The sequence below is a fragment of the Equus asinus genome, chromosome 7, assembly GCF_041296235.1.
Source record: "Equus asinus isolate D_3611 breed Donkey chromosome 7, EquAss-T2T_v2, whole genome shotgun sequence".
NCBI classification, from domain to species: Eukaryota; Metazoa; Chordata; class Mammalia; order Perissodactyla; family Equidae; genus Equus; species Equus asinus.
In genome coordinates, this window is record NC_091796.1 from 105,610,916 (window position 1) to 105,749,272 (window position 138,357).

The 138,357-nt window shown below is 40.6% G+C and overlaps 2 long non-coding RNA genes, 49 other non-coding genes and 8 pseudogenes across 51 annotated transcripts; all 59 read left to right on the plus strand.

The window, feature by feature from the left end:
- Nucleotides 1-12,959: 12,959 nt before the first annotated feature.
- LOC123287490 (small nucleolar RNA SNORD113/SNORD114 family) lies at nt 12,960-13,033 on the plus strand. The gene has a single exon (XR_006530818.1). It is a non-coding gene; the product is annotated as a small nucleolar RNA SNORD113/SNORD114 family (small nucleolar RNA).
- A 1,959-nt stretch (nt 13,034-14,992) lies between these two features.
- LOC123287496 (small nucleolar RNA SNORD113/SNORD114 family) lies at nt 14,993-15,068 on the plus strand (annotated as a pseudogene).
- A 1,255-nt stretch (nt 15,069-16,323) lies between these two features.
- LOC123287479 (small nucleolar RNA SNORD113/SNORD114 family) lies at nt 16,324-16,398 on the plus strand. The gene has a single exon (XR_006530810.1). It is a non-coding gene; the product is annotated as a small nucleolar RNA SNORD113/SNORD114 family (small nucleolar RNA).
- Nucleotides 16,399-18,444: 2,046 nt separating this feature from the next.
- LOC123287474 (small nucleolar RNA SNORD113/SNORD114 family) lies at nt 18,445-18,520 on the plus strand (annotated as a pseudogene).
- A 2,224-nt stretch (nt 18,521-20,744) lies between these two features.
- LOC123287471 (small nucleolar RNA SNORD113/SNORD114 family) lies at nt 20,745-20,818 on the plus strand. The gene has a single exon (XR_006530803.1). It is a non-coding gene; the product is annotated as a small nucleolar RNA SNORD113/SNORD114 family (small nucleolar RNA).
- A 2,097-nt stretch (nt 20,819-22,915) lies between these two features.
- LOC123287475 (small nucleolar RNA SNORD113/SNORD114 family) lies at nt 22,916-22,988 on the plus strand. Its single transcript, XR_006530806.1, has one exon. It is a non-coding gene; the product is annotated as a small nucleolar RNA SNORD113/SNORD114 family (small nucleolar RNA).
- Nucleotides 22,989-24,812: 1,824 nt separating this feature from the next.
- Nucleotides 24,813-24,887, plus strand: LOC123287454 (small nucleolar RNA SNORD113/SNORD114 family). Its single transcript, XR_006530788.1, has one exon. It is a non-coding gene; the product is annotated as a small nucleolar RNA SNORD113/SNORD114 family (small nucleolar RNA).
- A 1,117-nt stretch (nt 24,888-26,004) lies between these two features.
- LOC123287541 (small nucleolar RNA SNORD113/SNORD114 family) lies at nt 26,005-26,079 on the plus strand. Its single transcript, XR_006530858.1, has one exon. It is a non-coding gene; the product is annotated as a small nucleolar RNA SNORD113/SNORD114 family (small nucleolar RNA).
- A 702-nt stretch (nt 26,080-26,781) lies between these two features.
- Nucleotides 26,782-26,853, plus strand: LOC123287538 (small nucleolar RNA SNORD113/SNORD114 family). Its single transcript, XR_006530855.1, has one exon. It is a non-coding gene; the product is annotated as a small nucleolar RNA SNORD113/SNORD114 family (small nucleolar RNA).
- A 1,008-nt stretch (nt 26,854-27,861) lies between these two features.
- LOC123287444 (small nucleolar RNA SNORD113/SNORD114 family) lies at nt 27,862-27,936 on the plus strand. Its single transcript, XR_006530779.1, has one exon. It is a non-coding gene; the product is annotated as a small nucleolar RNA SNORD113/SNORD114 family (small nucleolar RNA).
- Nucleotides 27,937-28,786: 850 nt separating this feature from the next.
- Nucleotides 28,787-28,860, plus strand: LOC123287549 (small nucleolar RNA SNORD113/SNORD114 family). Its single transcript, XR_006530865.1, has one exon. It is a non-coding gene; the product is annotated as a small nucleolar RNA SNORD113/SNORD114 family (small nucleolar RNA).
- A 975-nt stretch (nt 28,861-29,835) lies between these two features.
- Nucleotides 29,836-29,910, plus strand: LOC123287452 (small nucleolar RNA SNORD113/SNORD114 family). Its single transcript, XR_006530786.1, has one exon. It is a non-coding gene; the product is annotated as a small nucleolar RNA SNORD113/SNORD114 family (small nucleolar RNA).
- A 1,089-nt stretch (nt 29,911-30,999) lies between these two features.
- On the plus strand, nt 31,000-31,074 carry LOC123287458 (small nucleolar RNA SNORD113/SNORD114 family). Its single transcript, XR_006530792.1, has one exon. It is a non-coding gene; the product is annotated as a small nucleolar RNA SNORD113/SNORD114 family (small nucleolar RNA).
- A 1,187-nt stretch (nt 31,075-32,261) lies between these two features.
- Nucleotides 32,262-32,328, plus strand: LOC123287487 (small nucleolar RNA SNORD113/SNORD114 family; annotated as a pseudogene).
- Nucleotides 32,329-33,056: 728 nt separating this feature from the next.
- LOC123287453 (small nucleolar RNA SNORD113/SNORD114 family) lies at nt 33,057-33,131 on the plus strand. The gene has a single exon (XR_006530787.1). It is a non-coding gene; the product is annotated as a small nucleolar RNA SNORD113/SNORD114 family (small nucleolar RNA).
- A 909-nt stretch (nt 33,132-34,040) lies between these two features.
- LOC123287447 (small nucleolar RNA SNORD113/SNORD114 family) lies at nt 34,041-34,112 on the plus strand. The gene has a single exon (XR_006530782.1). It is a non-coding gene; the product is annotated as a small nucleolar RNA SNORD113/SNORD114 family (small nucleolar RNA).
- Nucleotides 34,113-34,705: 593 nt separating this feature from the next.
- On the plus strand, nt 34,706-34,777 carry LOC123287542 (small nucleolar RNA SNORD113/SNORD114 family). The gene has a single exon (XR_006530859.1). It is a non-coding gene; the product is annotated as a small nucleolar RNA SNORD113/SNORD114 family (small nucleolar RNA).
- A 1,063-nt stretch (nt 34,778-35,840) lies between these two features.
- LOC123287484 (small nucleolar RNA SNORD113/SNORD114 family) lies at nt 35,841-35,915 on the plus strand. The gene has a single exon (XR_006530815.1). It is a non-coding gene; the product is annotated as a small nucleolar RNA SNORD113/SNORD114 family (small nucleolar RNA).
- Nucleotides 35,916-39,896: 3,981 nt separating this feature from the next.
- On the plus strand, nt 39,897-39,970 carry LOC123287482 (small nucleolar RNA SNORD113/SNORD114 family). The gene has a single exon (XR_006530813.2). It is a non-coding gene; the product is annotated as a small nucleolar RNA SNORD113/SNORD114 family (small nucleolar RNA).
- An 867-nt stretch (nt 39,971-40,837) lies between these two features.
- On the plus strand, nt 40,838-40,899 carry LOC123287493 (small nucleolar RNA SNORD113/SNORD114 family; annotated as a pseudogene).
- A 700-nt stretch (nt 40,900-41,599) lies between these two features.
- Nucleotides 41,600-41,674, plus strand: LOC123287543 (small nucleolar RNA SNORD113/SNORD114 family). The gene has a single exon (XR_006530860.1). It is a non-coding gene; the product is annotated as a small nucleolar RNA SNORD113/SNORD114 family (small nucleolar RNA).
- A 908-nt stretch (nt 41,675-42,582) lies between these two features.
- Nucleotides 42,583-42,657, plus strand: LOC123287540 (small nucleolar RNA SNORD113/SNORD114 family). The gene has a single exon (XR_006530857.1). It is a non-coding gene; the product is annotated as a small nucleolar RNA SNORD113/SNORD114 family (small nucleolar RNA).
- An 888-nt stretch (nt 42,658-43,545) lies between these two features.
- LOC123287465 (small nucleolar RNA SNORD113/SNORD114 family) lies at nt 43,546-43,617 on the plus strand. Its single transcript, XR_006530797.1, has one exon. It is a non-coding gene; the product is annotated as a small nucleolar RNA SNORD113/SNORD114 family (small nucleolar RNA).
- An 856-nt stretch (nt 43,618-44,473) lies between these two features.
- LOC123287476 (small nucleolar RNA SNORD113/SNORD114 family) lies at nt 44,474-44,547 on the plus strand. The gene has a single exon (XR_006530807.1). It is a non-coding gene; the product is annotated as a small nucleolar RNA SNORD113/SNORD114 family (small nucleolar RNA).
- An 883-nt stretch (nt 44,548-45,430) lies between these two features.
- On the plus strand, nt 45,431-45,502 carry LOC123287448 (small nucleolar RNA SNORD113/SNORD114 family). Its single transcript, XR_006530783.1, has one exon. It is a non-coding gene; the product is annotated as a small nucleolar RNA SNORD113/SNORD114 family (small nucleolar RNA).
- A 1,210-nt stretch (nt 45,503-46,712) lies between these two features.
- On the plus strand, nt 46,713-46,785 carry LOC123287489 (small nucleolar RNA SNORD113/SNORD114 family). The gene has a single exon (XR_006530817.1). It is a non-coding gene; the product is annotated as a small nucleolar RNA SNORD113/SNORD114 family (small nucleolar RNA).
- Nucleotides 46,786-47,654: 869 nt separating this feature from the next.
- Nucleotides 47,655-47,726, plus strand: LOC123287481 (small nucleolar RNA SNORD113/SNORD114 family). The gene has a single exon (XR_006530812.1). It is a non-coding gene; the product is annotated as a small nucleolar RNA SNORD113/SNORD114 family (small nucleolar RNA).
- A 906-nt stretch (nt 47,727-48,632) lies between these two features.
- On the plus strand, nt 48,633-48,704 carry LOC123287546 (small nucleolar RNA SNORD113/SNORD114 family). Its single transcript, XR_006530862.1, has one exon. It is a non-coding gene; the product is annotated as a small nucleolar RNA SNORD113/SNORD114 family (small nucleolar RNA).
- A 905-nt stretch (nt 48,705-49,609) lies between these two features.
- LOC123287544 (small nucleolar RNA SNORD113/SNORD114 family) lies at nt 49,610-49,684 on the plus strand. Its single transcript, XR_006530861.1, has one exon. It is a non-coding gene; the product is annotated as a small nucleolar RNA SNORD113/SNORD114 family (small nucleolar RNA).
- Nucleotides 49,685-50,228: 544 nt separating this feature from the next.
- On the plus strand, nt 50,229-50,309 carry LOC123287488 (small nucleolar RNA SNORD113/SNORD114 family; annotated as a pseudogene).
- A 923-nt stretch (nt 50,310-51,232) lies between these two features.
- On the plus strand, nt 51,233-51,303 carry LOC123287494 (small nucleolar RNA SNORD113/SNORD114 family). The gene has a single exon (XR_006530819.1). It is a non-coding gene; the product is annotated as a small nucleolar RNA SNORD113/SNORD114 family (small nucleolar RNA).
- Nucleotides 51,304-52,786: 1,483 nt separating this feature from the next.
- Nucleotides 52,787-52,860, plus strand: LOC123287480 (small nucleolar RNA SNORD113/SNORD114 family). The gene has a single exon (XR_006530811.1). It is a non-coding gene; the product is annotated as a small nucleolar RNA SNORD113/SNORD114 family (small nucleolar RNA).
- Nucleotides 52,861-53,730: 870 nt separating this feature from the next.
- On the plus strand, nt 53,731-53,802 carry LOC123287550 (small nucleolar RNA SNORD113/SNORD114 family). The gene has a single exon (XR_006530866.2). It is a non-coding gene; the product is annotated as a small nucleolar RNA SNORD113/SNORD114 family (small nucleolar RNA).
- Nucleotides 53,803-54,662: 860 nt separating this feature from the next.
- LOC123287485 (small nucleolar RNA SNORD113/SNORD114 family) lies at nt 54,663-54,739 on the plus strand (annotated as a pseudogene).
- An 835-nt stretch (nt 54,740-55,574) lies between these two features.
- LOC123287486 (small nucleolar RNA SNORD113/SNORD114 family) lies at nt 55,575-55,648 on the plus strand. The gene has a single exon (XR_006530816.2). It is a non-coding gene; the product is annotated as a small nucleolar RNA SNORD113/SNORD114 family (small nucleolar RNA).
- Nucleotides 55,649-56,552: 904 nt separating this feature from the next.
- LOC123287455 (small nucleolar RNA SNORD113/SNORD114 family) lies at nt 56,553-56,624 on the plus strand. The gene has a single exon (XR_006530789.2). It is a non-coding gene; the product is annotated as a small nucleolar RNA SNORD113/SNORD114 family (small nucleolar RNA).
- A 903-nt stretch (nt 56,625-57,527) lies between these two features.
- LOC123287464 (small nucleolar RNA SNORD113/SNORD114 family) lies at nt 57,528-57,599 on the plus strand. The gene has a single exon (XR_006530796.1). It is a non-coding gene; the product is annotated as a small nucleolar RNA SNORD113/SNORD114 family (small nucleolar RNA).
- A 910-nt stretch (nt 57,600-58,509) lies between these two features.
- Nucleotides 58,510-58,583, plus strand: LOC123287456 (small nucleolar RNA SNORD113/SNORD114 family). The gene has a single exon (XR_006530790.1). It is a non-coding gene; the product is annotated as a small nucleolar RNA SNORD113/SNORD114 family (small nucleolar RNA).
- Nucleotides 58,584-59,406: 823 nt separating this feature from the next.
- Nucleotides 59,407-59,483, plus strand: LOC123287463 (small nucleolar RNA SNORD113/SNORD114 family; annotated as a pseudogene).
- An 889-nt stretch (nt 59,484-60,372) lies between these two features.
- LOC123287466 (small nucleolar RNA SNORD113/SNORD114 family) lies at nt 60,373-60,447 on the plus strand. The gene has a single exon (XR_006530798.1). It is a non-coding gene; the product is annotated as a small nucleolar RNA SNORD113/SNORD114 family (small nucleolar RNA).
- An 880-nt stretch (nt 60,448-61,327) lies between these two features.
- LOC123287446 (small nucleolar RNA SNORD113/SNORD114 family) lies at nt 61,328-61,399 on the plus strand. The gene has a single exon (XR_006530781.1). It is a non-coding gene; the product is annotated as a small nucleolar RNA SNORD113/SNORD114 family (small nucleolar RNA).
- Nucleotides 61,400-62,286: 887 nt separating this feature from the next.
- LOC123287450 (small nucleolar RNA SNORD113/SNORD114 family) lies at nt 62,287-62,361 on the plus strand. Its single transcript, XR_006530784.1, has one exon. It is a non-coding gene; the product is annotated as a small nucleolar RNA SNORD113/SNORD114 family (small nucleolar RNA).
- Nucleotides 62,362-63,155: 794 nt separating this feature from the next.
- Nucleotides 63,156-63,230, plus strand: LOC123287468 (small nucleolar RNA SNORD113/SNORD114 family). The gene has a single exon (XR_006530800.1). It is a non-coding gene; the product is annotated as a small nucleolar RNA SNORD113/SNORD114 family (small nucleolar RNA).
- An 862-nt stretch (nt 63,231-64,092) lies between these two features.
- LOC123287492 (small nucleolar RNA SNORD113/SNORD114 family) lies at nt 64,093-64,160 on the plus strand (annotated as a pseudogene).
- A 905-nt stretch (nt 64,161-65,065) lies between these two features.
- LOC123287467 (small nucleolar RNA SNORD113/SNORD114 family) lies at nt 65,066-65,137 on the plus strand. The gene has a single exon (XR_006530799.1). It is a non-coding gene; the product is annotated as a small nucleolar RNA SNORD113/SNORD114 family (small nucleolar RNA).
- Nucleotides 65,138-66,232: 1,095 nt separating this feature from the next.
- LOC123287451 (small nucleolar RNA SNORD113/SNORD114 family) lies at nt 66,233-66,304 on the plus strand. The gene has a single exon (XR_006530785.1). It is a non-coding gene; the product is annotated as a small nucleolar RNA SNORD113/SNORD114 family (small nucleolar RNA).
- Nucleotides 66,305-67,211: 907 nt separating this feature from the next.
- LOC123287473 (small nucleolar RNA SNORD113/SNORD114 family) lies at nt 67,212-67,286 on the plus strand. The gene has a single exon (XR_006530805.1). It is a non-coding gene; the product is annotated as a small nucleolar RNA SNORD113/SNORD114 family (small nucleolar RNA).
- Nucleotides 67,287-68,698: 1,412 nt separating this feature from the next.
- LOC123287445 (small nucleolar RNA SNORD113/SNORD114 family) lies at nt 68,699-68,770 on the plus strand. The gene has a single exon (XR_006530780.2). It is a non-coding gene; the product is annotated as a small nucleolar RNA SNORD113/SNORD114 family (small nucleolar RNA).
- A 905-nt stretch (nt 68,771-69,675) lies between these two features.
- LOC123287478 (small nucleolar RNA SNORD113/SNORD114 family) lies at nt 69,676-69,750 on the plus strand. Its single transcript, XR_006530809.1, has one exon. It is a non-coding gene; the product is annotated as a small nucleolar RNA SNORD113/SNORD114 family (small nucleolar RNA).
- An 854-nt stretch (nt 69,751-70,604) lies between these two features.
- Nucleotides 70,605-70,678, plus strand: LOC123287469 (small nucleolar RNA SNORD113/SNORD114 family). The gene has a single exon (XR_006530801.1). It is a non-coding gene; the product is annotated as a small nucleolar RNA SNORD113/SNORD114 family (small nucleolar RNA).
- A 1,162-nt stretch (nt 70,679-71,840) lies between these two features.
- Nucleotides 71,841-71,912, plus strand: LOC123287462 (small nucleolar RNA SNORD113/SNORD114 family). The gene has a single exon (XR_006530795.1). It is a non-coding gene; the product is annotated as a small nucleolar RNA SNORD113/SNORD114 family (small nucleolar RNA).
- A 1,666-nt stretch (nt 71,913-73,578) lies between these two features.
- On the plus strand, nt 73,579-73,652 carry LOC123287459 (small nucleolar RNA SNORD113/SNORD114 family). Its single transcript, XR_006530793.1, has one exon. It is a non-coding gene; the product is annotated as a small nucleolar RNA SNORD113/SNORD114 family (small nucleolar RNA).
- Nucleotides 73,653-75,017: 1,365 nt separating this feature from the next.
- On the plus strand, nt 75,018-75,092 carry LOC123287457 (small nucleolar RNA SNORD113/SNORD114 family). Its single transcript, XR_006530791.1, has one exon. It is a non-coding gene; the product is annotated as a small nucleolar RNA SNORD113/SNORD114 family (small nucleolar RNA).
- A 1,119-nt stretch (nt 75,093-76,211) lies between these two features.
- Nucleotides 76,212-76,283, plus strand: LOC123287548 (small nucleolar RNA SNORD113/SNORD114 family). Its single transcript, XR_006530864.1, has one exon. It is a non-coding gene; the product is annotated as a small nucleolar RNA SNORD113/SNORD114 family (small nucleolar RNA).
- Nucleotides 76,284-77,197: 914 nt separating this feature from the next.
- On the plus strand, nt 77,198-77,272 carry LOC123287547 (small nucleolar RNA SNORD113/SNORD114 family). Its single transcript, XR_006530863.2, has one exon. It is a non-coding gene; the product is annotated as a small nucleolar RNA SNORD113/SNORD114 family (small nucleolar RNA).
- A 1,188-nt stretch (nt 77,273-78,460) lies between these two features.
- On the plus strand, nt 78,461-78,535 carry LOC123287539 (small nucleolar RNA SNORD113/SNORD114 family). The gene has a single exon (XR_006530856.1). It is a non-coding gene; the product is annotated as a small nucleolar RNA SNORD113/SNORD114 family (small nucleolar RNA).
- Nucleotides 78,536-79,395: 860 nt separating this feature from the next.
- Nucleotides 79,396-79,470, plus strand: LOC123287470 (small nucleolar RNA SNORD113/SNORD114 family). The gene has a single exon (XR_006530802.2). It is a non-coding gene; the product is annotated as a small nucleolar RNA SNORD113/SNORD114 family (small nucleolar RNA).
- A 34,213-nt stretch (nt 79,471-113,683) lies between these two features.
- On the plus strand, nt 113,684-116,311 carry LOC139045792 (uncharacterized). Its single transcript, XR_011504891.1, has 3 exons — nt 113,684-113,780; nt 113,872-113,985; nt 115,503-116,311. It is a non-coding gene; the product is annotated as an uncharacterized lncRNA (long non-coding RNA).
- A 132-nt stretch (nt 116,312-116,443) lies between these two features.
- Nucleotides 116,444-129,579, plus strand: LOC139045737 (uncharacterized). Its single transcript, XR_011504798.1, has 3 exons — nt 116,444-120,302; nt 120,453-125,358; nt 125,449-129,579. It is a non-coding gene; the product is annotated as an uncharacterized lncRNA (long non-coding RNA).
- Nucleotides 129,580-138,357: the final 8,778 nt, after the last annotated feature.

Consider the following 138,357-nt stretch of genomic DNA (forward strand, 5'->3'; position numbering starts at 1 on the left):
TGAATCTAAAATTGTGATTAGGCCCTCTCTGGAAATCAGTGAACTATTGCAAAAAAGAGATAAGGTAAACTCTTTGCCAAGTGAAATCATGAATGGATAAAGAAGTGTAAATGAATGAAGATAAGCAAGGCCACACACGGACAAATTATGAAATTATGTAGTCAAACAAAGATTATTCTAGTGCATAGTTGAAACGCTGGGTTCCATAGATAAATAAATGCAAGCTCTGAACCCTTCCATAAGGAGAACATGGACAGATGTACCTACAAGTCCATGCTGTTGTTACTGCTTTCATTGATTGGTTGGCTGTTTTAATTAGAAAAGGACAAAAAAAAGTTTACATAAATAAACAATTGCTTAAACAGTTATCTTACTGAGAGACGGCCAAACATGAACCAATATTGAGAATGTATCATATGACCAGAGTAATGCTGTTCACTCAGTTTTATTAAAAAAAAATCAAAAGAGGATTTAGTCAGTTATGTCCATGGGCCATGAGCCTGGAGACGGGAAGTTCAGAGCCCTTGTCCAGAGCCTTGGTTTTCATCATTGATGCTGATATGTTGTTATAAGGCAATGAAGGCTCGCATTTATATATAGATTATTAAACAAAAGAAGGCTGAACAAGGGCCAATGAGGAACATGTGTTATGAACCAAAGATAATGATTACTCTTGTTATCCCCAAAGGTTGTCTGAATAAAGAAATAGAAATCTAAGTTCCTCCCACTTTGAGTAAAGTACGTGTTGAAATTTGCATGGAGAAATTCTTTAGGACAATGAGTTGATAATTAACTTATTTCATACCTAATTGTATACATGAATAAATAAATGGATTGCTAGACATATAAATCAGAAAAATTCATGCACATTATTGGTGAGAATAGGCCATAAAACAAAGCTTCACATTTATTCAGTTTTGCACTAATGAGCGCCTTTCAGGCAATCACTGAGCTGTTAAACATTTGGATCGGGAGTATGTAGACAGATATTTATTATAGATAATCGTTCTCATTCTCATGTTGGTGTTCATCGTATTATTTACAAATAAAAATTAAATAAGTCGATAAATAAGGAGTACCATTCCTGGCCAATGATGAGGTTGTGCAATAACCCAAGTTTATGAGTAATGTAATACAGCTAGACTAACTTCTGGTAAAACAAATATCTAACTATAGGCTTTTTCTTTCTTTTCAAAGTGCGTTTTCCCCAAGTGAACACCACAGATGATTTAGTCATTCTCTGATGCTAAAGCTCCTGGCTTTTACAAAACCTGTGGGTAAGGAGACAAGAGACTGATGTAAGTGATGGTTAATGTTCTTGCTTGGGAGGTTGGTTTATGGGTGCTGCTTTCATTTTTCAAAGTAATAAATGGGTATGTTAATAAATAAACCAAATAACACCAGCACAGACCAGAATTGAGATTTATGATTAATCTGATTAGTACTACTAAAATCCAATAAGAAAGACTCCGAGTGTTTCATTTATTTTCAGGGCTGCTTCACATTGTGTTTTATTTTTCATTGCACTTCATTTAAGTACCTCTCCACTGATAAAGATTTAGGCAGTTAATTCCTTGAGGGAGGAGCAGAGAGGAAGATGGACAATATTGTTGGTGTTCTAGTTGTGGAGTAAGATTATAGGTCCCTTTGCTATTTATTGAACCATCTTTAAATGAAAAAAGGACCAAGCGGGGACCAATGGAACTGACATGAAACAAGGATGATGATTAATTTATATATGTCAAAAGCACATATATATGTTGCAAAAAGCAGCTTCATCTGTTAGCACTTTGGGAAACGGGCATACAGACAGTTATTAGTGATCGTCAAGGATGTTGTTCTTGGGCTTTTTGATTCATGAGAATTGATTATATTATTATTAGTGAATCAATGAATAAAGGAATAAACAATGCATAAATAAAGGAAGAAAAAGATGTCTAGTGTCAATGAGTCATGTCAATGAGTGTTCCCAAAAGTATAAATCAAAGATTTTGATTAAACTCTGTAACTTTGAGGTTCATTAGAGAAAAGAAATCTAATTATTTCCTCTGTCGGGGAGGGGCTTGCAGCAGAAGTTAGGAGGAGTGGAAGATCTGCTTCTCGAGCTTTGGTTCTTAATGTCTGAAATGTATCGTAAGTGGAGCAATGAAAGAATGAATAAAGATGTGTAAATGAATGATGGCCAATTAATTTGAGTCTGCACTGAAATAAGGATGATTGTTATATTATTTCCTGAACCAGAGTTCCATAAGCTAAACAGGTCAGGTCTTCCTTACTGTCTTCCATAAAGGATCTAACTATTGTGTGAGAGTCCATATTGTTGTTTTGGATTCGTGGTTGGTATGTGGTTGTTGGTTTTATTTAGAAAAGGAACAAATTATTTACATTAAAAGTAATTGTTTAAGCAAGTGCCTAATTGAAAGAAGGCCAAGCATGGACTAACATTGAGAACATGATGGGAAGTATGCACACACAGTTCTCTTCACTGACTATTGCTTAAAAAAGCAAAAAAGAATCTAGCAGGTTCTGTCTGTGGGTAGTCAGCATGTAGACAGATATTGGTATCAGTCCATGTTCTTGTCCAGTGTCTTGGCTGGCATTCGTTTTGAATGTATTGTTAAAAATGAGTGAACGAGTGAGTTCATATTTTGGCCAATTATTTAAAAGATGGAAGAGCGTGGGTCAGTGAGGAGATGTCATGAAAGAACAAGATAATGATTAAATCATTTTAGACGAAGAAAAAGAAATCTAGACTTACCCCACTTTAGACAAGGTATGTATCAGCAGCTACATGAAATGGTATTTCAATTCTGGATTACTGGTGGGTTTTACTCTTTTTCTCTTAAAAATGAATAAATGATCAAATTATTCTTTGAGTAATTAAATAAGAGGATAACATGAATGAGTCAGTAAATGTACAGATTAGGGTAAATTTTGGACCAGTGCTTCATGGCACACTCTAAGCAGTTCACGACTATGGCCCCTTAAAAAAGATTAATGAGGTGTGAACTATGTGGTTAGGGGCTACGTAGATGGATAGTGGTACTGCTTACATTTATTACTCTTGGTGGATTTAACAGTGTTCACTGCATTAACTAAAAATTAATGGGCCAGCCCTGATGGCCTAGCGGTTAGAGTTCAGCGCTCACTGCTTTGGCAGCCTGGGTTCCTTTCCTGGTCCCGGAACCACACCACCCGTCTGTCAGTTTCCATGGTGTGGCAGCAGCTCACACGGAAGAACTAGAAGGATTTACCACTAGGATATACAGCCATGCACTTGGGCTTTGGGGAGAAAAAAAGAAGAGGAAGACTGGCAACAGATGTTAGCGCGGGGTGAATTTTTCCCTGCAGGACAAAAAAAAAAAAAAAAAAAAAATTCAACACTAAATAGTCAATACATAGAAAGCAGTCATTCTTGAGTCAGTAATGGGAACATGATAGGAAACAAAGTTTATGATTAATCTAGTACTTCATGACTCCAGTCCATTAAAAAAAAAAGGTATCTAGGCTGTTTGATTCTTTATAAGATGTGCATTTTATTTCACAGAATGAAAACATCAGAGCTGGATTTAGTTATTCAATAGTGATAAAGATTTTAGCTTTTACCCCCGTGGTCGAGGAGCCTAGAGGCTGTAGTAGATACTGGTCAAAATTCACGTCCTTGGTTTAGGTAGTTTGTTCATCACCACATTATGCGAAAGGAATAAGTGCTAAATACATAGATAAAATCATGTATTTAACATCAAAATATTGGCCATGCAGGGACCAATAATGGAAATTAACCAAAGTTGACGGTTAATTCAATTCAGTGCAATGGAGGTCAATTAAAAATGATGGAGGGCTTTTATTCATTTTCAGAGTTTTTAATATATTTTATTTTGTACCATGGTTAACTTAAACATTTCTTCAATGATAAAGATCTAGGCCGTTAAATCCTCGAGAAGGGAGCAGATAGGAACAAGGAAGATAGTGTCAGTGTCCTCATTGTGAGATAGGACAGTGGTTGGTTGATCATTGTTTTGCATCTGTTGTCTACTGCTCTGTAACAAATTACCCTACATTTTGATGGCTTAAAACAATAGGAAGCATTTATCTGTCACAGTTTCTATGGGGCAGGAATCCAGGAGAGGCTTAGTGGGCCATTTTGGCTTAGGGGCTCTTGTGAGGTTGTACTCAAGATGTCAGGTAGAATTGCAGTCATCTGAAAGCTTGACTGGGGCTGGAGGGTCTGCTTCCATGGCTCCCTCACAGGGGTGGAGGGTTTGTGCCGCTTATTGGTGGTGGGCCACAGTTTCTTCCTACATGGACCTCTCCTCAGGACTGCTCAAGTGTCGTCACAGCATGACCGCTGACTTCCCTTAGAGCAATCAGTCCAAGAGAGAGGAATGAGGAAGTCTCAGAGTGTTTATAAGCTAGACTCGGAGGTCGTGCACCATCACTGCTGCAGTATTCTGTTGGTCATAGAGGCCAGGCATGGTTTAACACGGACCATGGATACCAGGAGTCTTGATTCGTTGGGAGCCCTCTTGGAGGCTAGCTACCACACATACTGTCTTTAAACATGGAGAAATTAAATAAAAGAAGGGCAAGCACGGACAAAGTATAAATATAGGATTGATGCGAAGTGAGGAGGTTGAAAATCTGTATGTATAGTGCTGAGAGCCATTGCAAAAAAGATGTAGTCTCTTAGTTTTATGGAAAACAAACCTATAGACACAGCTTAGTAAGGTTGTAGGATATTGTTTTAGGTCTTTTTTTCTCTTTTTAGTGAGGAAGATTGTCCTTGAGCTGACATCTGTGCCAGTCTTCCTCTATTTTATATGTGGGACACCGCCACAGTATGGCTTGATGAGCCATGTGTAGGTCTGTGCCCAGGATCCGAACCTGTGAACCCCGGGCTGCTGAAGTGGAGCATGCAAACTTAGCCACTACGCCACCAGGCTGGCCCCTAGTTTTAGGTTTTTTGATTCGTGTATATTGACTTTATAATTATTAGTGACTTAACGAGGGAATCAATAAATGAAGATATGAAGGAATGAAGAAAAGGGTGCCATGTTTGGACCAATAATGAATATCCTAGGGTGTCTAAACAATGATTTTGATTAAACTCTACAACTGTGAGGTCAGAGACCTCGGTAATGCCTAAATGGTGAATGAGTTTACAGCAGAAGTTAGTAATACTCAGGGTTTTGCTCTTAGGCCATTAAAGTTCATAGGTCTGGATTGTATTACTATAAGTGAACTCATAAATGAATGAATAAACAAATAGATAAATTAAGACAAGGAGAGCCATATGTGGCCCAATTATGAGAGTGTGTAATGTGTTTATTATCATTAATACATTTCCTAAGCACTCAGTTCCAACGTAAATTGATTAAATCTGATAGCTATTTGGGTAAGGAGCGTAGAGAGATAAGTACCTAGAAATCCATGTTGTTGTTGTTCTGCACGGTTGGGGAAGTGCTGGTTGCTTATTGAAAACAAGAAGATATGACCCAGTTGCTTATATCTGGGAATAATGAGCACATGAATCACTGTTAATACCATTCAGATTTCTCATCCAGTGTGTATGTTCACAGATATTGATGATATTATGAGTGAATGCATAAGTACCTTTATCTCTCAACCAGTTATTTTGGAAAGGGTGGAGCAGGATTTCTCAACCTCATACTATTGACATCCCAGGCTTGATAATTCCTGGTTGTGGCAGGCTGTCCTGTATGTTGTAGGATGTGTAGTAACTTCACTGCCTCTACTCACTAGATACCAAAGTTGACTTTCTTCTCCCAGTTGTGACAATCAAAAATGTCTCCAGACATTGACAAATATCACCTGGGAGCAACAGTGCACCCATTGAGAACCACTGGGGTAAAGCGTGGACCAATGAGGAGCATGTGTTGAAAAAACAATGTGAATTATTTGTCCTGTTGTACTTATTGATACTCAGATAAAGAAACAGACACATAAACTAGACCCCTCCCACTTTGGGTCAGGTTCGTATGTATAGTTGCATTTAATTGTATTGTAATTTAGCTGTTGATGGTTTGGTCATATTGTGTTTTCTCTGGAAAAATAAACTGATGTTCAAATTATTCAAATTAGCTCATGTACAAAAATGAATAAATAAAGCAATGAATGAATAAATACATTACAGAAGGTAGGGTCTAGGATGGACTGTTGGTGAAAATGTGCCAGGAAAGTAGTATTTAAATGTATCCAGTCCTGCACAAGTGACATTCATTATTAGGAAAAATGTTCTAGGTTCTTACCATGTGGGTAGAGAGTACGTAGAGGGATACTTACAATAGTCATCTCTTATTCTTGTGTTGGGTTAGTAAATAACATGCCAGACCATTCTTGGACCATTGATTGAAATGTGACATGAATCAAGGTTTATGATTAATCTAGTACAGGCCTACTAATACCCCTTAGAAAATTTAAATGTAGACTCTTATATACTTTTTAAAGTCTGCTTTTATTCCACACAACGGGTACACCATACCCAACTTAATTATTCTCCATTGATGAAAATCTTGGCTGTCCTTTCTGTGGGTAAAAAGTATGGGAACAGATCTAAGTAACAGTCAAAGTTCATGTTCTTGATTTGGGGGGTTTGTTCATGGGTTTTATTATTTCAGAGAAATAAATATTTTTTTTAAATACATATTTAAAGAAAATAAAAAACATGCATTGACCAATGATAGGAATGTATTATGAAAAACAAAAACAAAATTAGGTTATTCCAATTCAACACAAGTGAGACTGTTTAAAAAATTAAGATGGAGGACATTGCCTTCACTTCACTATTCCATTTTGTTTTTGCACCATAGCTAATTTAAATTTTCTCAAGTGACCTAGGCTGTTGACTCTTTAAGGGGAGCACATAAGATGGTTGATATTGTCAGTGTTTTTGTTGTGGGGTAGGATGAGGGGGTTCCTGCTCATTTATTGTTCCATAGTTAAAATACGTCTAAATTAAACAGAAAGGAGCAAGCATGGTTCAGCAATGAGTACAAGATTTCTAAGAAGCAAGGAAGTTAATAATCCATGTATGGGACATTGAGATTCATCTGTTGATCTTAGCAATGTCAAGGTTCTTATTGTTGAGATTTTGGGATTTTTGTGTGTTGATTTTGTGATTATTAATGAATCAGTGAATGAATCAATAAAACAAGGTTCAAATGGTTGAAGTAAAAGAGTTGCAAACCCAGACCAATAATGAGTGTCCTGGGATGGCTGAGTCAAGAATTTTGATTAAGCCCTATACCTCTGAGATACATTAGAAAAAGAAAATTATTATCTCTGTGGGAAATGAGCGTATAGGAAAAGTTAGGAAAATTCAGATCTTGTTCTTGGTCTGTTGAGGTTCTTGAGTATAGATTATATTTTTGTGAGTAAATCAATGCGTGAATAAAAGAATCAAATATGTAAATGGATAAAGACAAGGAGGGCCTTGATTGGGCCAAGCTTATGAGAGTATATAATGAACTAAGGAACAGGACTAATACCATTTGGATGTGCTGAATTCCCCTAAAATAAATAGATTAAGGCTCTTATGCTTTTGGGTAAGGAACATTAGAGGACAACTGTACGTAGGAGTCAGTGTTACTGTTGATGGGTAACAGGTTTTTTAAAATGTTGCCTCCTTTTGCAAAAGACTTCGTTATTTTAGAGCAGTTTTAGGTGCAAAATTTAGTGGAATGTAGAGATTTCCTGTAGTCTCTGCCTCCACACATGCATAGCCTCCCCCACTATCAACATCCCCCACAGGAGTGATACATTTCTTAAAACTGATGAACCGACATTGACATCATTATCACTCAGAGTCCATAATTTACATCAGGGTCCACTCTTGGTTGTATATTCAGTAGTTTTGGATAAATGTATAATGATATGTGTCCACCATTATAATTTCATACAGAATATTTCTCTGCCCTAAAATTCCTCTGTGCTCTGCCTATTTATGCCTCTCTAACCTCTGGCAACTACTTTTACTGTCATCATAGTTTTGCCTTTTCCAGAATCTCATATAGTTGGAATCCTAGAGTTTGTAGCCTTTTCATATTGTCCTCTTTTACTTAGTAATATGCGTTTAGGTTCCTTCATATCTTTTCATGGCTCCATAGCTCATTTCTTTGTAGTGCTAAATAATCTTCCATTGTCTGGGTGGCCCACAGTTTATTTATTCATTCACCTACTGAAGGACGTCTTGGTTGCTTCCAAGTTTTGGCAATTATGGATGAAGCTGCTATAATTATCCTTGTGCAGGTTTTTGTGTGGACGTAAGTTTTCAGCTCCTTTGAGTAAATACCAAGGAGTGCAGTTCCTGCCTTGTATGGTAAGAGTATGTTTAATTTTGCAGAAAACTGGCACATTGTCTTCCATTCCCACCAGCAATGAATGAGAGTTCCTGTCGCTCCACATGCTCTCCAGCATTTGGTGTTATGAGTGTTCTGGATTTTGGACATTCTGATAACTATGTAGTGGTGTCTCGTTGTTTTAATTTGTGTTTCCCAAATGACAGAGGATGTGGAGCATCTTTTCATGTGCTTATTTGCCATCTGTATATCTTGTTTGGTGAGGAGTCTGTTAAGGTCTTTGGCTCATTTTTTAATTGGGTTGTTTGTTTTCTTATTGTTTATTTTTAAGAGTTCTTTGTATGTTTTGAATAACAGTCCTTTATCAGATATGTCTTTTGCAAATATTTTCTCCTAGTCTGTGCCTTGTTTTTTGTTCCCTTGACAGTTTCTTCAAAGAGCAGAAACTTAATTTTAATGAATTCCAGCTCACTAATTATTTCTCTTACATATTGTCTTTTGTGATGTATATAAAAAGTCATTGCCAAACCCAGGGTCATCTAGATTTTCTCCTTTGTTATCTTCTAGGAGGTTTATAGTTTTACATTTTACATTTCAGTCTGTGATCCATTTTGAGTTAATTTTTGTGAAGTGTATAAGGCCTGTGTCTAGATTCCTTTTTTTTTATGTGGATGTCCAGTTATTCCAGCATCATTTGTTGAAAAGACTGTCTTTGCTCCATTGTGTTGCCTTTGATCCTTTATCAAAGATCAGTTGACTGTCTTTATGTGGGCCTATTTCTGGGCTCCCTATTCTATTCTATGTATCCATTTGTCTTTTCTTTTGCTAATACCACACTGTCTCAATTTCTGTAGCTTTATACTAAATCTTGGAGTCAGGTATTGCCGGTCCTTCAACTTTGTTTTTCTTCAATATTGTGTTAGCTATTCTGGGTCTTTTGCCTATCCGTTCAAACTTTAGAATCAGTTTCTCTACATTCACCAAACAAATTGCTGGGTTTTTGATTGGTATTGTATTGAATCTATAGGTCAATTTGGAAAGACCTGACATCCTGACAATATTGAGTCTTCCTATCCATGAACATGGAATATCTCTCTATTTATTCTTTGATTGCTTTCCTCAGAGCTTTGTAGTTTTTCTGTTATAGTTCTTATGTATATTTTGTTTTATTTATAGCTAAGTATTTCATTTTTGGGGTGCTAATGGGAATAGTATTTTTTTAAATTTCAAATTCTACTTATTCATTGCTGGTATATAGGAAAGCAACTGACTTTTATATATTAACCTCGTATCCTGCAATCTTGCTATAATCGCTTATTAGTTCCAGGAGATTTTTGGTTGATTCTTTCAAATCTACATAGATGACCATGCCATCTGCAAACAAGGACAGTTTAATTCCTTCCTTCACTGATAATATAAGTTTTATTTCCTTTTCTTGCCTTATTGCATTAGCTATAACTTCCAGTACAATATTGAAAAGGAGTGGTGAGAGGGCTTCTAGTTTCTAGTCATTATGATGTCAGCTCTAGTTCTTTTGTAGATATTCTTTGTCAAGTTGAGGAAATTCCTCTCTATTCCTAGTTTACTGAGAATTTTTATCATGAATGGGTGTTGAAGTTTGTCAGATTTTCTGCACCCGATGACATGATCATGTGATTTTTCTTCCTTAGCTTGTTGATGTGATGGATTACATTAATTGACTTTTGAGGGTTGAACCAGCCTTGCATACGTGGGATAAGTTCTAGTCAATCATAGTATATTTCTTTTTATACATTATTGGATTCGATTTGTTAATATTTTGTTGAGACTTGTGCATCTATGTTCATGAGAGATAGTGTTCTGTACTTTTCTTATTTCTTTTTCTGGGTTCAATATTAGGGTAGTGTTGGCCTCCTAGAATGAGTTAGGTAGTATATCTTCTGTGTCTATCTTCTGAAAGAGACTTTAGAGAATTGGTATAATTTCTCCCTTAAATAGTAGGTAGAATTCATCAGTGAAGCAACCTAGGCCTGGTGCTTTCTGTTTTGGAAGGTTATTAATTGTTGATTTAATTTCTTTAATAGATATTTGCCTATTCATATTGTCTACTTCTTCTTGTATGAATTTCGGCAAACTTTGTCTTTCAAGGAGTTGGTCCATTTCATGTCTGTTATCAAATTTGGGGCATAGAATACTTCCTAGTATTCCTTGAACGTCCTTTTAACATCTAAGCGATTTGTAACGATGTCCCCTCTTTCATTTCAGATATTACAATTTGTGCCCTCTCTCTTTTTTTCCTCAGTTAGCCTGGCTAGAGGCTTACTGATTTTTCCAAAGAACCAGCTTTCAGTTTCATTGATTTTTCTCTGTTGGTTTGTTTTCAGTTTCATTGATTTCTACTTTAATTTTTATTATTTCTTTCATTCTGCTTATTTTGAGTTTAATTTGTTCTTCTTTTTCAAGTTTCCTAAAGTAGAAACCTAGATTACTGATTTTAGATCTTTCTTCTTTGCTTTAAATAAAAATTGTGTATATTTAAGGTATACAACATGATGTTTTCATATACATATACATAGTGAAATGATTACTACAGTGAAGCTAATTAACATATTAATTTCCTCACAGTTATTGTTTGTTTGTTTTTGTCATAAGAGCCAATGAAATCTACTCTATAAGCAAATTTCCAGTATACAATATGATATTATTAACTATTGTTATCATGCTGTACATTTGATCTCTAGAACTTTTTCATCCCACATAACTGCAACTTTGTACCTTTGACTAATATCTGCGTATTTCCTCCACTTCCCCACTCCTGGTAACCACCGTTCTACTCTCTGCTTCTGTGAAAGTGACTTTTTTAGATTCCACATATAAGTGAAATCGTGCAGTATTTTTCTTTCTATGTCTATCTTTTTTCACTTAGCATAATATTCTCCAGGTTTACTTACATTGTTGCAAATGAAAGCATCACCTTTTTTAAGGCTTAATAATATTCTACTGTAGATATACCACAATTGCTTTGTTTATTCATCTGTCAACAGACGCTTAGGTCTTCTTTTCTTATATATGCATTTAATGCTATAAATTTCCCTACAAGTACTGTTTTTGTTGCATCCATTTTTTTGGGGGGGGGGAACAGGAAACATTTACATAAATAGACAATTGATTGAGAATATATCTCATTGAATGAGAAGCAAGTATAGACACATGTTGGCAAAGTGTTATATGAGAAGTATTGGGATTGATCAGATCGTATTCACTAAACTTTAATAACAACCCAAAAGTGATCTAGTCAGTTATTTCTGTGACTAACAAGTAGATAGACAGATGTTAGTATCATTCAGGATTTATTTCTAGTGTCTTTGCATTGATAGATATTGACATGTTGTTATAATTCAATGAATGAATAAAATTCTGTTTTAGTTATATAAAATAAGACAAAGCTCACATCAATGAAGACCATGTCGTAGGTGGCACTGATAATTATTAATTTGAGTTTTCACTACTGATGTTTATAGAAAGAAAAAATTCCTAGCCCACCCCAGTTTTTGCTAAGGTATGTGTAGATGATGGCATATAACAGTATTTCTGTTGTGAATTACTGGCTGGTTTGCCATTTCACCTTTGTATAATGAGCATATGGTCAAATCATTCCATGAGTAATTAAATAAATGAATAATCGAATGAACAAATGAACATATAAAATGCAATCAACCATGAGTCATCACTGAGAGCTTGAAATTAGGATGCAAATGTACCCAATTCTGTAAAAGTAGCATTCATTCAAATGTTCTTTTATTCTGTGAAAAGTTTTAAAATATAAAGATATTTTTGATAGACATTTTTCTTATTCTTATTCAGCAGTGGCTATTACATTGTTTAAAAGTAAAAGTAAAATACTATCCTAATTAAACTATTTAGTTTTACATAATTAGTATACATTAAAAAATTAGGATAATTCTGCTTTTTCCTCCCCAGAATGACCATGGGACAGTGGACTTACTCATTTTCTAAGTGGGTAAAGAACACAGAGACAAACGTAAGTCCCACTGCAAGTTCCCATCCTTGGTTGGGATGCTTTGTTCACTAGTGTTTAGCGTTATTTCAAAAGAACCAATGTCTGTATACGAACTAAAATTCCCCAAGTATGGACCAGTGATGGGAATATGTTATGAATCAAAAATCGTGTTTAATCTAATTCGGCACAACTGAAATGATTAAAAAAGATAGTAGTCGTTTCCTTCATTTTCAGAACTATTTAATATTACATTTTACTTTCCTCCACCAACGACTTAAACGTTTTCACATTGGTATAGTCTTGGCTGATAACCGTTTGTGTGGCAGCCCATAAGAAAATGGAAGATGTTGGGTCTGAGAAGTGACTAAAAATGGTGGTTTCCTCAGTTTTCATTGACCCATCTTCAGAACATGGGCTTAAAAATTAAATAGACGACAGCCACAGAAGGACCAATGGTGAATGTGGATTTGGTGTGAGGCATGTTCTCTGAGGTCCATTGTCAAAGGAGACTAGTCTATTCAGTCTATGGGGAAAGAGCCACTAATGGGGAGATCTTGTTTCTGGAATTTTATGATTGTATTGTTATTCATGGATCAATGAATAAATAAGTAAATGAAGATATAAAGGAAGGAAAACATGCCTGGACCAATGATGAGTACCATGGGGTATCTGAAACAGGAGCTTTGATTAAACCCATATCAACTCTGAGGTCCATTACAGAGAGACGTGGAGTTATTCCCTCTGCGGGAAATGAGCCCATGGTACCCTGTGCTGGGGCTTTTGTGGTTCTTGGGGGTGGATTCTGTTTTTATTATAAAATTGGCCCACAAATAAATAAAATGTATCAAAGAATGAGAAAAAGAAGACAAGTCATGCACCTATTATTAAGGAATGTAATGAAACATGGATTACTATTAAAATGTGGCTGAGACTCTGACTTCCATTAAGTTACTAGTAAAGGCTCTGACTGCTCTAAAAAGGAGTATATGGTCATTTGTAGGTAACACTCTAGAGTTTTTGTTTTTTGGTGGTGGTGGGTTGCTGACCGATTGTTTTATTAAGGAATGGAAAGACATTTACTCAGTTGGTTGGTTAAATAACCACATAATTGAGAGCTAGGCAGAGACCAATGATAACAGTGATTTGTATGACAACACTCATAGTTAATCCAGTCTTTTTTTTACCGATTTTTATTGAAACAATAAGAAACGAGCTAGTCTCTTATTCTTGCTGTCAATGACTGTGTCCAGTGGATAAGATTACAGATACCTGTGCCTTTGCATAAGAGAAAGAAGGTATAATTTTGTATTTCAATCTATTTTTCAAAAGTCAGCAAACCATGGACCAGTTAGGAGCCATGTTTTAATATGAGGATAATGGTTCATCTTGTTTTCCAATGACGGATATTCTAAGAAAAATTCTAGTCTCTTCTATATTTTGAAAGGTGCATCTGGACATCTCCAAGTTGTAATAATTTGGTTCTGAGTTAGTGTTTAACCATTATAAATTTTCATTAGAAAAATGTGGATATGGTATTATTATTCCCTGAATAATAAAATAAATTAGTGAGTGAATTTGTAAATCTGTAACAATTTGTAGAGCGTTGGTGAGATTGTATCATGAAACAAATGAAACATGTCCAATTCTGCACAAATAAGTCCAGTAAAAAGATGATCTTGGCTCCTCCTTTCTGCACAGCAAGTGAATTTGTTTAGTAGTAAAACTTCAGTAAGTAAATAAAGAGTGCCCTTCTTGGGAAGATGATGAGAATGTGTTATGAAGTAGGGTTCATGATTAATCTAGTCCTCCTGACAAATTTCAACTTAAAAACCTAACTCTATGTTCCTTGTTTTTAAAAATAGGCCTTTTGTTTTTCTTTATAGAAGAACAAGACAGAGCTGATCTAATCATCCTGTAACTGTGTAGGCCCTGGCTCTTACTTCTGGGACCAAGGAGCATGAACACTGATGTAAGCAGACGTCCCTGTTGGTGTTCTAGGCCTGGACAGGGGTTATTCACGGGAGTGCACGAAATTATTTCAATAAAAGAAATAGTTAAATACTATGTGAAATTAAGGAATGCCAGTCAGAAGCCCATGATTGGGGTGGGTCATCAACTAAAATTTATGGTTACTTCGGCTCCGCCAAGTAAGGACCATTATTAAAGAGATTGAGGGCAGTTCACATATTGTCAGAGCAGTTTAACTTCCAATTTAATGTTCTTGTCACATTTGCCTAATACATGCCTTCCTTGATAAAGATTGCAGTTGTTAACTCTTTGAGGCTGGAGTACCTTGGAAGGTGGCAGATGTCAGTTTTCTCAGTTGTGGGCCAAGATGGTAGGTTTGCGGTTGTTGATTACACTAGCTTTAATATATGAACACATCAAGTGAGAGAGGAGCAGGTGGACATCAAATCATAAGGAAGGGATTGATATGTAGCAAGGGTGCTGATTAATCCCTATGTGGAAAACAGAAGTTCATTGTGAAAAGTGATTGTGTCTTTTTTCTCGGTGTGAATGGGGGCAGGGAACAGCTCTTGGTTGTGTTTAAGGCTTTTGTTCTAAGTTTTGTGTCATTAAAGGTTATTGGTTGTGTAGTTATTATTCATGAATTCCTGAATGAATGAATCGGTTCAAGAAGGCATAAACTAATGAAGAAATAGGAAGCCATGCCTGGATCAGTGATGAGTATTGGTGGAGAGATCTGAATCACCGCCTTTGCTGCAGCCCTCTGTGACTCTGAGGTCCCTCATGGAAAGAGAGCCAGTCAATACTCTCTGTAGAAATTAGCTAACAGGAGAAGCTAGGAAAATTCAATAAACTTGCTCCTGGGCTTCTGTGGTTCAGGGATATAGATTGTATTATTTCAAGTGAATCAATGCATGAATAAAGACAGAAATGTACTCATGGAACAATTAGTAGGCTACAAAAAACAAGTGTTAATATTAATATAATTCCGAAGTAAAATGAAAGGTTTATCTGTAATTCTCTTTCCTATGGAGCATATCAGTTAAGAGGCAATGTTTTGAGTTTTTGCAGTTTGCTGGTTTTCTTTTTTTAATTAGGAAAGCAAGAGTGTTTGCATCAGTCAATAATCCATTAAGTGACCATCTATTTCATAGATGCTTATGTAGGTGGATATTTGTAATCGTTATAGATCTTACCTTGGACTAGGTGGTGCGCTTACTAGTGTTTATTATACTATTTATAACTAAGAATTCAATATAGTTTAATAAAAAATTGCATTTTTAAACCAGGGTTTATTGTTGTCTGGTTCTGTGCAACAACCATCAAAAAACATCTAAATCTGGTCCAAATCTCCTTTCTCCTCCCTAGAGTGAACATAAGACAGCCGATTTCATCATTTAATAAAGAATTGTTATCGTGAGCAAGGAGCATAAAGACAAATATAAGTAAGTCCCTCAGTTCACGTCCTTTGTTTGGATAGGTTGTTTGTTGGTGCTGGCTGAAGCATTTCAAAGTAATAATTGTCTGCTCCAGACATGAATAAATAAAACACTCCAGGTAGGGACCAATGATGGGAATGTGTTATAAAACAAAAACTACGTTTAATCTAAATCCACACAACTGAGGTAATTTTGATAGAAGTTATTTAATTTATTCTCAGAGCAGTTTAATATTATTCCTTATTTTCTGCCTTGGTTTATTTCGTATTCCCATATGGATGGAGCTGGCTGATGACTCTCCGGGTGCAGCCCAGAGGTGATTGAAGATGGTGGTTTCATTATTTTTCATTGAATCATCTCTGACATGTGGTTGAATTAAATAAAAACGGGACACACAGGAAGCAATGCTGAATGTGGGTTTAATACAAAGCGGGCGTGTTGACCATCCACGTGTGCAGCTTCGAGAGCTGTTACAAAAGACATGTAGCCATTAGCTCTGCGGGACAAAAGCCTAAAATTCAAGGGTCTTGTTTTTGGAATTTTGTGATTGTTTTATTTGTGAATCAGAAAATTAATAGATGAAAATAATTTCCTAGCATGGACCAGTGATGAATGTCATGGGGTTTCTGAAACAAGAATTTTGATTAAACCCGTCTGCATCTCTGAGGTCCATTACAAAGAGACACCTCATTATTCTCTTTGTGGGAAATGAGCCTACAGTACCTTATTCTTGGGCTTTTGTGGTTTGGGGTATGAATTGCATTATTAAAATAAAATTAGCCCACATATAAAGAAATATATCAATGAATGAAGAATAAGAGAGAGACGTGTGCACTGCTTTTTAAGGCATGCAAGGAAACATAGATAATTATTAAAGCAATTTTCAGATTCTTAGTCCCAATAAATTAATAGGCAAGCCTCTTACCACTTTGGTAAGGAGCATGTGGTCATCTGTACATTAAAGTCAATGTTTTTGTTCCGTGTTGGGGCCGATTGCCAATTGATCATTTTATTAAGGAAAGGGAAATACATTTGCCTAAATAGTTGATTGAATGAACTATGTAATTGAGAGGGAGAGCATGGAGCAGTGATGACACTGTTTTATACAACAACACTTATAATTAATGCACTTGTTTCATGCAACTTTTTCTAGGCAAACAAACATTAAAGGAACCAGTTTGCTATTTTTTTTTGCACTATTCTTTTGCATAATGACATAAAGACAAATGTAAATATTATTCAAGGTACTTATCCAGTGCGGATGAGCTCACGTATATTGGTCTAATTATAAGTGAACACATGTATACATTTATATTTCGATCAATTTCTTTTAAAATTGGCCAACAGTGCACCAATGGAAAGCATGTAATTAGATGTAAAGATCATGATTCATCGTATTTTGCACAGCTGATATCCATAGGAAGACACAGTTCTAGGCCTTTCCAGTGGTCCATATAGACATTTGTAAATAATAGTGTTTCAGTTCTGTGTTGATGGTTGTTTAAACTTCTGGGAATTCTTATAGAAAAATGAAGGAATGGTCGTATAATGCCATGAAATGAAGCAATTCGTGAGTGAATTAATAAATACATCAAGTAGGGTCATGCTTGGACCATTGGTGAGATTGTGCCATGAATTGACTCGCCCCAGGATCCAATTCTGCACAAGTAACATTCAACACAAAAGATGATCTTGGCTCTTACCTCTGTGAGTAGCAAGTACAGACAGATATTCCTAATAATTAGGGTTATTTTTCTCCTGTTTACTGCTAGATTTAATGGTGTTCATGATATTATTTAAAATAAAAATTGTACAAGTTAGTAAATACGAAGTAGAGCTCTCTCTTTCCAAATGTTGAGAATAGGATGCAAACCAAGCTTTATGGTTACTTGATTATTGCTCGCTTGAAATAGCTAAATGTAGACTGATTCTTTTTAAAATTTGCTTTTTACTCCTCAGAGTGAATGCACTCTACCAGATTTGGTTGTCATCTCGTGGTGAAGATCTTGCCTTTTACCTCTTTGGGTAAAAAGAGGTCAATGTAAGCAATAATCAAAGTTCATGTTCTTGCTTGGGGCTTCGTCAAGGTTCTCACTGAGATGTTTTGAGGGAATGAATGGCTACATACACGAACAATTCAAATGTGGTCGTGGTCATGCATTGACCAATGATTAGAATGTATGTGAATTCGGAATTATGATTAATCCATTTCAGCATGACTGAATTCCTTAGGTCAAAAAATATGGAAAGCGTTTCAGTCATTTTCAGAACATTTTAATACTCTATTTTATTTTTATACCATGATAGCTTTGAATGCTTCTCCATTGATATTGTTGGAGATTATGAATCCATTGAAGAGGAGAACATAAGAAAATGGAAAATTTTGCCTTTTTCTTAGTTGTGTTATAAAATGGCAGTTCAGCGTACCATCTTTAAAATAAGACTGTTAAATGAAAGAGGTCCAAGCATGGACCAATGACTAATATGGAATTGATGTGATGCAAAGACATGGATTATTCATATTTGCAATGCTGGGGTGCACGGCACAAAGGGGGCTAGTCCTCCAGCTCTGCGAGAAGTTAACTTGCACAGACATATTCATATCTTTGAGGATCTTGGTTTTATTTTCCTTATTCATGGACGTTGATTGCATTATTATTAATGAATCAATGAATAATTCAAGAACAATATGTTAAATGAAGGCACAGAATACCAAGTCTGGATCAATGATGAGTATGCGTGGGGCATCTGAATAAAATACTTGATTAAACCCAGTCTGTAACTCTGAGGTCCATTGCATCTATGGGAAATGTGCTTATAGAGAAAGTTAGAAATATCCGAGGATTGTATTCTTAACCTTTTGTTCATGAATATGGATTGTATTATGATAAGTAAATCAATGCATGCATAACTAAAGTATAAATAAGGAGGAAGGCTACCCCTTATCCAATTATGAAAGGAGCTAATGAACCACGGATCATTGTTAATATGCTTCTGAGTTCAAGTGAAATAGACTAAGGCTGTTCCTCCTTTGGGCATATCAGTGTTGTTATTCTGGGTTAGTGGTGAGTTGGTGGGATGTCTTATTTTTAAAAGGGACAAAAAATTTATATAATTGCGAATAATCAATAATACTTAATATAATATAGTCAATAATAATATAACGAATCATGATAAATACATTAGTATAAAATTATTTTAATAATTATTTAAATTAATATGATCAATAATAAAAAATAAAATACAAATGATTAAATAGTTATTAAAACATGGAAAACTTCTAAGCATGAACATTGAAAATGTGAATATACTAATTACAAATCCTTGTGTTCATTGATTTTTATTTAAAAAGAAAATTGTAAGTGCATTTTGTTGGTGATTTCTGTGGGTGATAAACCAATGAGTAGATTTAGTGTCACTCAGTGTTCTTGTCCCGCATCCTTAGGGTTCACCAGTATTGGTGCTAGTATAAGTGAGTAAAAGAATAATTTCATATCTCAATCCATCATTTAAAAGAACATAAGCCATGGGCCAGTGAGGAGCATGGATAATCTATAAGGGAGCACGGTTACTCCTGTTCTGCTCTCTTGCAGTCTACCTAAATAAAAAGACCCCGGCCCGCCCTTCTTTAGGGAAGCATCGGGTAGACCTCACTCTCTAAACACATCTTGTTATTAACATGTAAATTCAAATTAATTGAAAATAAAAATTCAGTTCCCCAGGAACTCTAGCCACATTTCAAGCCGTTATGTGGCCAGTGGCCACCATATTGGGCAGTGCTAAAGGAGAACATTTCCGTCACTGCAGAAAGGGCCGTCAGTGCAGACAGTTCCAACATAGAAAGTTGCATGTAATAATATTTAGTTTTGAGTAGCGGATGGCTTTCCCATTTTGTATTTTCTGTAGAAAAAAGAGTAGATAATTAAATTACTCTTAGAATTATTAAAAAGGTGAATAAACACATTAATTGATAAATGCATGAATTGAAGTAAGCATGGCCCATTGGTCAGATTGTTCTGTGAAACAAGAATTTAAATTCATCCCATTTTGCAAAAATTTTCCCCATTAAAAAATCATGTGGCCTTTTTGCTCTGTGATAGGGGCATATAGACAGATATTAATAATAGTTAGAGTTCTTGTGTTGAGTGGTAGATTAGAAGGTCTTCATTTTATTTTTTCACACTACAAATTGAGTAAGTCAGTAGATGAAAAGGATACCACTTTTGAATTGATGATGAAAATGTGACACCTACCTACGTTAACGAGTGATCTAGTAATGCAGAAATAACTTCTACTTAAAAATCTAAATTTACACTTTTGTTCTTTTAAAAATCTACCTTTTCCTCCTGAATGAACACTCTGTATTGGATTCAGTCATTGTCCATTGATGGGGATCTTGACTGTTACTTCTGTGAGTAAGGAACAATGTAAGTAGCAAAGGTTCTCTTCTTGGTTTGTATGGTTTGTTCACATGAGCTCACTGAGGTAGTTCAATAGAACAACATCCAATAACACCAACTATGGACCAATAGTGGGAATGTGTTATGGGCCAAGGAGTAGAATTAACCCATGTTAGCACAAATGAGATTCATTTCTTAAATTGATGGAAGGCATTTAATTAATTTTCATAACCGTTTGCTATTTCATATTATTTCTGCGCCACAGTTGATTTAAGCATTTCCATATTGGTAGAGAGCCAGGCTGTTTGCTATTTAGAGGAAGCCCTTGGAAGGTGGAACATATTGTCTGTGTTCTAGAAGCGGGGTACCATTGTGGTTTTTGGTTGTTTATTATACCATGTTTAAAATTGGATAAATTAAATGAACATGGCCCAATCATGGATCGTTTTTAGGGAGGGCACTGTTATGAAACCAGGTTTACACTGAGATCTAGTGTAAAAGTTCTGGGAGAAATCAGTCTAGAGACAGATCATAGTTAAATCAAGGACCTTGTTCTCGGGAGTTTGTGATTCATGCGAAAGTGAAGATAGAAATGCATGAAGAAGAGGAGTGCCAGGCCTGGACCAATGATGAGATTGGAGGGTGTCTGAATCAAAACTTTTGATTAAAGCCATCTGGAACTCTGAGGTCCATTATTAAAAAGTGTCCTCCTTTCTTCCTCTACGGAAATGAGCTTATCACAGAAGTTCAGAACTTTCAGGCATCTTGACCTTGGGCATACACATTTCATAAGTACGGATTTAATTTTTATAAGTAAATCAAGGCATGAGTGAATGAAGAAATGTCAAAATGGGTAAATATAAGGAAAGTTGTACATTGGCCAATGATGAGGCATGGGTTATTATTAAACATTTCTGTAGCACTGAATTCCAGTGAAATATATTCATATATCTCTTTTGGAAGGAGTGTATAGACAGATATATATAAGACTCAATTTTATTGTTTGATGTAGGTGGTTATTTGCTGGTTGGTTGTTTTAGAGAAGGGAAAATTATGTAAATAAATAATTTATTAAGTAGTTATTTAATTGGAAAAAGAATGAGCATAGTTCAACTTGAGAATATGCCTTATGAAAAGACTTATTATTAATCTCCCTCTATTCACTGCGTTTTATTAAAAACAAGGAAAAGCATTTGGTTTTTGAATCTCTGTGGGCAATGTAATAGACATATCGAGACAGAGCAATATTATTCGAGTTTCCTAAGGTTAGTTAATTCCCAGTTATTGATAAATTACTACGTGTGAATAGATTATGTCCTAATCACAGTCAGTAGTTAAAAACGGGACAAAACATGGCCCTGTAAGAAGCAAGAATAATGATTAATCTTTGTCTGTACTACTGATCCTCTCTTCCTAGTTTAGGTTTGGGCATTTACACACACAAGGGGCATTTCTATTCTAGGTTGTTCATGGCTTTACCATTGTGTATGTTTGTGTGTTAGTATATTTGAATATATGATCAAATATTCCATGAGTCATTTCATAGACGAATAAACAAAACAATGAACGATTGAGTTAACATATAAATAGGGTCAAGCGTAGATCTTGGTGAGGATGTGCCATGAATGACAAATTTAAATTCACCCATTTCTATACGAATTGAGTCCATTAAAAAAAAGAGTATTTAGGCTCTTGCCTACACGGGCAGGACTGTGTGGACAGATATGTAGAATATCATAGTCCTTATTTTTGAATGATGAACGTGGCAGTGTTCATTGTTACTTAAAATTAGCAGTCACATCAGGAAATAAAGGGGGCTGTTCTTGGGTCAGTGATGAAAGTGAGACTTGAATCAACTTCATGATTAACCTAATACCACACAACTAATGTCCTTTAAATCAAGCTAAACCTGGACTCTTCCTTCTTCTAAATGTTGGCATTGGACTCCACAGAAGGAAGCCCATGGCTGATTCAGTCAGGCTCTGCTGCTGAAGATCTCACCTGTTACCTTTGTGGGTATGGAATCTGATGACTAATGTAGATAATAGTCAGAAGATCTTGTCAGTTGGGGTAAATTTTTTATTAGTGTTTATTGAATTATTGAAATTAAGCCATACATAGACTGATGATATGAATGTGTTACGAAACAAAGATTACGGTTAATCCGTTTTAATAGAATTTTGGTTTGAATAAGATGGAAGACATTCTGTTCATTTTCAAAGCTGATAGTAATCCACCTGTGTGTACTACATTTGATTTAAACGTTTATCTAGTAATAAAATCTAGGGCTGCACTGTCCAATGTGGTTGCCGCTAACCACATGTGGCTATTTAAATTTAAAATAATTGAAATTAAATGAATTTTCAATTGGGTTCCTCAGTTGCACTAGCCACATTTCAAGTACTTAGGAGCTACGGGTGGCTAATGGTGACCGAATTGTACAGCGCAGTTATAACACATTCACATTATCAGGCAAAGTTCTATCGGAAAACTCCTCCTCGATGGAGGAGTGCATAGCAAGATGGAAGATAGTTGAAATAGGGTGTGTATGAAGCAAGAATGTTCATTGATCCATACATACGACATTGAGGGCCACTGCATAAAGAGATCAAGTCTCTCGAGAAAAGATCTAGTTTATGGGAAGAGAGCCTATAAACAGATCTTGGTCATATTCAAGGATCTTGTTCTTGGCTTTTTATTTTTATTCATAGATATTGATTTTATTGCTGTTAGTGGATCAATGAATGGATCAATAAACAAAGTGTAAATGAAGAAAAAGATTGCTTAGCCTGGATCAATGATGAGTACCCTGGGGTGTCTGAAATCAAGGATTTTGATTAAACCCTGTGACTCTGAGGTCCATTACGGAAAGATTCCTCTTGTTATCTCTATGGGAAGTGAGCTTATTCTAGGAGTTAAAAATATTCAAAAGTTTGTTCTTGGGCTTCTGTGTATTGTATTTTCAGTAAATCAAAGCATGAATAAATTAAGAAATGTATAAATGAATGAAGACAAAAAGAATTATTCCTGAGCCAAATATGAGAGTATGTAATGTAATATAGGTAATATAAAACTCATTATCAATCCATTTCTGAAGCACTGAGTTCTAGTAAAAGAAATTGATTAAAGCTGAGCCTTTGGGGTAAGGAGCGCTGAGATAAACGGATGTAAGAGCCCATGTTGTTTTTCTGGGTTGGGTTGTTGGTTTTTTGTTTTATTAAGAGAAGGGCAAAACGTTTAATTATTGATTAAATACATAATTAAGAGAGGGCTTACACCCTGGCCTATGTTGAGAATCTGTCACGTTACCAGTTATGATTAATCCAATCATCTTCACTATTTTTTAGTTTAAAAAAGATAAGGAAAAATCATCTGATCTTTTTCCTGCACCTAATGAGCATATGGACAGGCATTAATATTGTCTTGTTTCCGTGGAGTTGCAAATATTACAAATATATAAAAGATAAGTTAATATTTTAATCAATTATTTGAAGGAAGGCAAAGCGTGGACCAGTGAGGAGCGCATGTTAGGAAACAAGGCGAGCGATGAATGTAGTTCTACACAATTGCTCTCCAGACAAAGAAAACAGACCTAGGCTCTTGTTGAGTGTGTTTACATAGGATTCCTCTTTCTGGCTTTTTGGTAAGAGTTTCTTTGAAAAATGCAAGATAAATGACTCCATGTCTAACCAAATACATACATACATAGATAAAGGTGGGCAAACGCGGACCATTGCTGCGAATGTGCTCGAATTTAGGACTCAGATTAATCTAATTCTTTCCAAGCAAAGCTCATTTAGAAAGAACATATGGCTCTTACTGGGCTCGGGAGGGGACATAGAAACAGGCATGTGCAATAGTTCTTATTCCTTTGTCTGGTGTTGGTTTCAAAAGTGTTCATTATATCAGTTAAATTTAATAGTCAAATCAATTGTTCAATCAATAAGTATGTCTTTCAGAGTTTTAATATGCAGCAAGCACTAAGGTTTATTCCTAATCAATTATTGTTGCCTTGAACTCAATTTGAAAAAATCTAAATCAAGGCTGTTCTATCTATTTACCTAGTCTAATCTCATCTACTATTATATTTGCTTTATACTCCAGAGAATGGGCGCACCGTGATTCAGTTAAGGAGTGTAGAATCTTATGTAAGTAACAGTCACAGTAGTTGCTCCTCGTTTGTTGGCTTGTCGTGGGTCTTAACTCCATTATTGAAAGGGAATCAATGAATACAGATACAAATAAATGAATGAAGGTCACGCATGGGCCGATTCAGCACATCTCTGGTCAACTGAAGAGGAAAAGCAAGACCATTTTATTCATTTTCACATTTAATTATTCATTAATTAATATAAAATGTATTATTCAATTTTAATTTTGAGTCACAATTGATTTAAATCTCTATAAAGACATAGTTTAGTCACATTCAAATAGTAAAATGGGGTTAATATGAAGTATTATATTAATGAATCTATATAGGAAACATTGTGGCTAATTAATGAAAGGTGTATATATATATATATATATAGTCAGTGGAAAGCAATTCCATAGAGAAATGTTAGAGATATTTAAGAATATTGTTTCAAATTTTCATGACCTCTAAGCATTAATTTTATTATTATTAGTGGATTGATGAATTAATCAATAAAAACATGTAGACGTGATTGACAATAATGAGGGCCAATTCTGAACCAGGGATGATGACTGGTGGAGTATGAGTCTTGGATGATGAATACTACATGTCTGGAACTCTGAGGTCCAACACAAAAGAAAACCTAGTCTACTGCCTCTGTTGGAAGTGATCCTATAGATAATATTAAGAATATACAGGGATCATGTTCTTGTCTTTGTGTTCATGGATTCTGACTCTATTATTATCACTGGATATATTAAAATTATGAAAAAATCATACAGAAATATAAATAAATAAAGCATTGTCCAATTATGAAAATACGTCATGAAGTAAGAGATTCTATTAATATATGTCAAAAACACTGAGTCGATTAGGAGAGGCAGGGTTCAGGGGCTGGCCTGGTGGCATAGTGGTTAAGTTCGTGTGCCCCACTTTGGCGGCCTGGGGTTCACCAGATCCGTTCCTGGGTGCGGACCTGCACGCTGCCCATCAGGCCAAACTCTGGCAGCATCCCACACAGAGCAACTAGAAGGACTTACAAGTAGGAACTAGGACGTACAACTGTGTACTGGGGCTTTGGGGAGAAAAAAAGAAGACGTGGTTCAAAGGTGTTACTTCTTTGACTAATGATTACACAGAAAGTTATAATCATTGTTCTTGTTCTGCCTTAGTGCCAAGTTTGATGTTCATTTTCTTAAGAGAAATATTAATAGATATTACCCCAAATTAGTAAATACCTAAATTACTGACTTAATGAAAGGTGATATGCAAGGGTTAATGGAGATAATGTCAGTTTTTAAAAATCTATTCTGCTTTTACGTCTCAGGGTGGGCAGTCGAGCTGATTGAAGCATCTTCCGTGATCGGAAGCTCCATATGTAGGAGAATGGAGATGAGTGTGAGTAATGGTCAAAGTTCTTGTCTTGTTTTTGGTGATTTGTTTAGGATATTAACTGTAATATTAGAAAATAATTAAAAATAATAAAAAAGGCCAACCATGGCCCCATGATAAATATGGAATTGACATGGAACATCTTATTGATTAATTGGTATTTGCAATAATATAGATGAGAAATGAAATACATATTTGACAAGGGAAATGATTCTATTGATGAATGTTAGAGATACTGAAGGGTCCTGATTTCAAGTGTTTTGATTCACCGATGTTTATTTTATAGTTATTGCTTTATTGGTAAGTTAATCAGGAAAGAAATGTAGAAGTGAGTGAAGAAAAAGAGGGCTGAGTCTGGACCAATGATGATGACTGGTGGCGTATGAGTCATGAATGATGAATACTACGTGTCGGGAACTCTGAGGTCCAACACAATACGGAATGTCCTCTGTTGGAAATGACCATATTGACAGATATTAGTAACATACAAAGACCATGTTCTTGGTTTTTGTGTTCATAGATTTTGATTCTATTAGTATAAATAGATCAATGAAAGAATCCATAAACAAATATAAATAAATTAATATGAATAAGTGAAGCATTGTAAATTATGAAAATTAATAAATACTTAAGTGGCTGAGTAAATGAAATGCAGAGAGCAAAGTCCATGCAGATAAGGTCTCTCAGTTTTTTTTTTTTTAATCTCCTTTTGTGTTTTGTATTTCTCAGAATGGGTGCACTGGAGGTGGTTTAAGGATTCTTCTGTGGTGACAAGATGTCTGGTTGTCTCTCTGTGTTTGGCACATAGAAACAAATGTGAGTTTTTGCGGATATACACTCTGTGTTTGAAAAGTATGAAATATAATCAAAGAAAGCCAACCATGGTCCATCGATAAATATGGACGTGATAGGTAGCATTATATTGATTAATTCCTCCATGAAACTTTGAGGATGATTAATGACAGAGACATATCTATGTAGCAAGTGATTCTGTAGACAGATGTAGGACTACTCAAGGCCTGTGTTTTGTTTTTTTTGTGCTGCATAGGTATTTATTTTATTACTGTTAGATAAATTGGTAAATTAATTAATAAACAAAGGTAGATGAGAGAGGGGAAAAAAAGGCCAAACCTGGACCAATGATGACCACTGGTGGCGTATGAGTCATGGATGATGAATACGTGTCTGGAACTCTGAGGTCCAGTATCAAAAGAAATTTGATTTATTGCCTCTCTTGGAAATGATCCCATAGACAGGTTTAGGATTTCACACGGATTTTCTTCTGGGGTCTTTGTGTTCATGGACTTTGCTTCTCTTACAGTCATGCACCACAGAAGGACGTTTTGTGATGTTCACACAATGACAAAATCGATTAAGAACACATTTTCCAGAATGTACCTTTGTCGTTAAGTGATGCCTGACTGTACAGTAAATGCATCGATTAAAGAATCAGTGCACAAATATGAATAAATAAAGATGGAAAGGGCGAAGCAGTGTCCGGTCATGAACAAATGCAGTAAGGCAAGAGATAATATTAATAAATATTGAAACACTAAGTCAGTTAAGAAATAAATGGCTCAAGGGTATTAGCTCTAGCTAAGGATGTTATAGATAGTATAAGTAATGGCCATATCCTTGTTTTGGGTTAGTGGAAATTTCAATGTTGTCTATTTTTCTTAAGGAAAAATACCCAAAATTAATGTATAACTTAAACACTGAATAATGTAGAAAGAAGGATAAATAAAATATCGCAATCATGTTATCATCTACTCTGCTTTATACTTTTTAGAATGAACACATCGAAGCTGATTTAAGAATTATGCCTTGGTCAACAATCTCTATATTTGTCTGTAGGAGCATGGAAACCAACGTGAGTAATAGTCAGTGTTCTCATCTTACTTTGGGTGGTTTGTTTAGGATATTCTCTGTAATATTTTTAAAAAGTACTCAATATAAGATAAAAGACCACCCATGGTCCAGTGATTAAAATGGAAATATATGAAACATTATGTTGATTAATCTATCTTTACAACAGTGAGGATGATCAATGAAAGAGATTAGGCAATGATTCTAAAGAAAAATGATAAAGACACTGAAGGCTCTTGTCCTTGAGTTTTGTGATTCATAGATATTTATTTAATTACTATTAGTCAATTGATGAATTAATCATTGAACAAATGTAGATAGGAATGGAGAAAAAGAGGCCCAGATCTGGACCAATGATGGTGACTGGTGGCGTACGAGTCATGAACGATGAATGCTACGTGTCTGGAAGTCTGAGGTCCAAGATAAAACAAAATCTAGTGTTTCTTCTCTCACAAGTGACCCCATGGATCCATGCTAGGAATATTCAAGGATATTGTTCTTGTAATCTTGGATTCATAGATTTCTATATTATTAATATAAATGGATCAATGGTAGAACCAATAAATATATAAATTAAAAAAACAAAGATGAAGCCTTGTCTGCCTATGAATATGTGTGGTGAGGCAAGATATATTATTAATATAAGCTGATGCATGTTAAGAAATAAATGGACCAACGGTGTTACCTCTTTTTCTAAGGATCATATCATACTTATATTTATGCTTATATATGTATCTAAATTATGAAAAATAATAAATACCTTTATGACTGATTAAACAAAATGAGCAAAACAAGGACCAATTTAGAAGACGGTCTCAAGTTTCCATATCATCTGCTCTGCTCTGTACTCCTCAGATGGATGCTCTCGAGTGGGTTTAAGCATCTTCTATGATCACATGCTCGACAGTTGCCTCTGTGTAATGAGTATAGAGACCAGTGTAAGTAATAAAGTTCATGCCTTTGTTTCAGAGGTTTCTTTCCCCCGGTATTCACTGTATTGTTAAAAGTGTGAAATATAATCCAAGACACAAACTATCATGAATGCTAACTATGAGTTTGGTCTGCAGTGTTATATTTATTAATCCATACATGAAACATTGATGGTAATGAAAGACATAGCAATGTGCAAATGATACTATAGGCAGATGCAGAATATTGCTTTTATTCTTGGGGTTTTGTGAATCAGTGAGTTTTAAAAATTAATGTTAGTGAATTAGTGAATTAATGAGTAAACTTATGCAGATGAGAGTGAAGAAAAAGAGGCCCACATATGGACCAATGATGACGACTGGTGCGTATGAGTCATGGATGATGAATATTACGTGTCTGAAACTCTGAGGTCCAACAAAAAAGAAATATAATTTATTGCCTCTGTTTGACATGATATTATAGACATATATTACGAAAATAAAAAATATAGAAAATAAAAACCAATTTTCTTGGTTTGTGTTTCTGAAGTTTGATTTTACTGTAAAAAAATGGCCCAAAGAAACCATCACTGTAAAAGCATAAATAGTTAAAAGTTAAGTGTAGAAGTATAAATAGCGTAAAAGGTAATGAAGGGGGTGGAGCACGTCCACTCTTAATGTATGTGCTGAGGTGATGAAACAATGAACATTTACTGAGAATGCTGAAGTTCGCTAAGAAATGTAAATGGTTCACGTGTCTTACCTCTTCAGCTAAGTATGATATAGGCAATGAATAATGGTTTAAGTTCTTGTTCTGAGTTAGTGTTAGGTTCACTATTGTTCAATTTTTTAAGATAAAAGTAATGAATATGTCCCCAATTTGCTATATTCATAAATAACTTACTAAATGAAGGTGGAATGTATGCATCAGTAGAGAATATCTCAATCTTGTCATTATCTGTTCTGCTTTGTACTCCTCAGAATAGACACCTGAACTTATTTAAGCGTTTGGCCATGATCAGGAGCTCCATCGATGCCCCCGTGCACGAGCGTGGAGACCAATGTGAGTAATGGTCAGATTCTTCTCTTGGTTGAGGTGGTTTATACAGGATATTCAGTCTAATAATAAAAATTATTAAATATATTCAAAGAAGGCCAAACATGGCTCCATGACAAATATGGCATTGACATGAGACATTATGTTGATTAATCAGTATTTGCCACAATGAAGATGATTGATGAAGTAGGTTTATTCAGTGTGGCAAAGATTCTATAGACAGATGCTAGAAATACTTAAGCATCTTGTCCTTGAGTTTTTTTGATTCACAGATATTTATTTTATTAGTGTTAATAACTTAGTAAATTGATCAGTAAACAAATATAGATTTAATGAAGAAAAAGAGACCCAAGCCTGGACCAATGATGACGACCGATGGCATATGTGTCATATACAATGAATTCTACGCGTCTGGAACTCTGAGGTCCAATGCAAAGAAATCAGGTCCATTCCCTCTGTTGGAAGTGTTCCTATAGACAGATGTCAGGCGTATGTAAGGACTTTGTCCTTATTCCTTGTGTTCATGAATTTTTAAAAATGTTACTAAAGTAGTATCAATGTCAGAATAAGCAAATATACAAATGAATAAAGATAAAGAGGGTTAAATATTATTCATTACTTAAATATGTAGTAAGGAGAAATAATATAAGTTAGAATGGATAATAAATGGGTCAAGTGTATTTTCCATTTTTGACTAAGGATGATATAGAAAGTGATAAGTAATGGTCAATTATTGATCTCAGGAAGTTGCAAGTTTGATGTTTGTTTTAGTAAGGGAAAAAGAAATAAATGTAACGATAATTAATTAATACCTAAATGACTATGTATATGAATGGTGGAAAGTGTGGATCAATGGAGACAATATCTCAATCTTTTTATCACTTTCTCTGCTTGGTACTATTCAGAATGGAGGCGAGAGCTTCTGTCACGATCAAGATCTTCATGTTGCCTCTGTTGGAAAGAGACCAAGGTGAGTAATATAGTCATGTGTCACATAACCATTTTTCAGTCAACAACTGACCACATATATGAGAGTGGTCCTGTAAGATTAATACCACGTAGCCTAGGTGTGTAGTAGGCTATTCCATCTAGGTTTGTGTAAGTTCACCTATGATGTTTACACCAGGACAAAACTGCTTAATGATGCATTTCTCAGAATGTATCCCCATTGTTAAGTGACACCTGACTGTAGTCAAAGTTGTTGTCTTAGATTGGGTTATTTGTTTAAAGGTATTCATTGAATTATTGAAACATATTAAAGATAATAAAAAAGTTAACTATGGTCCAATGATAAATATGATATGAAGCATGTTGATGAATAAATACTGTGCAATGTTGAGGTCAATTAATGAAAGAGAATCAGTCCGTATGGGAAATGATTCTATAGAGAAATGTTAGGGATATTCAAAGATCTTTTTCTTGAATTTTGTGAATTATATGTTCATTTTATTATTATTAATTAATTAATGATTTATTTGATACAAATAAAGAAATGAATGAAGAAGAAGAGACCCAAACCTGAACCAATGATGATGACAAGTGGCATATGGGTCATGGATGGTGAATAAGATGTGCCTGGAACTCTGAGGTCCAACACAAAACATAATTAACCACATCCCTCTTTTGGAAAGCGTCCTGTAGATAGATATTAGAAATATACAAAAATCATGTTCTTAACCTGTATTCATTGATTTAGATTTGTTATTATTAATGGATCAATGAAAACCATTAAAGAAATATAAATAAATAGATAAGAACACAGTGAAGTATTGTCCAAGTGTGAATATCTGTGGTGAGGCAAGAATTATTATTGTTAAAAATTGAAACAGTGATACTCCTTAAGAACTAAAGGGATTGGGGCTGGACGTGTGGCCTAGTGGTTAAGTTTGTGCTCTCCACTCGGCGGCCCAGGTTTGTGGGTTCGGACCCTGGTCACAGACCTACACCACTTGTCAGTGATGTGGTGGTGACCCACATACAAAATAGAGGAAGGTTGGCATAGATGTTAGCTCAGGGACAATCTTCCTCAAGCAAAAAGAGGAGGATTGGCAATGGATGTTACTGCAGGGCAAATCTTACTCAGCAAAAGAAAAGAAAGAAAGAAAGAAAGAAATGGATTAAGAGTACCACCTCTTTGACTAAGGATCACATAGACTGTGATAAATAAGAGTAAATTTTATTTTCTAGATCAGTCTCAAATTTGAGGTTGCTCTTTTCATTAAGAGAAAAGAATCTATGTTATGAAAAATAAATACCTAAATAACTGAATAAATGAAATATAGAAAAGAAGGATCCGTTCAGATGAGGCCTCAGTGTTTTTTTCATCATCTGTTCTGCTTTATGTCCTCCGAAGGGACATACTGGAGCTGATGGAAGAATTCTTTCACGGCTGCACCCTCTTTGTTGGCTCTGTGTGTTAGGTGCATGGAGCACAACGTGAGTAATAAAGATCGTGTCTTCATTTGACAGGTTTTTTAATAAGGGCACTTGCTGTATTATTAAAAGTGTGAATATTATTCAAAAGGCCAACCATGGCCAATGATACATATGGGATTATTACCAAGTGTTATATTTATTAATCCATCTAAGATAGATTAAGGATAATTAATGAAAGAGATATATCAATGTGATAAATGATTTTCTAGGCAGATGTAGAATATTCAAGGTTCTTATTCTTCATTTTTTTGTGTGAATTATAGGGTTTTAAAATTAATATTAGTAAATTAAGGAATTAATCAGTGAAATAATATATAAGAGAATGGAGAAAAAGAGGCGAAAATATGGACCTACGGCTGGTGGTGTAGGAGTCACGGATGATGAATACTATGTTTTGAACTCTGAGGTCTGACACAAAAAGAAGTGTAGTTTATTGCCTCTGTTTGAAGTGACCCCATAGACTGATTTTGGGAATGTAAAAGGATCGTTTTCTTAGCTGGTCTTCATGGATTTTGATTCTCTTGTCATAAATGATCGATTTAAGAATCAGTGTACAAATATAAAAAAGTACAGGTGAAGAGCATGCAGCATATGCACTCTTCATATATGTGGTGAGGCAATGAGACAATTAAAATGTGCTGAAAATACTGAACAGTGGAGATGATGCCTCAATCCTCTTATCCTCTGCTTTGCCTTTTACGTCTTAGAAAGAAAACACCTGAAATGGTTTAAGCATCTGCCCTGTTCAGGAGCCCCAAAGTAGCCTCTCTCTGTAGGAACATTTAGTCCAGTGTGAGTAACCATCAAAGTTCTTGTGTTGGTTTGGGTGGTTTGTTTAGGGTATCACTGTAATAATTTAAAAAGTATTAAATATAAGAAGAAAGGCCCACCATGGTCCAGTGATTAAATTGGAAATGCATGAAACATTATGTTGATCGATCTATCTTTACAGCAGTAAACATGATTAATGAAAGACGGGTATTCAGTTAGACATTGGTTCTAGAGAAAGCTGATAGGGATACCGAAGGCTCTTGTCCTTGCGTTTTTGTGATTCATAGATTTATTTAATTATTATTGTTAGATTGATGAATTAATATATAAACAAATGTAGAGGTGAATGAAGAAAAAGAGGCCCAAACTGGGACCAATGATGATGACTGGTGGCGGACGAGTCGTGTACGATGAATGCTACGTGTCTGGAAGTCTGAGGTCCAAGAGAAAGCAAAATCTGGTCTGTTTCCTCTCTTGCAAATGATCCTATGGATCGATGTTAGGAACGTACAAGGATGTTGTTCTTGTAATTTCGGATTCATGGATTTCTATATTATCAATATAAATGAATCAATGATAGAACCAATAAACAAATATAGAGATAAAGAAAAATAAAAATGAAGTCATGTCCATCAATGAAGATATGTGGTGAGGCAAGATACACTATTAATATGAGCTGAAGAAATTGATGGATGTTAAGAAGTAAATGGACCGGTGGTGTTACCTGTTTCTCTAAAGATCATTTAAAGACCCACACTGATAAGTAATATTTAGTTTTATAAGCCTGGGCCGGTCTCGAGTTGGGGATGTTAATTTTGTAATATGTATGTTTATATTTTCTTATGTATATATGTTCTGAAAAATTAACAAATACCCAAATAACTGGAAAAATGAAATGAGGAAAACAAGGACTCATGGAGAAAAGATTTTGATTTTTAATTACTTGCTCTGTCTTATACTCCTCAGAATGGACACACTCAAGATGATTTAACTATTTTTATGGTCCCGAGATCTGTGGTTTCCTCTGTGTGTTAAGAGCGTAGAGACTAATGTGAGTACAGGTTAAACTTCTTGTATTTGTTTAAGAAGGTTTTTTAAAGAGTGTTCACTGTATTGTTAAAAGTGTGAAATATAGTCCCAAACACCAACCATGGAAAATGATAAATATGGGATATTATGAAGTATTATATTTACTAATGCATATATAAAATATTATAATGAAAGAATTATAGTAATGTGGTAAATGATCCCATAGACAAATGAATCGTAGCATTTTAAAAATTAACTTTGTGACATTAAGAAATTAATTAATGAAGTAAGGTACGTGAGAATGGAGGGAAAGAGGCGCAGATCTGGACCAATGATGACTGTTGGTGGAGTATGAGTCACGGATGATGAATATGTTTCTGAAACTCTGAGGTCCAATAAAAAAGGAAATATAGCCTATTGCTTCTGTTTGAAGCGATCCTATAGACAGGCATTAGGACAAGAAAAGGGACCATAAATTTATAAATACCTAAATAACAGTAAATGTAACGTGGAAAGCAAGAATCAATGGGGATAAAGTCTCAATTTTCTTTATCATCTGCCCTGCTCTGTGTCCTCAGAACGAGCTGATTTAAGCATCTTTTGTGGTCCCCAGCTCTGTGGTTGCATCCGTGTGTTAGGAGCATAGAGACCAATGTGAGTAACAAAGTTCTTGTCTTATTCTAATGTTGTTTTTTTTTTTAAAGGTATTCACTGAATCATTAAAAAGTGTGAAATATAAGCAAATAAGGTCAAATGTAGCCCAGGGACAAATATGGGGTTGATTATATTGATTAATGCACATATGAAAAACAGGATAATTAATGGGAGCGATATCTTGATGTGATGAGAATGATCGTGTATACAGATTAGGGATATCGAGGCTCTTCTTGGATTTTTGTGAATAATAGTGTCTTAAAATTATTATTAGTGAATTAATGAATTAATCAATAGACAATGTAGAAATAATTGAAGAAAAGGAGGGACAATATTGGATCAGTGATGACTACTGGTGGCGTATGAGTCGTATACGATGAATACGTGTCTGGAACTCTGAGGTCCAATAGAAAGGAAGCCTGTTCTATTCCCATTGTTTGAAGACATCATATAGACAGATGTCAGGAATATAGAAGGATCTTGTTTTAGGTTTCTGTTCATGCATTCCCTATTTTTATAATTGGATCAATGAAATAATCAATAAATATATAAATAAGGTGAAGGTCATAGAGCATTGTCCAATTATAAAAATATGTAGTGAGACAAGAGATACTGCTAATGTATATTGAAAACACCCTTATCCATTAGGAAATACATGTTATAAATGGTACAAGGGTGTTACCCCTTTGGCTAAGGATTTTATAGGCAGTGTTAACTAGTAATAGGCAATGGTCACATTCTGTTTCAGTGGCAGGATCGTCGTTGTTTGCTTACTTGGGAAAAATGAAATAAGCATTTTTGAAATTACTAATTCCCTAAATGACTGACTAAATGGAAGGTGGAATGTGAAGACCAGTGGAGATGAGGTCTCCATCTTTTTTAATCATTTGCTCTGCTCTGTGCTCCTCAGAATGGACATGCTCCAGCTGATTTAAGGATTCTTCCATGCTCACACGTTCTATGGATGCATCTGTGTGTTAGAGTGTGGGGAACAATGTGAGTAATAGTCAGTGTTCTTGTCTCAGTTTGGGTGGTTTTGTTTAAAGATATTCACTGTATTATCAAAAAGTGTGAAATATAATCAGTGAATGCCCCAAAATGCAATTCATATGAAGTATTATGTTTATGAATCCATCCATGAAACACTGAGGTCAATTAGTGAAAGAGATGGATTGCTGAGGAAAATAATCTTATAGACAGATGTTAGAGATTAGCCCGTGTCAGCCATGGACTAGTGGTAAAGTAAGAGGTTAAAATGAAGCACGTATGTTCACTAACCCATACATTCAACACTGAGGTTGAGTAGGAAAAGAGATCTGGACAATTTGCTTTGTAGAAAATGATTCTATATGCAGATGTTAGGCATATTAAAGCTACTTTAAAAAATTCATGGATACATATTATTGTTAGTGATTTAATGAATTAATCTCTAAAAATTATAATTGAATGAAGGAAAAAGAGGGTGAAGTTTGGATCAATATTGAGGACTAGTGGCACATGAGTCAAGGAGGAACAAAAATGCTGATCTAGAACTCTGAGGTCCAATGCAAAAAAGAAATCTAGTCTGTTACTTATGATAGAAGCGATCCTATAAATTGTTGTGAGTGATATCCAAGGATCTTATTCTTGGACTTTTGGGTTTCACAGTTATTGATTGCTTATTCTAAGCTAATCAATGCAATAATAACTGTACAGATGAATAGATGAAGGAAAAATGGGGCCAATTGTGGAACAACTGTAGCGTGCGCAGTGAAACAAACATCACTGCCAATCCATTTCTAAGGAACTGAAGTTCACTAGAAATACATCAAGGCTTTTGTATCTTAGCATAAGGGTCATAGGGAGAGATGTATATAATTGTCAGTGTTCATGTTCTGTGCTCTATTTGGGTTGTAGGTGTTTTTATTTTATTTTATTATTATATTTTGAGTTAAGAAATAAGAAAAAAAGTTCATATAATTTAATCAACTAACTACACTAAAGAAATCTGAGCATGAACCAGTGACAACAATATGTCATATGACGAGTTATGAGCAATCCAGTTGGCTTCACGGTGTTCCATTGGTAATTATTCCACAATGTATATGTAAATCAAACCATCACATCATACGCTTTAAATATACGCAAACATATTTGTCAAGTATTCCTCCATAAAGTTGGGAAAAAGAATACAGTCCCTTGACACTTACAATAGTGAGCAACTGGACATAGTTACTATTAATCAGTGTTACTATCTTGAGATTGTATGCAAAGATACCGATTTTATCATTATAAATTAGTAAACAAGTTAATAACTTAATAAGATAAAAGAGGACAAAGCATCTGGCCAGTGATGAGACCTGGTACATCAACTCTACGCATGTTGTGTCCGTCTCAAGAAAAAACAAGCTTAGCTCTTAACCATCTCAGAAAGGAGAATTAGGCAGATATACACAATAGCATTTCTTTTCTGGGTTTCTGGGAAGTTAAACATTTTTTGTTTTGTTTAAAACATGAATAGTTTGTCAGATTATTTCATGAATTAAAGAATGAACGGATGAAAATTAAAGCGATTAATAAATAGCTATACACAAGTAAAATCAAAGAAGGCTAAATATGGCTTTAGGATGAAGATATGCTATGTAGCAAGGTTTATGAAGTAATCAATTTCAGCACAATTTTTCAAAAGTTTGAGGATTTTATGTTCCCTTTCATAGCTACTTATTGTTTCATATTCTGTTTGCACCATAGTTTGTAAACATTCCTCTGTGGAAAAGAGCTAAGCTGTTAATTCAATGAAGCAACCAAGGGAAGGTAGACGATATTCACAGTGTTTGCATGTGGAATGTGTAGTGGGTTCATGGTTGTTCTTTCTTATATCTTTCAAGAATGTACAAGTTCAGTGAAAAAGAGCCAAGGAAGGACCCGTGATCTGAATGAAATGTACCCTGAACATGTCCTGTGATTAATTTCATTCTGCATCATTGAAGTCCATTTCAAAAGCAGATTTGGCATATTACATCTGCGGGAATAAATCTATAGCTAGATTTCAGGAATTTTTAAGAATCTAATTATGGGGTTGAATTGGATCCTGGGGATTTATTGCATTATTCTAAGGGAATAAAGGACAGAATCAATAGACAGATAAATAGATAGATGATAGATAGATAGATAAATAGATAAAGAGAGTAAAGCTGTATTAATGAAGAAAAAATGTTGCAAGAAATAAACTTTTGTTCCTCTAATTCTGAAATGCTGCAGTGCATTAGGAAACCAATAGATCAAGGGTGTTTCTTCTCTGGGTTAGGGTCATATAGAGCGGTGGTTCTCAAACTTGAGCGAGCTTATCAGAAGCACCTGGAGGCTGGTTGAACTGCAGACTGCTGGCCCCGCCTTCAGCTTTGCTCACTGGGGAGGATTGGCTGGAACCTGAGATTCTGCGTTTCTCATCTGTTCCCAGGTTCTGCCGATGCTGCCTGTTGGGAAACAACGTTTTGAGAATCGCTGATAATAGGCAGATCTATGTGACGTTAGTTAATGTCTTTGCTCTGCATCAGTGGTGAGTTCCAGGTGGTTTATTTTATTAAGAAATCACAAATACGTTAATTGATAAGTGTCTAAAAGTTTGAGCAAATGAAAGGGGAAAAGCATGGTTCAATGGAGAAAATGTCTCATTCTTTTATCATCTTTATACTCCACAGAATGGATGTACCTGAACTGATTGAAGCATTCTGAAAAGACCAAGAGCTCTAGGCCGCCGCTGTGTTTAGGAATGTATATTTAAAGTGAGTAAATGGCTACATACATAAGCAAAATCAAACAAGGACAGGCCTGCACTAATGATGAGGAAAGAAAGTTTTGATTAATTTGGTTTAGTGTTACTTAGGATGATTTTAAAAATAGATCGAGTCCATGGCACTCATTTTTATAGCTCTTTAAATTTCTGTTTTAGGTTTTCCCTGAACATTCCTTAATTGATAAAGATATAAGCTATTTTCATGATGAGGAAAAAGCACTTAGGAGATGTAAGTACTAGTCAATGTTTTAGTTCTGATGGGTGGTTCTTGTTATGTATAGAAAGAATATACAAATTATATGAAAATAAAGCCAATCATGGACCAATGATGTGAATGGAATGCATTATGAACTACATGTTATGATCAAAATATCTATGGCCTACTGAGGTCCATTACCAAAAAGGATTTAAGTGTTTCCATATGTGGGAATGAGCCTGTGCATAAATTTCAGCCATATTCAAGGATCATGTTCTCAGCCTTAGGTGCTTCATGGGTTTTGATTGTACTATCGTAAGTGAATAAATGAAAGAATAAACACGTATGTCACTGGATAAAGATGAAAAGGGTGAAACTCATCCAACTATGAAATATATGGTGAAGCAATAATTATTATTAATCTAGCTGGGAACCACTGGAGGTCATTAAGTAATGAATGGATCAAGGGGGTTAGAGTTTTGAGTAAGGATGAGGTAGATGGTGGTGTGTGGTATTCTGTGTTCTTGCTTTCAGTCAGTTGTGAGTTTGGTTCATTTAAAAAAGGAAATAGATTCATTTAGAAAAAGAAATCACACTATAAAATAAATACATAAATGGCTAAGAAAATGAAGTCAGAAAAGCATGTGTTATTTGGAAGAAAGTCTCAATATTTATCTCCATTGCTTATACTTAGAATGAATGCACTGAGCTGACTGAAGGCTTTCCCCTTGGCCATGTGGTTCATGAATTTTGATTGTATTATTATGAAAAATTCAATAACAAAATCTGTACGGTTATTTAAATGAATAAAGATGAAAAATGTGAAGGATCATTCAATTATAGAAACATGAGATGAGACAAGAAATACTATTAATATAATTTGGAAATACTAGTGTCTATTGAGAAATAAATGGATCGAGGGTATTACCTCTTGGGCTGACTAATGTACAGACAGGGAGAAGTAATAGTCAATATTAGTGCTCTGAATCAGTGGCGAGTTCCATGTTCTATTTTTAGGGGAAGAGACAGATAATTATTAACATCAATTAATAAATTTTTAAATGACTAAGAAAATGACAGGTGGAAAGCAATGGTGAGAAAGTCTCAATCTGTTTGTCATCTGCTCTGCTTTGTACTCCTCAGGGGGCGTGCTCACTGCTAATCCAGCTTCTACCATGATCTCAGGATCAGAAGCTTCTGGTTGCCACTATGTGTGGGGACCCGTGTGAGTAATAGATTTCTTGTCAAGGTTTGGGTGGTTTGCCTAAGGGTATTCACTGTGTAAAGACCTATGAAATATAATCACAGAAGGCCAGTCATAGCGTAATAATGAAGCCAGTGTTGATGTGAGGCATGCTGTTGGTTAATTGATTTACTAAATATTGAGGTCAAATAGAGAAAGAGATCTAGTCTCTGTGAGAAATAATTCTATAGACAGATGTTAGGAATTTTCAGGAAACTTCTTCATGGGTTTTTGTGATTCCTGTGAATTTATTTTATTATTATTTGTGAATTGTTGAATTAATAGAGAAGATGAAGAATAAAAGGGAAAACCTGGACCAGTGGTGATGGCCGGTGCGTGTGAGTCATACACAGTGAGTAGTGCATGTCTGAAACTCAGAAGTCCAACACGAAAGGAATCTAGCACATTCACCCTGTTTGAAGTGTTCCTGTAGGCATACGTCAGGAATATACAAGGATATTTTTGTTGGATTTCTGGCCATGGATTTTTAAAAATACTGTTATAAAAGAATCAATGGCAGAATAAATGAACAAATATATAAATGAATAAAGAAGGAGGTGAAGCATTGTTTATTGTCAAAATATGTAATAGGTAAAAATAATATTAACAAATTGGAATGAAAAACAAAAGGACCAAGTGTATGACATCTTTCACTAAATCTTGATATAGACAGTAATAAGTAATGGTTGTAAGTTTGATGTTTGATTTATTAAGAGAAAAATAAATAAATATTACTAGAAATAAATAAATCCCTGACTATGTATATGAATGGTGGGAAGTATGGATCAATGGAGAGCATTTCTCAACCTTTTTGTTACCTTCTCTGCTTGCTACCTTTCAGGACAGGTGTTGGAGCTGATTTTAGCTTCTGCCATGATCAAGATTGTCATGTTGCCTGTGTGTTAGGAAAAAGATTAAGGTGAGTAATGATCAAAGATCTTGTCTTGGTTCAGGTCATTTGCTTAAGGATATGCTTGCATTACTAAAAACTATTAAATTAATAAAAAAGTTATCTAGTTTCCAAAAAGAAATATGATATGAAATATGTTGACTAATCAATAATGTATAACATTGAGATTAACAGAAGTGGTATTGTCTATGTGGGAACTGATTGTATAGAAAGATGGTAGGGCTATTCAAGGATCTTGCTCTTGGTTTTTTTGTGAATCATGGATTTATTTTATTATTATCAAAGAATTAATGATTTAATCAATACAAATATAGACATAAATGAAGAAAAAGAGGCCCAAACATGGACCAGTGATGCTGACTGGTGGTGTATGTGTCTTGGTTGATGAAAACAAGTGAGTTCCAAGACAAAACTCAATTAGTCCTGACCCTCTTTTGAAAATGATCCTATGGACGTCAAAAATATACAAAGGTCATGTTTTTATTTTGGAGTCATAGATTTATATTTATTATTATTAATGGATCAATGATAGAACAATTAAACAAAGATAAAGGAAGAGAAAGTGAAGCATTGTCCAGTTTTGCACATACATGATGAGACAAAATAGGTTATTAATAAAAATTGAAAAATTGATGTCTATTAAGAAATAAATGGATCAAGGGTGTTACTTGTTTGGCTGAGCATCACATAGACATGGATAATTAAGAGTCAGTTTTATTATTTTGGATTAGTTTCAAGTTTGAGGTTATTTCCTTTAATAGAAAACATACACATATATAATGAAAAATTAATAAATACCTTAAAAATTGAGTAAAGGAAGCATGGAAAGGAAGGATCAATGTAGATCAGGTCTTAATTTATTTTATCAACTGCTGTGCTCTGTACTCCTCAGAATGGACACACTTGAGGTGACTTAAGCATCTTCCACGATCTTGAGCTCTGTGGTCGCATCATGCATTAGGAATGTGGAACCGATGTGAGTAATAGTCAAAGGTCTTGTGTTGATTTGGGTGGTTTGCTTAAGAGCATTCACTGTACGATTAGTGTGAATTAATGAATTAATAAACAATTTATAAATGAATGAAGAGAGAAAGTGTGCTGATTTTGGACCAGTGATGATAACTGGTGGCGTTTGAGTCATGGATGATAAATAAAATGTGTCTGAAACTCTGAGGTCCAACAAAAAGAAATCTAGTGCATTTTCTCTGTTTGAAAGGATCCTATAGACAGAAGTCAGGTATATTCCAGGATCTTGTTTTGGTCTTTGTGTTCATTTATGTATTTTCAATCTATTATTATAATTGGAGCAGTGAAATAAATGGTCTATAAACAAATATATAAATAAATAAAGATGAATGAGGTGAAGTATTGTCCAACTATAAAAATATGTGGTGAGGCAAGGAATACTATTAATACATTTGAAAACAGTGGAGTCTAAAGAGAAGTAAATGGTACATGACTGTTAAATCTTTGGCTAACGATGATATAGACAATAATAAGTAATAATCAATGTTTACTTTCTGGGTCAAGGACAAGTTCTAATTGTTCATTTCCTTAAGAGAAAAGGAAATAAATATACTCTAAATTAATGATTGCCTAAATCACTGAAAAATGAAATGCAGAAGCAAGGATCAGTGGAGATTAGTTCTCAATTTTGTATCATCTGCTCTCCTCTGTACTCCTCAGAATGGATGCCCTTGAGCTGATTTAAGCATCTTCCATGGTCAGGAGTTCTGTGGTTGCACCTGTGTGTTAGGAGCATGGAAAACAATGTGAGTGATATCAATGTTCTTGTTTTGGATTGGTTTTTTTTCAAAAAATAATTACTCTATTATTAAAAAGTGTTAAATATAATCAAAGAAGCCCAAACGTGCCAATGTTAAATGTCTGATCTGAAACAGTATCATGAGTAATCCATATATGAAACACTGAGTTCAGTTAATGAAAGTGTTTTGTCTCAGTGGAATTGATTGTGTAGGTGGATGTCACCGATATTCAAGGATCATATTTGTGCTTTATGTTTATTTCTATATTAGTGAATTACTCAATAACCAAATGTAGATGACAATAGAGAAAAGGAGCCAATCCTGGACCAATGATGACCACTGGTGGCGTATGAGTCCTATGCGATGAATACCACGTGTCTGGAACTCTGAGGTCCAACACAAAACAAATCCATCCCATGGAGTTGAAATAGTCCTTTACAGATGTCAGGATATACAAGGGTCTTGTTTTTGGTCTTTGTTTTCATTCATTTTTATTCCATGAATATAATTGGATCAGTGAATATATCAATAAATGTATTACAAATAAATACAATGGGGTAAAGCATTGTCCAATTATAAAAATATGTGTTGAGGTAGCAAATACTATTAATATACATTGCAAAAACTGAAGATGAATGAAAATAAATGGCACAAGTATGTTGTCCCTTTTGCTAAGTATGATAGAGACAGTAATGAGTAATTGATATAGTCTATCAGTGGCTATATCAATATTATTCGGTCACTTAAGAGAAAATAAAATAGACATGATCACGACTTGCTAATTACCTACATCACTTAGTAAATAAAGGTGGAATTAAGGACCTGTGGCGGTAACGTCTCAAGGTTTTTTTGTTCTGCTCTTCATTGTGTGTCACAGAATGGATATATTCCAGCTGATTTAAGCGTCCTCCCTGGTCAGGAGCTCTGTCGTTGCATCTCTGTTTGAGCAGCAAGGAGACCAACGTGAGTAATAGTCAATGTTGTTCTTTGTTTGACTGTTTTTTAAAAAATGTTTTCACTGTGTTGTTAAAAAGTATTAAATATGATCAAAGAAAGTGAGACATGCCAGTGTTATAAGATTAATATCAAGCGTTATGTTGACTGGTCCATATATGAAAAGCTAGGCTCAGTTAATGGAAGGAATTTGGTCTCAGTGGAAATGGTTGTATAGATGGATGTTAAAGACAGTTAAGAATCTTATTCTTGTTTTTCTTGATTTATATGTATTTATTAATGAATTAATCAATAAACAAATGTAGGTGGTAATAGAAAAGAAGGCCAATCCTGGACCAAGAATGATGACTGGCGGTGTGTGAGTCCTATATGATGAATATGTGTCTAGAACTCTGAGGTCCAACACAAATGGAATCTAGTCCATTGTCCTTTTAAGAAGGGAACCTATGGACAGATGTCAGGAATACACAAGGATCTTGTTCTTGGTCTTTGAGTTCATGCAGTTTAAAAATATTATTATAAGAGAATCAATGGCAGAACAAATAAATTTATAAATGAATAAAGATGAAGAGAGTGAAGCTTTGTTCATTAGTAAAATATGTCATAAGGAAAATGAATATCAATGTAAACTGGAATGTTTAAAAAAAGGACCAAGTGTATCATGTGTTTGGCCGAGGGTGACACAGACAGTGACATGTCAGTGCTCTCACTCAGGTATTTTTTCAATTTATTTTATTAAGAGAAAAAGAAATAAATCTTACCCTAGATGAATAAATGCCCCAATGACTATGCAGATAAATGGTGGAAAATGTGGAAGAATGAAGAAAATGTCTGAATCTTCTATCATATTGTCTGTTGCAATTTTCAGAATGAATGCATTGAGCTGATTTCAGTATCTGCTGAGATGGATTGTTATGTTACCTTTATGTTAGGAAAGAGACCAAGGTGAATAATAGTCAAAGACTTTACATTGGTTTGAGTGATTTAAGAGCATTCCTGGTATTATTAAAAAGTGATAAAAATAATAAAAAAGTTAACTACGGTCCACTGACCAGTATGATGTGAAATATTATATTGATAAGTTGATAATATGCACCACTGAGGTTGATTAATGAAAGAGATATAATCTAAGTGGTACATGATTCTATAGACAGAAGTTAGGTTTATTCAAGGATTTTTTTCTTGTGATTTTATGTCATGTATTTATTTTGATTATTAATGATTTAATTGTTACAAATGAAGAAAAAGAGGCCCAGAAGTGGACCAGTGATGACCACTGCTGCGTAGGAGTCATATATGGTGAATATTATGTGTCTGTGACTCTTAAATCCACATGAAAGAAAATCTAGTCTATCTTTTGTTGTAAATGACCCCAGGGGTCAGTGTTAGGAATATACAAAGATCATATTCTTATTTTGGGTTCATAGATTTAGATTTATTTTCATTAATGAATCAGTAATCGAACCATTAAAAAATAAAAAAACGGATCAAGAAAAGAGGGTGAAGCATTGACCAACTAGGAACACACGTTGTGAGGCAAGAAATGTTATGAATAAAATGGAAAACATTCATGCTCATTAAGCAATAAATGGAATAAGCATTTTGCTTTTTTGCCTAAGAGCCGTATGGACACTGATAAGTCAAGGTCAATATTATTGTTCTGGGTCAGTCTCAAAGTTAAGATTTTCTTTTGTCAAGAGAAAAAATACTACATTATAAAAAATTAATGAATGCCTAAAGGAATAAATGAAATGTGGAAAATAAAGGTCAGTGGAGATAAGGTCTGAAATTGTTTATCGTCTGCTCTGTGCTCCTTAGACTGGGTGCCGTCAAGGTGATTTAAGGATTCGTCTGTGGTCACAAGGTCTCGTTGCATTCGTGTGTTAGGAGACCATGTGAGTAAAAGTCAAAATTTTGGTATTAGTTCAATACTTTGTTTAAGGGATTGTTGAAAACTGTGAAATATAATCCATGAATCCAAATAGCCCACTGAGAAATATGGGATTTATATGAAGCATTATGTTGTATAATGCATAAAATAAAAATTGAGAATAATTAATGAGAGAGATACTGACATCAGAATGATTCTAAATATATTAGGAATTTCTAGGCTCTTCGTAGGTTTCTGTGAATAATGACTTTTAAAATTATAATTACTGAATTTTTAATTGATCAGAATTAATGTAGAAATGAGTGAAGGAAAAGAGGCACAATATTGGCTCGATGATGACTGCTGGTGGCGTATGAGTCGTATATGATGAATACGTGTCTGGAACTCTGAGGTCCAACAGAAATGGAATCTAGTCCATTGTCCCAGTTTGAAGTGATCCTATAGACAGAGGTCAGGAATATACAGAGATCCTTGTTTTGGTCCTTATGTCAATGCATTTTCTCCCTATTTTTATAATTGAATCAATGAAATAATCAACATGCAAATGTGTAAATAAATAAAAATGAAGAATGTGAAGCCCTGTCCAATTATAATGTGGTTAGGCAAAAATTACTATAATATAGTAATCTGTTAATGTGTATTAAAAAGACTGATATGCATTAGGAAAGAAATGGCCTAAGGGTGTTAGTTCTTTGGCTAATGATGATATAGACAGCGTTACGTAATGGTCAATGTTCATATTCTGTGTCAGGTGCAAGATTGATATTGTTTGTTTACTTAATAAAAAATAAAATATCCATTACCCAAGTCACAACTTACCTAAATGACTGACTAAATGAAAGGTGGAATGCAAAGCCCCATGAACATAATGTCTCAGTCCTTTTTATCATCTGCCCTGTCTTGTGCTCCTTAGAATGGTCGCATTCAAGCTGATTTGAGCACTCCGCCCTGGTCAGGAGCTTTCTGGTTGCATCTATGCATTAAGCTCATGGAGAGCAATGTGAGTAATGGTCAAAGTTCTTGTCTTGGGCTTGTGGTTTTTTAAAAGGTTTACACTGCATTATAAAAAAAGTGTGAAATATAATCAGTGATCGCAAATCATGGCCAAATAATTAAAATGAGGTTGGGGCCGGCGCCATGGCCGAGTGGGTAAGTTGGCGTGCTCCGCTTCAGTGGCCCAGGGTCTCGCTGGTTCGGATCCTGGGCGTGGACGTGGCACTGCTCATCAGGCCATGCTGAGGTGGCATCCCACATGCCACAACTAGAAGGACCCACAACTAAATAAAATATACAGCTGTATACTTGGGGATTTAGGGAGAAAAAGCAGAAACAAAAAAAACAGATTGGCAATATTGTTAGCTCAGGTGCCAATCTTAAAAATGAGGTTAATATGAATTATGATGTTAATTAATCTATATGGAAACCATTGAGGTCAATTAATGAAATATATTGTCAGTGGAAAGTAATTCTATAGACAAACGTTAGAGATATTCAAGGCTCTTGTTTTGAGTTTTTGTTTTCCTTGGGTATTTATTTTATTATTAGTGAATTGATGAATTAATCAATAAAAACATGTAGACATGAATGAATATAATGAGGGCCAAACCTGCGTCAAAGATAAAGACTGGTGGCCTGAGTCTTGGATGATGAACACTGCAGGTCTGGAATGCTGAGGTCCAACACAACAGAAATCTAGTCCTTTCCCCCCATTTGAAGTGATCCCGTAGAGAGGCGTCAGGCATTTATGGGGATCGTGTTTTTGGTCTTTGTGTACCTGATCATTTAAAAATATTATTATGGCCAGGTTAATAAACAAATACATTACTGAATACAACAGAAGAGGGTGAAGCACTTTTTTGTTGCTAAAATATATCACAAATTAAAATAATATTAATATAAATTGGAATGGAAAATAAAAGATTCAAGTGTATATGTTTTTGAGGAAGAATGATATAGACAGTGATAAGTAATAGTTACCAAGTGGGTCAGTAATAACTCTGACATTTGATTTATTAAGGGAAAAAATAAATATTACCATAAATTAGTAAATGCTAAAATTACTATGCAATGCATAGTGGCATATATAGATCAATAAAGAGAATATCTCAATATTTTTATCAACCCATCTGCTTGTTACTCTTCAGAACAGACGGTTTGAGCTGATTTCAGCTTCTGCTGTGCTCAAGATTGTCATGCTCCCTCTGGGTGTGGAAAGAGACTAAGGTGAACAATGGTCAAAGTTGTCTTGGAATGGGAATTTGTTTAAGGGTACTCATGATATTATGATAAAGTATTAAATAATCAAAAAGTTAACCATGGCCCAATGATAAATATAATAAGAAACATATTGGTTAATCGATAATGTGCAAGATTGAGGTTGATTAATGGAAGAGATATAGCCTTTTTGGGAAATGATTCTGTAAATTGATGTCAGGGATATTGAAGGATCTTCGGTTTTTGTGAACTACGTATTATTTTTATTATTATCAATGAATCAATGATTTAGTCAATACAAATGTAGAAATGAACAAAGAAAAGAAACACAATCATGGACTGGTGATGAAGACTGGTGCTGTGGGTATCATGGGCCATGAAAATATGTCTGAAACTTTGAGGTCCAACACAGAACATAATTTGGTCTGATCCCTCTGTTGAAATTGTTTCTATACAGAGATGTCAGGAATATAAAAAGATCCTATACTTGTACTGATTTTATAGGCATAGATTTGTTATTATTAATAGACGAATGATTGAACCATTAAGCAAATATAAATAAATATTTAAGGAAAATAGGGTGAAGCATTGTCCGAATATGAACATATGTGGTGAGGCAAAAGATATTGTTAATGAAAATTGAAGACAATGATGCCCACTAAGAAATAAATGGAACAAAGGGTCACCTCTTTGACCAAGGTTATATAGACATGCATAAGTAAGAGTCAATTTAATTGTTCTGCTTCAGACTAAAGATTTTTTCCTTTTAATAAGATAAAATATATATGTATATAAAGAAAAAATAATAAATACTTAATGCTGAGTAAATGAAACGTGGAAAGCAAGCATCAATGAAGATTACATCTCAATTTATTTTTATCATCTACTCTGTTCTGTACTTTTCAGCATAAACGTACGAGAGATGATTTAGCATCTTCCGTGGACGTGAGCTATGTGGTTGCCTCTCTATAATAGGAGGATGGAGATTAATGTGAGTAATAGTTGAAGTTCCTCTCTCAGTTTGTGGGTTTTTTTAATGGTAATTCACTGTGTCATCAAAAAGTGTGAAATATAATTAAGGAAGGCAGCTATATCTCAGTGTTATGGGATATATGAAACATTGGTTAATGCTTGTATGAAAAACTGAGAGTATTAACGAGAGATATATTGATGTGAGAATAATTCTGTATACAGATTCGGAATATAAAGACTCTTCTTGGTTTTTTTGAATTGTACTCCTTAAAAATTATTAGTGAATTAATGGTTTATTCAATAATCAAAGAGACATATATGTAGAAAAAGAGGGACAATATTGGATCGATGATGACTACTGGTGGCGTATGGGTCATATGTGATGAATATGTGTCTGGAACTCTGAGGTCCAACATAAAATTAATCTAGTTGTTTCCTACTGTTTGAAGGCATCCTGTAGACAGATGTCAGGAATAAATGAGGGGCTTATTTTTGATCTTTGTGTTTGTGCATTTTCTTTCTATGATTATAATGGGATAAATGTGAGAATCTATAAATAAATATTTTATAAATAAATAAAGATGAATGGAGTAAAGCATGGTCCAATTATAAAAATATGTAGTGAGGCAAGGGATACTATTAATAGATTATGAAAACCCTGAAGTTCAATTAGAAACAAATAGTACAACACTGTTATCTCTTAGGGTAAGGATGACATAGGCGGTGTAAGTCATAGACAGTGTTCATATTCTGGCTCAATGGCAAGATCAAAGTCGTTTGTTTTCTTAAAAGACTAAATATATATCAAATTAATGATTGCTTGATTAACTATATGAATGTTGAAGTGGGGATCTTTGGAGAGAATGGCTCAATCGTTTTCATCATCTCCTTTGCTTTACACTCCTCAGAACCGCCACCCTGGACCGGATTTAAGGACTCTTGATCACCAGCTCTAGGTGCATCTGTTTTTTAGGAGCCTGGAGACCTGTGTAAGCATAATCAAATTTCTTGTCTCAGTTTGGGTGGTTTGTCTAAGGGTATTCACTGTTTTAATAAAATGTTTGTAATATAAACAATCAAGGCCATCTTTATTCTGTTGATAAATATATTAATATGAACCATTATGTTGATTAATGCATACATGAAAACTCATAATAAATATGACACAGATGTAATGATGTGAGAGTGGTTCTAGAGACAGATCAGAGATATCAAGGCCTTGTTGGCTTTTGCGAATCAGAGAGTTTTAAAATTATAATTAGTAATTAATGAACTAATCAATAAACTATAGAAATGAATGAAGAGAAAGTGATCTTTCTGGATCAATGATGATAACTGCCGGCGTATGAGTCATGGATGATGAGTAATACATGTCTGGAACTCTGAGGTCCAACACAAAAGAAATGTGGTCTTTCTCTTCATGCATTTTCGTTCTGTTATTAGGATTGAGCCAATGAAATAATCAATCAATAAATATATGGATCAATGGAGAGAAAGTCTCAATCTTTTTATCGCCTTTTCTGTTTGGTACTTTTCAGAATAGAAGCTGAAAGATTTCATTGTGATCTATTGTGATCAAGCTTGTCATGTTCCTTTATTGTAGGAAAGAGACCAAGGTGAGTCATGGTTAAAGTTCTTCTCTTGGTTTGGGTCATTAGTTTAAGGGTTTTCATGGTATTGTTAACAAGTAATCAACATTGTCAAAAAATTAACTATGGCCCAATGATAAATATGATATGAAACATTATGTTGATTAGTTGATAATATGTAGCTTCGATATTTATAAATGAAAGAGATATAATCTATTTTGGCAATGATTCTATAGAGGAAAGTTAGGGATACTCAGTTATCTTTGTTTTTTGTTAATTGTATATTTTATCATCATCAGTGAAGTAATAATTTAATTGCTACAAATATATAAATGAATGACCTAAAAGTGGACCTCTCATGAACCCACCATGACGCCTGGTGGCAGATGTCATAGGTGATGAACATGTGTCTGGAACCCTGAGGTCCAACACAATACATACTGTATTTTCTCTGTTTATTTGATTCTGTTGACATATGTTAGGAATGTATAAAGATCATGTTCTTATTTTGGGTTAATAGATTTGTATTTTTTATTATTACTAGAATAATGATAGAAACATTGAATAAATAGAAATAATAGATTAAGAAGAAAAGGGGAGTTCTTGTCTAACTATGAACATACATGGTGAGGCAAGAAATATTAATGAAAACTGCAAACACTGGTGCCCATTAAGTAATAAGTGGATCAAGGGTGTCACCTCTTTGGCCAAGGATCATACAGACATGAATAACTGAGAGTCACTTTTATTGTTCTGGGTCAGTCTTAAGTTTGAAGTTGATCTTTTTGTTAAGAGGAAAAACTTACGTTATGAAAAATTTATGAACTCCTGAATGACTAAGTAAATGAAATTTGGAAAGGAAGAATCAATGGGGATAAAAGTTTGGGGTTTTTCTGTCATTGATTGTGCTTTGTACTTCCCAAAATGGACACATTTGAGCTGATGGAGCCTTAGCCCATGGTGGCAAGCTGTATGATTGCACCTCTCCGCCGGAAGCTCAGAGATCAAGGTGAGTAATAGTCCAAATTCTTGTCTTGGTTTTAGTGATTTTTTTTTTCAGTGTATTCAGTGTATTATTCAAAAGTTCCATATAGAGTCATAGAAGACCAACTGTAGCTCAGTGATAAATACTGAATTTTATGAAACATTATATTGATTAATGCATAAATGAAAAACAGCCTAAATTTTAAAAAGTGATATGTTAAAGTGAGAATGATTCTATATACAGCTTAGAGATGTCATGACTCTTTTTGTTTTTGTGTGAATAATAGAGTTTTGAAATTATCGTTAGTGAATTAATGAATTAGTCAATAAACAACGTAGACGCGAATGCAGAAAAGGAAGGACCGTATTGGGCCACTGGCGACTACTGGCGGCAGTGAGTTGTGTATGATGAGCGCGTGTCTGGCACTCTGTGGTCCACAGAAGTTGGATCTGCTCCATTGTCCTATTTGAAGTGACTCTATAGACAGAGGTCGGGAATATACAAAATCTTATTTTTGGTTATTTTTTTTTCATTTATTTATTTTCGGATGTACATCATAATATATTTCGAATTCTGTGTAGCTTACATCATGTTCACCACCTGTTATTTTTGGTCTTTATGTTCCTGCATGTTCTACTTTTATATAATTGGATTGATAAAATACTCAATGAACACAAATAAACAAACATGAAAGCAGTGAATTATATTGTCCAATTATAAAAATATGTAGTTAGGCAAGGAATAGTATTAATATATATTTAAATCACTGATAATGTGCAAGATTGAGGACTATTAATGGAAGAGATATAGTCTATTTGGGAAATTATTCTGTAGACTGATATTAGAAATATTCAAAGATCTTGTTCTTTTTCAAAAAATTTAGTTTATTTTTATTGATATGCAATGACATATTATATTAGTTTCAGGTGTACAGCATAATGATTTGATATATGTATATATAGCCTAATGATCACCACAATAAGTCTAGTAAAATCTGTCACCATACATCGTTACAAACATTTATTTTCTTGTGATGAGAACTTTTAAGATTTACTCTTTTCTGAACTTTCAAATATGCAATACAGTATTATTAACTATACTTCCCATGCTGTGCGTTATTTCCCTGTGACTTATTTATTTTCTAACTGGAAGTTTGTACCTTTTGATCCCTTCAACTATTTTGCCCACCCCCAAGCCCCAGCTCTGTTCTCTGTATCTATGAACTCTGTGTTTTCTTTCTTTCTTTTTTAGATTCCGCACATACGTGAGAGCATACAGTCTCACTTAAGTCTGTGTGACTGACTTCACTTAGCATAAGGCCCTCAAGGTCCATCTGTGTTGTCTCAAATGGCAGGATTTCCTTCTTTTTTATGGCTGAATAATATTCCATTGTACAAATATACCACTTCTTTATTCATCCATCAGTGGACACTTGTTATTTCCATATCTTGGCTATTGTAAGTAATGCTGCAATGAACATGGGGGTGCGTATTTTTTTGAGTTAGTGTTTTCATTTTTTCAGACAAATACCCAGAAGTGGAATTGCTGGATCACATGGTAGTTGTATTTTTAATTTTTGGAGGAACCTCCATACTATTTTCCATAGTGGCTGCACCAAATTGTATTCCAACCAACAGTGCACAAGGCTCCCCTTTTCTCCGCATCCTTGCCAATGCTTCTTGCTTTTTGTCTTTTTGGTAATAGCAGTTCCGACAGGTTTAGGTGATGTCTCATTGCGGTTTTGATTTGTATTTCCATGATTATTAGTGATGTTGAGCACCTTTTCATGTACCTGTTCGCCATCTCTATGTCTTCTGTTCTTGAGTTTTTGTGAACTATGTATTTTTAAAATTATTATCAATGAGCTAATGATTTGATTAATACAAATGTAGAAATTAACAAAGAAAAGGAGTGTCAAATGTGGATCGGCGATGATGACTGATGGTGTACGAGTCAGGGACAATGAAAATATGTGTCTGAAACTCCGGGGTCCAGTGCAGAATATAACTAGTCTATTCCTTCTGCTGGAATTGTTTCTGTAGAGAGATGTTAGGAATGTAAAGAGGTCATATTCTTATGTTGACAGAATCATTAACCAAATATAAATACGTATATAAAAAAGATGATGGTGAAGCCTCATCTGTCTATTAACATATGTGATGAGGAAAATATATTATTAATACAAATTTAAAACACTGATGTCCATTAAGAAATAAGTAGATCAAGAAATCACCTCTTTGACCAAAGTCAGCTAAACACAGATGAATACAGATTATTTTAATTATCCTGCGTCAGTCTCAAGATGGAATTTTTTCCTTTTTAAGATAAAAATTATATATTAAAAAATAATAACTAACTAAATACTGAGTAAATGAAACATGGAAAGCAAGCATCAGTGGAGATTTGATATCCGTTTTATCATCTGCTCTTCTGTATTCTCCTCAGAGCGAAAACGCTCAAGATGATGTGAGCATCTTCCGTGGTCACAAACTCTATAGTTGTGACTTTATAATAGGAGCCTGGAGAACAATGTGAGTAATAGTTGAAGTTCTTGCCTTGGTTTCAGTGTTTTGGTTGCTTTTAAGATTATTCACTGTATTACTAAAAAGTATGGAATATAAGCTAAGAAGGCAACTGTATCTCAGTGTTAAATATGGGATACATGAAACATTCTATTGGTTAATGCACATGTGGAAAACTGAAGGTTAATTAATGAAAGATCCATTGCTTGAGAATATCTGTCTTCATTTTAAGGGCATCAAGGCTCTTCTTGGTTTTTGTGAACAACAGGGTTTTAAAATTGTTGGTGAATTAATGATTTAATCAGTATACAAATAGAATGTAGTGAGAACAAAGAGGTAATATTGGATCGGTGATGACTGCTGGTGGCGTACGAGTCGTATATGATGAATACGTGTCTGGAACTCTGAGGTCCAACATAAAGTTAATCTAGTCCATTCCCCTTGTTTGCAGGTGAGAAATATACCAAGATCTTGTTTTTGGTGTTAGTGTTCCTGCATTTTCACCTATTATTATAATTGGATAAATGAGAGGATCTACAACATATAAATAAAAAATACGAAGCATTGTCCAATTATAAAAATATGTGATGAGGCAAGAAATAGTATTTATATATTATGAAAACCATGAAGTTCAATTAGAAACAAATAGCATATGATTGTTACCTGTATGGTGGAGAATGACGTAGACAGGATAAGTTATAGAAAATGCTCCTAGTCTCAGTCACTGGTAAAATCGAACTTCATTTTCTTAAGGGAAAAAAGCATATACACCAAATTAATGATTGCCTAAATGACTGACTACATGAGAGGTGAAAGGCAAGGATCAATGGAGAGAATCTCTCAACCTTTTTTATCATCTGCTCTGCCCTCTACTCCTTAGAATGGACACATTGGACCTGACTTAAGGATTCTTCCTTGATCATGAGCCCTAGGGTTGCATCTCTGTTTTAGGAGTCTGGAGACCACTGCGAGTGATAATCAAATCTCTTGTCTTGGTTTGGGTGGTTTTTTTAAAGTGTATTCATTGTATTGATAAAAAGTGTGAAATATACTCAAAGACAGTTAACTGGTGTCCTAGTGAGAAATATGGGATTAACAAGAAGCATTGTATTGCTTAATGCTTATATGAAAAACTGGTAGTAAATATGACAGATATAATGATGTGAGGATGCTCCCAAATACCTATTAGAGCTACTAAGGCCTTCTTGGGTTTTTGTGAATCACAGAGTTTTCAAAGTGTAATTAGTGAATTAATGAATTAATCAATAAACAATATAGAATGAATGAAGAGAGGCTGCCAGCATATGAGTCATAGATGATAAATAATATGTGTCTGGAACTCTGAGTTCCCACAGTAAAGAAATGTGGTCCTTCTCTTTATGCATTTTCATTCTTTAATTGGATCACTGAAACAGCAGTGAGGAAATCTATAAAAAATAAAGTTGAATTGTTGAAGCATCGTCGAATTTTTACAATATGTGGGGAGGCCAGATATGCTATTAATATAATTTGAAAACTCTGAAGTCCAAAGAGAAATAAATGGAATATGACTATAACCTCTTTGGCTAGGATGAGATAGACAGGATTAATTGTAGATGGTGTTTATGTTCTGGGTCACTGGGAAGTTCAAAGTAGTTCTTAAAAGAGAGTGAAATAAATATGCTCCAATAATGATCGGCTAAATGACTGACTAAATGAACGATGTAAAGGGAGGATGGAGAGAATGGAGAGACTATCTCAACCTTTGCATCACCATTTCTGCTTGATATTCTTCAGAATGGAGGTTCTAGTTGATTTCAGGTTCTGCTCCGATCAAGATTGTTTGTTGCCTCCACGTTAGGAGAGATACCAAGGTGAGTAGTAATCAGAGATTTTGTCATAGTTTGGTCATTTGTTTAAGGATATTCACAGTTTTATTAAAAATTAGTAAATATAATCAAAAAGTAAATTGTGGCCCAATGACAAATGATATGAAACATTATGTTGATTAGTTCGTAGTATTTAACATTGAGATTGATTAATGGGAGAGAGACAATCTATGTTGGCAATTACTATATAGATAGAAGTTGGGGATATTCAAGTTGTTGGTTCTTCAGTTTTTGTTAATCGTGTTTATTTCAGTTATCAGTGAATTAATGATTTATCAATACAAATGTAGAAATGAATGAAGAAAAAGTGGACCTCTGATGGACCATGATACCTACTGGTGGTAGATGAGTTGCAGCCACTGAATAATATGTGTCTGGAGCTCTGAGGTCCCAGTCTATACATACTCTGTTATCTGTTTGTTTGATCCTACGGACAGGTGTTAGGAGACATCATGTTTTTACTTTGAGTTCATAGATTTAGTTTAATTATTATAAATGGATTAATGATAGAACCATTTAAAGATATGTAAATAACAGATAAATATAAAAGTGTAAATCACTGTCCAACTGTGAACACATGGTAAGGCAAGAGATATTAATAAAAATTGCAAATACTGATGCTCGTTAAGAAATAAATGGATCCGAGGATGTCACCTCTTTGGCCAAGGATCATATAGACATTAATTGAGTCAATTCCATTGTTCTGGGTCAATCTCAAGTTTGAGGTTGTTCTTTTTCTTAAGAGAAAAAATATCTACATTATGAAAATTTATAAATTCCTAAATGACTGGGTAGATGAAATATGGAAAGGAAGAGTCAATGGGGATGAAAAGTTTTATTATTTTTTTTATCATCGATTGTACCTTGTACTTCCCAAAATGGACGCGTCTGAGTTGATGAAGATTTATTCCATGGTGGCGAGCTGTATGATTGCATCTCTGTGCCAGAAGCTTAGAGATCAATGTAACAAAGTTCTTGTCTCGGTATCAGTGACTTTTTTCAGCGAGTTCAGTGTATTATTCGAAAGTTCCATATAGAATCACAGAAGGCTGACTGTAGCTCAGTGATAAATACTGAATTTTATAGAACATTACATTGAGTGATGCATAAATGAATAACAGCCTAATTTTAAAAAAGAGATATATTGATATGGGAATGATTCTATATACAGCTTAAGGATATCATGACTTTTCTTGGATTTTTGTGAAAAATAAGGTTTTAAAATTATTATTAGTGACTTAATAAATTAGTCAGTAAACATTGTGGAAATGAACAGAGAAAAAGAGGGGCCATATTTTGGATCAATGATGACTGCTGGTGGCATATAAGTCGTATACGATGAATACGTGTCTGGAACTCTCAGGTCCAACAGAAGTGGAATCTGGTCCATTGTCCTGTTTGAGGTGATTCCATAGACAGAGGTCAGGAATATACAAGGATCTTGTTTTTGATCTTTATGTTCATGCATTTTCGTTCTGTTTTTATAATTGAATCAATAAAATGATCGACCAAACACACATGCAAATAAAGATGGTGGTGAAATACTGTCCAATTATACAAATATATGGTTAGACAAGGAATAGTATTAATGTCTATTTTAAAAACTGACATCTATAAGGGACTATACGGTACAAGAGTGTTATTCTTTGACTAAGGACAGTGTGGTTATTAAATGTTAGTCAATGTTCATCTTCTCTATCAGTGACTAGATTGATAGTGTTCATTTACTTATGAGAAAATAAAATATACATTATTCCAATTCACTGCTTAATAATTGACTGACTAAATGAAAGGTGGAACGCAAGGACCAATGAACAGAATGTCTCAATCGTTTTTTCACTTGCTCTGCCCTGTACTCCTCAGAATGGACGCGGAAGCTGATTTAGCATCTCTCAGATCCAGGCGCTCTATGGTTGCATCTGTGTAATAGGAGGACGGAGATTAATGTGAGTAACAATTGAAGTTATTTTCTTGCTTAGGTGTTGCTTTTTTAAGGTAATTCACTGCATTATTAAAAAGTATAAAATATGACTCAAGGAGGCAGTGTATCTCAGTGATAAATATGGGATATAGGAACCATTATACTGATTAATCTTTCGGTGGAAAAGTGGAGATAATTAATCAAAGAGGTACATTGATGTTTGAATAATCTATGTAAAGATTAGGGACATAAAACTCTGGAGGTTTTGTAAATTATAGCATTTAAAATTATTTGTGAATTAATGATTTAATTAATAAGCAATTAAAATGAATCTAGAAAAAGGAATGATATTGGATCGATGCTGACTACTGGTGGCGTACGAGTTGCATACGATGACTACGTATCTGGACCTCTGAGGTCCAACACAAAAGAAATCTAGTCCATTCCCATTCTTGGGGATCCTATTGACAGATAGCAGAAATATATCAGGATCTTCTTTTTGGTCTTAGTGTTCATGCATTTGAGTTCAATTCTTATAATTGGATAAATTAGAGATTCTATAAATAAATATATAAAGTAAGTGAAGAAGAATGGAGTGAAGCATTGTCTAATTATAAAAATATGCAGTGAGGCCAAAAATACTATTAATATAGTATGAAAATCCGAAAGTTCAATTAGAAATAATTGGTACATGGCCGTATGGCTAAAGATGGCATAGTATAAATCATAGACAATGTTCAAATTCTGGGTCAGTGGCAAAATTAAAGTTATTCATTTTCTTAAGAGAAAAAAATATTTACACCAAATTAATGATTGCCCAAACTACTGACTAAATGAAAGGTTAAAAGCAACGATCAATGGAGAGAATGTCTCAACTATTTTTATCATCTGCTCTGCTCTGTACTCCTCAGAAGAGACACACTGCGCCTGTTTAAGGATTCCTCCTTGTCGTGAGCCCTAGGGTTGCATCTCTGTTTTAGGAGCCTGGAGACCAGTGTGAGTGATAATCAAACTTCTTGCCTTGGTTTGGGTGGTTTGTCTAAGGGTACTCATTGTACTGATAAAAAGTATAAAAGATACTCAAAGACAGCCAACTGTGTCCTGGTGAGAAATAGGTGATTAACAAGAAACATTACATTGATTAATGCTTATATGAAAAACTGATAATAAATATGACAGAGATATAAAGATGTGAGAATGGTTCCACATACGTATTAGAGCTATCAAGGTCCTTTTGAGTTTTTCTGAATCATAGAATTTTAAAAGTGTAATTCGTGAATTAATGAATTAATCAAAATAATATAGAAACGAATGAAGAGAAAGTCATCTTTTCTGGATCGATGATGACAACTGCCAGCGCTTGAGTCATGATGATGAATGATATGTGTCTGGAACTCTGAGGTCCAATATAAAAGAGATGTGGCCTTTCTCTTCATGCGTTTTCATTCTTTATTATAATTGGATCAACGAAATATCAATGAGGAAATATATATATTAAAAACAGCTGAATTGTAGAAGTGTTGTCCAATTTTAAAAATATTTGGGGAGGCCAGAAATACTATCAATATGATTTGAAAACACTGAAGTCCAAAGAGAAATAAACGGTACGTGACTGCAGCCTCTTTGGCTCAGGATGACATAGACAGGATAAATTGTAGGCAGTGTTTATGTTCTGGGTCAGTGGAAGTGTGAAGTAGTTCATTTTCTTAAGGGAAAATGAAATATACTCCAAATAAGGATTGCCTAAATGAAAGATGTAAGGTGAGACTCAGTGGAAGACTGTCTCAGTTTTTGTCATCTGCTCTGCTCTATACTCTGCAGAAGGGACACACTGAAGCTGATTGTAATACTCTTCCAAGGGCGTGAGCTCTCTCAATGCGTCTCTGTGCTAGGAGCATGTGGACCAACGTGAGTAACGGTCAAAGTTCTTGTCTTACTTTGAGTGCTTTGTTTAAGGCTATTCACTGTATTACTCAAAAACATTAAATATAATCAAAGAAGGCAAAATATGCCAATGTTAAATGTCAGGTTGATATGAGGCATAATGTTAACTAATCTATGAATGTAACCCTTAGGTCAGTTAATGAAAGCGATTTAGTCTCTGTGTAATATTACAGACAGAGATATTAGGAATGTTGAGGCATTGTATTCTTATTTGTTTAATTTATGTGTGTTTCTTAATGAATTCATCAATATTTATGAGAATGAAAAAAAGCAAGAAGGCTAATAATGGACCAATGATGACGATCGGTGGCGTTTCTGAGTCATACACGATGAATACTATGTGTCTGAAACTCTGAGGGCTGATACAAAGATACTCTAGTCCTTTGCTTGCTTGTGTAGGGACCCTATATATAGGTGTCAATAAGATATAAGGACTTTGTTCTCGCTCTTTGTGTTCATGAGTTTTAATAATTAATTTGTAAAAGTGGGAATGGTAGAATAAATTAACAAACGTATAAATGAATAAAGGTGGAGAGGTTGAAGCATTGTTCTTTGGTAAATATGTAGTAAGCTAAAACAACGTTAATATCGTTAAAATGGATATAAAAGGACCAAGTGTATTACATCTTCGCCTAAGGTTGATACGGACGATGAAATTTAGCAATCAGTTATTGACTGATTCAGTTGCAAGTTTGAACTTTATTTTTAAGGTAGAAATGAATACATTCCTATAAGCTAGTAAATACTTAAATGACCTTGTATATGAATGGTGGAAAGTATGGATCACTAGAGAGAAAGTCTTAACCTTTTTATCACTTTCTCTGCTTGGTACTCCTCAGAACAGATGCTCGAGCTGATTTCATCTTCTATCGTGATCAAGATTGTCATGTTCCCTTTGTGTTAGGAAAGATACTAAGGTGAGTAATGATCAAAAATTTTATCTTGGTTTGTGTCAATTTTTTAAGTGTATTCATGGTGTTATTAAAAAGTGATGAATATAATAAAAAAGTTAACTATGGCCTAATGATAAATATGATATGAAACATTATTTTGATTCATTTAATATATGTAACATTGAGATTGATTAATTAAAGACGTAATCTATGTTGGCAGTGATTCTATAGTAGAAGTTAGGAATATTCAAGTATCTTCTTCAGTTTTGTGAACCTTGTGTTTATTTTATTATTTTCAATGAATTAATTATTTAATTGATAGAAGTGTAGAAATGAATGAAGAAAAAGTAGGCCTCTTTTGGACCAATGATGACGACTAATGGCGGATAAGTCGTGGACGATGAATAATACGTGTCTGGATATCTGAGGTCCTCACAGTACGTTGGCTATTCCTTCTGCTGTGTTTGAGCTTGTAGACTGATGTAAGGAATATGCAAAGATCATGTACCTATTTTGAGTTCATAGATTTAGATTTGTTGTTATTAATGGAGCAATGGTAGACCATTAAAGAAATATAAACAGTATGTAAAGAAAAAAGGGTGAAGCATTATTCAACTATGAACATATAAGGAAAGGCAAGAAATATTAATAAAATTGAAAACACTGATGCCCATTTAGAAATAAGTGGATCAGAGGTCTACATCCTTGGCTAATTATCATATAGGCATAAATAAGTAAGAGTCAATTTATTTATTCTGAGTCAGTTTCAAGTTTGGGGTGGTTCCTTTGATTAAGAGAAAAAACATTTACATTATGAAAAGTTTATGGATACCTAAATAAGTGAGTATAATGTCCTAACTTTTTTTTAATCATTGACTGTGCTTTTTCTTCTCAGAATGGACACACTCAGGCTGAGTAAGCAGTATTCCATGGTGTCGAGTTTATGATTGCACCTTTGCGTTAGGAGCACAGAGACCAATGTGAGTAATAGTTACGTTTCTTGTTCTGGTTTCAGCAAGTGTCTTTTAGGGTGTTCAGTGGATTTTTTTAAGTGCTATATAGAGTCTGGTGGCCAACTATAGCTCAGTGATAACTATTGAATTAATATGAAACATTATGTGGATCACCATATAAATGAAATTTAAGGTAATTAATGGAAAGATATATCGATGTGAGAATGATTCTATATACAGATGAAGGATACCATGACTCTTCCTGGACTTTTGTGAAAAATAGGGTTTTAAAATTATTATTGGTTATTTAATGAATTAGTCAATAAACAATGTAGAAAAGAAAAAGAGGGAGGGACGATATTGGATCGATGATGACTGCTGGTGGCGTATGAGTCGGATCCGATGAATACGTGTCTGGAACTCTGAGGTCCAACAGAAGTGGAATCTAGTCCATTCCCATTGTTTGAAGGCATCCTTTAGAGAGATGTCAGGAATATACAAGGATCTTGTTTTTCATTTTCATTCTATCTTTATAATTGGATAAATGGATCTATAAATAAATATGTAAATAAAGATGAATGGAGTAAGCATGGTCCAATTATAAAAATATGTGGTGAGGCTAGAAAAACACTATGGATATATTATGAAAACCCTGAATTTCAATTAGAAATAAATAGTACATGACTGTTGCCTTATGGATTAGGATGATATAGATAGTAAATTCATAAATAATATTCAGATTCTGGGTCAGTTGCAGGATTAATGTTCTTTTTCTTAAGGGAAAAAATATATATGCCCAATTAGTGATTTCCCAAACTGCTAAGTGAAAGGGGAAACACAAGGAGCAGTGGAGAGAAAGTCTCAACCATTTTTGTCTGTTGCTCTGCCCTGTACTCCTCAGAGTGGGCGCCCTGGACCTGATTTAAGGATTCTTTCCGGATCACAAGCCCTGGGGCTGCATCCCAGTTCTAGGAGCCTAGAGAGCAAGGTGACTGATAATCAAACTTCTTGTCTTGGTTTGGGTGGTTCGTTTAAGAGTATTTGCTGTGTTGGCAAAAAGTATCAAATAGAATCTAAGAAAGCCACCTGTGCCCTTGTGACAAATGTGGGATTAATAGGAAGTATCACGTTGATTAAAGCTTTTAAGAAAACTGAGGATAATGACAATGATATATTGATGCGGGAATGATTCTTGGTAGATATGAGAGTTGTCAACGTTTTGTTGAGCTCTTTTGAATCATAGAGTTTTAAAATTGTAGTTGAATTAATGAATTAATCAATGAACAGTATAGAAATGAATGAGGAGAAAGTGGTCTTTTCTGGATCAATGATGATAACTGCCAGCGCATGAGTCACAGATGATGAATAATATGTGTCTGGAACTTTGAGGTCCAAAAGAGAAGACATGTGGTCTTTCTCTTCATGTATTTCCATTTTTATTATAATTGGATCAATGAAATATCAATGAAGAAATATATTAAAAAATAGAGTCGAATTGTAGAAGCATTGTCCAATTTTAAAATTATGTGGGGAGGCCAGAAATACTGTTACATAATTTGAAAGCACTGAAGTCCAAAGAGAAATAAATGGTACATGACTGTGACCTCTTTGGCTAAGGATGATACAGACAAGATAAATTATAGACAGTGTTTATGTTCTGGGTCAGCGGGAAGTTTAAAGTAGTACATTTCCTTAAGAGAAAATGAAATCTACTCCAAATCAGGATTGCCTAAATGGAAGACGTGAAGCAAGGATCAATGGAGGAATGTCTCATTTTTTATCACTTGCTCTGTACTCCTCAGAATGGATGACTTGAGCTGATTCTAACGTTCTTCCAAGATCGCCAGCTCTCTGAATGCATCTCTGTTGTAGGAGCATGGAGACCACTGTGAGTAATGGTCAGAGTTCTTGTATGAGTTTGAATGATTTGTTGAAAGCTATTCACTGTATTATTCAAAAGTATTAAATGTGATCAGAAAAGGTGAAACATGCTTGATAGGAGGCATTGTGTCGACTGATCCGTAAATGTAACACTGAGGCCAGCTAATGCAAGAGATTTAGTCTCTATGGGATTTGTAGATATGTTAGGAATGTTGAAGGATTGTTTTCTTATTTTTCAAATCTATATGTATTTCTTTATTAATTAATCAATAAATGTTTATGAGAGTGAAAATAAAGAGTGCCAGTCATGGATCAATGATGATGACTGGTGACGTATTAGTCACATGCAATGAGTACTACGTGTCTGGAACTCTGAGGCCCAACCCCAAAGTTATCTAGTCCATTCCTCATGTGTCAGGAATATACATAGATTTCTTTTCTTTGTTTTTGTGTTCATGAATTTTAATAATATTTATAAAGTATCTATGATGGAATAAATAAGAAATGTACAAAGGGATGAAGATGATGAAGCATATTCTTTGGTTAATATGTAGTCAGGTAAAAGAAAATTAATATACATTAGAATGGGTCATAAATGGACCAAGTGTGTTACCTCTTTCATGGAGGTTGATAAAGACAATGAAATGTAATGGTCAGTTATTGCCTGAGTCAGTTACAGGTTTGAGTTTATTTTATTAAGGTAAAAATAAATAAATATGACCATAAGTTAATAAATGCCTAAATGAGCGTACAAATTAACGGTGGAAACTGAATCAGTGGAGAGAAAGCCTTAACGTTTGTATTGACTTCTCTGCTTGGTACTCTTCAGAACAGATAATCAGGTTGATTTCATCTACTGCTGTGGTCAAGATTGTTACGTTGGCATCATGTCAGTGAGTAATAGTCAAAGTGAGTAATAGTCAAAGGTCTTGTCGTGCTTTGGGTCATTTGGTTAAAGATATCCGTGGTATTATTAAAAAGTATTAAATATAATGAAAAAGTTAACTATTGCCCAATGATACATATGATATGAAACATTATGTTAATTGATAATATATAGCTTTGAGATTGATTAACGAAAGACATGCAGCTGATGTTGGCAATGATTCTATAGATAGAACTTAGGGATATTCAAGTATCTTGTTTTTCACTTTTTGTGAGTCATGTATTTATTTTTTCATTGTCATTGAATTAGTGAATTAATCAATACAAATGTAAATGAATGAAGAATAAATGGGCTTCTAATGGATCAGTGATGACAACTGGTTGTCTAGGATGATGAATGATTTGTGTCTGGAGCTCTTAAGGTCCAACATGATACCTAGTGTATTCTCTCTGTTATATTTGACACCATAGACAAATGTTAGGAATATACAAAGATCATGTTATTATTTCGGGTTCATAGATTTATATTTATTATTATTAATGGATATATAGAAATCTAAAGAAATATGAAGGCTAGATCAAGAATAAAGTTAAAGCCTTGTGCAACTGTGATCCTATGTGGTGAGGCAAAAAAAATTATTAATAAAAATTGAAAACACTGAAGCTCATTAAGAAATAAACTGATCCCAAGGGTGTTATCTGTTTGGCTAAGGATTGTATATATATGGATAATTGAGTAAATTTTATCGTTCTGGGTCATTCTCAAGTTTGAGGCTGTCCTTTTGTTAAGAGAAAATAATATCTACATTCCAAAAGAATTTTAAATACCTAAGTTACTCAGTAAATAATGTGGAAATGAAGGACCAATGAGTATAAGTTCTCAGTTTTGTTATCTTCAGCTGTGCTTTGTACTTCTCAGAATGGACACAGTTGAGCTGATGAAGCAGTATCCTTGGTGGCAAGCTCTATGATGGCATCTGTGTGTTAGAAGCAGAGACCAATCTGAGTAATAGCCGTTCTAGTCTGGGTTTCAGTGATTTTTTTCAGGATATTCAGTGTATTTCTAAAAAGTGCCATACAGAATTGAAGAAGGCTGATTGTAGCCCATTCATAAATATTGAATTAATATGAAACATTATACTGATTAATGCGTAAGTGACATTTAGGATTATTAATGAAAGAGGTATATTGATGTGAGAATCATTCTAGACAAATTAGGGATATCAATGCCTTTTTGGGGTTTTGTGAATCATAGAGTTTTAAAATTATACATAGTGAATTAATGAATTAGCCAATAAACAATGTAGAAATAAATGAAGAAGAGGCACAATATTGGCTCGATGATGACTGCTGGTGGCGTATGAGTCGTATACTATGACTACGTGTCTGGAACTCTTAGGTCCAACAGAACAAGAAATCAGGTCCATTCCCATTGTTTGTAGAGATCCTGTAGGCAAATGTCAGAATATACAAGGATCTTGGTTTTGTTTTTATGTTCATGCATTTTTTTCTATTTTTATAATTGGATCAATGAAATAATAAATATCCAAATAAATAAAGATGAAGGTGGTGAAATATTGTCTAGTTATAAAAATATCGGATTAGGCAATAAACTCTATTGATTTTTATAGATGAATTGATTCTGTAGAGAGATGTCAAGATCAATGCAAATCAATAGACAGATCATATTTTTGTATTGACTTCATAGATGTAGATATGTTCTAATTAATGGAATAATGATAGAAATACTAAGCAAATACAAATAAAAGAGGAACAGGGTGAAGTGTTGCCTAACTATGAATGTATGTGGTAAAGCAAAAGATGTTATTAATGAAATTGAAAACATTGATCCTATTAAGAAATAAATGAATCAAAGTATCACCCCTTTGCTTAAGAATCATTTGGACATTGACTAGTAAGAATCAATTGTATTATTTTGGGTCAGTCTTAAGACGAAGTTTTTCAGTATGTAGGGTTAAATGTATATATAGATAAAAGAATAAATATCTTTCTGAGCTGATGAAATGCGGAAAGTGAGGATCAATGGTGATTAGGTCTCAATTTTTGTATCATCCGCTCTGCACTCCTCAGAACAGACGCACTTGTGCTGACTTAGCATCTCTCATGGTCACGAGCCTCTATATTACAGGAGAACGGAGATTAATGTGAGTAACAGTGGATGTTATTTTCTTGATTGTGTTGTTTTTTTAAGATAATTCACTGCATTATTAAAAAATGCAAAATATAATTAAAGAAGGCAATGTATCTCAGTGATAAATATGGGATACATGAAACATTGTATCGATTAATCCATCTGTGGAAACTGAGGATAATTAATCAAAGAGATAAATTGATGTGCGGATAATCTGTGTACAGATCAGGAACATAAAAGCTCTTCTTGAGTTCTGGTGAATCATAGTGTTCAGAAATTTTTATCAGTGAATTAGTGAATTAGCCAATAAGCAATGTAGAAATAAATGAAGAAGAAGAGAGAGAATATTGGATTGATGGTGACTTCTGGTAGCGTATGAGTCGTATACGATGAATATGTGTCTGGAACTCTGAGGTCCAGCACAAAAGAAATCTGGTCCATTCCCATTGTTTGTAGGGATCCTATAGGCAAATGTCAGGAATATACTAGGATCTTGTTTTTGGTCTTAGTGTTCATACATTTTCATTCTGTTATTATAATTGGATAAATGAGAGGCTCTATAAATAAATATGAATGGAGTGTAGCATTGTCCAATTATAAAGATATGTGATTATGCAAGAAATAATATTAATATACTATGAAAACCCTGAAGTTTAATTAGTGGTAAATGGCACATGACTGTTCCTTGTATGGCTAAGGCTGACATAGACAGTCTAAGCTATCCACACTTTTCATAACCTGGGTCAGTGATGAGGTCAAAGTTACTTGTTTTCTTAAGAGAAAAAAATATTTATACCACATTAGTGATATTGCCTTACTAAATGAAAGGTGAAAAGCAGGGATCAGTGGAAAGAATATCTCACTTTTTTATCATCCTCTCTGCCCTGTAGTCCTCAGAACGGACGCATTGGACCTGATTTAAGAATTCATCCTTGATCCTGAGACCTAGGATTGCATCTCTGTTACGGGAATCTGGAGACCAATGTGAGAAATAATCCAAGTTCTTGTCTTGGTTCTGATGTTTTGTTTAAGGGTATTAATTGTATTAATAAAAGTGTGAAATTTAATCAAAATAGGTGACTTGTATCTTGGCAACAATTATGAGATTAACATGAAGTATTATTTTGATTAATATATATACATATATATGAAAAACTGAGGATAGTTAATGACAGATCTTTTGTTGTGAGAATGATTCGAGTTACGTCTTAGGGATATGATAGCCTTGTTGGGGTTTTTTGAATAATAGAATTTTAAAATTATAATTAGTGAATTAATGAATTAATCAATAAACAATGTAGTAATGAATAAAGAGAGAGTGTGCTTCTGGATCAACGACGATAGCTGCGGGCATATGAGTCATGGATGATGAGTGATGCGTGTCTGGAACCATGAGGTCCAACACAGAAGAATTGTGGTCTTTCTCTTCATGCAAAGAGTGTCTTATTTTATTCTCACCTACCCTGCTCTGTACTGCTCAGAATGGAACCACCTGAGGTGAATTAAGCATCTTCCATGGTCACGAGCTCTCTGCTTTCGTCTCTGTTGTAGGAGCATGGAGACCATTGTGAGTACATGAATGTTTTAGTGTGTGGTTTCTCTAAGAGTATTCACTGTATTATTCAAAATAGTAAATATAATCAAATATGGCACAATATGCCAGTGTTAAATATCAGATTGATATGAAACACTATATTGATTAATCCATAAATGTAACCTTAAGGTCAGTTTTTGAAACAGAGTTAGTCTCTTTGGAAAAGATTGTAGAGACAGATATTAAGAATATTGAAGGATCTTATTTTTTAATTTACTTGTTTTTACTAATGAATTAGTCAATAAATAATGCCTATGCGAAAGAAAGGAAAGAGGGCTAATCATGGGTCGCTGATGCTGGCTATGGCAGGTGAGTTGTGGCTGATGCATGATACATGTCAGGATGCTGAGGTCCAGCGTAACACCTAGTGCGTTCTCTCTATTCATTTACTCCATAGACAGATGTTAAGGATATTCCCAGGGTAGGTATTGGGTTCATAGATTTAGATTTATTATTATTAATTATAGAACATTAAAGAAATATAAATAATGCATAAAGATAAAAGGGTGAAGCATTGTCCATCTCTGAACATATGTGGTGAGGCAAGAAATATTATTAATAAAATTGAAAACTGAAACTCATTAAGGAATAAATGGATCAAGAATTTCACCTCTGACTAAGGATCATATAAATACGTATAATTTCATCAATTTTATTGTTGTGCATCTGTGCCAAGGCTGCTGCTGTTCATTTTGTTAAGATAAAAACATCAACACTATGAACAATTTATAAATACCTAAATGAGTGAGTAAATGAAATGTAGAAATCAAGGATCAGTGTGGATAAGAACTGAAGTTTTTTTCTCATCGACTGTGCTTTATCCTTCTCGGAACGGACACAGTCGAGCTGATTTGAGGAGTGTTCCATGATGGCAAGCGCTGTGACTGTATCTCCATGTTAGGAAGAAAAAGACGAGTGTGAGTAACCAGTTCTTGTATGGATGTCAGTGATTTTTTTCAGGATATTCAGTGTATTACTAAAAATGATCATCTATAGTAAAGACGGTCAACTGTAACCCAGTTAATAAAGATTGACTTGATATGAAACATAAACACATAGGATATTTTTAAAAGAGAGATATTTCAATGTGAAAATAATTCTATACACAGAATGGGGATTCAGGGCTGTTCTTGGCTTTTGTGAATAATTGAGCTTTAAAATTCTTAGTAATGAATTAATGAATTAATAAATGACATAGAAAAGAAAAAGAGGGACAATATTGGATCAGTGATGACTGCTGGTGGCGTATGAGTTGGATGCGATGAATACGTGTCTGGAACTCTGAGGTCCAACAGAAATGGAATCTGGTCCATTGTCCTGTTTGAGGGGATTCTCATAGACACAGGTTAGGAATATACAAGGATCTTGTTTTGGCCTTTATGTTCGTGCGTTTTCTATTGTTATTATAATTAGTTCAATGAAATAATAAAGAAATATATAAATAGGTAAAGTTGAAGGTGGTGAAACTTTGCCCAATTATAAAAATATGTGGTTAGGCAAGAGTATTATTAATATATATTGGAAGCAAATACCTATTAGGAATATATGTACAAGGATGTTATTCTTTGACTAAAGATGGTATAGTTATTAGTAAGTCATAATCGATATTCATGTTCTCTGTCAGTTGCAAGATCAATATTGGTCCTTTAGTTAAGAGAAAATAAAATATAAATTATCCCAATTCACTATCTTAACTAAATGACTAAATGAGAGGTGGAATGCGATGACCAGTGACATAATGTCTCAACCTTTTTGATCATTAGCTCTGTCTTGTGCTCCTTAGAACGTTGCACACGGCTGATGTGGGCGCTCCCCCATGGTCCCAAGCTGTTTGCACCTGTGCGTTAAGAGCGTGGAGAACAATGTGAGTAATAGTCAACGTTCTTGTCTTGGTTTTGTAATTTTTAAAAACAGTTTTCACTGCTCTGTTAAAAAGTATGAAATAGTCAATCATCACCGAACATGCTACGAAAGAAAAATGATGTTAATATGAAGTATTATGTTAATTAATCTTTGTAGAAAATTCTGAGGTCATTAATGAAAGATACGTATTGTCTGTGGGAAGTACTTCTGTGGACAAATGTTGGAGATATTCAAGGATCTTGTTTTGAGTTTTTGTGACCTCTAGGTATTTATTTTATTATTATTAGTGAATTGACTAAAATATGGAGACATGATTGAAGATGAGGGCCAAATCTGGATTAATGAGGACAACTCTTTGCATCTGAGTCTTGGATGATGAGCACTACAGGTCTGGAATGCCGAGATCAAACACAAAAGAAATCTAGTCCTTTCCTCAGTTTGAAGTGATCCCATAGAGAGATGTCAGGCATATAAAAGGATCGTGGTCTTGGTGTTTGTGTAACTCGTCATTTCAAAATATTATTATAAAGAATCAATAGCTGGATTAATAAATATATAAATAAGTAAATATGAAGAGGGCGAAACACTGGTCATTGTTAAAATATATAATAAACATGATAATATACATTGGAATGGAAAATGAAACCATCAAGCGTATATATCTTTGAGTGAGAATGATAGTGACAAGTAATGGTTAAAATTTTAACACTTGATTTCTTAAGAGAAAAATCAGTAAATATTGCTGTAAATTAATAAAGGCCTAAATGACTATGCAGATGAAGGTGGTACTTGTGAATCAATGGAGAGGAAATCTTAACATTGTTATCACCTTGTCTGCTTGTTACTCTTCAGAATGGACTCTGGAACTGATTTCAGCTTTTGCTGTCGTCAAGATTGTCATGCTGCCTCTGTGTATGGAAGGAGATCAAGGTGAGTAATGGGCCAAGCTATTGTCTGGGAATGGGTTAGTTGTTTAAGGGTATTTACAGTATTATTAAAAAGTATTAAATTAATTAAAAAGTTTGCCATGACCCACTGATAAATATGAAATCTTATGTTGATTAGTTGATAATGTTTAAGATTGAGGTCTATTAATGAAAGAGATATAGTCTATCTGGGAAATGATTCTGTAAACTGTTAGGGATACTCAAGAATCTTGTTCTTGAGTTTTTATGAACCATGTATTATTTTTATTATTGTCAATGAATTCATGATTTAATCAATACAAATATAGAAATAAACAAAGAAAATTAGATAAAATTATGGACTAGTGATGATGACTGGTGGCGTAGGAGTCAGGGACGATGAGAATATGTGTCTGAAACTCTGAGATCCGGCACGGAACATAAGCAGTCTATTTCTTCAGTTGGAATTGTTTCTATAGAGATACGTCAGGAACATACTAAGATCACATTCTTTTTTTTTTTTTTTAAAGATTTTTTTTTTAATTTTATTTATTTATTTTTTCCTTTTTTTTTCTCCCCAAAGCCCCCCAGTACATAGTTGTATATTCTTCGATGTGGGTCCTTCTAGTTGTGGCATGTGGGACGCTGCCTCAGCGTGGTCTGATGAGCAGCGCCATGTCCGCGCCCAGGACTCGAACCAACGAAACACTGGGCCACCTGCAGCGGAGCGCGCGAACTTAACCACTCGGCCACGGGGCCAGCCCCCAAAGATCACATTCTTGTATTAATTTCATGGGCGGATATTTGTTATTATTAGTGGAATAATAGAAGTATTAAATATATAAAGAAGAATAGGGTGAAGCATTGTTCACTTAATGAATGTATGTTATAAGGCAAAGGAAATTATTAATAACATTGAAAACATTGATGCCTATTAAGAAATTAATGGATCGAGAGGTCATCTCTGTGCTAAGGATCATATAGACACTGATAAGGAAGAGTCAATTTTTTTCCTGCGTCAATTTTAAGACTGAGTTTTTCTTTTTGTTAGGATAAAAAAGAGATATTAAGAAAAAGTAATAAATACCTAAATACTGAGTTGATGAAATGCAGAAAGCAAGGATCAATGGTGATTAGGTTTCAATTGTTTTATCATCTCCTCTGCTCTGTACCCCTCGGAACGGACGCACTCAAGGTAATTTAGCATCTTCCATGGCAGGAGCTCCACGGTTGCGTCTGTATGACAGGAGGACGGAGATTAATGTGAGTAATAGTTGAAATTACTTTCTTGGTTTCAGTGTTTTTTTTTTAAGGTTATTCATTAAAAAGTGCAAAACCTATTTAAAGAATGCAATTTATCTCAGTGATGAATATGGGATATAGTTAACGTTACATTGATTAGTATATATGTATAATATAATGTATAATGAGGATAATTAGTGAGAGATGTTGTGAGAATAATTCTATATATAGATTAGGGACATAAAAACTCTTTTTGGGTTTTTGAATCATAGCATTTAGAAATTATTATTAGTGAAATTATTGTTTAATCAACAAAGCCATAGAAATTAATGAAGAAAAAGAAGGACAGTATTGGATCAGTGATTACCGCTGATGGTGTTTGTGTCATATACGATGAATACGTGTCTGGAACTCTGAGGTCCAACATGAAAGAAATCTAGTTCATTACCTCTCTTTGATTGACCCTTTAAACTGATGTCAGAAATGTACAAGGAAAAATAATATGATAATTTGGAATGGACAATAAATGGATCCCATGTATTTTGTTCTGTGTCTTTGACGAAAGGATAATAATGGAACATTATAAGGAACAGTCAGTTCTTACTGTGAGTCAGTTTCAACTTTGACATTTGATTTCTGAAGGAAAAAATTAATGTAATTTAATAAATACCTGAATGACTATATAAATGAATGGGGTAATCTATGGATCAGTGAATAGGATGTCTGAATTTTTTTATCGTCTGCCCTGCTCTGCTGTTTATTCCTCAGAATGGATGCACTCAAGCTTCTTTAAGCATGTTCCACGGTCATGATCTTTATGTTTGCACCTGTGTGTTAGGAGCATGGAGACCAATGTGAGTAATAGTCGAAGTTCTCATGTTGGTTTGAGTGGTTCAAAGAAGGCCAATCATACCAATGTTTAATATCAGATTGATATGAAGCATTGCATTGATTAACCCATAAAGAAACAGACACTGAGTTCAGTTAATGAAAAGGATAGAGACTCTTTGTAAATGATGCTATTGGTGAATATTAGGGATATTGAAGGATCTTGTTTTTTTTTTATTTATGTGTATTTCTTCATGAATAAATTAACCAATAAAGAAATGTAGATGAGAATGGACAGAAAGAAGGCCAATCAGGGGCCAGTGATGACGACTGGTGGTGAAGAATGTCAGCGTGGAGCTCTGAGGGCCAACACAGACGGACTCTAGTCCATTCCCCAGATTTTAAAGGATACTATAGACAGATTTCAGGATTATATAGTGATCTTTTTCTTGGTCTTTGTGTTCATGAATTTTAAATATATGATTATAAAAGAACCAACGGCAGAATAAATTAGCAAATGTATAAATGAATAAAGATGAAGAGGGTGAAGCGTTGTTCATTACTGAAATACGTAGTCAGGAGAATGAATATTGATAGACACTGGAATGATACTAAAGGGACCGGTGTGTTAAGTATTGGACTAAGGATGATATGGACAGTGAGAGGGAGTAGTCAGTTATTGCCCTGACTCAGTTACAAGTTTTAAGTTTATTTCGTAAAGAGAAAAACCGATTTTATCTTAAATTTATAAATACTTAAATGACTGTGTAAATGGGGTATGGAAATTACAGATCAATGGAGAGAGCGTCTCAATCTTTTTAACATCTTTTCTGTCTGATACCCTAAAAACAACGCAGCCAGCTGATTTAAGCCTTGTTCCATGATCAAAATCGTTACGTTGCCTCTGTTTCAGAAAGACACCCAGGTTAGTAATAGTCAAGGTTCTTGTCTTGGTTTCAGTCATTTGCTTAAGGTATTCATGGTAATATTAAAAAGTATTAAGTATAATACACAAGTTATCTATGGCCATTGGTTAATACGGTAAGAAGCATGATATTAATTAATTGATAACGTGCAACATTGAAGTCACTTAATGAAAAAGATACAGTGTATTAGGAAAGATTCCTATCCAGGGGTGTTAGGGATTTTCAAGGATCTTGTTCTCGCATTTTTGTGACTCACGTATATTTTAGTATTATTAGTGAATTAGTGATTTACTTGATGCAAATTTAGAAATGAATGAAGAAGAAGAGGGCCTCACATAGACCAGTGGTGACTACTGGTGGCATATAAGTCATAGACATGAATAATATGTGTCTGGAAGTCTGAGGTCCAACACAAAACATAAGTAGCCTGTTTTTTCTGTTGGAAATGATCCTATAGACAGAAATCAGAAATGTACAAAGCTCATATTTTTACTTTGGATTCATAAATATAGATTTATTAATACTAATGGATCGGTGATAGAATAATTAAACAAATAAAAATAAACAGGTAAAGAGGAGGATTAGGCGTTGACCAACTATGAACATATGAGAGGAGGCAAAAAATATCATTAATGAAGGTTTAAAACACCGATGCCCGTGAAGGTATAAATGGATCAAGAATTGTACCTCTTTGGTTTAGGATCATATAGACTCTGATAAGTAAAAGTCAATTTTATTGTACTGGATCAGTTGCAAGTTTCAGGCTGTCCTTTTGTTAAGAGAAAAAAATATATACATAATGAAAAATGATTAAATACCTAAAGGCTTGAGTAAATGAAATGCAGAAAGTGAGAATCGTAGAGGATATGGTCTCAAGTCCATTCACTTTATTTTAAGTGATACTGTAGACAGATTTCAGTCTTACATAGTGATCTTTTTCTTGGTCTTTGTGTTTATGAATTTTAAACATGATTATAAAATAACGAATGGCAGAATAAATTAGGAAATGTATAAATGAATAAAGATGAAGAGGGTGAAGCGTTGTTCATTAGTAAAATGTGTAGTCAGGAAAATGAATATTAATATACACTGGAATGGATAATAAATGGACCGAGTGTATTAAGTATTGGACTAAGGATGATATGGACAGTGATAGGGAGTAGTCAGTTATCGCCCTGAGTCAGTTACAAGTTTGATGTTTATTACATTGAGATAAACATTTATTACCATAAATTAAGAAGTGACAGAAAATAAATATTACCATAAATTAATAAACACTTAAATGACTATGAACGTGAAGGATGTGGATCAACGGAGTTAATGTCTCAATCTTTTGATCATTATGCCTGCTTGGCACTCTTCATAATGGAGGCGGGTAGCTGATTTTAGCTTCTGCCCTGATCAAGATTGTCGCCTCTGTCAGGAGCGAGAATAAGGTGAGTAGTGGTCAAAGATCTTATCTTGGTTTCAGTCATTTGTTTGAGTATTTCCAGCTTATTAAAAAGTATTAAATATAATCAAAAAGTTATCCATGGCCCAATAATAGATATGACAGGAGACATTCTGTTGATTAATTAATAATGTGCAACATTGAAGTCACTTAATGGAAAAAAAATGTAGTGTATATGGGAAAGGATTCTATAGACAGACATTAAGGATATTCAGGGATCTTGTTCTTGTGTTTTCTTGAATAATGTGTTTTTTATTAATATTCATAAATTAATGATTTAATCGATACCAATATAGAAACAAATGAAGAGAATGAGAGTCTAACATGGACCAATAATGATGGCTGGTGGCATGTGAGTCATGGATGATGAATAATATGTGTGTGGAACTCTGAGCTTCAACACAAGACCTAGTCTGTTCCCTCTACAGTCATGAGCTGTATAAGGACCTCTTGGTCTACAACGCACCACATATATGATGGTGGTCCCATAAGATTAGTACCACAGAGCCTAGGTGTGTAGTAGGCTATACCATCCAGGTTTGTGTAAGTACACTCTATGTTTACACAACGAGAAATTGCCTAATGACACATTTCTCAGAACATATCCCCATTGCTAAGCAATGCGTGACTGTACTTGAAATGACCCTATAGACAGATGTCAGGAATATGCAAATATCATGTTCTTATTTTTGATTCATAGATTCATAGATATAGTTACTAATGAATCAATGATAGAAGCATGAAACAAGTATAAATAAATAGGTAAAGAAGAGAGTTAAGCATTTTCCAACCGTGAACATACGTGGTGAGGCAAAAAGTGTTACTAATAAAAATTGAAAACACTGATGTTCATTAAGAAATAAATGCATCAAGACTATGACCTCTTTGGGTTAGGATCATAGGGACACTGAGTAGTGAAAGTCAGTTTTAGTGTTTGGATCAGTTCCAAGTTTGAGATGCTTCCTTTTAAGAGAAAAAATATATATTTATGAAAAATTAATAAATATCTAAATAAGTAACTGAAATACAGAAATAAAGGATCAATGTAAATAAGGTCTGATATATATATATATATATATATATTTATCATCTGTTCTGCTTTGTACTCTCAGAATGGACACACTGGAGCTGATGTAAGCATCTTCCAAGTCAGGAACTCTCTGGTTGTGTCTGTGAGTTAGGAGCATGGAGACTAATGTGAGTTATAGTCAAAGTTCTTCTCTTGGTTTAGGTAGTTTTCTTTAAAAGTATTCAAAGTATTATTAAAAAGCGTGAGAAATGAAGATGGCCAACTGTCAACTAGTGATGAATGTGAGATTGATATGATACATTATATTGATGATTGCATATATTGTAAAATCGAGGCTAATTAATGAGAGATTGATCTGAGAATTCTATAGACAAATTAAAGATATAAAGACTCTTGGGCTTTTGTGAATCATAGTGCTTAAAAATTATTATTAGTGAATGAATGATCAATAAACAAATGGAAATAAATGAAGAAAAGGAGGGATAATGTTGGATCAATGATGACTACTGGTGGCGTATGAGTCATATATGATGAACAGGTGTCTGGAACTCTAAGGTCCAACGGAAAAGAAAAGACTATTCTCTTGGTTTGAAGGGATCCAACAGACAGATGTCAGCGATACAGAAATATACAAGGATCTTCTTTTTGATCTTTGTGTTCATGCATTTTCATTCCCTTATTATAATTGGATAAATGAAAGAATCTATAAATACTAAATATATAAATAAATATAAATGGAGTAAAGCATCATCCAATTATAAAAATGTGATTAGGCAAGGAATGCTATTAGTATATATTGAAAACACTGAAGTCCAATGAGAAATAAATGGTATATGACTGTTATCTCTTAGGTAAGGATAATATAGACGGTGTAAATTATAGCCAGTGTTTGTGTTCTGGGCCAGAGGCAAATTCGAAATTGTTTTCTTAAAGAGAAAATGAAATAAATATATTTGAAATTAATGATTGCATAAATAACTGTCTAAATTAAAGATGAAAGGCAAGGGTCCCTGGAGAGAAGGTGTAAGTTTTTGTCATCTGTCCTGCGCTGCGCTCCTCAGAATGGATACACTGGAGCTGACTGAAGCATCTTCTATGGTCTTGAGCTCGTGGTCACATCTATTTGTTAGGAGCCTGGAGACCCGTGTGAGTAATCATCAAAGTTCCCATCTTGGTTGGGTCCCTTGTTTAACAGTATTCACTGTTAACAAAACGTTTGCAGTATAGTCAAATGGGGCCAGCTGTAGCCTCCTGATAAATATGGGATGGATGTGAAGCATTATATTGATAGATGAATATGTGAAAAACTGAAGATAATTAAATTAAAGAGATACATTGAGGTGAGAATGATTCTATATACCCCTTAGGGATATCAAGTCTCTTTCTGTGAGTCATAGTGTTTAAAAGTTTTCAGTGAATTAATGAATTAGTCAACAAATATTGTCAAAATGAATGAAGAGAAAGTGGACTAATCTTGGATCAATGATGACGACTGATGGTGTATGAGTCCTATACGATGAATACCACGTGTCTGGAACTCTGAGGTCCAACACAAAAGAAATATAGTCCATTCTCTCTGTTTGAAGTGGTCCTATAGATAGGTGTTGGAAATACACAAGGATTTTATTTTTGGTCTTTGTGTTCATGCATTTTCAAACTATTATTATAATTGGCTCAATGAAATAACATTAAAAATGTATAAAGAGGGCCTGGCCCCGTGGCTGAGTGGTTAAAAAGTTCCACACATTCCTCTTTGGTGGCCCAGGTTCATGGGTTCGGATCCCTGCTCTGCTCACCTGCCATGCTGTGATGGTGTCCCCCATATAAAAAAAAAAAAGTTGAGGAAGATTAGCAAAGATGTTAGCTTGGGCTAATCTTCCTCAAGCAAAAAAGGAAGATTGGCAATGGATATTAGCTCAGGGCAAATCTTCCTCAGCAAAAAAAAAAAAAAAGTATAAAGATAAAGATGAAAAACATTATGCATTGTCCAGTTATAAAAAATATGTGCTTTGGCAGGAAATACTATTGATAGATATTAAAAACTCTGATATTCACTAGGAAATAAATGGTATAAGAGTGTTTCTCCTCTTTGGTTAAGGAAAATATAGACATCGTTAAGTAATAGTCAATGTTCATGTTCTGTGTCAGTGGTTAGACCTATATTGTTTGTTTGCTTGAGAAGATAGAATAAATGTAATCCCAGAGAACTAATGACTGACGAAATGAAAGGCGGAATGCAAAGACCAATGCAGATAATGTCTCAAACTTCTTTATCATCCCCTTTGCTCTATACTCCTTAGAATGGGCACACTTGAGCTGATTCAAGCGTCTTCCATAATCACGATCTTTTTGTTTACATCTATGCGTTATGAGCATGGAGACCAATGTAAGTAATAGTCAAAGTTCTTGTCTTGGTTTCGGTGTTATTTTTTAGAAAAGATATTCACTGTATTATTTAAAAAGTGTGAGATATAATTATTGAAGGTCAATCATGGCCCAGTCATAAATATGGGGTTGATATGAAGCATTGTTTTGATTAGTCCCTATATGCAATATTGAGATCAAGTAATGAAAGAGACATATTGCCAGGACTAATAATTCTATAGTCAGCTGTTAGAGATATTTAAGGATCTTACTCACATGTTTTGTGGCTTTAGGTATTTATTTTATTATTGTTAGTAACTTAATGAATTAATAAAATTCATCTAGGTGTGAATTAAGAAAGTGAGGGCCAAGGCTGGATCAGTGATGACCACTGGTGGCGTATGAGTCACGGACGATGACTACCACATGTCTGGAACTCTGAGGTCCAATACGGTAGAAATCTAGTCTGTTCCTCTGTTGGAAAAAATCCTATAGATAGATGTTAGAAATATTTAAGAATCTTATGCTTCTAATTTTATGGCACATGGGTTATGATTATATTAATGTAAAAGAACCAACAAAAATATTTAAATGATTCCAAATTATTAAAATATGTGGTAAGGAAAGAAATACTATTAATATAATTTGGAATGGACCAAGGCTGTTACCCCCTTTGGCTAAGGATCACGTAGTCAATGATAAGTAATAATCAGTGCATTATTCTGGGTCAATTGTAAATTCAGCATTTGTTTTATTAAGAGAAAAGTTAGCAAATATTACCACAAATTAATAAATATTAAATGATTGAGTAAATGAAAGGTGGAATGCAAGGACCAATGGATAGAAGGTCTCAAACTGTGTTTTTCTGCTCTTTCTTGTACTCCTCCGAGTGGGCGCTGCTGCACTGATCTTAGCGTTCGCCGTGGCCTCCAACTTGGTGGTTGTCTTAGGAGCATGGAGACCAGTGTGAGTAATAGTTGAAGTTCTTGTCGCGGTTTGGGCAGTTTAAGAGTGGTCAGTGTATTATAAAGAAGTAGGAAGTATCATCAAAGAAGGCTGAACATGGCCTAATAATGAACACGGGATGACAGGAGACGTTGTGTTGAGGCATCCGCCTGTGAAACACTGAGGTCAATTCAAGAAACAGATCGAGTGTCCGTGGGAAATGATTTCATAGATAGACATTAGGGACAGTGAGGCTCTTATTCTCGGGGTTTCCTTGATTCATGTGGATTTCTTTACTAGTAAGTAGTAAATTAATGAATAAATCAATAGACAAAGTATAAATGAAGAAAAAGATTCACGAGCTTGGACCATTGATAACGACTAGTGGTATATGAGTCAAGGCTCATGGATAATATGTGTCTGGGCTTCTGAGGTCCAACACAAAGAAATCTAGTATATTGTGTTGGAAAAGATCCTGTAGGCAGTTGGTAGGAGTATCCAGTTACCCTATTCTTGTACTTTTGTGGTTCGTGGATAATGTATATTATTATAAGTGAATTGATGCATGTAGGGTTTAACACATAGGAATATGTGAATGAAAACATGGCCATGCCTGGACCAGCTCTGCATAGGTAATGAAACAAATGTCAGTCCTAATCTATTTTTGAGGCATTAGGGTTCATGCTTTTTTATCTCTCTGGATGCAGCACATATAGACAGATGTGGGACTGTCAATGTTCACATTCTGGGATGTCTTTGGTCTACTGGTTGTCTGTTTTATAACTAAATAGGAAAAATGTTTATAAAATTAAATAAAAGATTAAGCACTATTTAAATTAAGGAGAGCCAGTGATAAAAGTTTGTTGTATAGGGGCCGGCCCCGTGGCCAAGTGGTTGGGTTCATGCAGTCCGCTTCGGCGGCCCGGGGTTTTGCTGGTTCAGATCCCGGGTGCAGACACGGCACCACTCGTCAGGCCATGCTGAGGTGACGTCCCACATTGCACACCCAGAGGCACTCACAAGTGGAATATACAACTACGTACGGGGGGTCTTTGGGGAGAAGAAGGGGAAAAAAAAGAAGATTGGCAACAGATGTTAGCCCAGGTGCCAGTCTTTTTTAAAAAAAAAAGTTTCTTGTATAACAAGAGTATCTGAGAGTTTAAACATTGTTCCCTTTCTTTTTTTTTAAGATTTTATTTTATGTTTTCCTTTTTCTCCCCAAAGCCCCCCGGTACATAGCTGTATATTCTTAGTTGTGGGTCCTTCTACTTATGGGATGTGGGACGCCGCCTCAACATGGCTTGACTAGCGGTGCCATTTCTGCGCCCAGGATTCAAACTGGTGAAACCCTGGGCTGCTACAGCAGAGCGCACGAACTAAACCACTCGGTCGTGGGGCCAGGCCCTAAAAATTCTTTCTTTGGGGGAAGATTAGCCCTGAGCTAACATCTGCTTCCAAACCTCCTCTTTTTGCTGAGGAAGACTGGCCCTGAGCTAACATCCATGCCCGTCTTCCTCTACTTTCTATGTGCGACGCCTACCACAGCACGGCGTGCCAAGCGGTGCCATGTCTGCACCCGGGATCCGAACCGGCGAACCCCGGGCCCCCAAAGCGGGACCTGCACATGTAACCACTGCTCCAACAGGCTGGCCCTGTTCCCTTTCTTTAAAAAAAATAGATAGTTATCCAAATTAATTTATGAATGAATGAAGTAGAATCAAGCTTTGTTCACTGGCATGAAATTGCTCTGAAACAAGCAGTTAGATGAATCTAGTTCTGCACAAGCGAGGGTCCAGGACTTAGGTGGTTGTGTGGATGCCTGGAGGCAGAAACTCATGTGTCCAACAGACAGCACTTGTTCCCAATTCAGGATGTGCATTCAAAGGTGTCCGTTTTTTAATGTAAAATTAATCATTGAATTAATTTGATAAAAAGAGGGGTTATTTTTTGGCCAGTTGTAGGAAGTGACATGGGCCGAGGTTTAAGATTAATCTAAATCTGCTCACGTTATATTCATTAGATTATTAGAGCAAAGTCGAAATCTAGGAAAATTCATTCTTTTTAACATTTGCTTTCTGCTCCCAAGAATGGGTCCTCATGGACGAAGGTGTTGTCTGGTGCGTGTCTGGGCAGGAAGCCTATAGAGCTATGTAAGTAGCACACCAAGTTCTTGTCCTTGGGTGGGCGGTTGGCTCATGGGTCTTCATCCTGTTAGAAAAAATGGATAAATGGCTACATACATACATAAAATTTTAAAAAACCAGTGGTGAGAATGAGTTAAACACCAATGATTAGGATGTGTCTAGTCAGTACAATTGTTGAATTACATTATTTTTTATATCATCCTGGAACACTGAGGTTCATTAGTAAATGAACAAAATGGGCATGTTACCTCTTCTGGTAAAGGTCATTTAGAAGGAAAATAGTACTAGTCAGTGTTCTTGCTCTGGGTCCGTGGTGAGTTCTGGTCTGTTTATTAAGAGAAAAAGAAATAAATAATTTTATCAATTAATCACTACCTAAGTAGCAAGTAAATCAAGGTGGGAAACATGGATTAATGGAGAGAATTTTGGGTATTTTCTCTTTTTTTGCAAGAGGTACTCTCACATATTTTATTTAAATTTTTTTAAGCTAGGAAAGAGTGCATATTGGTTTTTCTTTTTAGTTTTCCATCTGCTTTCTATCCACAGAATGGACACCCTCGAGCGCACGATCGTTCTTTAGTGATCAGACCTTTATGGTTCAATGTGAGTCATAGTCCAAGTTCTTGTCTTTGTTGGGGTAGTCTGTTTAGGGTGTTCAGTGTGCGAATAAAAAGTATTACATATAATCAAAGAAGCCCACATAAGGACCAATGATGAGGTTGTGTCATAAACCAAGTTTCATGATCAGTCTAATTCAGCACAACAGATACCCTTTTAGCAAAGAAGTTCTGACCTCTTAGCTTTGTGGGTAAGGGCCCCAGAGTCGGTTGTCTGCAACACTCATAGTTTTTCTTACGTTGGGTTGTTCATTTAAGGGTGCTCATTATATTATTAAAATGGATAACTGAATACATTAATTGATAACAGAGGTCCGTTCATTAAGCAGAGATAAGAATGTGACATAAATCATTGTTTACGATTAATTTCTGTCATGGTTACCTCATGTTCACTACATTACAATCCCAATGTAGGCCTTTTCATTTGTCAACATCCTCTTTACATTCCGCAGGATGGATGCTCCATACCTATTAAATTATTGTCCAATCAGGAAGATCTTTGCCTTATCCCTCTGGGCAGGGAGCATATCATGCTATGTAAGTAATAAAGTTCTTGATGTGGGTGGTTAGTTCATGGGTTTCCATTGTATCATTTAAAAAGAATAAATGTAATTAAATTGTAAGATGCCATGCATAGACCTATGATGAGAATGCGCTATGAAACAAAGTTTATGATTAATTCAATTTAGCGCAAATGAAGTACGGTCCTGTGTCACCTAACGATGGGGGTATGTTCTGAGCAATACGTCGTTAGGTGATTTTGCTGCTGTGCAAACATCACAGAATGTGCACAAAGCTGGATGGCACAGGCTACTACACACCTACGCTCTGTGGTGCTAATGTTATGGGACCAGCATTGCGTATGTGGTTCGTCGTTGACTGAAACGCCGTTATGTGGCACGTCACTGTACAAGAATAAAACTTAGCTTTTTCCATTCATCTCAAAACTTAAACATCCCATTTTGTGTTTGTCCCATTGATCGTTTAAACATCCCTCTCTTGATGACGATCTGGGCTGTTACTCGTTTAGGGAGCCAGTATTTTGGTTGTTGAGTAGGATAGTGGTTCATGGTTGTTCCCTGTAACATCTAAAAATTGCTCAAATTAAATGCAGAAGGGCCATGCCTGGACCAATGATGTGAGTGGAATGCATCTGAATAAAAATTATGATCAATCATTTTTTGAACTACTGAGGTCCATTGCAAAAAGAGAACCAGTGTATGACATTTGGGAATGATCTCAGGGAAGTTCAAGAATCTTGTTGAGAGTGTTCATGGATACCGATCTTATACTGTTAGTAAATTAATGAATGGGTCAATAAACAAATACATTCATAAGTAAAGAAAAAGTGGTCAAAACAGGGACCAATTTTAAGAATATGTTATAAAACAGAATATTATTAATTCAATTCTGAAACACCTTGGTCCCTTAAGAAAAAAAATACATAGGTTCAATTTGTTACCACTGTGTTGGCAGCAGCTGGATAGAGGTACTTAAATGTCAATATTCTGGTCTTAGCTTGCAGTGGGTTCCTGGATGTTTGATTCATGAAGAAAAAAAGTTAAAAAACAAATGTTTAAATGAGTGAGTGAAAAGTATAAACCAATGATAAATATGTTTTATTCTCTTTCACGTCTGCTTTGTACCCCAGAATGGCTGCCCCTTGGCTGTTTCAATCATTATTTAATGATGAAGATCTTGACTGTTATCTGTGTGGCCAAGGAGAATATAGATCGGGGTAAGTAACAGATTAAGATTTTATTCTTGGTTTGGTTATTTTGTTTATGGATGATGGCTATATTATTTAAAAAAAATAAATGGCTTCATGCAGTCATAAAATCAAATCAAAGAAGACCATGCATGGATCAGTGGTAAGAATTTGTCCTGGCAAGGGTTGTGGTTAATTCATTTTGCAAAACTGAAAAAAAATAGATTTCCATTGAAACAGTAGGTTTAGACCACTGCCTCTTAGGTTGAGAAGATTATAGACACATTCTAGTCTTAGTCAAAGATCTACTTCTTGGGTTGATTGTGTTTTCCTTGGGTTTTATTATTTTATTAAAAATAATAAGTCATCAAACAAATTAAAAGTAAATATGCTAGTAAAATTACAATGGTCACTCATGACCAATAACGTGATGATTCATGAAACAAGGATCTATTTAACTTGTCAGCTATATTACCACCCTGTTGAAGGAGTACTTAGAGACACATAATGCTCAAAATTTTCCTTCTCGTTTGCAAGAAGATTCTTTGCTGTTGACTTTATTTTTGAAAATGAGTAACTAAACTAACAAACAAGGGAAAATCCATATAGAAAGAAAATTAAAATAATCAGGAATATTCCAATGATAAAATTTTACAAAACAAGAATTATGATCGAGCCAGTTTTGCTTCTGTGAGATCCATTTATGTCAAAAGATTTAGTCTGTTACCTTTGTATATAATGAGGGGAGACACAGATGTTAAAATATTCATTGTTTTTGTTCTTGTATTTTGATGGGTTCATGGGTGTTACTATTACTGTTGTTATTATTTAGCAAATCAGTCTATGAAAAACTAAATTATAAGTGGCCAAATCATGGGCCACTGATGGAAATGTGTTTTGAAACGAGGATTATGATTATTGCAGTTCTGCACCACTGGCATTTCTGAAGTAAAACGTTTACCTTTTTTTAATCTGTTTCAATGGTGTGTGTAGTACTACTCCACACGTTGTTTTGCAATAATTTGGATATTTTTGCATGCGAGTTACACAATTATTTTCTTCCATTATCTCAGGCACAAATACTAGTGACCTGATTTGTTTGGAGGTGGTGGCAGGAGGCTCCTATGCCCCATATTTAAAAGTCTTCTGGCCCTTGTGTCTGGGAGAGTGCTAAAATAATTGATACTAAGGTACTAATTTCAGCGGCACAGGTATTGACCCGAATCTGTATCAGGCTCTGTGTTGGGCGTGACACCCATATCTGAATCCCACAGCTCTTTGGGATTAGGTGGAAACCTACTTACAAATGTAACGATTCAGTATAATGGGGAAGTAGATGAACTTTCCAGAAGCACAGAAGGTGGGCCCTTGGCTCAACCTTAAGTATCAGATGTTTTATAGAAGAGATGATGCTTGAGCCAATGACAGACTCACTAGGCTATAAGTTCCATGAAGCTAAGAATCATATTCCTCTTACCCACTACTCTGCCCATTGTGCCTAGCACATACAGCGCATGTAATAAATATTTGTCGGAGTCGTGGAATGAATGATGAATGAAATAAAGCATGAATGAGTGAAGCAATGATTTAGTGAATGAATGAATCTGTGTAAACAGGAATGAAAAAAATGAATGAAAATGTGAAGGAGTGCACAAATGAGTGAACAAATCTGCAATGAGTTGAATAAGTCAATAAGTGCACAAATGCATGATGAATTAATGAGTGGATGAGTCAATGGGTAAGTAAAAATGTCAGCAGGTGAATGAGTGAGTGATAAATGAACGGGTCAGTGAGTGGATGAAGGAAAGACTGGTGGTAGGTCAATGAGTCAATAGGTGGAAGGTCAGTGCACAAGCGGATGAGTGAATGAATAATTGAGTCCCTGAATGAGGTTATGAATTAATGACTACATGAAAGTTAATTAGTAATGAGAGAATGAAGGGATGAGTGAGTCAATGTATGAATCAACTAATAAGTAGATGCATCAATGAGTAACCAAATTAATTGATTAATAATTAAAAAAATGAGTGAATGAATAAATTAATAAATGAATGAAAAAGGAAAAAGTTGAATAATTTAACTAATGAGTAAATAAATAAGTCGATGAGTGAGACTAATGAGGGAATGAATAGGCAAATGGATGGAGGAATGAATATATTAGAAAAAATGAATAAAAGAATGAATTAGTGAGTGAGTAAATGAGTCAAGAAATGAGTATGTAATCTAGGAATAAATGAACTGCTTTGTGAGTGAATGAGTGAATGAGGGAATGAATCCATAAATGAATGAGTGAGTTAGTGATCCATGTGTGAGGCAATGAGTGAATGAACTCACACTGGGATTCCTTCCCTGACCACTCCAAAGAGAGTTAGCCATCCCGCAACCTCACAGCACATAATATACACTTCAACCCATCCTACTCCATCATGGGCGTTTGTTTACATGTCATCACTGAACTAACTATCCTGAGAGCCAGGAACGGGGTCAGATTCTTGTTTGTATCCCGAGCTCCTGCCCAGCCCTGAGTCTAGGAGGCGCCCAGTGAATTATTGCTGAATGAATGAACGAATAACTAAAAATACATGTGCTTTTGTGGAACCAGGCTGGCCCTTCTCAGAATGGTCTGGGAGCTGTTCTGTGGGGAAGCACGTGTGTGTCACATGCTCTGTGGCATCCTCCTACGCAAGCCCAGAGTCTCCCTTGAGTGCAGCTTCCTGTGTCCACTGCCAGACGGTGAGACAGGATACTGGCAGTTCTGACTGCCCTGGACGTTGGCCCATCCTTGGGCGACGTTGGCTTGGCATGGTGGAATGGAAGCCCTGGGGCTTCCCGAAAGCTGCCCTTGCCTCTGCCAAGACAGGAGATCGATAATAACCCCATCTTGTTTTTGTGCCTCCAGCGAGTGGGCCTGCTTCTTGCCTTGCCAAGCAAACTGAGTCCCTCCTGGGTCTAGCTGTGGGACTCTGAGGTGGATGTGAAGCACCTCTGGATGTACAACTCCAGCTTCGTCAGTGAGATGAGAATAACGATGCCTATCTGGCTGGATTGTGGTGAGAATTAAACTTGCCTAACAAGAGCTTATTGTAAGGCCCTTACGTGACACAATACATATCATGTACATAGTATGGTACCTGGGAGGGAATAGATGCCTCAAAAATTACCCAAAGTAGCTGTAATTGATGGTTTCAATTGCATTTATTTAAAAGCTCCCGAGTGGATGTGATACCCAAATTCCTCTGTTCCAGAAGAATGGAGAGTTCAACTAAGTTCTGGAAGAATGCCAGTTTTGATGGGACAGGCCAGCCTAGACCACGCACCTTTAAGGCAGCATAACCTCCCCTTCTACCAGGGACAGACAACGAGAAAAGTGAGTAGGGGACACCTTTACTCCTTGTGGGGCATTTGCCCAAGACCCACCCACCTACGCTCCCTCTCACCCTTCCCCCCTTTCTCCAACCCTCTCTCCCTCCCTCCCTCCCTCCCTCCTTCCCTCGACAGTTGTTTCTTCAGCGCCCACTGTATGCCTGACACCGACCCCTCCTCTTATTCTCTCTTCTTGGCTGGCTCTGGACCCTGGCTCCATCCTGGTTTTGCATCCTTCCTTTGGACTTGGTGATGGTACTCAGTCATCTGGCCCGGAATATAGCCCCTCCTTCATGAGGATTTGATTTCAGCTCAAACCATTGGCCTTTCTACTTCAGACTGAATCAGGTAGACTCCTCCTTCTTAGCTGTGGACACCTGGGACCCTAATTTTGAATCTTCTAGGTTGACTATCTCCCATCTGGGAAATCTCCCGCCCTTCCTACGAGGAGTTGGGCCATGTTGGTGGCAGGTGGGCCCTCTGAATACTGAGGGTGGGCAGCAGGATCAGTGTCCATGGCTTTGGGCCGGTGTCTGAGATTGGACCAGCCAACGTGTGCAGATCCGGGGACAGGAGTTAGGCTCTCACGTTCCCCAGAACTCCTGGGTAAATGCGTTCAAGAGTTGCCAGTTAATTTTAGTCTGGTACTTGCCACTGGTTGCTCGGGTTTATGCTGAGCCTGATACAAATGTCACCTGCCTCTCACTCTCACAGTCCCGGGCCCTGTCCTTTGGCCTCCCATGTCCCTTTGTCCAAATTTGTCCTTTCTCACTCATTTATCCTCATCCATACCCCTGACAGAGCCCACGTTCATTGTTAATTATGAGCTGCCAGTTTCTCCCAAAGGGCTAGGAACCTCTGGAGAACAGGGTCTTCCTTTTGTGTCTTTAGAGCCCATCACAAGGTCTAAACATTAGGAAATGTTTGGTGAATTAATCATTCATCCTTTCATTTATTCAAAAAAATATCGGGCCCTTTCTGTGGTCCCAGAGGCTGGGTGATAAATAGCAAGAAACAAGACATACCCCTCTCTGCCGCTGTGGCGCTCCAAGTCTTAGATGGGAGAGAGATTTTAAACACGTGTTCATGGCAAAATTACTTAATGACACTTGTGATGAGCGCTGGGGAGCCAGGGGGCCGGGGGTCGTTAACCTGCCAGCCAAGCTGGGCTTGACCCTCAGGATGAGCTCCCTCTGCTTCTCTCTCGTGTTTTGGGGAGACACTGAAAGCAGGACAAGGCTGTAGCCGTGGTCGGAGCTGGCTCATGGCTTTGGCTCCCTGGGGTCAGGTCAGCGGAGTCTTCAGACATCCTCAGAGGTGAGAGACGAGTGGATTTGGACTTTCTGTGGCTGCTGCCTGGCTGCCACCTGGGCGGCTGGGACCCTGCACACTTTGCGTTTCACTCAAGCCCCGTGCTTGAGAAGGCAGGCTCTGCTGAGCGTCAGTGCCCTGCCAACTTTGAGGTGTTCCTCTTGGATGTGTTGCCAAGTGACAAGCTAAGGGTAGATTGGAACACGTATCGACCTTTTCTCCTTCTCTGCCACATCTCATTCTGGGTTTCTCCTAACGGCTGCCTGGAAAGCATCCTGTCGCTAATGGGACTGTACCGTTCATGATGGAAACCCAGCAGTTGGGCTCACATTGTTGCGGTCACCATCCCTGGTGCCTCCCTCCTTCCCCCGGCCCCCAGTGTTCCATCCTACCCCATCAGCATCTCTCCAGGGAGCCCGTTGAGTCTACCTTTCTCCTCTCTACCGCCACCACGTCAGTCCAGGCTTCCCTCATCTCGGGCTGGCATCGGCCTCTGACCTGGTCTCTCTGCCCCCTCCTCCAGGCTGTTCTCTTCACTGCAGTCAGTGCGATCTTTCTAGAATGCATGAGGAAGAGTCCCCTGCTCCTTAGAGCTCTCACGAGTCCCAGAAACCCCAGGGTGAGGTCCAGACTTCTTGGTTTCACACTCAAGGATCTTCATGACTTGGCGTGTGGCCACACCTCCCACTGCATGCTCCCTGGCCTCGTGTGCCACCTGGCAGACCCGCCCCGAGTCTGCATGTGTCTGTGTCTCTGTGCCTTTGCACAATCTCATCCTCTAGCCCTCTCCTCATAAGGCTTGGTAGCTGGAGGGCTTGTCCCCTCCAAGGTGGGATGAGCACCCCACACTTGGAACTGTCACACCGCCTGAACTTGACCCCCACTGAGAAACCTGTCCTGTTGCTTGGTCGCGATCTGTTTAGGGGCCTGCCTTCCCAAGACCTGTAGCTCCCCAGCTGTGGGTGCTCGGTCTTGGGTGCCTCAGACCACTCCCGCACCGCACCCCCCCCCCCCCCCCGCCACTATCCGGCAGAGAACCTGTGCAGGGTAGCTGATTGATCACTGAGAATGCTGGTTGAATGAAGGAATGAATGAATGTACAAGAGAATGCTTGTCAGGCCATACTGGGGGACAAACTGTATCCCTGGCAGAGAACTGGGGTCCTTGGCCCTGGAGAGTAGCACCTCCTCATTACTGAGGCCTGTGCTCCTTCTCCAGCCAACTCCACTTTGCCTTCCGCCTGTGACTCATTAAGAGATATGTAACCTTAATCCTTGAAATTGCCGGAGATGGAGCATGTTTTCATTCAATGGCATGAACATGGGGATTTTATTCCTTTCTTAAATAAATCTCACTCCCCCAGGAAGTTTGGACAGGATGTGGGCGATCAGACTAGGGGTTGAAAGTGGACAATTTGCAAAAGGCCTGTTTCAAAATTTGAAACCCCGTGGCCACTGGCCAGAGCTGAGTGTGGCTTGTGGGGGTCGCTGGGGCCTCCTCTCAAAGAAGGGAAGGGATGATTGAAAACAAACCTTCAGCTGTCACTGAGTAGGCTGATGGCTCGCAAGACAGAATTCCGCGGTTTGGTTTTGCTTCTCTGAGGAAACTTGAGCGAGCTCGGTCACCCTCATTAGCTCTTCTTTCAAGCTTTTGGCTGAGGCCTGAAGCCCTCCTGAAGCCCAAGGGGAGTTTGAGCTGGTGCTGACATCAGTGGGACGAGTGTGTGAGTGCTAGAGGAGACTGCAGCTCTGGCCCAGGCCCAGGGGGAAGGATGCTCTGAGGCAGGCCCAGGGGACCGTCTAGCCCAGCTTGGGGGACCATAGGGGCTGGAAGCTCACCCCCCCCCCCCCGGGAGGAGGCACAAAGTGGGGCTGAGGAGAATAACGTGATATTATGCCTGTTGTCACCAGGCACGGCCACAAGTTTTCTCTTTCATCCCAAAGTGGGTGCCATCAGTTCCTTGTTGTGGAGATGAGCAAGCTGACCACTGTACTGCAGCTCCCATCAGGGCCACAGTCTGGCCCAGGCAGCCCTGACTCCAGGTCCAGTGCTCTTCTTAGTCTTCTCCTCAGTGGGTACCCACCACGCAGAGCCAGGGCTGAGGCTGGCGCTCCGGGATCACGGATGCGGCTGGTTGGAGGGGCGGGACACGGGGTTCAATGGTCCCGGAGACCAGTTCTCAGTGTTCGAGCTCTCATGACTGGCTGTCCCACTGTCCTTTGCTGTCCTCAGCAAGTGGACACTGGCCCTGGACTGGCCCCCACGACAGGGAGATTCCATTATCCCCTGTTTCCTTTTGACTTCTTTTTTCTTTTCTCTGCTAGGAAAGACAGCAGTTTGTCCCTTTGGAGAAGTCACCGGTATCCTCCGGCTCTCCTTCACGCCCTTCGTCGGTAAAAGGGAAGGAGGTTTCATTCATTTATTTGTCAGAAATCCTGATGTGCCATGTACTAATAGCAAGCGTCGGCCCCTGAATGTGGTGCTGGCCCGGGAGTGTGTACGTGGTCTGCTAGGCAGACACCATGCGGGGGCACGTCGGGAGTTCACACCCCGTCTGAGATGAGGGTCAGACTCTTATCACACGTGTTAGTCTCTGGTCCCTTCCCTTGCTAAACCGTCAATTACTGTGTTATAGTCATTTGCTAGGATACTGTGTAACCGTTAAAGCATCACAAGATAGGAAGCTCTTGGATGGCGTGGGAAAACATTCAGGATATATAGTTAGGTGAAAAAATTAGGATGAGTCCAATTAAAATGATGATGAGTCCAATTAAAAATATGTATACAGGAGCCAGCCTCATGGCGTAGTGGTTAGATTCATGCCCTCCGTTTTGGCGGTCCCAGCTTTGCAGGTTTGGATCCCGGGCACAGACCTACACACCGCTCATCAAGCCATGCTGTAGTGGCGTCCCATACACAAAGTAGAGGAAGATTGGCACAAATGTTAGCTCAGGGACAATCTTCCTCAAGCACAAAGAGGAAGGTTGGCAACAGATGTTAGCTCAGGGCCAGTCTTCCTCACACACACGCAAAATATATATATGCATACACACATGTACACAAGCACACACACACCTCACACTCTCTCTCTCTCAAAGGTGCCACCAGTTCTCACTCACATAAAGGCTATCTCCACTTGCCTTCTTGTCCCCACGTCTTCCCTCCATCAGGCTCCCCAGGCTCACAGGGGATCTCATTGTCCTCCAGCGAGCTTTGCAAAGGGTGATGGTTCCTTCTTCCCTCCATCTGAGCCTTGAGCTGGAGCCAATGACTACCCAGCTTAGCCTCAGTTTCCCCACCCGTAAAAATGGAAAAAGGATGATGACGTGAATCTCTGCCATCACCGTTTGCCGTTTGGGGAGAGAGGAGATTTCTCTCCATTTGACTCTGGTCCTGACCCTCCTCCTCTCTGTCCTTCCAGAGCCTTGATCCTCACTCGTAATTTTGGGGCCAGTTATTATATTTTCTTTTCCCTCGGATCTGAGGCCATACTTGAAGTGTGGGGGAGGTCACCAAAGGTGTCACAAAAGACAGAGAGAGTGACAGGGCCGCCTGGGACTGTTGGGTGTGAGTGCTTCACTCTGCGGGGCTCCTGGCTTGTCCTCCCAGGCCCCTTCTCCTCACCCTCCCTTCTTGGGGACTGCGGCTGCCAGGGCTGGATTTGCACTGGGAGGAAGTAGGGGGCAGAGTTGGGGACGGGAGAGGGTGGGGTTGGCTGGAAGACGAGGCCCCACCACACGGGGGTTATTCTCTGGGGTGCAGCGGGCACCAAAGAAAAGGGTGAGCTAGAAAGTGCTGGGCAGATGTTGGAGAAACCAGGGAGGGAGCGACCCCTCCTGGACCCCCAGCCCACCCCTGCATGGCCCCCCAGAGAGCCGCGGAGTCCGTTGGTGCTGCTACATTTACCACCTCGCAGAAGCCCCTCTTACAGAGAAGGAAACTGAGGCTCAGATGTGCACGGTGAGCCCAGCCCAGCGCCCAGGTCCGGGGCGTGTCCCATGTCCCCACAGCAGCCCCAAAGTTTGGTCTCTCCCCGGGATGCACAGGCCAAAGAATGCGAGGCAGAAGGGGCTCAGTACCCGGGGCCTGGGGTCTGCTGTTTCCGTCAGTGGGGCTGGAGGCGGCATCTTCTTTCCCGCCTAAGAGCACTGCGGCTCATGTTCATGGCTTGCTCATCGGGATGAAAGAACTTTACACAGTTTCCTGGCCACATCTACCAATTCGGTGACCCTTCATAAAAGCCCCACAGGAACCCCAAACAGCATGTTTCAAAATACACGGAACTCAGGCCGCTGCAGAGCTCAGAGCCCTGCTGCTGGCCTGGCCCATCAAGGGAGGGTGGGTCCAGGGCCACCCTAGGCCTGCCTGAGCTTGCCCCCTACCCCAGAGCCCACTTGGTGTTCACCAGCCCCCAAACCCCCTCTTCCGTGACCTTGGGGAGAGCCTCAACTGGGAGGCTGTTCCTCCGCCTTCAGACCAGTCATTTCTTCCACGTTAAGAAGAGTCCGCCTGAGCTGGACTGCTGGGCCGGGGAGGCGGGGCTATAGTTGTATTAACAGGAGCAGAGTAGATGGTGAAGCATGGCTCCTGAATCCAGTGTTGGGGTCGGAGCCAGGCTGGGGCTCTGCCTCCACATCAAGGTGGCAGGGAGCCACAGGACCACGGGCCTGTAGGAATATCCCCCAGCACAAAGGGGTGCAAGTCCCTGCTAGCGTTCTAGGTCGGAGGTGGAGCCGTGGTGGGTGTATGGATGGGCGTTAAATCTTTGAAAAGTTGAGTAAAGATAGTAGAAGAGCCTTCATGGACCAGTGATGACTGGTGACATGGAATAAAGGCTGTCGTCAGTCCAATTCTGTGTGTACCTGGAGTCACAGGTGATAATAGTAATATTAACAATAGCGAGAACTCAACGGGCTGCCATCTGAGCGTGCTGATCTGCTAGGCCCGTCCCGGGGACCCCTGTGTTCCTTATCTCCACCCATGTCCCGGTTAGTCCTGAGATGGAGGTCCCTTGCCTCTCCTTCCTTTCCTCCACCTGCTCCAGCCTGTTTGCTGTGATTTCCCAGTTCACACCTCCTGTGAGCTCTCTCACTCTGGGAGGATCTGCCTGTCCCCCAGAGACCCCTTGGTGCTGCTCAAGATTGCCCCTACAGACCTGCTGGGTTTCGTTCCAGAGCTGTGTCTCACATTGAATTACCGGGATCCTGAGGGCCGGCTCTGGTCAGCTCCATGTCCCCGCTGCTGGGCCTCACCATTCCCAAAGTACCCCTCAGGGAGTGTTGACCCATTCCCTATATCCTTTTGGTCAGACACGCACTCAAACAGTTACATTTGGTTTTGTGACTCGGCCCTCTTGTCTTGGAAGGTCCTTCTGCATGGAGCCTGGAGCCGTGAGGCGTGGTTGCTCCAGGACAAGACTTCCTGAAGACACCTCTGATGGGTGGAGCCCTGGCTTCGCTGGGTGAGTTATGCTTCTCCTGGTCACACTCTCAATGGCGTGTGTGCCTGTGACTAAGTCTAGATGACGTAAAGACTACAGACAATCAAAGATGGGCTGGAGCGTGGGTGAAGGCCTCACAGGGGCCTGAGTGCGTGCACTGCCCACCTGGAGCATTGGCAGGCAGAGGCCAGGCCATTTCTGGCAGCTGCTTCTCTGAGTGGAGGGCAGGGCTAGCCAGAGAAGTCACTTGAAAGTTGCCCAAGGTGTCACTAGTGAAAGGGCAAGCTCAGCACGGGCTCGACCCCGGATAGTTGACCCTTGTCTCTGGTCCCACCCAAGCGGCTCGCAGCTGACCCATCACTAGCGTCCTTTTTGGCAGCTTGGGTTGGGGCTCAGGGTTACCTTCTCACCTCTGTTCCAAGTGAGTCCGTTAATTTATGCAGATAATTACAGTCTGTTAACTCATTACCGTAATGGACAATGTGATAAGTGGAAGCCATCTGAGTTTTTCCTGTAAAAGACCCTAAACTAATAACTAAAATTTATTTCACATAATAGTTCTAAAAAGGAATATTTTTCTTCATTAAAAAGGAAATACATGTTTATTGTAAAAGTTTGTAAAATGCTGAAAAGAACAAAAGGAAGAATAGGATTGAGCCTAGTCCCACCACTCGAGGATGACCACTGCCAACATTTGGTGACCAACCTCTGGTTTTTTGTTTTCTTCTATAATCACATAAATGTCTGTGTGTGTCTGTGTGTGTGTGTGTATACACATATGTATGTTTTTTAATGGGCTCATCATTATCATCCTAATTTTTTCACCTAATTACATATCTTGAATGTTTTCACATGTCATTAAGTAATTTCCTATCTTGTGATGTTTTAATGGTTATATAGTATCCTAGCAAATGACTATATCGTAATTGATTTAATTGGTCCACTCTTAACCAGGTGTTTAGATAATTTTAAAAGTTGGATTGTGTGAATTGGGGTGAGCATCTTTGTTTATTCATCTTCACATGTGTCTCTGATGTGTCTCCTGCAGTTTGTTCTAAAAGTGGAATGGCCATGTCAAAGGCTGTGAGCATTTTTACGGCCGTTCTCCTTAACCTTTCCACCACCTTGCTTTCTCAGAATTAGTTTAAGAAGTGCCTTTTTCTCTGGGAATTATCAAGGTTTTTAACATTTGCCAATTTGTCAAAGCATGGCATTTCATTTCAGTTGTTATTACCCGTGATAAGAGCATTTCCTTCATATCTTTATTGGTTCTTTGCATCTGAATTGCCAGTTCAGATTCTTTGCATTATCCATTTAGTTTTATTTTTGTCAAAGTCGTGCAGATACATCATTTTAAGAGTCAAATAGTTCTACGAGGTTAGTGCCGAAGCCTCGGTCCTCAGCCCTGCTCCTCCATCCCGTCACCTGCTCCACTGAACCGACAGCTTTGAACTCTTGGAACTGATTCTCTTGACATTTACATCCATTTTTCTAAGTAACGTCTTAGTTTTCTACGTCTCAGTTTTGTTCTAGCGTAAGGCATTGTCTTGACTTCTCATCCATAGAAGATGAGGATTTAACTCTGTCACATATGCCCTTGGCCTCCCCACACACAAGCAGACCTCTGTGTCGCATCCTCTCAATATATTTAGCTCGTAGCTTTAGTTTGATCAATATTCAGTGTTCACGTTATTATAACAGTGTAAACACTCTTGACGCCTGACCAACAGCACTATGATTCTTTACCTCTCCTTCCCAACTTTCTGTTTGCTCTGGAGTTAATAATTACCTTGTTTTTTGTTTGTTTCTTTTTTCATTCTTTCTTTGATTGATTTGTTAGTTTCTAATGAAATTTTCACAGATTTCTCCCAAACCTCTCAACACATTCAAACACATTAGTGTTTTCTTTTTTTTTAATGTGTTTAATCTTTTTGAAAAAATCTCTTCCTGGAGCCTTCTTGCCTGTTTTCTTCTGGATTGGTTGATCTTTGGGTTTCCTGTCCTCATCTTGGGATCCTCCCTCATTCTTTTCCCGAGGATTCCCTTGACCCTCTCCTTGGTTGGATCTTGAATTCTGTAAAACCTGTGTAATCTTTTTTGGTTTACTCCGCTGTTTTGCTAGAGTGCATCCTCTAGTAGTTTCCTAAGAAGGGGTTCGTGGGAGGTAAATTCTTGGAGATCTTTCACATCTGAAGAGGAAAACGTGTCCACACTGATGGTGATAGTTTGGCTGGTATAGAATTCTGTTTGGTAATCGTTTTTCCCCTCAGATTTCGAAAGCATGAATAATTGTCTTCTCACTTCTAGTGCTGTTGATGAGCAGTCTGAAGTCTCTGTGATTCCTCATCCCTTGTCTGTGCTCTTTTTCCTCCCCTTCCAGAACTTGTAGGATTTTCTCATTGTCTTCTAGTGTCTTAAATTTCATGTGCATGGGTCTTGATATGGATCTCCGTTCATCCATTTTACCAGGCCCTTTTGACCTGAAAACTTGTGTCCTTCAGTTTTGGACATTTTTTTTTGCACAGTTGCTTGGCTAACGTCCTTTCACCTATTTTCTCTTTCTGGAACTTAGATTGTTTGTGTGTTGGATCTCTCTGGTTCTTTAATATTCCCATAATTTTCCTCTGATTTTCAACTCTTCATTTCTTCTCTTCCTGAGTGATATCTGTCTTCATTGACTTTTAACCTATTTTCATTTCTGCAATCTCTAATTTTCAAGGTTTTTATTATATTTTAAATGTTATTTTATAGTGTTTTATTCATGGATGCAGTTGCTTCTTATATCCCTGATAATATTAGGTTTTCTGAAATTTTCTGTTTTTTTCTGGAGTCTGCAAGGTTTTTTTTTTCTTCCAAGTGTGTGTATGTCTCTAACTCCTATGTTGCTTTTCTTAACTCTCTGGTGATATAGGTAGATATGGAGGTAGGTGATGGAGATAGGGCCATGGAGGATTTGGGTGCATATAGCACACACAGACAAGCACACTCACGAGCTGTTGGGAAGCTCTCGTATGGCCTTGCGAGCTCTGGCTTTACTGTAGAGTGAGCTGGCTGGACTTACTATTGTGGAACCCCAGGTTTTAGCATTTTTAAATCTTTTTCTTTTGGATAGCTCAGATGCTCGCTTTAAAGAAGGTTTTTCACTTTCTGGTGTGGAGTATTTTCAGCTGCTGGTGCTCTGGAGGTTTGTGGAGGAAGACCAGGTGGTCTCAATGTCCAGCTTGTAAAACTTTGCCATCTTCATCCTTTTAATTTAAAACTCTTGCCCTCAGCCCTGCCTGCATCTCTGCTGCAGTCACCTCTGCTCCACTGTCTCCATGTAATACACCTTCAGTCTTCTCTCAGAGTTGGGGAACGCTCTGGCCAATGGGTGAGGATCTGGGGAGCTGCCTTCTTAAAGACACTTTCAGCCAATTCATCCTATTTAGACCCAGATTTTCCTTCCACATCAAGGTACCTGTCACTTCCTGAGACTTCTGTGGGTTCCATGGAATACACAGGACTTTATTTCAGCTTTCCTTGCTGCCGGTTTAGGATTCCTAGCTCTGAATCACGCCTCTCTTCTTGTCTTTGTTCCTCTGTACTTAGACCCAAAATGAAAATCTCTTCACTCTCAGCACAGTGTCAAGAGGGCAAGCAGGTGCACAACTGATCTCAATTTCCCACATTCATTTAAACTGGAAGTCATTTAACCATTTCTCTTTATTGATATGTTCATCTTTTATTTTCATTTGGTAAGACCTTTTAAAATAAGAATAGTAACTCTTTTTCTCTCATATATTACCAATTTCCCCCCCACTTTTCATTTGCCATTCCATTTGTTTGTGGAGCTTTTAATTTTTTTATTTAAAAAACCTTTATGTTCTAAAATCGATCGCTAATTTTTAATAGAGTTTCTTCTTGGTTAGAACGTCCTTTTCCACTCTGAGCTCATATGGTCACTTTTTTTTCCCCAGTTCTTTCCTGATTTTATCTTTTATATTTGAACCTTTAATCCATTAACTTAATTATTGTGACGAATAACTGCCTGTCCCATTTCCACGTTTAGTGCGTGCTAGATACTTCTATGCTTTTGTTTCTTGTTGTGCCTTTCTATATTCCATTAATCTGTCTATTCTTACCCCTGTGCTGCTTTATTTTAATATATTGAATTGTTACAATGTGTATTATTGTTTAGTAGCAGTTGTCTTCCTCCCTTATTTTTCAACATTTTCTTGATTAGTCTCACTTGTTTATTCTTCCTGATGAATTTTAGCGCTATTGTGAATTTTAAAACATTCTTTATAAATTTTCTGTGGAATTTTTTAAAATGGTAAATTAAAGGGAACTGATGTTTTTTGATATTTGGACTTTGCCTGATATTTTGCAGTTTAATATACATATTCACAATTTGTCAAATTTGACAAATTCACAGTTTGTCATTAAGCTTATTTCAAGAAATTTAAGTATTGCTTTGATTGTGAATTTATTCCCTTTTCTTATATTTTCCAACTGGTTATTACTGGTATGTAGGGGGAGGGATTATATATTTACTGTTATGGGCTGCCTCGTTGAATTCTCTCATTTGTTCTGCAAGTTTTTAGTTGAATGTTTTGGAATTTCTAGGTAAAGAGTCCTTCATAGCTATATAATGCAAATTTTGCTACTTTTTCCAATATTTTGTTTCTTCTATTTCCATTTCTTGTCTTATAGCATTGGTTAGATCTTCCAAAACATTAAATTGGTGATGATGAAAATCTTTTTCTTGTTTCTGGTTTACTGCTAAGTATGATGACAAATAGTCTTTTAGGCTATGTGTTTTTTATAATGCCAATGAAGTGTTTATTTCTAGTTCATATATATCTTTAAAATCAGGAATGGATTTAGAATTTTATGAAATGCTTTTTTGATACCTATAGAGATATTTGTGTTGTTTTTCTCTGACGGTCTGTTGATGCAATGAATTATAATAATGTTTCATAATTTTGAAACATTTTTGGATCAAATTCTACCTGGTTATGGTATATTGTTCTTTTAATATACTACATGACTTGCTTCACTAGCGTTTCATTTAGGACTTCTCAAATTTATTTTTTGTTGGTTTTGGTATCAAAGTTATGCCGGCTTTGTAAAATGAATTAGGGAACATTCCATCTTTTTCTATATTCTGTACCATATATACATCATTTAAATGATCTGTTCCATGAAAGCTTGGAAGAACTCACCCATATAACTCTCCTGGGGTAATTCTTTGACAACGTTTCCTATTTCTTTTGTATTTATTGGATTCTTTAGATTTTCTACATCTTTAGAATTTTGGCTTCTTTTTCTGATGTAGCGCATTGTTTAAATGTGCAGGCACTGGAATCAGGCAACTTGGGTTCAAATTCTTGCTCTGTCATTTCTCATGTGACCTCATGAAAACTATGTCCTCTCTCTAATTCTTAGTTTCCTCGTTTGTTAAATGGATAAAATGGGAGCCTGTAGCTAAGAGGGCCATTGTGAGGATTAAAGAGATAAAGTACTTTGCACTGTGTCTGTCACATAGTGAGTGCTCAGTGATTTTTTTTTAAAGCTATTAATTAACCCTAGAAAATAATCTATTTTTCAGAGATTTAAAAGTTTCTTAGCACAGAATTATAAATAGTATTTTTATAATAAATTTTTTTATCTATTTCTATGATATATCACCTGTGTCATTCTTTATTTTGTATGTGTGTACTTTATCTCTTTTTTTTTATCAGATGAGCTAGAGTGTCTATTTTAGAGGTTTTTCAAAGAATCAGTTCTTGGAATAATTTATCAATTCAACTGTTTTTGTATTAATGTGTTCAAATTCAACAATACCTGCTTTTACCTTTATTGACCCCTTCCTTCTACTTTCCTTAAGCTTGTTTTATGGATCTGTCCATATATCCCTTATGTTGTTCTTCTTTAATAATGAAAACATTTCATGCTATGAATTTGCCTCTGGTTGCAATTTTGACTGCATGTCACAAGTTTCAGTATTTTTAAATATTTGTAATTATGCTTTTCATTTCTTCTTGTTCTTAGAAGAAATGATTATCTGACTTAAATGTGCAAAAGTAGAGCTTATTTTTTAATTAATTTCTAATTTGTTTGGGTTGTGTGTTGTTGCTTATGCATTTTTATTCAATTGTGGTTATACTTCATTGTGGCTAGAGATTGTGGACATACAAACTCTCCTTTGGGGGATTTATGGATGTCTTCTTTGTGCCCTATATAATCAATTTTGTAAATGTTTCATGGTCTTTAAAAGTAAGGTGTGCATCTTGTTGATAGGGTACAGATTTTGATGTAAAGACATTTAGTTTAACTAGCTTTTCAGTTGATTCTTTTGGATTTTCTTAGTGAAGAATGAAGTAATCTATAAATAACCATAATCTTAATCTGTTTGTCATAGTTTATAACATTGATCTATTTTCTGTTTCATTACATTTGTTAGAGCTTTTTGAATAGTGTAAGCTAATATCGATGAAGTAAGCATCTTTTCTTGATTTCTCATTTTCTGTTAATGATGCTGTTGCTTTCCTCTTGATTTGAGGCATGTTCATCATTTACTTTCTGCCTGTTTGATGACTTTAGGACCGAGAGAGCTCTGGAAACTGCATTTCTGTTTCTCCCATTTTGGCTGCTATTTTATTCCTAATGTCAATGTTTGTGAATGTTGTGTCCTTGTTGTGGACTGTACCTTCCATCTCGGAGGGGTGGTTTTCATCGACCAGTCTAATGGTTTTGCTCTTGGGTACTTATAATTACAGAAGCACCTCTGCTTTATTTTCATTTGTGTTTCTGAGTTAGGTAACCCTAGTTTCTTGTGTAATTGTTTTTGGAAGCCTGTATTCAAGGCAAAGTGTTGTTTGAAAGTTGAACCAGAGACTTGCACGTTCCAAAGAATTCTGCTCCTCGAGAGCACAATGTTCTGCACATTTTCAAGCAATTTCTAGCATTCCATGCATGTTCTTTAAACTTTGTCTTTTCAAACACATGGTTCACTGCCTTAAATTCAATTATTGAGGCTAAAGATTGGCCACATTGGGTCTGCCTAATGATTTCCGTCTTTGTCTTAATTTCTTAAGTCTGTATGAGATCTATGCTCTTACCACAGGTATCAGCAATTTTACTTTTCCATTTTCTGCTTACTTTATGAAACAACACGAGCAAAATGTAATTAAATACTGGTTTTCAGATGCAGCCAAGTCCTTTATTCAGACCAAATGTTACCCAGAAGCCAGATAAGTAAAATAGATCAAATCCAAGCTGCCCTGTTTGGAGCCAGGCAGTCACCTCAAACTGTGGGCATTTTCCTATAGAGACATGTGGGCCCCCAGATGCCTCTCAGAATACCCTTTGAAAGTCTCTGCGATGAGATATTAAAGCAGTTGCACAAACACACTGAACAAATTGCCATGTATGCAGGACTTGGGTGCAGTCGATAGGGAGCCGATTGCTGGCAGTCAGTGGCTGTGTGAATTCCGTAGTTGTGAGATGTCAACTCAGGGTAGTGTAGACCACCTGAAAGTCAGTGTGCGAAAATGGAGGCTTTCCTGTTTGTCTCTGCTCATCCCTTGGATTTGAATTTTTCGAGATAATATACTTGAAATGCATCTCAAATAGACAACTTGTAGTGTGGATTTGACGCTTTTGCCTTGAATGGGAAAATCCCCTTTTTAAGGGGGTATAAACCATTTTCCTTTTTATTTCTTGGTTTTCTTGTTGGGACGTAAAAAATTGCACTTAATGCTTGTTTTATTTTTTTTCTCCTTCCTTTCCTGCAGTCTTTTATTACATAGAGTACATTTTTCTCTTTTAAAACTTTCTCTGGTGATTCGGAAAGCACACAGCCAGTGTCTAAGTCTATCAGTGCTAACATTTCAGGGGTTTTTTAAGCCATGCTTACATCCAAATTTTTCTATGGCAAAAAACAACCTGACTTCCGTCTGTGCAATTAATTCCGTCTGTTCCTATATCTCCCCGTTCCTCCTGTTTACACCCTTCCAAATGATACTGTGTGAGTGGGTTTTGTCACTGTGCCTTCTACTTCCTTTCCCCACCCTGAGCCCCGGGCTTTGGGATGAGAGAATCGCCTCTCTGCTTTCTGCTCTGGCCTCCTCTGCAGCAGCAGAAACTCCTTATTGTTTCTGGACTATAGATTGTGTCAACCTGAAATGCTGCCACTTTGTACACTTCCGTGATCTCCTCTCAGTGTGTGGGTTGAGGGTCCGTCTTCTTCCCATCTAGACTGTGAGCTCCTAGGAGGCAGGAACCCCGAGTCAGGGCAGCCTCCGCCTCCACACGGGGCAAACGGCTGTCCAAGGCGTATTCACAGCTGAGTGCCTGAGAGGCTGTGTGAGCCAGTCAGTGCAAAGACGACTAGCCAAGGCGTAAATGAGTGTAGGAAGGAGTGGATCTGAGAGAGAGACGAGTGCATGGATGAGCGGGTGAATTGACGTGCTGTTGAAAGAATGGCCGAGTAGATGGACAGGTGAGGGAGTGGAGCAATGACTGGGGCCTGCGGAACCGAGAATGACCACCAGCCACCAGCTGCGAGCCATCTGAGGTTAGGAGATGTTCAGCCCAGGCTGGGTGTCTGCATGTTGGGATGCATGGGGTGGGGGAGACGGGCTTGCCCACCTCTCTTGAGATCCAGGAGGCTAATGAAGATGCATGTCACTTTGTCCAGGACGACGGGGACATTTAGGATCCATCTCTGCTATTCGGAGTTGTCCATTCTTCCTCCCTATTCTGTAGAATGCCTGATTCTGGGCACCGAGGATATAAAGCTGAGGCCGGTGTGATCCTTTCCTCGCTCAGAGGAGTTCCCGTACCAGTGGCGGACATGAGTGACTTCCTCTCCAATCAGGGGTACAGAGAAAAAATAAAAGCCATCAAAATGACCTCCCCAGCTCCCACCATTAGCCTTTCCCCACAGCTTCTCTTTCCCTGATGACCGAGGGAGGAAGTGACTGAACTCCTGGCCCAATGGCAAATGCGGCCTGAGCTTGGGCACCACCTCTCCAGCTTCTCAGGGGTCTTCCACCACCACCGTCAGCCTCGCCCCTCTCCTGGAGGCTTCCCGTTGGCTCTTACGATGCCATAGGTCCTGTTATCGGAAGAGTCTCTGGAATCCGCCTCCTCCCTCTAGCTACCACCCTCTCGGTGGTTTTTCTGTATCTCATTTTTATTTGCCTTCCCGCCCTGCTGCTCCACTGGGAGAGCTTTCATGAGACCACCAATGACCTCCATCCGATTGCCTGCTCGGCATCTCCACTAGGATTTCTCACTGGCCCTGCAGCCTCGCCCACTCAACACTAAGCCCCTGCTCCCCGATCAACACTCGCTCCTCCTTGGGTGCTCCCCAGCTCAGAGAGTGGAGCCACTCTCTCCCAGCTGCCGTGCCGGACGCCTGCGAGCATTCTTGACCCTTTCCTTACCCGTGGCTGGGGCATTACCAGGTTTCTCCTGTTCTTCTTCCTAACTATTCTCAAAGATGCCTAGTTTCCCCCATTTCCATGACTGCTCCCCTGTCCACGGGGCGGTTCTCTCTTTTGTGGACTCCTGTACTCCTCCCTGCCTCTGCTTTTGCCTCCAGCAGCGCTCTCTTCTTACATCATATGTCATAAAATGTGAGGCTCGTGTCCTTTATCAGCTATTAAGGGCTTTCCCTCGGCTTGAGGATAAAATCTGTACTTTTTAACCTTTGTTCTAAGGCTCTGAGCGATCTTGCCCCCACTTAACTCCTAGCCTCATTTCTGGCATGTTTCAGGTGCTCCATGCTCCATTCACAGAGATGCTCTTTTGGTTACCATGCTGCATCCAGACCATGCTCCATCCAGAATGTGCTCCATCCAGACCACGCTCCATCCAGACTATGCTCCATCTGTCTGGTCCATGAGCCCTCTATCTGGTCTGCGTTCCATCTGGTCCATGCTCCATCCAGGCCACTCTCTATCCATTCCCTGCCCCTTCTATCTGGTCCGTGCTCCACCTGTCTGGCCCTTGAGCCATCCATCTGGTCCATGCTCCATCCAGACTGTGCTCCACCTGTCTTGTCCTTGAGCCATCCCTCTGCTCCATGCTCCCTCGCAGTCCTCCGCTCCCTCTCTGCCTTGTCTGCTCCTCTCCCTCTCTCCCTGGCTTAGGCTCCTCATCCTTCATCCTTTACTCTAAACTTCTTTTGAGAAGTTCCCCAAGTTGGTCACATCTTCTTATTGAATGCTCCCTGCTCCTTGACAACAGTTTGGCCTTTTTTTGAAGTCATCAACTCGTTCTCTGTGATAATTATTGCAACATGGTCTCCTCTGCTGAGCTGGAAGCTACAGGAGAGAAGAACCTGTTTGACTCACAGCTCTGCTTCTAGCACCTCGTGGTGGTTTAATAAACATGGGCTTCTTTCTACGACTGACCACTTGGAAAATGTAATTGGGCCGGAGGAGAGGCAAGGCAGGGTGCTGGGTTGGGTCAGGGGATGCCGAGGCCTGACTTGGCTGAGGCAGTCTCGGGGCTCAGGGAGCAGGGAAGAGGATGGGGTTGAAGGCGGAAGGCTTGAATGCTATTCTAAGGAGTTTGGTCTTCAGCAACAGGATTACAAGCAGGGGGTGACGTGCTCAGCACTGGGCCTCGGGACTTTGGAAGATAGCCATGCCTTGTCACCATACAGCCCAGGAGCTGCCCTTGCCCTTTCCTTGGAGGCTGACTTACTGCATGGCTATGCATCCCATTCCTGTGGGGTGGTGGTATTGAGAGTTGGGCCATGAGAGGGCATGGGGAGACCCAAGGAAGGCCTCTTGAAGAAGGTGGAGATGTTGAGCAGGCATTGGAAGCGCCCGCTGCCCACTCACCTCTGTGTTTGGAGTATACAGGGTGACGTGGTGTCTCACAAGGACTGTCATAGCTTGGGTGGGCAGGCTGTTCCCCGGAAGTTGAAGGACCCCCTTGCACATATAAGCTCTGCCCTTAGAGCTTCCCATTCTGCCATGCAGAGCAAACCACCGCCCTTCACTTTGATTAAGACGTAGTTGACCGTGTAATGGCCAAAGCATGGTCAGCCTTGCCTGGTTTGCCTCTTCTCAATCTTTCCGAGTTGGCATGGCCTTCCTAGGGGAGACGCTACTTCAGGGAGGGGCGCCTCTTCCCCATCAGCACCGCTCCCTCACACTTGACGAGGGCGTTACGTTCACCACGTTCCTGCTTCCCAATGCCAAATCAGGCCTCAGAAAGCTTTCTGGAAGTGACACCAACTTCAGGGACAAGCCCTGGTTCTGGGGTCAGCACCACTCCATGGTTCCTGAAGAGATGGTAGACTATGGAACGTAGGCTTTATGATTTTTGACCTATGTAACATGGTCCACTAACTCTCAGTATCCAATCCATCCTCGGAGGGCACCCCGGAGGTGTTGCCAACGTGAGGGAAGAGAACGGTTCTGCTGGGTTTAGCTCCGGCACTGCTCCATGGTAATTCCTGTTGCCTATGTTTGATGTCTGAATCGTGCAACAAGGCTTCTTAAATGCACCCTCTGAGGGGTTTTCTGGAGGTGATGCAACGTGGGGGCAAAGACACCAGTTCCAGACTCAGCCATGATTCTTGAAGAGATGGTTTGCCATGTGGCATATGCTCCAGGAAAGATTTGCGTGACGTGGTCCACCACTTCCCAGTAGCCCAGCCAGCTTTGGAGGGCTTCATGGAACCACTGCCACCTTCAGGGGGACCCACCAGTCCAGCCTCCATCACGCTCTGTGGTGTTGAAGAGAGACTTCTGTAGGTTGAAGGGCCTCTGTTGGTACTAATGTCCACCTCTGATCGATCATAAACTCAGTCTCAGAGGGGTTTCTGGAGGCAGAGCCAAGATTAGGGATGAGATGAAGGTCCTGACTTTAGGCAGTGGATTGACCAAAACAACATCTGCTTTGTTTACGAAGATGGCATGGTGGTTACCCCTCACATCCAGTCCAGCCTAAGAGGACTTCCTGGAGATGCCCTGACTTTGACACCGAGATGGCTGTCAGTCTTTCCTTGTGGCATAATTTTTTATGCCCCAAACTAGGGCTCACGACCCGGGCTTCACGTGCCCTGAGACTATTTGCTTGGCCTGCTCAGTATAACTAGAAGGTGCTCTTTGTGGTTGCACATAGGCCATCTTATAGTTCTCATTTTGCTCACCACTCCCCCCAACAGTTCTGTTCGCCACATGCCATGCCCACCCTCCCTCTATGCCCACCTCCCCGTTCCCTCAGATCCAGCACAGTGCCTGGCACATAGTAGGCACTTAATCAGTATTTCTGGAAAGATGAAATCCATAACATCGTCCACTTCTGCTCAGTGGGACTTGCAGCCTTGGAGGGCTTCCTGGAGGAGTTACCAGCTTTGGGGATAAGCCATCAGTTCCAGCATCAGCGTCAACTTCTGACAGTGGAAACAAGACTTCTAGCCTGTGTGTGCTTGTGGCATGATGCATGTGTTGTGCTCAACCTGCCCTCTGATTCCCCTCAGCTTTGGAAGGCTATCAGGACGTGTCCTCAGCCTCTGTCCTCGGCGTCCCTGTGTGGTACTTGGAGAGATAGTAGACCGTATAGCGTACGCTTTATCTGTGACGTATGTAACACGGTCCACTAACCCTCAGTATCAAATCCATCCTCGGGGCTCCTGGAACCGACGCCATCTTCGGGGACGCGCCACTGGACCCAGCATCAGCCCTCTCCATGACACTCGAAGAGATGGTTTTCTGTATGGCATGTTCTTTTCTGCATGGTGCGAAATGACATACTCTCGCTCTTCTTATATCAAGTTCTGCCTCGGGAAAGCTCGCCATCTCTGGGGAGGAGATCTTGATTCTTTCTGGGATCAGTGCTGCTCTCTGGCATTCCATGACGTGGTTGACTACGCACCTCTTGTTTAGTATACACCATGACCTGCTTCTTCTCAGCATCAAATGCAGCCTTGAAGAGGTCCCCAGAGGCAACTTTGTGAACGTGAGCCTTCTTCCACTCGTCACTCCCATCGTGCGGTACTTGAAGAAATGGTTTACCGTCCCACATACATTTTGAGTATGTATGTGGGATGGTAAACCGCTTCTTGGTATCCAGCCCAGCCATCCAAACCATCCCGGAGAGAGCCTGAAGTCAGAGAAACGACACTGGCCTCAGCATCCTCCCTGCTCCGTGGTACTTGGCGGAATGGTAGACTGTTAGATGTGTACTTAACCTGTTAATGCTTGCAACGCAGTCTTCTCCTCAGTGTCAAACACAGCCTTCAGGGGCTTCCCTAGGACAATGATAACCTCCAGGAAGGTGTCCTGCTTCCACGTTGGCACATCCCCTGTAGTACTTGAAGAACGGTGGTCAGTGCCGCGAATGTTGACGAAGGAGGGATGTTCCACGTTCTGCCTCGTCATCCTCCAAGCTGTCCTCAGATGGCTTCAGGACCGAGCACCCACGTAGAGCAGATCTGGGTACACATGAGACGATGCCACTCCAGGTACTTGAAGACACACTGACTCGTTGTTTTCATTGACGATGCATGTACAGTCTATCTTTTTTCCATATCGAGTCTAGTCATCTTGAGGAAGGTGCCCTGGCTCTGGACTCAACATTGATCCTCCACGAAGCTCTGATCGGCCCTGCCGTGTATGCTTACAGACGAGGCACATTCCATGGCCCGCTTCTTCCCTATCTCCAATCCAGCCTTGGGGAGCTTACTGAAGATGCTACCAGCTTCAGAGTCGAGTCGGAGCACTGGTTCTGGCATCAGCACCAACCTCACGGTACCTGGAAAGGGTTCGACCGCACTGCATGTATTTTATTAACAGCGTATGTAACATGGTCTACTTCTTTTCAGTATCAAATTCAGTCTTGGAGGTCTCCAGGGAGGTCATGTCAACTTCTGGAGATGAGGTGCCACTTCTGGCACCAGTACTGCTCTGGGATACTTAGTAGAAGTTGACCATGCTTCATATGTTTTACTTACAACGCATGTTACTTGGTCCACCTTTTCATAACAGCAAATGCACCTTGGGGGGCTTCCAAGAGGCAACACTAAGTATCAGGCATAGCGCTCGTTCGGCGTCATCTCCACTCGGGGTCCTTGAGGGGTTTCTTTGTGCTGTGTCCACTGCATCTCTAGCAGACCTTGCATGGTGGCCTCTTCTCAATACTGCATCTAGCCTCAGAGGGCTTCCGAAGGTGGTGCTAACGTGAGGAAAGAGACGCCGGTTCTGACATCAGCCCTTTCCACGGTACCTGAAAAGACGGTTGACCATAGAGCATGCGCTGTCTCTAGGTCGTATGTAATATGGTCCACGTCTTCTCAATATCAAATTCAGTCGCAGAGGACATCCCAGAGGCAAAACCAACTTCGTGGGAGACACATTGGTCTGGCTTTAGTACCAGTCCACAGATACAGAGAGATGGTAGACTATAAAGCGTACGTGTTGTTTATGACGTATGCAACATGGTCCACTAATTCTCAGCACCAGGCAGACTTAGGGGACTTCCTGGAGGCCATGCCAACTTGAGAGCAGGGTCTGTGTGGTAGGCGCTCTCCAGCAGAGGTCACTGGGTGATTGGCTGGAGACCACATGCTTTATTTATGACATTGGCCACTTAGTTCCCCAACCAGTACTCAGCACCCAATCTCAGCCTTGCAGGGCATCCTGGAGGTGGTAGCATCATTGGACATGGGTTTGTGGTCATTGCCCCATTTGCCGATTGCTGATAATTCATGATGCACATTGCAAGGGCTTCCTGGAGGCAATACCAAATTAAGGGGAGAGAGGCTGGGTCAGCGTCACTTCATGGTATTTGAAGATGCGGTTGACCATGGTGTGTACGCTTTATTTATGACGTAGGACACATGGTCTACTTCTTCTCAATATCACATCTCGCCTTGGAAGACTTCCAGGAGGTGATATCAGCTTTGAGGAAGAGCCACTGTCCTGGTGTCAGTACTGCTGCTGCTTGGTACTTGGAGAGAGGTGGTCCGTGGCGCGTTCGCTTTATTTATGGCGCACATTACACGGTCGACCTCTTTGCAGTATCTAATCCCGCCTGGCAAGCTTTCCTGGAGCTAACATCAACTTTCGGGTGGGGACACTAGGTCTGCGCTCAGTGCCACTCACCGGGGTTTGTGATGTGTCTGTCTTGTGTGTGACGATAACTCATGTGTGGCAGCCTTCTTCTCAGCAAACCACTCTAGTTTGGCGGCTTCAAGGGCAAAGGTCACTTGCGGACGAGGAGAATGGCATCAACACGTGCCTGGGTACATGAGATGGTTGACCAGAGAGCACACGCTTTATTTGTGCCGTTTGTGACCTGGTCCACTAACCCTCAGTATCTAACACCCCCCTTGGAGAACTTCCGGAAGAAATGCCGACTTTGGGGAAAGAGACGATAAACCAGGGCCAGCTGGCCTCTACTAGACTTGGAGGAGAGAGCATCTGCAAGGCGTTCTCTGTACATGTGCCAGATATGGCCCACGTGGACTTATTTACAGTAGGATCTCTTTCCTTGGAGGGCTTCCTAGATGTGAGGCCCTCCAAATCCAGGGGAAGGGACATGCTGTCTGTGCCACTCCAAAGTGCTAAAGTGCTCAGCTGACCAGACTGGGTGCACTTTATTTATGACACAGATCATTTGGCCCAACACACCTCAGTATCTGGGGAGTCCTTGGGAGGACCTTTGCGGGAGCCAGCCTTGGCTTGGGGCATCTGTGTCTTTCTATGGTTCCTCAGAAAACTTTACCCTGGGGGTTAACTATAAATGTGACAGCTCTGGTGCCCGGCCTCTCTATAGTACTACCACCCTCTGGCCATGATGCCAACTTCAGGAGGTTCCGGCTGCCTTTGGGGTCAGCTCCATTGGGCTACTTGGATGGATGGTAGACGGACAGCATGCATTCAACTAATGGCTTACACCAGCAAATCGACTAATGTGCAGTGTCCAGCTCCATATTAACAGGACTTCCAGGACTGAATGTCAAGTCTGGGAAGAATCAGTGTTCTTGTCAGTGTTAATCAGTGGTACCTGAAGAGAGGTTTTCTGGGTTTCTGTTTCTTTAATGAAGATGAAACACACCTAGTTAACCTCTTTTCCAGTATCAGATCCCATCTTGGAGGCCTTCTGGTCCAGACCTCGGCTTCGGGGAGGGGCGTTACTGTCAGCTTCCAGACAGTGGGCAGAAATCAGTGGTTGAGCACAAACCCTGTGCCTTATATTTATGACTGATGTCACCTGTTCTACTAACCATCAGTGTCCAATCCCTGTTAACAGGACCTCCAGGACTGAATGTCAGGTTTGGGGGAAGAATCAGTGGTATTCATGTCGGTGTTAATTGGTACCTGAAGAGAGGTTTTCTAGGTCTCTGTTTCTTTAGTGAGGGTGAAACGAACCTGGTTAACCTCTTTTCCAGTATCAGATCCCCCCTTGGAGGCCTTCTGGTCCAGATCTCAGCTTCAGGGAAGGGGCGCTGTGGACACGAATAAATGGTGACCTATTCCATTTATCCCCTATTCCACTAACCTTCAATGTCTTGTCTGTTCTTAGGAGGACTTCCCAAGGCGATGCCCACCTGGAGGAAGGCGGTGGTCCCCATGGCAGCTCCATGCCCGGGAACACGCAGGTAAGTCATCTGTGGCTGCATTTGTCTGGCTTCTGACAGATCACGCAAAGCCAGCCCAGGTCAGTATCCAGCCCACTTTGGAGGGATGGCTGGTGTTTGCCACTTTCAGTGATGGGCTTGGAGTCAGCGCAGCCCGTGTTAGGTGAATGCCTGTTGCATGGAGAGCATGCCCTGGGCAGACAATGTCGGTGGCTTGGACCACTGCCCCTCAGCCTGCAGTTTATTCTGAAAGGATATTCTGGATATAATGACATCTTTGGGAAGAAAAGCTGGTTTTGAGATCAAGATGAGACCTGGGGGTCCCTGGAATTGGTCTGGGGTGGGACCTGTTTATTTCTAACATGAATTCTGGAGCTGATTTATTTTTAAATCTGGAGGAATGCTTGATGCTATGCCAATTTAGGGGGAAAGGGCTTTGTCATCAATTCTAATCCAGGAAAAGTGAGCAGAAAGCTGCCTACAGGCCAAGTGCTTTACCAGGGACACGCCTGGTCCACGGACCACCGTATCCAATCCAGCGCTAGCAGGCGATGCTGCTGTGAGGGAGGAGGCTGTGCTTCTGTAGACGCTTCTTCTCTGTGGCACTCAGGAGAGGTTTCCTTGGGTGTATTCATTTCTTTTACGACAAGTCATTCCTGCTGACCACTCTTCAGTATCCAACACCCCTTGAAAGCCTTCCTGGACGAGACAGAAGCTGTAAGCCCCAGCCAGGGCTGAGTGAGCCGAGGCCGCTGCTTCCCTCTCTCTGCACATCGTGTCTGATGCTAACGCTCCTTCCCAGGAGGACGTCATGGAGGCAACGCCACCGCCCGGGAAAGAAGGTGGTTCTCGTCCAGCTCTAAGGCCAAGGCACAGAGGTGGGTTGTCGGCTGTACGTTTGTTTTGATGGCAGTAGGCTGTGACTCTGGGTTCCGGGCTCTTTCGTGGCATTTGGGGAAGAGGCATTGGGTTCTCAAGAAGGGCCAGGTCTTTTCACGTCAACCTTACTTTGATGAAAGCCAGAAGAGGTGCGATGGCATCTCCTATTAGCTGATGCCCAATCGTCATTGTTTGCACCTGTAAAGAGCCCGGGGGGTGTGAAAGAGGAGGAAATGTGAGAGCAGCGAGCACGCCGTTGCCTCTGAGCTCTCCAGGGCCGGTGGCCACCGAGTGCACGCAGACTGGGCACTCTGCTGGTTAAGCAGGAGTCAAAAGACAGATTGCGAGGATGTCAGGAGGCAGCACAGCTCAGTGACTCTCTTATCCTCTGCTTTAGAGGTCAGCTTAGGGGAGAGGGCAGGGCAGTCACACAACTGGATTAAGAGGAAACCTGGAACTTACTTTCCCTTGATTTTTGACTCCTGTCTCTTCAGTCCTATCCGGGTTGGCCGGCCTCCCTACTGAAATGAAAGAGAGTCCGGAGATAGCAATATTTCCCCTACAATGAAAAAATTATGATAAAAGGACTTTTATAGCAAAACAGAAAAGCCAACTCAGAGTTGGCGCAAACATTTGGCAAAATAACTTCGGGAAATGAAGTTTGTTTTCATTCCTTAATTCTCCTGAATTAAATGGAAGGCAGCGGGAGGTGTGAAGTGGTGTTTCATCTGGAGGATGGGGGCCTGGCCCCACTCCCAGCCCTCCCTGCCCTCCCGCGGCAGGAGGTTGTAGTGGGCACTCGCTTTACATGTGATTAACCGGATAACGTCCATCTGTTTTAGAATCGCACCTTGTCTGCGAGACTGCTTGGACCCCTGGCCACTTCCAAGCAGGGGCCTGGGTGTCAGCCCCAAGCAGGCCACGTCACCTGCCTCTTGACCGCAGAATGCAGCATTTACGTGTGAACTCTCTCCTCCTGCACTGACATCAGGATGCAAACCAGTGCTGGAGGCGCTTCCTGAGGGCTGACTTCCAGAAGGATGCTGTGGCTCCACCTTCAGGAACCCCAGTACCTGGAGAGAGGTTGTACCCTAAATGTCCTCTGTCTTGGTGGAAATGATTTCACAGGACCGTCTTTCAGTATCAAGTCTTAAAGGGTTTCTGGGCTGACCTGCGTAGGCCACTCTAGGCTCTCCGCTTATATAGGACACGTGACATCCAGTTGATCTGGTACAATGTAGACGTCTTGAAAACTTCCTGGAGGGGACACCAACGTCAGTGAAGATTCAGAAGTTTTTTGTTTTGTTTTGTTTTTGTTTTTTTTTGTTTTTTTGATCAGTGCTAATCTTCGATACTCGAAGGAGAGGTTGTCCGTGTTGTCTTCTCTTTATTTATGATGAAACATACACGGGAAACCTCTTTTTTAGTATCAAATCCCACCCTGGAGGCACTTCCTGTTCCTGATGCGGCCTTCAGGGAGGGGACCTTGCCGCTGCACTCTGAGTAGGCCCAAGGAAGGTGGACTGTGTGACGTGATGTGGGAAGTGAGGGGTGAGGGGTGTGGGGCCCTGAGGATCCAGCCGCCTGTGGACATCTCCTTGGAAGGGAAGCCAAGTTTGGAGAAGGGCCCATGTTTCTGTGGTGGAGGGAGGTTATTCACTGTGGTTTTCGTCCATTCGATGACTCAGGGTGGGTGGTGGCTCTTCAGCTGTGGGGTCTTGCTCCGATGGCATTCTGGACACACTGGCAGCATCATTGAAGGGACTGTAGTGCCAACCACTCTGCAGGGTAGCTGAGGGGATGGTAGACCGGTGACGTGCACTTCATTTATGATGTAGGTCACCCGTTTGACTATCCATCAGCACCCAGTCCATCTGTGGGATGGCATCTTGGTGCACATGGCAACTCTGGAGAAGATGCAGGAGGATTTGGGGCCAGTGTGAATCCGCAGTGTTTCAGGAGGGGTCACCCTTTTGGGGGCTCCCCTTCCCACCTTTTAAAAGTAAATACAAGCAATCATCAGTGAATAATCTCTATGTCAAATCCTGCCCAGGGGGACTATTAGCCTGATCACAGAAAATGTCAAGGAAGAGGGCCTGGTATCAGGACCCTTGCCAGGGGCAGGCCCACCCCATAGCGTGTGTGGAATGCAGGGTGTTGCCTGGTTCAGGGGTCCAGTCTGTTTTCGGGGGGGCTTGGGATGTGTGTGCAGTAGTGCCAATGTTGGGAGCGTCTGTGGTTGTGATGTCAACTGTGTTCTGTGGTCCCTGAAGCCTGTCTGAGGAGCTTGCCACGTATATGATGAGTGTCACATGGCCCATCTCTTTCCAGTGGTAAATACCACCCTGGAGGATGTCCTGGATGGGAGGCCAGATTCGGGCAGGGCCGTCGGTGTCTGCACCACTACTGGTGAGTGAATGGATGAGGCCGGAGGAGCTGGCAGTGTGGCTCTCATGCCCCTTGTGGGCCATGACCGCTTAGAGGCCAGCCTCTCCCTGGATGGGTTTCAGGTCCACCATCATCACTTGGGGGAAGAGGCTTTGTTGCCATCACTCATTCTGTGTCTGTTTTCCCCCTTTGGCTGACTTGTGAGGATCCAGAGATGGGTTGTTTTTCAGCGTCACATCCTACCTAAGACGCATTCTGGATGTGACAGCAGCTTCAGAGAAGGGACGTTGGCGTCGTCATCAGTGAAGGTGCGGGTGTGAATGTTTCGCTGGAGACCACACGTTCTGTTTGGCCTGCGTCTCCTGGTCCTCTCATGCTAGGTATCCTGCCCTTACCTAGGACCACTTCTGGAGAGAGGCCTGCTCAGGGGTGAAGATGGGCCGCCCCGTCCCTCAGCGTCGTCCTTGGCTGGCTGGCCCACTGTTCTCGCAGCAATGGCAGGGCCACAAGACAGTAAGTGAAAACCCCTCGGCTCTGAAGGCCTGAGACCGGGAACTGGCACATTTCTGCCCGTATCTCAGGGCCAAAGCAAGTCGCATGGCCAGCCCCTAAGACAAAGGGTGGGAGGTAACACTTCCCCCGTGAGCATGAGGGGTTATGGTGGGCAGTGGGTGAAGGGGGGTCATGGAGCCAGCAGGTCAGGCGTCCACATGGGCCACTGAGAACCGGGTTTCATTCATTATTCAGCCATAACTCAGGAACTCCCCATTTCCTGTCCGCCGTGCGGACGCTTCCTCGAGCTAAGGCTAGCCAGCAGTGGTGACACTGTCAAGGCCCCGGGTCATTCCATTGCATCTGAGGCCGTGCTGTCCATGAGCCACTTTCTGTGTTGTTGACGAAGGTTAAACATCCCTTCTGGGGCCCATTTCGTGGAGGCGTGTTGCCCAGCCCTCCCACGGGACCCGTTTGTTCTCAGGACGTCTGCCGAAGTGACGCGCAGGGCGGAGAAGCAGCCGTGCTCGCCGGGTCTGACATGCGGTACTTAAGGAGAAGTTGCCCGTGTTTTTTTCGCTTTATTTGTGACGAAACATTCGCGGTGCACTTCTTTTTCAGTATCTACTTCTGCCTCGAGGACGTCCTGGTTCGGGTGCCGACTTCAGGGAAGGCACGAGGGCTCGTGGTGGCCTTCCGTTAAGATTTTCGCAATCCTGTCTTCTCCCTTCCTCAGGTCCCCTTGACTTCTCTCATGAAAGTTCCCCTCTTCCTACCGTGTGGCTTGAGTTGTATTGAAACCTCCCCTCTCTCTCACACACACAGACACCCCCCCGACCCAGCCCAGGGTTAAGTGAGTTGTTTCATCCCTCCCCCTTTGCTGCTGTGATTGGTTCAAAGATGGGCCCCTAACTCCACTGAGCCCATGACATGCAAGTAGCTGTTTGCTTGAGGCTTCTGGGAGATGAACTGTTTCTCCCTCTCCTGTGAGAGCTGCCAGGGTAAGCTCTCTATGTCCCCTTCAGCCATGTGGCATGATAACATCAACCTTGAAGCTCCCACCACCATTTAAAGACCCAGAGAAAAGTGCCTGGGACTGGCCGTGGGGGAGCTGTGCAGACCTAAAGAGAGAAGCCTGTACCATAAAGGGCATACTGGGGAGTCAGAGAGGAAGCAGGACCTGGGTGACATTGTTTGAGCCCCTGGATCAAACCCTGCCTGAAGCTTGCACTGCATCTGCACTTCTTAGTTGCGTTAAGCGTGTTAGTTATATAAAGCCTGTAAATCCCTTTATCGTTTAAGCCAGTTTGAGTTGGGTTTTATCGTACTTGGGATATAAACAGATGCTACCACACCACTGTAGTGAATGGAAAACCTGCGTTTTTCTTCAGTGATGGTTCACTTAGTATCCTGTCTAAGATGAGTTCTTGGTGAAAAGTGATTTTTTCTTGTGGACTTCCTGTGTTTGTACTTCAAAAGTGTTGTCCTGCTGGTTTATGAATGACAAATAATACATGATTCACGTGTTTTGTGTCCAGGCAAGGGCCATTGGCATGGGCCCCTCTCCAGGAGACCTGAAAGGTGGATGGTGGACTCCTGAGCATCTCCCTTGACCCGTTCGGCCTCAGCGTCCCTCTCTCCCTGGGAGGAGTTTCCGGAAGTGGTGCTGACTTTGAGGAAGGCATCTGCTTGTCCCTGCTCTTAGGCTCTCTGTGACGGGTTTGCTGTATTTGTCACAAGTCATGCTGAAGTGCCGGCGCTTAGAACCAAACCACATCTCGAAGGAACCAGGAGTGTCCTTAAGGCGGGGAGAACTGGCCTCAGAACCGTGCAAAGCACACGGATCCACTGAGAGCTGATGCTGCGCTGGGGGCTGGTCTGAACTGACTCTGCATCCTCAGTCCCCATCTCTCGAGATGCCTTACAGGAGCCGCTGACTCTCAGAGAAGATTTTATTTGAGAGCCCAGGACCATCCTGTTTTCTCTGAAATGGTGCTCTCTGTGAACATTTGTGGCATTGACAGTGAACATTCTGGAACCTGTGTGCCCTGAGTTGCATTCTGCCCGTGAAGACTTCCTGGGGTTCTGCAGCAGCAGCCGGCCGTCTGGGGCGGGTTTGCTTTGTCTGTGATGGCGCCACCACTCCCCACGCCCAGCGTCAGCCTCGCCCGCGGGGGCCTCCCAGCCGGGCCACACTGCGGGTGGGGAGCGGCCGTGTGCCTCCCGCAGGGGGAGCAGAGGCCCTGTCGCTTTCAACACACGTTTCGTGGACGGTGTTTGCCCCGCCGCGCCACCACGCCCTGGCCCCCAGCGTCCCGTCACACCCAGGTGGCCCGCAGGAGGCGAGCGAATGCAGACGCGTGCCCGCCGCCGCTAGTCTCTGGTCCCTGAAAAGAAGTTGCCCATGTTATTTTCGCTTGATATGTGACGAAACAAACATGGTGCACTTCTTTTTCGGTATCAAATCTCATCCTGAAGAGATCCCTGGCCCCACTGGAACTTTGGGGAAGGGCCTTGGTGTCCTTACGCTCATGGTATGTACGTGGGGGATTTGCCCCCTTCGACTGTGTGTTGGTGGGTCTGGGGGTGCTCAGTGGCTGGCCATGCTCTGTCCAACCACAGGCAGCATCCACCTCTAAGAACGGGCACAGCTGGCGAGGCCTCGGTCACGTGCCAGCTCCCCACCGCAAGGGAGGCCCGGGAAGCACGTTTCTGGGTTCTGTCCCAACATTTGAGAGGAGTTCAGATGCGAGCAGCCAGAGAACCATACAACTAAACGGCAGCCATAACAGCAAACAAGTAGCCAATGTCGGTCATCCGCCAGAGCTCTCCAGAGATGGCGCGGGGGGTTGCCAGTGCGTGTATTTTAAAGGTGCCCTGTCACCCAGGAGGACTGTCATCCACACGTCCATAGTAGACCTGATTGGGGCCACCAACTGCAGTGGAAGGCAGCGGTCCCCGTGGTCGTGGGGGACGGGTTTTCCCAGAGCGCTCATTCCGCTGGGACTGACCCCTTCCAGCCCGCCTCTTTCCAGGTTCTGCCTCAGAAGGATGAAGGATGTGCTTCTCGACGCCGTCAACAGAGAGGGGCCACTGGTGTCAGCTGCAAATGAGGACCAGCGAATGGGCGTGCCTGCAGAATGTGTGCTCATGAAAGACGCTGCCGTCCCGGTCCCTTAGCCTCCGCCTTCAGTCCATCCTCAGGCCACCTCCCTAGAGGAGGGGCCGTGCGGCTCTGTGGATGGTTCTCATCGGAGGAGAGGTGAATGCGCTTGATTTAAGACGAATCGTTCTTGGTCAACCCCTTTCAGTATCAGATCCAACCTGGAGAAAAGGCTGTTTGAGCCGAGATTCTTGGTGGCGTCTGCAGCTCCCTGGGGTAAGTGGCAGGCTGTGGTCCAGAGAGTGTGTAAGCGGCAGTCCTGGTCATCTGGCCCACTAACCCTCAGCGTCTGTCTTCCCTAGGAGGAGTTCCTGGAGCTCGGCCAGCCGGGCTTACTCTCGGTGCTCCGTTTTGGAACTCAAAAAGAGGTTATCTGTGTTTCTTCGCTTTATTTATGATGAAAAATACAGGCGCACTTCTATTTGAGATCAAATTCCGTCACAGCAGTCCAGCACCGACTTCTGGGACGAGATGCTGGTGGCAGCCCCACTTGTGGCTCTCGGGCCATGCTGGCCTCCGCACATGCCTGTGTAATGGTTGGCTCTCCTGCTCCACCCATCCCCCGGGGCCTGTCCTCCCCTCAGAGATCTTCCTGGAGGCAGAAACACCTTTGGAGAAGCAGCAGCTGTCTTCAGGTCAGGCTCATCTGCGGTCTGTCAGCAAAGGTCGTCCAAGAGGGGCAGACACAGCTAACCTGGTCTACTTGTTCGAGTACCGCCCTTCTAGATGAGGGGTGCCGACCTCGGGGAAGGCACAGCTGTGGGAGCACCTCCCCAGGGTTTCTGAACTGCAGGTGGAGGGCATCCTGTGTCTGTCACATGCCTCCAGGCCCATGGACCTTCAGAATCTCTTCAGCCCAGAGGGCCTCCTGGAGGAGTTCCGGTTCTGCATTCCCTGTGGAAGGTGAAGAACATTTGTCCCATGATGCCTTTGTTTTATGCCCGAGGAACATGAAAGGTACAGTTCTCTTTGCGAATGGAGCCTCCTTCCCCATCTCGGAGGGCTTCCGACTCCTGCCGCTCATGTCAGGGAGGGCACTGCTAGCTGCACTGCCCCAGGTACGTCCAAGGAAGGCCCCGAGGGAGCATTCCGTCTCTGATGGCGTCCGTTCTCCTTGCCTCAACTCCCACCCTCCGTTTCCTTTGCAGGAGGATGCGCTGGCAGCCGGCGGAGAAACAGGGTCACAGAAGCTGGTCTGAGATGTTCGAAAGGAGGTTGTCCGTGATGTATTTGCTTTGTTTGTGGCAGATATTGCACGGTTGATCTCTTTTCATCATCAAATGCCTTCTCGAAGGACTTGCTGTGCGCGGTGTTGGGTTCGGGAGTCGGTGTGAGTGTTGGCCCCTCTGAGGGTGTGGGAGCAGATGGTCGACCAGATGGCAAGTGTTTTTCTTTCTTTATTTTCCATTTTGAGGACCGAGAATTTATTGAATGAATCACCATATAATCCTGTTTCCTAAGGTAAATCTATAAAGGTGAAAAATTAGGTTCTACAACACCCATTTTCTCTTTAAAAAATTGACAAAGAAATGTGAACAAAAACGTGTGCAACACAGTTTTCAGATTTTTAGAAGAATCTCAAAATATATGCTGTCTGGTCCCTTGGTTTCTAAAACTTACTTCTAAAAGAATGGATAAGGCACAGACATATGCTGAAAAAAATTGAAATAACAAATATGAGATAATAATGGGAATTTTTATGAATATGTCACAGGTGTCCCCATGTTTTAGTATGTGACTTATTTTAATAACTTTTTTTTTCCTGCTTTTTTCTCCCCAAATCCCCCCAGTACATAGTTGTATATTTTTTAGTTGTGGGTCCTTCTAGTTGTGGCATGTGGGATGCCGCCTCAACGTGGCCTGATGAGCGGTGCCATGTCCGCGCCGAGGATCTGAACCCTGGGCCGCCGAAGCAGAGCTTGCGAATTTAACCACTCGGCCACGGGGCTAGCCCAATAACTTTTTTTTTAAAAAAAGACAAAATATCAATTTGCTTGGGAAAGTTAACATTTCCAGATGTCTAACAGGAAGAGAGGCTATGAGGTCTTTATGCAGTCTTCAAATGCCCCCACGATTGTCGGGAGCACCCCAGCTGCCCAGGGCAGTCTCTGACGTCTCTTTCTGGAGGCCGTACCTCAACTGTTAACATGTACCTTTTTCTTAAACTTGGAGGGGGCTCCTCAAGATTTGTGGGCAAGTGGCTTATACAAGACGTGCTCTCAGGGAAGGCCATTCCAGGAGGCAATGCGGGCAGCAAGAGAGGAAAGGGGATGAAGCCACACGGTGAGCAGACACTTGCCAGCTCCCTGCCCTCGGCCCCCAGCCGGCGTCTTAGCCTTGGCAGGACGCTCAGGGAAGGATGCTGACTTCTTGGAAGAGACAACAGGTGGGTTGACACGGCTCTCCCAGGAGACCTGAGCAGGATTCCTTCGCTGGTCACAACGTCTATCCCAGATCTTGCCTGGCTGCCTGCATTTCAAGTAAAAAAAAAATAACCCGACCAGGCGTGATTCCTCGAGACCACGCCCTTGTGCGTTGCCGTGCTTGCAAAACCCACTCCGGGTACAAGAAGGAGGTTGCCCACAGAGGATGTTGGCTTTACTTGTGACTTAGACCATCGGACCCCCTAACCGGCCGTGTCTCATTTCTTCTTGACAGAGCTTCACGGAGGGAACGCCAGCCTGGGGGCGTGGCCCTGCTCCCGCCAGGATGTGGAGAACGCTTGGCCATGTGGGTTTGCTTTATTTGTGACAAATTGTGCTTGGGGCTTTGGAGAGCGTCAGGATTGCTTCCTCAGCAGCTGCGAGTGCAGAGGAGGGACTCTGGCCCTTTGTAGGTGATGGATGTTACCTGTGCACATACCCTCCATCTCCACTTGTCCTGCGGAGAAATGCCTGACTCCACCCTTGTGACAGGCAGTGGCTTTCAAATAGAAAACTTTTTTGAACCAATTCCGACTTTAGAAAAGCAGTGTTGGTGTTGGTGCTCCTTTGTGGAATAGGAACGTATGCTTGGTTTAGAAGGAATGCCACGTGGCCCATTTGTCTTCAGTGTTGAATCTGTGTTTAGGAGGACTTCCTGGAGGTGACGGCAACCTTGCACAGTGGGACTGAGTCTGGGATGATTTTTTGCTGTTGGAGGCATGCTTTACCAAGGAGTCACAGCACCTATTTCAGTAAGTCTCTGCATCTGATCCACCTGAAAAATGAGTTTTCTGGAAGCTGTGCAGTTTTAGGGGGTGAAGGGTGGTGGCTGGTAATCAGCCACTCTGCTGTATTTGAAGAGATATTGTTTATAATCTTTATCTCTAATATACCCCTACCAGCCTATTGCATCGACTCATCGAATCCTGCCTATTGGGATCTTCTGGACACAGGTCTCACTTTCCGGAAGGTTCTTTGATGTCCTCCTCCTTCTAAGGTATGTGAAAGGATGCTTGACTATGCAGCACACACTGTTCTGACCTTTGTTGTTGGGTGCCTTAGAAGGCTTCCTGGAGTTGATGCTGACTTTAGGAACTCTGTAGGGTTTTCTCTTTCTGTCTGTGATGTTTTTGGAACTTGAGGATGGTCATCCCTACTGTGCTTGCTTTATTTAGGGTGAATTTTTGAACTACGTCCACTTTTTCAGAATCAAACCCTGCTTTGAACCTCCTCCTGGCCATGAAATTCCCACTGGGGAAGAGACCTCAGGGTCGCCCACAGCTGGGTGAGTGGCCCAAGGCAGGGCAGACCCAAGTTGTGTGCCTTTAGTCAGGTCCGTCATCCAGACGTGACGAGGCCGGGTCTGACGTCACAGTGCCTTCATGGAACTTAGAAAGTGCCTGACCGCCCCACGTTGCTTTTATTCTTGATGAATTGTGTTCAGGTCTGTGCTTTCCAGGGATGTTCAGTTTTTGGTATTCAAAAGGTGGATGTTCCTGCTATGTTTATGGTATTTATGGTTAATCATAGAGGAAAATCCACATTTTCAGTATCTAAAGTTGCTTTTAAAACATTTCTAAACAAAAGTCCCCCTCAGGAAAGTGGGGGGAAAGTCACCGGCCCCCCAGGGGCAGTGAATGAATGGAAGGCGACTCCCAAGCCTGTGTCCTCACTGGTAATGGGACAGGTGCCCTCCTCGGAGCTCACCATCACTGCTGCCACCCCCGGGGGCCCTGCCCCACGGGCCTGTCCTGCATGACCTTTATTTTTGATGGATTGTGCTTGGTTCATGCTTTCCAGGACTAAACCCTTCTTTGGTATTTAAAAGGTGGATATTCCTTCTATGTTTATGTTGTTTATGGTTAAACATAGAGGAAATTCCACGTTTTCAGTATCAAATGCTGCTTGGAGTCATTCCCGGACTGAAAGCACCGTCAGGGAAGCCGGAGGGCCAAGCCCCTCCAGGGTAAGTGGAAAGATGGCGGGCCGGCTCACGAGCCACAGCCGAGCCACGTATCTGTGGACCACCCGCCCGGCTCCAGGAGACGCTCTCGCCGAGCCGCCAGCTCGGGAAAGCAGCTGGGTGTCTTGTCACCGTTTCTCCATGGCAGCTCAACCGTCTTTTCTGTGTGATGTTCTCTCATTTTTGATGGATTAGTGCCTAAGTTCATGCTTTCCGGGATTAATCTTCTTTGGTATTTAAAAGGTAGATTTTCCTTCTATGATTACGTGTTGGATGGTTAATCATAGAGGAAAATCCACATTTTCAGTATCAAATACTGCTTTGGGAATATTTTCGGGACTGGAACCGTGGTGAGGGGAGCGAGGTAGGGCCGGGCCCCGCCAGGATAAGGGAGAAGATGCTGGAGGGCGGGACTCATGCTGCTTTTGAGCCGTGTGCCTGCCGACCATCACCTTTCGAAGCCCCCTCTCTCTGGGGAGCCAGTGGGGCACGGAGGCCGTGGTTTGTCGTCACCGCTCCGCCGTGGGACTGAACACAGCTTGCGTGGCTGTGTCGCTTCCGTCTTTGATGAACCACGCACAGATTTGTCCTTTCCAGAACTCAGTCCTTCTTTGGTATTTAAAAGGTGGATATTCCTTCTATGTTTACGTGATTCATAGATAATCATAGAGGAAAATCCATGTTTTCAGTATCAAATGCTGCTTTGGAGATATTTCTGGAAGAGACTGCAGGGCTGGCCCGCTCCCGGCCCCCTCGGCCTGGGCAGGTGAGAAGACATGGAGTACACGTCACGCCTTCATTAAGGACGTGTGCCTGAGGATCCTGCCCGTTTGGGAGCCATTGCTCGCTGAGGAGCCGACTTGGTGAAGATTATACTGTGGGTCTGTCGTCCCAGTTGTCCATGGAAGCTTGTCTGCCCCGTGTGACTTTCGTTTTTGAGGACTCGAGCACAGGTTCGCCTTCTCCTGGACAGAACCCTTCTTTGGTATTTAAAAGGTAGATTCTCCTTCTATGAGTACAATATTTATGATTAATCATAGAGGAAAATCCACGTTTTCAGTATCAAATGCTGCTTGGAAACCTCCGGGGATGTGAAATCACCATCAAAGAAGAGATGGCACCGGCCCCTCCCGGGCCCAGGAATGGACCATGACGGAGCTCTGTGCTTTGTGTGAGAGCTCTCAGCCTGCAGTGTGCTGTTACGAGGCTATGCTCTCAATGTTGTTTCATTGACCTTGAATGAATTTTGTTCTCTGTGTGTTTGCCATGTTTATGATGCGTTTTCCAGAATCCACCTCTTCCGCAGTAACCTCAGGGGGATACCTGAGTAGGCTGTCAATTGGAGGAAGGGGCACTGGTGGGGCTACCCCTCCGGGGGATACGGGAGGAATGGATGCGTGTTCCACCCACAACGTGTACTCCACACACAGCGTGCGTTGCCTGCCCCGCTAACCCTGCATATCCGATCTGTTTATCTTAGGCTCGCTCCTGGAGCTGGTGCCAACTTTGTCAGAATGAGAATGGCTTTCCCGCCACTGATATCGTTTGCTACTTGAAAAGAGATTATCTTTCATGTGTTTCCATTATTTGTAATGAATCTACAAGGGCAGGCTCCCTCCGAGGAGCTAATCCTGCCTGGGAAAGGCTTCTTGGAAACAAGGCTGACTTCGGGGACCCATCAGAGGGCCCGGACTGCTCCAGAGTTTGCAGATGCCTAGTTGATCACAGGATGTGGGCCTCTTTCTTGCTGTTTGTGACCTGATCCGCTCACCCTCCTCATCCCATGCATCCTTCAGAGAACTTTCTGGAAGAGATGAGGACTTTGGAGATGATGCAGTGGTTTTCTTTCTAGAGCTGCTGTCCTGTTTAGAAAGGGGTGCCTTCCTCGGGGGGCCTACTTAATATAATGAGGAAGCATCCATGAGCTGCTACCCTGGCAAGTCTTCCCAGACATGATGGCAAGCTCTGAGACGAGACCTTACGGTCAGTTCATCTCCTAGATGTCTGAAAGGATGGTCAACAGCAAAGTCGGTGTCTAATTTAAATTTGGGTCATTTCAGGGCCTGCCCGGTGGCGCAGCTGTTAAGTTCACACGTTCCGCTTCTCGGCGGCCCGGGGTTCGCCGGTTCGGATCCCGGGTGTGGACATGGCACCACTTGGCAAAAGCCATGCTGTGGCAGGCGTCCCATGTATAAAGTAGAGGAAGATGGGGATGGATGTTAGCTCAGGGCCAGTCTTCCTCAGCAAAAAGAGGAGGATTGGCAGTAGTTAGCTCAGGGCTAATCTGCCTCAAAAAAAAAAAAATTGGGGGTCATTTGGTCTACCCACCCTCCATCCCCAGCCCATCTTTGCACTGACTTCTGAGGCTTAATGTCCACTTAAGGGAAGGGGGTGGATGGTGGGTGTTGGTGCCAGTCCAGAGTAAGGGAACGGGGTGGCCCCAGAGTACCATGTTTTGATGGGACTTGCCACTGGGACCATTAAGCCCCAGTGCCCTCCTTGCCCACAGGCATTCTCTTGGCGTCGCTGCCAATTGTGATGGAAAGACTGCGATGACTGGTATCCTTATCTGTTTGATTAGTGATAGTTGGCCCATGGGATGTCATTTTCCTTTGTGAATCTTGCACTAGACCAGTGCCTTTGAGGAACAACCTGAGTGGCTTTCTGGACATAAGTTCAGGAGAAGGATGCTTGTCTTAGCTCTGCTACACGGTTTGTGAATGGGTGGTCAATCATGGAGGTGCTGGGTTTTCCTTTTTTGCTTTTTGTCTGTAATGGTGCATGCTATTGTGCGTTCCAACCCCCAGCAGCTAATGTGTCCTCAGGTGGACTTCCTGGAGGCAGTGGCCTTGGGCAGAGATGGTGGTTCTCTCCCTGGAGCGGTTTTGCAGGCCTTGAAGGAATGTCAGCCATGTGACATCCGCCTTATGTCAAGTCATCCAAGATTGCCCTGTCTTGGGGAGACAATCCTGTCTCGGAGAGGTGCTAGGAAGTACAGCCCATTTCAGGGCAGTGTTGTCACCGGTCCCTCCCCCTTGGTCTCAGCCCCGCAGCAGGTGAGCCCCCTCTGGGGAGGACACGGTGTGGCCCTCCCCGGACCTGCTCTTTGGTACTTGAAGAGAGGATACCCTTTGTATGTTCACTTCATTAATGACGAATATACAGGGGGAGACTCTTATTTGCGTATCAAACTCTGACCAGGAAGGCTCGCACCCAGCTCCAGCTTCAGGACAGAGGTGCTGTTGTCAACCCCTCTCAGGTATGTCCTGGCTTTCCAGGCCCAGATGTGGGCTTCAGCTCTGATGCTGGTCCCCGGGTCCTCCTCGGGAGACTCCTAGAGGCCATGCCGTGCTGGGGGCGGGCCTTGTCCGTGCTCTCTATTGTCTGCCCTGAGTTTAACGGTGATTTGGTTTTTTAAAGATGAATCATGCGTGGACCTGCCCTCGGTCAGCATCAAGTCATACCCAGAAGACTTGCCAGTACAACGTCAGGCTTAGGAGAGCGACGTGTTGTCAGACCCTTTCAAGGGTAACTCATGAGTGACGGTGGAACACAAAGCACCGACTTTGTTTATGATGGTTTCAAGCCTGATCAACCAACGGGGTGAGTCCATCTCAGAGGACTTCCTGGAGGTGGCGTCAGCCTTTGGGAAGAAGCTGAGATGTGCTCGTTAATCCTCCTCTTCAGCGTTCAAGCGGATGTTCTGCTGCTCGTGGTCCCTCAGATGAATCTGTAAGAGCTAGTTCTATTTGTGACTTGTGGTTCAAGGCCCGCCTGGAGACTGTCCTCCACAGGAGCTGCATGGCCCTGGGGAAGAGCTGTGGGAGCCACACCCCACCAGCCAGGTACGTGGGTGTTAGAAGGTCGGGGGAAGTGCTTCTGTCTTGACGTTTGTCCTCTGGTCCTCTGACCTCCTGCATTCTGTTCACGCTTAGGATGACGGCCGGAGGAAGAGGGCTCTGATCTGTTTACGGAGACATTTCTCGGGCCATGTGACTGTCCGCTTTCACCCCCTGGCTGCCATGGGGGGCATCACAGCAGCGCCCCTGGAGGAGAACGAATGCCGTCTGAGACAGGTGAGCCTCTCACTTGGGGATGAGTCAGGTCGCCCACTCACCCGTGGCCTTCTGCTCCTTCCGTGGGGGCCCCTTCAGCAGGGGAGGCCTCCATGGGGAATGGGTCATGGCTCTGCTTTCTCCATTACTCTCTGGTACATGGGGTTTGACTCCTTTTCCATATCAACTTTTTCCTAGTATGGCCTCCTGGGCATGAAGTCAACCTCCAGGAGCGTGGTGGGGAGGAGGCTGGTGCTGGGGAACAACATTGATCTCCCTGCCTCTGTGGGAGGTATGATGGGTTGGTGACCACAGGGCCTTTGCTTTGTCTGCGGTGTAAATTCACCAGGTCCCCTTGCCCTCAGTGCCCAGTGCGTTATCAGGAAAACTTCCTGGAGAAGGTGCCCGTGCTGGTTCTGTCCCAGCATCGTTCTACAGAAAGCAAGGAGCCGAGCTCGTACACTGAAAGGTCATGGGGTTGATCCCCTTTTCAGGAACAAGTCCTGATTTGGAGAGATTCTGGGAAACGATGCCAATTTCAGTGAAGGGGCACTGGGGTCTGCCCCTCCTTGGCCTCTGAGGGATGGAGAGCTGACCAGTGAGCACACACCTGGCAGGCGGTGTGTGTCCCCTGGTCTGCTGATCCTGCCTCTCCATCCTACTCCCCAGGATGAATCCCGGGAGACGAGGCCAGCCCCCTGAGTGATAGCCGTGGACCTGCCCAATGCTCTTGTTTGGTACTTAAAGCGAGGTTGCCCTTTGTATATTCGGTTTATTGACATAGAATATACAAGGGCAAGCTCTCTGTGAGTATCAAACCTTGTCTGGGAGTCTCCTTGGACCCCGTCCACACTCAGCAAGGGATGCGGTATGTGTGTGCATGATGGTGCGTGTCCATTTGGTGTGTGGCAAATCGCTCTGGGTCACCATTTTGCAGAGACGACGTTAGGGCAGGCTGGGGCCTGTTTGGCGTGGGGGGTCAGAAGGCATGCGCTGTGTGTGCTCTGGTCCCGAGCCGGCCGGTCAACATCGGTGTGGGGCGGTTTGATCGTCATGTGGTGTTTTGTACTTGAATGTGCACGTTGATGCCCGGGGCCTGTGACCTGGTCCACTAACCCTCAGCATCTAATTCATCTCCAGGTCTGCGCCTTGAAGACGCACCATGTCCTCCCAAGGCGGTGGCTTTCTTTTCCGTGCTAACCTTTGGTACTTGGAGAGTGGTTATCCCTGTCCTGTTCGTTTTAATTACGTCGAATCGTACAGGGTCATCCACTTTTTCAGTATCAAGAGCGCAGACTGTAGAGCTGGATTTCCTGTGTTTGGATCCCGCCTCTGACGCTTACTAACCGTGCGACCTTGGGCAAGGATTTCGTCGTGCTGTGCCTGCTGTCTCACGGGTCCAGTGGGAGGCGGAGGGCGGCTGGGGGCTGGAAGAGTTAAGACTTGTCCCGGCTTAGACGCGAGCCTGGCGCTCGACACCTCCTCAGCCGTAGCCTTGACGCTTATGTGCTATGAAACTGTTGGTGTTGGTGTTATTATTAAAATCTCTCCTTGAAGTTTTGGAGCAATGTTGAGATGTGGACGTCAAACCCTCCGTCAGGTATGTGACTGGACTATGGAGCCCAGAGTTTACACCATATTTAGGTTGGGGGTGACCGAGGTGTCTGGATGTGGAGCAGCTAAGCCCTTCCATGATGGCATTTGGAAAACGAGGCCAAATGGAGTGGGATCAGCAGGCCCGAGACGGCAGGGCCACCCAGAATGTTTTCTCCATGTAAGAGGGACACTCCTTGGATCCTTGACCTCATCCCGCATCCACCCCTGGAAGGATTCTCGGGCGCGGGCGCCGAGCAGAGTCAGGAGCGGGTTCTGGGGCAGCTCTCCTCCCTAGAGCTTGAAGAGAGGTCATCCTTGGGGCATGCCTCATGCGTGTGTGTGTGTGTGGTGTGTGCACACGTGCGTGTGGGCCTGGGTTTGCTGAGTTTCAGTCATCGTCCAGCCTAGAGCGGAAGACCTGGAGGTGCCAGTGTTCCCGTCCGTGCCGCTGTTTCATACTTGAGGAGAAATTATCCTTGCTGTGTTCGCTTTATTTGTGATGAATCATACAAGGACAATTTCTTTTTGAGTATCAAATCCTGCTTCAGCGGACCTCCTGGACTCCCTGACAAATTCGGGAAAGCGTTGTGTGCGTCAGCCTCTCCCCGGGGCTCCAGCCGGGAAGGGAATGAGAGAGCATGCGTCCAGCTTGTGCTGAGAGCCCTGTGCTCCAAGCCTCAGGACCCTGGAGATGGGGCCTCGCTCGGCAAGGGGCTGGTGGGCTCCTTGGTATTGCCTCTCACCCACATTGGTCATGGGTGTGTTTTACGGGTGACACGGCACTCATGGCTCATCAAGTCCTGCTTCTTGGAGGCGCTTCCTGGACGTGAAGCCAATTTTGGCAACGGGTCGCTGGTGTCAGTGCCCCTCGTCCTGCCTGAGGATGTGACTGACCCCTGAGCATGTGCCTGACTCTCAGTATGTGAAGCTGACCCTCTAACCTGCATTGTCTGGACCACCTGAGAACTTTCTGGAAGGGACGGTGACTTTGGAGAAGACGCTGAGCTCTTCTGGATGGCGCAGGTCTTTGGTGCTTAAAGAATGGCTGTCTGTAGTATGGTCTCCATATTCATGGTGATTAATATCGGACAACCATTGTTTTAGTATCAAATTTGCTTCACACGTTTTCTCCAGCGCCGTGCCGACTTCAGCAAGAGAACACTGGTGCCTCCCCGCCCTGCAGAGCGTGACTTTATTGAAGATCTCTAATAACTAATTCAGTGACCCCAGAATGCAAGCCATTGGGGTGATTTCCTTGAACTAATACCAGCCTTGGGGTGGAGATAGAAATTGGGTGCTCGGGGCCATTTGGAAGATGTTGGTAATTTTCATCTGTCTTTCTCTTCTTGTGATTAACTCTTAGCCTTGAGGAATTCCTTAAAGAGATGCTGATGTCAAGCATCTGTCTAGGCAGCTAGATGGTGGACCGGGGCATCTGGATCCGCGTCCCCTGAGCTTTGGCATGCATTCTGAGCATGGAAGACTTCCTGGAGGATATGCAAACGTTGAGGAAAATAGTACATTTCTTGCCGCTGCTCCTGTTTGGTGCTTCTGAGCGCAGTGCATTGAATATTCAGTTTATTTTTGATGGACATGGCGTGACCACATGCCTTCTCTTGGATCCACATCATTTTAGAGATTCTCCTGGAATACAAACTTTAGGAATCAGACATTGTGGTCAACGGCACCTCTGGGGGTGTGCGTGCGTGCGTGTGTGTGTGTGTGTATGCGTGTGAGTTGTTGCTAGAGCAGTGTTTCTCAAACTTTAAAATGCTTCTAAGATTTTCATCACCTAGGGATCTTGTTAAAAGGCAGATTCTGATTCAGGGACCAAGATTCTGCATTTTTAGCAAGTTCCCAAGTGATGCTAACGCTACTGGTCAGTGGACAACACTCGGAACAGTTCAGGGCTGGAGATTATGTGCTTTATCTGTGATGTGTGTCCCCAGATCCCCACCTTCCATATGCCATCCATCATGAGACCACTTCCCAGAATCAATACACTGCTCTTTGGTTTGTGAACAAGGGTTATCTGTGATGGCTCACTTGATGCATGAATGTCATGAGGTTTCTCTTCCTCAGAATCAAATCATGCTTCAAAGGGCTTCACAGATACAAGACCCGCTTAAGGGAGAGGCCGCGAGTGTCCGCCCAGTGCAAGATACGTGAGGTGCTGGCTCAACAGCATTACTGATGCCTCGGGCCATCTAATTCTGTAATCCTCCATTTCCAGTCGGTCTGAAGGAGGAGTTCCTGGAACCGAGGCTGTCCTGCGGTGGAGACCCTGTCTCGGGGATTCACGACGCTCCGTTTTGTCAGCAGAGGTATTATCCGTGATGGCTTTGCTTCTCTGTGATGCACTTCCATCTGCTGGTTTCTTCTTGTCGTCAAATCCTACCTCTCAGGCATCCTTGGAGGGAGGTCTTTTTTTTAGGGTTGAGCCTGCTTTGGAAGTCTTTCTGAGCCTGGCTCTGAGTGTGGTTCGGGGTTCGGACTTTGGTGTCAGGGCCACGTCTAGTCCCTGGGACCAAGGCCTGGGAATGGATGACTGATGCCGGCACGTGTTCTTTCTTTACAGGATGTGCACACCCGATTCCCTGACCCTTGGGATTCAGCTCATCCTAAGAAGAATCTTCTAGAGGCAAAGCCCACGGTGGGGAAGAGGCCGTGGTTTTCGTTTCAGAACTGTTCAAGGATATTTGAGGAGAGGTTATCCGTGTTATGTTCGCTTCATTCATCATGAATAATACATGGTTAACCTCTTTTTGAATATCAGACTCTGCCTCGGAGGGCCGCCCGCACAAGAGACGTGAGAGCGTGTGCCTTGTGTGGGATGTGAGCCCGGGGCGTCCTGAGCTCCGTGAGGCATGCTTCCTGGAAGGGCGGCGCCGCTGGGGAGAGCCCGGGTCGCTTTGCAGTGTTTTTGCAGTGAACTTTTGCGGTGTTTTTGTGGTTTGTATGAAGTTGCCCCCGCTTTCAATGCTGACTTGCCTTGGAGTGAGGGTGTGATGCAAGCTCAGCTCCAGAGATGGGGCCTCTGTGTCCGCAGCACTGCCGGGCAAGTCGGTGGGCGCCTGATCGCCGAGCCCACCCCCAAGGCTCGAGCTCTCCCTGGCACTGATCCTCCAAACTCAGTCCTTTGCAGGGCGGCTTCCTGGAGGCTGGGTGGGGGAAAAGATGTGGTTTCCGCTCCATCCGGACACTGGAGGGAAGGTCACTTCCTTCACGAAGACTCCTCTGAGGGCAGTCTGCTTTGGAAGGTCAAGTCCAACCGGTTGACTGGCTGGATGCAGGGCCACCAGCTCCCCAGGTGTGTGAAAGGCCAGCCGACCTCTGCTCGACCTCCCCGTTTCTCTCCGAGGTCTCCCATCCCAGTGTCCATCTCCTCTGCAGGTAGATTTCCATGAGGCACTGCCGGTGTAGCCAGAGGGGTTTCCCGTCCCGCTGCCTGGTACTTGGAGACACTGGCCCTGAGCTGCACTCCCTTCGCTCATTCTTGATGGTGACCATGCAGCCGATGCCTCTTCGTCTCTTCAGCTCTGTCTCACGGGGCTTCCTGCACGTGGCGCTCAGTGCAGGAATAGAACCCATGCTTTTGGGGAAGGGAGGCTGGCCCAGATCCCAAATTTGGTAGAGATGTCACCTGCGCCCCACTACCTTCAGGATGTCGTCTGCATTGAGGGCGACATCCTGGAGCTGCTGCAATGCCCTGCTCTTCCCCATCTTGATGACTTTATTGATTCGTGATGACCAGCATGGTTGAGGCCTTTCAGGGAATCAATGCGGGATGGACGCCTGGTGGGGGCACCAGCTTCACAGTAAGAAAACTCTCTGCTTCCTCGTGAGGTATGTGAGTACAGAGTTGACCCCGGGTGTGCACTCTGTTGATGAATGTCTTACCCCGTCCACTAACCCAGAGATTTATACCACTCTCAGGAGAGGCCCCAGGAACAGCAGAAGCTTTGGAGACGGGATGGCGTTGTTCTTGTCAGTGTCCGCACATGAGGTTTGACAAGGGACCATCAGGGCACTCTTCCATCGTCTGTGACAGATACCACAGTTGACCTCATTCTGGTACCATGGAAGATGGTGTGGAGGTGTCCTACCTTCAGGGAGGGCTCTGTGTCAGCCCTGTCACACGGTTACATGGGCGGAGGGTCAGCATGTGAGGTCCACAGGCCCTCAGAACACAATCCTTCTTTTGGGGACTTCCGGGGGCCAGGCCATTTCAGTGCTCAGCTCCACCTCATCTCCCTTGAAGAGAGTTTCCATCTGTATTTATGGCGTATATTAAATGGTCTTTCAGCTCTCGTTATCCTACCTGGCCCCCGGGGACGTCCCACAAGAGAGGAGTACTGGAGGATGACATCCGTCAGGGATGGAATTCCAGCCTTTACCTCCCCAATACTTGAAAGGATGGTCTATCCCAGAGCCTGTGCCTAGTTAGCATTCAGCCACTAGACCCCCAAGCTGTAGCATCGAGGCCTTGGATGCTTCACCTCCGGGGATGAGCAGCGTCGGGGTTGACTGTGGGGTGTCACCGTGTTTGTGGTTAATCACATCAGAGCTGCTGTTTTTCAGGACAAACCGGCACCTGGAGATGTGCTCCGACAGGACTCCAACCCGAGAGCCAAGTGTTGTCCATGATAGGGGAATGGATGGTTGATCAGAGAACATACATTTTATCAATGATGTATGTCAACTGATCCACAGTCCCTACCTATCCAGAGACTTCTCAGGACAGACTCCGGGAGAAGAGGAGGTGGCTTCCTTAGCCCTGTAGTACTTGGCCCTTGCAAAGACCTTCTCCTAGCCGAGTTGGCTCTATTTATGCTGAGTCATATGAGGGAAGGTTTGTTTTTTTTAAGTATTGATCTTGCCTGGAAAGCTTCCTGGGAAGAGCTGTTGGCCTCAGCCCCTTCCCAGGAGACAAGAATGCATGGTTGGCCAGAGAGCATGGGCTTTGTCTACACTGTGCACCACCCAACTCTCCTAACCGTCAGTCCCCAATTCATCCTTAGGAGGACTAGCTGGAGGCAAGGCCGACTCTGGTGAAGACACGTTCATCAGCGTTAGCCTTCGGTACTTGAAGAGTGGTTATCCCTGCTGTGTTCGCTGTATTTATGACGAATCATACAGGGACATCCAGTTTTTCAGTATCAAATACTGCTTTGGAGGGCTGCCTGGACAGCGTTCCGCCTCTGGGGAAGAGCTCTTGGCTTTTGTACCTGCACAAGGTACGTATGTGGATGGTGGATCACAGTGCACATGTTTCTTTTAAGATGCATGTCACTCGTTGCACCATGAGCAGAATCTAATCTCTGCGGAAGGTGGCCGCCGAGGAGGGCTGTGGTATTCCAGAAGGGGTGCTGGTATCGGCACCAAACCATCATGGAAAGTTGACCAGTGAGGATCCCACTCACACAGAACATCTGCCACCTGTTTCTGTTTCCATCGTACGAAACCCCATCCTTTTGTAGGGTGACTCCCTGGAGGCCGTGCCAACGTGAGGACACGGCAGTGATATTGTGTGGTACCTAACTGGTCATTCTTATTGCATTTGCTCCAGGGATCACTCTTTTTGAGTGTCAAATCTTGCCCAGGAAGGCTTTCTGGAAACAGTGCCAACGTCAGGGGAGACGTGTTGGCATCGCGTCGTTCCAGGGCACACGGAGAGTTCGTTGAGCAGAGTCTACTCTTTGTTTCTGACGGGTCTCTCTTGGTCCACTCTCACACAAGACCCAGCCCATCTTTATAAATGCTTTGGGGAAGGGATATCTGCTTTGACTGTGATGCTTTTTCAAGAGGGCTCTCTTTTTCCTTTATCAGATTCTCTTATTAGCACAACCACGTGGTCCATGAATTGATCGATCAACGAGGAATGATTCAGCCATTCCACAAATAAGGATCGACTGTATACTGTATTCTAGTTGATTCTAGACCTTAGCTGTTTCTTCTAAACTGGGGGTAGAGCAGTGAACAAGATGAAGTCCTTGTTCACATGGACTTTATGATCTCGTGGGGGAGACGGACAGTAAAATACAAACTATGAAACATAATTTTACCCACTGTGGAGTTTTATGGAGAAAAGGACAGCAGGGTAAGGTGGCAGCAAGAGGCAAAAGTGGATGTTATGTTAAATACAGGGGTATGGAAAGGTCTCTCTGGGGAGGGGGAGTGGGAACAGACTAAGGGGATGGGTCAGATGGAGGTCTGGGGTGGGAGTGTTTTGGAACTAGGAGATGGCACATGAAAAGCCCTCTGGCGTCTTTGAGAAAAAGCAAGAAGGCCAGTGGGACTGGACTGAGCCATGGAGGAGTCGATCTGAGGTGAAAGAGGCAGGCTCAGAGGCTGGGGCCTGTTCAGCTTTTATTCTGAGTGAGATGGAAGCTCTGGGAGGGTTCTGAGCAGGGAGGGGTGTTCGGTCTCTGTTGAAATGATCACTGATAACAGAGGTGGCCACAGAGAGCCCATCTAGGCTGTTGTGTAGATATGAGGGTGAGTCAATGGAAGGTGGTGCTAGGACAGGAGCCCCCACCAAGGTGGGGGACATGGGGAACATGGGATGTCCTAAAGGGTAGAGCCTTTCGGATTGGGTGGATTGGGTGGGCCCAGCAAGGGTCAGGAGTGAGAAGGTGGGGAGGGGATGGGCCAGAGGTTCTAAAGGTGATCATGGCTGAGTCAGGGTTCTAGAGTAAGTCAGTGGTAGCCCGGAGCTTTGGGAGAAAGTGTCATGACTAGTACTGTCAGGATCCAAGCTGAGGCAGTGACCCTGGGGCTGGAGGACCAGGTGAGATGGAAGCAAAGGTCACTGGAAGGAATCCCCAGGCCGCTGCTGGGGAGCTGGGTATAGCATCGACGTGTGGTTGTTAACGATACAGGAAGGAAATCGGGAGGTGTCAAGGGAAGAAGATGGTGACCCAGAAGCTATCAAGGAGGACCTGGGTGACCATTATCCAGGTGGTGGGCAATGGGTCTCATTTATGCACTGTGAATGAAAGGAAAAGGGAGGAAAAATGGTCTGGAAGTAGAGATGTGGAGCAAGGATGCCATCTACCCACTGCAAGCCTTTGGTGTGGGAAATGAGAGGACAAATAGCCCTCCACAGGTGGAAGGTGCAGCATGTGGAGGAGAATATGATGGTCTGCTATGATGGGCCATCATTCCACATGCGCTGTGGAAGCATGGGGGGCACGTGGAGGGAAGGTGGGAGATGGGCTCTTACGTTGAGCCTCTGAGTGTGAGGATTGGCTTCACCAGGAGTGGTGAATTCAGGAAGTGGAACCTGGTCCGACTGGTCTGAGGTTGTTCGGTGAAGGTGGGCGACTGACTTGGTGGCATCCTTTGTGGAATTGCTTTCTTGGGCAGTTATCAGGGTGAGATGGGTGGTGGAGCGGAGCGGGTAGGAGGGGGTTGAGGGTCTCCCTGCATCATGGAGAGCTTGGTGAGCCTCCGTCAGTTCGTCCTGAGGGTGCCTCGGGCCCCAGGCCAGAGCAGCCAGCAGTGGCCTTGGGGCTCTCACTGGAACCACCCCCAAGTCAGAAAGGAGCTTGGCTAGTGCCTCAGCACGCTTGACGGATAACTGAGTGTGCTCTGTTGAGAAGTCCACTGTCCCCGTTCAGAAACCCTTGGGTCCACACACCCGTGGAGACCTCCTGACCTGTGCCGAGTTCACACTGTGAAGCGCAAGTGGCCTCTCTCATTTCTAAACCCCGCCCCTGAGGACTCAGGAACGCAGTGTCAGCTCCGGGGAAGGGGGACTGTGGCAGCCCCACTCCAGGGCAGGTGAGTGGATGACCCCCCCAGACTCCGGTGTGTTCTCAGGACACACATCAACCATCTCACTAACGCTCGGTGTTCCATCTGCCGGCAGGACGGCGGCTGGAGGCCACGCCCCTTGGAGAAGTGGACGGGGACCCCTTGTCTGTCTTGTCTCTGCTTTTCTGTGGTACTTGAAGAGAAGTTGTTCGTGGTGGATTCGCTTTACTTATGACGAATCATTCACGGACAACACTTTTTTCAGTACCAAATGCTACCTCTAAGGACCTCCTGGACACGATGGCGGCTTGAGGGAAGATGTCTCCGTGTCGTCAACCATGTGGAGAAGACAGGAATGGATGGTTGGCCAGGGACACCATGTTTGACTAGCTGTAAGTCAGCGGGTCCACTAACGTGAGCATCCGATCCATCTGTAGGAGGCCTTCCCTAGGCCATGCCAACTCGAGGAAAACAGCCGTGGTTCTGTCACCAGCGTCACCTCACAAGACTTTGAAGAGAGGCTTCCTGAGCCCAAGGCCGACTTCCAGAAGAGATGCTGGTGTCAGCACTGTCCAGGGTGTGTGACTGGTTGACCAGAGGGGCAAGCACTCTGTTCACCCTGTGGGCCACCTAGTCACCAACCCTCAGCACCCACCCCGCCCACCCCGGAAGACTTCAAGGAGGTCCTGCCAACTTTGGGCCAGCGGCAATGGACTTGTGGTGGCGACTGCTCAGTGGACCTGGACAGCCATGGTTGGGAGGGTGTGTTCACTTAAAAATTGATGAGTCATCCTTGGTACCCCCTTCATCACTATCACTGTCACAGCCTCCTTGAAGCGTTCCTGGGACCTGATGTTGCCTGTTGCCTTCCGATGAGGGACCTGAAGCGAGCAGGCCAGCTCCTCTCCAGGGTGTGTGACTGTTCACAGAGCATGTGCTTTAGGTACTAGGTGTGGCACTTGGTCCTCTAAACCCCAGCATCCTGTCTTTCCACAGGAGGATCCGTGGAGGTGGTGCCTGCTTTGGGAAGTGGCCGTGGTTCTCCAGTCAGTGCTGCTCCATCATAGGAACCGAAGGGCTACCACCAAGGCTACTTCATGATGGCTATCGAATGCCACCCCCTCTTGCCCAGGACCCACCCCCTGAGGGTAAGTGCGTCTCGGGTGAGCATGCAATTGATGTAGTAGTATGTCACTCGGCCCACTACCCAATCTTGTCCCACCCTTTCCTTACAGGGCTCCTGCGAGGGGCAGCTGCCTTTGCAGGAGAGGCAATGGATTTCTCGCCAGTGTTCGCTTTTGGTACTTGAAGAGAGGCTGGCCGTGATGAATTCGATTCATCAAAGCGAGTCATACACGGCTCTCCTCTCTTTTAGTGTCAAATTCTGCCTCGGGGGGCTTCCTGGGCCAGTGCTGTTTCCAAGGTAGGTGCCGGGATGGCTGAGCCCCTAGCAAGTGCTTTCCTGAGGATGCGTGTTACTGACACACTAACCCCAGCGTCTGAGCTGGCCCTAAGGCGACTTTCTGGGGCAGCGCCAACTTTACGATGACCTAGAGAAGCTGTTGTAATGCCCTAACTTTTTAAAAATTAACATTGAAATGCACATGGCTGACTTTTTTTATTATCAAATCCAACCTTGGAGGGGCATCCGGAAGCATGTTTTATTAGTCAGCTCTCAGATATGGGAGAGAACAGGAGGCAGGACCTGTGGGAACCCTGGTTTACTGACCCGCAGCAGCCCCACATCCTCCAGGGAGCTCCTGTAGGGTGATCCCAGCTTTACCAAGGGGCAGTGGCAACCTGTTCTTGCAAACTGTGTTCTTTCAAGAGCTCTTTGCTTCCTTTGTAATGACTCTCATGCGGCTGACTTCTTTGCATTGTTGACTGTTGCCTGCATGGCCAGCCAAGTACAGGAAGTGGCCTTCCTGTCCCCACTAATCCCGGGTTGGTGAACAAGGGGTTGGCCAGAGAGCATACGTTTGGCATGGGGATTGAGCCAGTTGGTCCACTCATGCTCGGTGTCCCGTCCACCCTCAGAGGCCAGTCCCAAGCCGCCCAGGCTGCATGGACGCAGGGATGCTGCGAGCAGCGCCTCCTCATGGTACTCGGAGGGAGGTTGTCCGTGGTGAGTTCGCATTATTTAATGATGCCCAATACACGGTCGATCTCTTTTCGGTATCACATCTCGCCAGGCATCTTCTTGGAGGGAGCTGATGCTGATTTCTAGGAAGCCACAGTCACGTTGGCCCCAGGACAGTGTACTGGAACATGTGGGTGGCCCTGGAACGAGCGGGTAGGTGCTGCTAGTGGTCCCTGCCCTCATTCGGTCTGTTCATGGAAGATGCTGCCGGTTTTGGGGAAGAAGCATGTGCACTAGGTTTAAGAGCTTAAGTGACTGGGGAAACAGGGTGTCCGTGATGCTTCTGAGGTTTTTTTGTTTTTTAAAGGAAAACAGTAGGTAGTTCCCTTCTCTTTCAGTATTAAAATTTGTCTTGGAGGGGGGACCCCTTAGATATGTTGGCAAAGTCAGGGAAGGGGCATCACACTCAGCAGTTTTTTCTGGGCCAAGCGAGTGGGTGAGTCACCATATCTGTTGACCTGGAGGTCACCCCAAATTCAAGGACAGAGGGCAGCTCTATTTTTAATTTAGTTTTTCTTTTCAAAAAGAATAATTATTTTACTTTATCACCGTATTTATAAAAACAATATACTTATAATAAAAAATTCAAGCAAGATGGAAAAATGTAAATAAAAAGAGACACAATTACCCAATTCTCTGTCCACCCAGAAATAACCCTCAGGGTTTTAGAAATTTCAAATACCTATCTGAGCATATATGCAAATAGGAAGGTAGATAGGCAGAGAGAAAGATATTTTACAAATCTGAGATCACACTGTACGTGATCCTTTTATTAAAAGTGTTAACTAAAATTTTACTGGAATTTAACCTAAAGAATGAGCTGATGAAAATTGGAAGAATTGATAAATGTTTCTCGTTCTACCACAAGAAGTATCAGTTCCTAAAAGATCCCCATAAAAATCAAGAAGAATTATTGTGTAAAACATTAAGTGGTTGGGATCATTATATATCGTAACTGTTTCAGTTTCACTCCTAGTTCTGAAATATAAGAAAACCTTTCTTACTTTTTTCCCTACTTCCTGATTTTCTTTTTTGGTATATAATTTAATTTTTCCATTATAAATATGTGCATTTTGTTCTATAACCACAGTTTTTGCAGGTGTTTAATCATAGTTCTATATTTAAATCGATTCATTACTGACCACTAGTTGGTTTTTTTCCCTTCAACAAAGCCTTTCGATTCCTGAGTTTTTAATTTCAGTGCATCTCTCAATAGAATGGATTTTTCATTATTTCTTTAAGAAGGGCTCATAGATGCTAGCCCTCAGTCCTGGCACGTTTGAGAATATGTCTCT